General features: G+C 46.2%; 1 protein-coding gene across 1 annotated transcript; it reads left to right on the forward strand.

Annotated features, from left to right (window-relative positions):
- The first annotated feature begins 40,130 nt into the window (after positions 1 to 40,130).
- Positions 40,131 to 105,188, forward strand: LOC136582882 (uncharacterized protein C11orf24 homolog). The gene is made up of 4 exons (XM_066584167.1): positions 40,131 to 40,273; positions 77,214 to 77,434; positions 92,881 to 92,991; positions 100,617 to 105,188. The coding sequence occupies exons 2-4, from the start codon at positions 77,278 to 77,280 to the stop codon at positions 101,945 to 101,947; spliced, it is 1,599 nt and encodes a 532-aa protein (XP_066440264.1). The 5' UTR covers positions 40,131 to 40,273; positions 77,214 to 77,277; the 3' UTR covers positions 101,948 to 105,188.
- Positions 105,189 to 144,179: the final 38,991 nt, after the last annotated feature.

Genomic DNA, 144,179 nt, shown 5'->3' on the forward strand with positions numbered 1-144,179 from the left:
GCAGTGTGAGCAGGTCCTGTCGTGGATGGCAGAAAGTGCTTCCAGCAACCTATCGTCCACCCAGAGTTCTGCGCCGTCCACTGCTGCAACTCAGAATCCTCTGGCTGCTGCTCCTCCTTCCTCCCAGCCTCCTCACTCCATGAAAATGAGACATTCTGAGGAGTGGGCAGACTCCCAGGAACTGTTCTCGGGCCCCTGCTCAGATTGGGCAGCAGTGGTTCCTCTCCCACCAGAGGAGTTTATCGTGACTGATGCCCAACCATTGCAAAGTTGCCGAGGTCCGGGGGATGAGGCTGGGGACTTCCGGCAACTGTCTCAAGACCTTTCAGTGGGTGAGGAGGCCGATGACGATGAGACACAGTTGTCTATCAGTGAGGTAGTAGTAAGGGCATTAAGTCCGAGGGAGGAGCGCACCGAGGATTCTGAGGAAGAGCAGCAGGACGATGAGGTGACTGACCCCACCTGGTTTGCTACGCCTACTGAGGACAGGTCTTCAGAGGGGGAGGCAAGGGCAGCAGCAGGGCAGGTTGCAAGAGGCAGTGCGGTGGCCAGGGGTAGAGGCAGGGCCAGACCGAATAATCCACCAACTGTTTCCCAAAGCGCCCCCTCGCGCCATGCCACCCTGCAGAGGCCGAGGTGCTCAAAGGTCTGGCAGTTTTTCACTGAGAGTGCAGATGACCGACGAACAGTGGTGTGCAACCTTTGTTGCGCCAAGATCAGCCGGGGAGCCACCACCAGCAGCCTCACCACCACCAGCATGCGCAGACATATGATGGCCAAGCACCCCACAAGGTGGGACGAAGGCCGTTCACCGCCTCCGGTTTTCACCGCTGCCTCTCCCCCTGTGCCCCAACCTGCCACTGAGATCCAACCCCACTCTGAGGACACAGGCACTACCGTCTCCTGGCCTGCACCCACACCCTCACCTCCGCTGTCCTCGGCCCCATCCAGCAATGTCTGTCAGCGCAGCGTCCAGCCGTCGCTAGCGCAAGTGTTTGAGCGCAAGCGCAAGTACGCCGCCACGCACCCGCACGCTCAAGCGTTAAACATGCACATAGCCAAATTTATCAGCCTGGAGATGCTGCCGTATAGGGTTGTGGAAACGGAGTCCTTCAAAAGTATGATGGCGGCGGCGGCCACGCGCTACTCAGTTCCCAGTCGCCACTACTTTTCCCGATGTGCCGTCCCAGCCCTGCACGACCACGTCTCCCGCAACATTGTACGCGCCCTCACCAACGCGGTTACTGCCAAGGTCCACTTAACAACGGACACGTGGACAAGCACAGGCGGGCAGGGCCACTATATCTCCCTGGGTGAATTTAGTGGAGGCTGGGACAGAGTCAGAGCCTGGGACCGCTCACGTGCTACCCACCCCCAGAATTGCGGGCCACAGCTCGGTGGTGGTATCTGCGGCGGTGTATGCTTCCTCCACTAAACCACCCTCCTCCTCCTTCAACGCAACCTCTGTCTCACAATCAAGATGTGTCAGCAGCAGCAGCACGTCGGCAGCAGCCGGTGTCGCGCGTCGTGGCAGCACAGCGGTGGGCAAGCGTCAGCAGGCCGTGCTGAAACTACTCAGCTTAGGAGATAGGAGGCACACGGCCCACGAACTGCTGCAGGGTCTGACAGAGCAGACCGACCGCTGGCTTGCGCCACTGAGCCTCCAACCGGGCATGGTCGTGTGTGACAACGGCCGTAACCTGGTGGCGGCTCTGCAGCTCGGCAGCCTCACGCACGTGCCATGCCTGGCCCACGTCTTTAATTTGGTGGTTCAGTGCTTTTTGAAAAGCTACCCACGCTTGTCAGACCTGCTCGGAAAGGTGCGGCTCTGCGCACATTTCCGCAAGTCCCACACGGACGCTGCCACCCTGCGCACCCTGCAACATCGGTTTCATCTGCCAGTGCACCGACTGCTGTGCGACGTGCCCACACGGTGGAACTCTACGCTCCACATGTTGGCCAGGCTCTATGAGCAGCGTAGAGCTATAGTGGAATACCGACTCCAACATGGGCGGCGCAGTGGGAGCCAGCCTCCTCAATTCTTTACAGAAGAGTGCGCCTGGTTGGCAGACATCTGCCAGGTCCTTGGAAACTTTGAGAAGTCTACCCAGATGGTGAGCGGCGATGCTGCAATCATTAGCGTCACCATTCCTCTGCTATGCCTCTTGAGAAGTTCCCTGCAAAGCATAAAGGCAGACGCTTTGCGCTCGGAAACAGAGGCGGGGGAAGACAGTATGTCGCTGGATAGTCAGAGCACCCTCCTGTCTATATCTCAGCGCGTGGAGGAGGAGGAGGGGGAGGAGGAGGATGAGGAGGAGGGGGAAGAGACAGTTTGGCCCACTGCTGAGGGTACCCATGCTGCTTGCCTGTCATCCTTTCAGCGTGTATGGCCTGAGGAGGAGGAGGATCCTGAAAGTGATCTTCCTAGTGAGGACAGCGATGTGTTGCATACAGGTACCCTGACACACATGGCTGACTTCATGTTAGGATGCCTTTCTCGTGACCCTCGCGTTACACGCATTCTGGCCACTACGGATTACTGGGTGTACACACTGCTCGACCCACGGTATAAGGAGAACCTTTCCACTCTCATACCCGAAGAGGAAAGGGGTTCGAGAGTGATGCTATACCACAGGACCCTGGCGGACAAGCTGATCGTAAAATTCCCATCCGACAGCGCTAGTGGCAGAAGGCGCAGTTCCGAGGGCTAGGTAGCAGGGGAGGCGCGGAGATCAGGCAGCATGTACAGCACAGGCAGGGGAACACTCTCTAAGGCCTTTGAAAGCTTTCTGGCTCCCCAGCAAGACTGTGTCACTGCTCCCCAGTCAAGGCTGAGTCGGCGGGAGCACTGTAAAAGGATGGTGAGGGAGTACGTAGCCGATCGCACGACCGTCCTCCGTGACGCCTCTGCCCCCTACAACTACTGGGTGTCGAAGTTGGACACGTGGCCTGAACTAGCGCTGTATGCCCTGGAGATGCTTGCTTGTCCTGCGGCTAGCGTCTTGTCAGAGAGGGTGTTTAGTGCGGCTGGGGGAATCATCACAGATAAGCGTACCCGCCTGTCAACCGACAGTGCCGACAGGCTTACACTCATCAAGATGAACAAAGCCTGGATTTCCTCAGACTTCTCTTCTCCACCAGCGGACAGCAGCGATACCTAAACAATACGTAGGCTGCACCCGCGGATGGAAGCATTGCTCTCTATCACCATCAAAAACGTGGACCTTTTAGCTTCATCAATCTGTGTATAATATTCATCATCCTCCTCCTGCTCCTCCTCCTGAAACCTCACATAATCACGCCGAACGGGCAATTTTTCTTAGGCCCACAAGGCTCAGTCATATAATTTTTGTAAACAATTTTTATACGTTTCAATGCTCATTAAAGCATTGAAACTTTAACCTGAACCAATTTTTATTTTAACTGGGCTGCCTCCAGGCCTAGTTACAAATTAAGCCACATTAACCAAAGCGATTAATGGGTTTCACCTGCCCTCTTGGTTGGGCATGGGCAATTTTTCTGACGTACATTAGTACTGTTGGTACACCAATTTTTTGGGGCCCTCGCCTACAGTGTAATCCAATTAATTTTTTGCCCACCTGCATTAAAGCTGACGTTACATCAGCTGTGCTGGGCACTGCAATGGGATATATTTATGTACCGCCGGTGGGTTCCAGGGAGCCACCCATGCTGTGGGTCCACAGGGAGTTGTAACTGCAGGTGTCTACTACTAAAGAACTCCAGTCTGACTGGGGCATGCAGTGTGGGCCGAAGCCCACCTGCATTAAACATGACATTACCTCAGCTGTGATGGGCAATGCAATGGGATATATTTATGTACCGCCGGTGGCTTCCTGGCACCCACCCATGCTGTGGGTCCACAGGGAGTTGTAACTGCATGTGTCCACTTCTAAAGAACCCCAGTCTGTCTGGGGCATGCAGTGTGGGCCGAAGTCCACCTGCATTTAATCGGACGTTACCTCAGCTGTGATGGGCACTGCAATGGGATACATTTATGTACAGCAGGTGGGTTCCAGGGAGCCACCCATGCTGTGGGTGCACACGGAATTCCTATTGCGGAGTTGTACCTGCCTGTGACTATTTATTAAAAACCGCGGTCTGACTGGGGCATGCAGACACCTTGACAGAATGAATAGTGTATGGCACATAGGTTCCCCATTGCTATGCCCACATGTGCAGCTCCTGATGGCGGTGGCACAGGATTATATTTCTCATTGCTTCTGTACAGCATTGTGGGCTATCGCCCCGCCCCTTTTAAAGAGGGTCGCTGCCTAGCCGTGCCAACCCTCTGCAGTGTGTGCCTGCGGTTCCTCCTCATGGCAGACGCACTTATAAATAGACATGAGGGTGGTGTGGCATGAGTGCAGCTGAAGGCTGCGCAGGGACACTTTGGTGTGCGCCTTGGACACTGTGTCGTGTGGGGGGGGGGGGTTGGGCAGCATGTAACCCAGGAGAAGTGGCAGCGGAGTGTCATGCAGGCAGTGATTGTGCTTTGTTGGAGGTAGTGTGGTGCTTAGCTAAGGTATGCATTGCTAATGAGGGCTTTTCAGAAGTAAAAGTTGTTGGGAGGGGGGGGGGCCACTCTTGCCGCTATTGTGGCTTAATAGTGGGACCTGGGAACTTGAGATGCAGCCCAACATGTAGCCCCTCGCCTGCCCTATCCGTTGCTTTGTCGTTCCCATCACTTTCTTGAATTGCCCAGATTTTCACAAATGGAAACCTTAGCGAGCATCGGCGATATACAAAAATGCTCGGGTCGCCCATTGACTTCAATGGGGTTCGTTACTCGAAACGAACCCTCGAGCATCGCGAAAATTTCGTCCCGAGTAACGAGCACCCGAGCATTTTGGTGCTCGCTCATCTCTATTCATTACATTAAACAGTGGAATAATAATGAGGAAATATTAGATCATCAGTTCAAATATGCATGGGTTATGTGAGGGTTAATTAACAGGTGAAAATATAATAAGATTACTATTTAAGGAAGGAAGTAACATATTGTGAATGAGGTGATCAAGACCTGAGAAGGTTGAAATGCGTCCTCAGGACGGTTGTCTTTTTCTTGTTGGTTTGGGCACATACTGAATAAATAGAAAGCTTTTATCTCTATGCATCCAAGCGCCTATCATTTAAATGCACATGTTATCAAGATGGATCCAGGGAAGGTTATGGCAATAACAGACTGGGTGCAACCTACTAACCTGAAGGCTTTGCAGCATTTTCTGGGATTTGCCAACTTCTACTGCAAATTTATTAAGGGTTTCTCAGTCATCGCCAAACCATTAACTGATTTAACCAAGAAAGGGGTTGAGGTTGGCAGCTGGACAACGGAGGCGGTCACCACCTTTTTGAATCTTAAAAAAGCCTTCTCCTCCGCGCCTGTCCTTGTTCAACCTGACTTGAACAGACCTTTCATTGTGGAGGTAGATGCTTCTGAATTTGGAATGGGCGCCATCCTGTCTCAGGGACGCGCAACCCTCTCTAACCTCCGACCCTGTGCGTTCTTCTCAAGAACATTCTCGTCCTCTGAACATAATTATGATATAGGCAATAGGGAATTGTTGGCCATCAAGTGGGCGTTTGAGGAATGGCGGCATTTCCTTGAGGAAGCCAGATACCAGATTACCGTCCTCACTGACTACAAAAACTTGGTGTATCTTGAGTCAGCTAAATGACTAAATGCCCGGCAGGCGCGCTGGGTCTTATTTTTTTCCTGTTTCAATTTTGTCCCCTTCTGGCTTGGGTCGAAGAACATTAGAGCCAATGCATTGTCGCGTAGTTTCGATGTGCCTGAACTCGTGGATTCTCAACCAGAGGGGATCCTCTCTCCTGGAGTGGTTCTAGCGGCCTTAACCTCCGAGATCTCATCTCTGCTATATGCCGCCCAGCAAGCTGCCCCGGAGGCCCTTCCGGAGGGCAAACTGTTTGTTCCCCTCTCCCTGAGACTACGGGTTTTGAAGAGATACACTCTTCAGTTCTGACCCGTCATCCTGGCATTAGAGGGACATCGGCTTTATGTTCCCAGTTATACTGGTGGCCCCAGATGTCCAGAGATGTCCAGGGTTTTGTCAAGGCCTGCGCTGTTTGTGCTCGGGGAAGAATGTTAGGAGACGCCGTGAAGGTCCTATTCTTCCCCTACCAGCTCCATGTAAACCTTGGTCGCACATATCCATGGATTTCATTACGGATTTACCCCCGTCACAGGGTCATACCGTCATCTGGGTAGTGGTCGATAGGTTTTCTAAGATGTCCCATTAAGTAAATTACCCTCAGCTAGGGACCTAGCTGACCTGTTTATTAAGGAGATAGTCCGTTTACACGGTGTTCCTGAAGATATTGTTTCTGATCAGGGGGTACAGTTCATGGCACGGTTCTGACAGGCATTCTGTAAGCGTATCGATGTTAACCTGTCATTCTCTTCCGCCTTTCACCCTGAGTCCAACGGACAGAGGGAGCGTACGAATCAGGAACTCATTCAGTACCTTCGTCTGTTTGTCTCGGACAACCAGGAACAATGGGGGAAGTTTTTGCCTATGGTGTAATTCGCTATAAATAACCACACCAGCTCATCTCAGTTTTCCCCTATTTTCTGCAACTACGGGTTGCATCCCCGCTTTACTGTATGTCTCCTTGCCGTCGGATAACCCGTGGGCTGATTCCTTTACTGGGGAGCTGGACGCAGTCTGGGTCCAGGTTCGCAAGAACTTACTGGAATCGCAGGAGAAGTTGCGGAAACAAGGTGCTGGTAAACACACTCTGTCTGACCCCTTTGTAATTGGTGACCTAGTCTATCTGTCCACAAGAAATTTAAAGTTGAAGGTACCATCTCTCAAGTTAGCTCCTCGTTTTGTCGGGCCATTCCCTATTTCCAAGGTTATTAACCCGGTGGCCTAGGAATTAACCTTACCTGACTCCTGGAAGGTGCATAACGTCTTCCACAAGTCGCTCTTGAAGAGGTTCGTTCCCCCGATATTGCCCACCCGCAAACTTCCTCCTCCCACCCTTGTCCAAGGAGAGATGGAGTTCCAGATAGAACGAATTCTGGACTCCAGGCGGGTACGGGGTGCTTACCAGTATTTAGTGCACTGAAAGGGGTTTTGACCCGAAGAGCGGTCATGGGTTCTGGCCAAGGATGTCCATGCTCCTCGAGTAGTCCGTCACTTTCATAGGACCTACCCCCTCAAGCCAGTGCCGGGTCATGGGGGTCTGGTGTATCCCTTCCCCCCCCTCCCCGTAAGAGGGGGGGGGGTAATATCAGGATGAGCTGCTATCAGGGTCGCCCCTGCTGCGAGTGTGCGACGCAGGGGGACTCCTACGGTGGTCATCACCTTCTGTACTGCGTTTCTCTGGACTGACTTTAAGTGCTTGACCTTTGGCTTGCTCCTGGACTAGTTTGCAGTTTTCCTTTGTGCATCGCTCTGTTTGTCTGTCCATTTGTTTTCCGTTTCCAGGGATTGTGGATTTCCCCAGCATTCCCCTAGCCAGTGTAGGGACCATCACCCAGTTGCCCGCCTGGGGTTAGCCAGGAGTGGAGGCAAGTAGGCAGGGACAGGGGTTGTGGGCTACGTTGCAGGGACCCCCGACTCCTGCTTTCCCTGGTTTCCTGACACCTATGTCCTGGGTGCAGTGAAAGTCCGCTAACTGCCTACGATTGCTGAAGCTGTTGGCCGAGGCCTATGTCCCGGGGGAACTGCAACTGTGCCAGGTTGGGGCTGTGCAACTTTTTCCAGGCTAATCCAGTCATTGTAGCGGAGAAAGAAAACGTAACTGATTCACTTAGCCAGCTTGGCCTTTCTGCAGGCAAGCGTATAATTTTTTCGGCCTACAGTGTGCGTTACAGTACCGCTTTCAACCTCCAAGTGCAGGCCAATAATCGCCTAATTTTTTACACCGCTCTGTGCGTCCCGTCAACTTCCCGCACAGCGTACACCCACCGCCGCTGATAAAGGGAAAGACATATACACGCTATTTAGGCTGCTGTTTTTTTCAAAAACATCTGGAAAAAAATCCTCCTTAGGGCTACCTGTGCGCGTGTGCAGTTTACTGCGTGGCACGTAGGAGTTGTAGTGGCTCACTATTAGCCAGCTTGGCCTTTCTGCAGGCAAGCATATAATTTTTTCGGCCTACAGTGTGCGTTACAGTACCGCTGTCAGCCTGCAAGTGCAGGCCAATAATCGCCTAATTTTTTACAATGTATTGTATTCGAAACACACCATGCTGAGGGATAGGGGTAGGCCTAGAGGATGTGGCCGTGGATGCGGATGAGGACGTAGAGGTCCAAGTGAGGGTGTGGGCACAGGCCGAGTTCCTGGTCCAGGTCAATCACAGCCGGCTGCTGCGGGATTAAGAGAGGCAAGTTTCTGGGGTCCCCAGCTTCATATCACAATTTTTGGGTCCACATCGTAGACCTTTATTACAAAATGAGCAGTGTGAGCAGGTTTTGTCGTGGATAGCAGAAAATGCATCCAGCGATGTATCAACCACCCAGTCTTCTACGCTGTCCACTGCTGCAACTCTGAATCCTCTCGCTGCTGCTCCTCACTCCATGAAAATGACACATTCTGATGAGCAGGCAGACTCCGCTGTCCTCAGCCCCATCCAGCAATGTCTCTCAGCGCAGCGTCCAGCTGTCGCTAGCGCAAGCGTTGGAGCGCAAGCGCAAATACACCTCCACACACCCGCACGCTCAACCATTAAACGTGCACATTGCCAAATTGATCAGACTGGAGATGCTGACAAGTACTGGCGGGCAGGGCCATTATATCTCCCTGACGGCAAATTGCGTGAATTTGGTGGAGGCTGGGACTGAGTCAGAGCCTGGGACCACACACATCCTACCCACACCCAGAATTGCGGGTCCTTCCTCGGTTCTGGTATCTGCGGCGGTCTATGCCACCTCCTCTAAACCCTCCTCCTCCTCCAACAATGAAAACATTCTTGGCAAATGCTTTTGCTTTGGTACGTCTTGCGCCGGTCCAAGAATTTCACCTAAACTGGCACAATAGGAATGCCCCGAGCCGTCCCTCTTAATCATGGCCACAGTTCCGAAAACCAACTAAATACAACCGGGGTCGTATTCGATTATTCCTAGCTGAAGCATTCAGCCAACCGGTAGAGCAATAGTGGCTTCCATCTTGTTAGTACTGATAATAATTACATATTGTAGTGTACAGCTGAGGTAGGAATAGAGCCGACTATAGAACACAGCATCCCTGCAGGGCTGGGGACAGAGTAGCAGCAGGCACAAATCCTTGGTGGAAGCTGGCCAGCTGAGATCCACATACTCCCAGACTGATTTTGGACTGATTCATGAAGGCCCGAGGGAACTGCAACTGTGTCAGGTTGGGGCTGTGCAACTTTTCCCTGGATAATCCAGTCATTGGAGTGGGGAAAGAAAACGTAACTGATTTACTGAGCCCATCGCAGATGAACTAGCATCGAAGTCCGCTTCATGCCTATGATTACTGAAGCTGTGGGCCGAGGCCTATGTCGTCGGCGCGGTGCAAGTCTGCCATGTTTGGCCACTTTGATTTATTTATTGTTCATGTCTTGGGTTGCCTAGGACAGGGGTCCCCAACTCCAGTCCTCAAGGACCACCAACAGGTCATGTTTTCAGGATATCCTATGGTAAGAAAACTTGTGGCAATGTCTGAGGACTGACAATTACATCACCTGTGCAACACTGAGGAAATCCTGAAAACATGACCTGTTGGCGGTCCCTGAGGACTGGAGTTGGGGAACACTGGCCTAGGACCCACCTATGCTGTTGGTGCACACTTAGTTCCCATTGCGGTGTTTGACCTGTCTGGCACAAAGACACTGTCTGACTTGGGTAGGGGGCAGAGTGCAGATGGCATTCCCCTTGTGGTGTCAATTGAGCTATGCGACACCTAGACAGAATGACTACTGTGTGTGCACATGGATTCCCCATAGCTATGTAACTCATGCCCACGTGTGCAGCTCCTGACGGAGGTGGCACAGGATTGGAATGAAGATCAAACGTCAATTTCTCATTGATTCTTTACAGTATTGTGGTCTATGGTCTAAATTTTATGTTTCTACGATATCAGGAAGTGAGAGAATTAGATCTTGTACATAAAATTTGGACGCTAATTCTTTTGCGTTTAGAATTGAATAATCGAGTTCGGATCCATTAGCTTTTCCTATATACGACATATTCAATGATTTTGCCAAATTTCATGTTTCTACATCGGGAAGTTAGAGAATTAGATTCTGTACATAAAATTTGGACGCTAATTCTTTTGCGCTAAGAATTGAATAATCGAGTTGGGACCCATAAAATTTTCCTTTTTTCAAAATAATCAATGCTCGTGCCAAATTTCAAATTTCTATGACATCGGGATGTGAGAGAATTAGATTCTGTGCATAAAATTTGGACGCTAATTCTTTTGCGCTTAGAATTGAATAATCGAGTTGGGACCCATTAACTTTTCTTTTTTGTGACATAATCAATGTCTGTGCCAAATTTCACGTTTCTGTGACATCGGGAAGTGAGTGAATTAGATTATGTACATAAAATTTGGATGCTAATTCTTTTGCACTTAGAATTGAATAATGAAATTGTGACCCATTAACTTTTCCTATTTATGACATAATCAACGCTCGTGAAAATTTTTTTAAATTTCTATGACATCGGGAAGTGAGAGAATTAGATTACGTACGTAAAATTTGGATGCTAATTCTTTTGCACTTAGAAGTGAATAATCGAGTTGGGAACCATTAGCTTTTCCTATTTATGACATATTCAATGCTTGTGCCAAATTTCAAATTTCTACGACATCGGGAATTTAGAGTATTGGATTCTGTACGTAAAATTTGGATGCTAATTCTTTAGCACTAAGAATTGAATAATCGAGTTGGGACCCATTAACTTTTCTTTTTGTGACATAATCAATGCAAATGCCAAATTTCAAGTTTCTATGACATCGGAAAGTCAGAGAATTAGATTCCGTACAGAAAATTTGGACGCTATTTCTTTTGTGCTTAGAATTGAATAATCGAGTTGGGACCCATAAACTTTTCCTACATATGACATAATCAATGCTCGAGCCAAATTTGATGTTTCTATGACATCGGGAAGTGAGAGAAATAAATTCCGTACTTAAAATTTGGATGCTAATTCTTTTTGCGCTTAGAATTAAATAATCGAGTTGGGACCCATCAACTTTTCCTATTTATGACAATCAATGCCCTTGCCAAAATTCAAGTTTCTATGATATCGGGAAGTGAGAGCATTAGATTCCGTACGTAAAATTTGGATGCTAATTTTTTGCGCTAGAATTCAATAATCAATTTGGGACCCCTTAGCTTTTCCTATTTATGACATAATCAATGAGCGTGCCAAATCTCATGTTTCTACGACATCGGGAAGTGAGAGAATTAGATTATGTACTTAAAATTTGGACGCTAATTCTTTTGCGCTAGAATTGAATAATCGAGTTGGGACCCATTAGCTTTTCCTATTTATAACATAATCAATGCTCATAAAAAAAATTCAAATTTCTATGACATCGCGAAGTAAGAGAATTAGATTACGTGCATAAAATTTGACCGCTAATTCTTTTGCGCTAGAATTCAATAATCAAGTTGGGACCCATTAGCTTTCCTATTTATGACATAATGCTCGTGCCAAATTTCGAGTGAGAAAATTAGATTCTGTACATAACATTTGGACGCTATTCTTTTGTGCTAGAATTCAATAATCGAGTTGGGAATAGAGATGAGCGAGCGTACTCGTCCAAGCTTGATGCTCGTTCGAGTATTAGGGTACTCGAGATGTTCGTTACTCGAGGTGAGCACCACGCGATGTTCGAGTCAATTCCATTTCCTTCCCTGAAAGTTTTGCGCCATTTTCTGGCCAATAGAAACACAGGGAATGCATTACAACTTCCTCCTGTGACGTTCCAGCCCTATCCCACCCCCCTGCAGTGAGTGGCTGGTGAGATCAAGTGACCCCCGAGTATATAAAGTGGGGCCGTCCATGGCTCGCCACAGTCACACACTGGGAGAGATCAGGGACAGTGCTAGTGCTGCTATAGGAAAAGTGTTAGTGTAGGATCCTGTGTACAAGAACCCCAATGGTCCTTCTTAGGGCCACATCTGACCGTGTGCATTACTGTTGTGGCTGCTGGTAGCAGTTTTGCAAAATTTTTTTTCTTTTTTGTATATCAGGCGTGCAACCCCATTACAGCTATAGCATTCTCAGGCTGCAGTCTGTACTACATAGTATAGGGACAGCGTTGCTGAGAAAGGGAAAGTGGTAGTGTAGGATCCTGTGTACAAGAACCCCAACAGTCCTTCTTAGGGCTACCTGTGACCATGTGCATTTTACAGGTTGTCTGATGGGAGTTGTAGTCCATCACTATTGCACAGCTAGGCCTGTTTGCAGCCTTCCGTATAATTTTTTTCTGGCTGCAGTTAGCGTTACATAACTGTTGTCAGCCTCCAACTGTACGCCAATAATTCCAAAAATTTTTACAGCGCTCTGTGTCTGCCGTCAACTTCACGCACAGTGGACGGCGACAGCCCCTGATAGAGGGAAAGTCATACACGCTATATAGCCGGTATTCTTTTTAAAAAAAATTTTTAAATAAAAGCTCCTTCTTACGGCTACCTGTGATCGTGTGCATTTTACAGGTTGTCTGATGGGAGTTGTAGTCCATCACTATTGCACTTAGGCCTGTTTGCGGCCTTCCTGACTATTTTTTCTGCCTGGAGTTTGCCTTACTATAACGCTCTCAGCGACAAAGTCTACGCACATATTTCCAAGATTATTTACACCGGCCTGTGTCTGCAGTGAATTTGACGCTCAGCATACGGCCAACACAGGAACTTATAGAGGAAAAGTGATATACACAGTATACAACCTGTCTTCTTTTTCAAAAAACCCCCAGAAAGCTCCTTCGTTGGGCTACCTTTGACCGTCTGCATTTTACTGGGTGCCTGGTGGCTGTTTTGGTGCATCACTATCGCATAGCTAGGCCTGTTTGCGGCCTTCCTTCCATTTTTTTCTGCCTGGAGTTAGCATTACACTTCTGCTCTCTGTGTGAAAGTGTACGCATATAATTCCATAATTATTTACAGCAGTCTGTGTCTGGTCTATTCGTAATCCACCATGCTGAGCAGTAGGAGTAGGGGTCGAGGATGTGGACACGGGCGAGGATGCAGAGTTCCAAGTGAGGGTGTGGGCACAGGCCGAGTTCCTGGTCCAGGTATATCCCAGCCGGCTGCTGCGTGATTAGGAGAGAGGCAAGTTTTTGGGGTCCCCAGCTTCATATCACAATTTATGGGTCCACATGGTAGACCTTTATTGCAAACAGAGCAGTGTGAGCAGGTCCTGTCGTGGATGGCAGAAAATGCATCCAGCAATGTATCGGGCACCCAGTCTTCTACGCAGTCCACTGCTGAAACTCTATAGCCTATAGCGCTGCTACAAAAAATGGTACTGGGGTCTGCATATGCTTCTGCTACATAAATGATACAGGGGTCTGCTGATATTGCTGCTAGAGAAATGTTACTGCGGTCTGCCTATACTTCCACTACAGAAAGGGTACTGGGGTCTGCCTATACTTCCACTACAGAAATGGTACTGGGGTCTGTTGATACCTTTGCTACAGGAATGTTACAGCAGTCTGTCTATACTATGGGTGCACTAAGTCTTCCCATCGCGGTGTTTTACCTATGTGGCACAAATAATACAGTGACTGACTAGGCCAGAATTGCTGGCAGAGGCCAAGTTGCTTGGCAGGGCGAAACTCTCCCATGGTTGGGTACTCCGATTTCTTCCCGTGTAATATCATCTTTGTGCACTTACAGTATAGGCTAGGCCAAGGAACTCAAAGACTGCCACTTCCAGTGTTGAGCTATCTATGTTGCGACACATGGATTTCCCATTGCTATGTAACTCAGGGCACCTTTGGTCACAAAGGTGAAAGCTTGGAACCGAGCCTGACCCTGGGCCCGCTAACGTGTTTCCCACACAGACTATTGCGGGTCCTGGTGATGGTGTTTGGGCTTGTAATGCCACCTCCTCCTCCTGCTTGGGGTCAGGGGATCAGCACTGGGCATCATGTATTTTCTCCCGTGTTTCCACAGTTATCTGAGACACTGTTTTGGGCCAAAGAAGAGGAGCGTTACTGCATTGAGACCTTCCCAGCTGTTCTAGCATCGAAGTCTGCTCTATGCCCACGATTGCGGAAGGTGTGTGCAGAGGCCTATGTCCTTGGCACAGTGAAAGTCTGGCATGTTTGGGCACCATTATTTCTTCATGTTTATTACTGTCTTTGGGTTCCTTCGGCTTGCCTACACTGTGGGTGCAAAAAGACTTCCCATAGCGGTGATTTACCTGTCCGGCACAAAGTCACTGACTGACTTGGGTAGGGTGCATAGTGCAGATGGCTTTCCCCTTGCGGTGTCGATAGAGCTATCCGACACCTAGACAGAATAAATACTGTGTGGGCACATGGACTTCCCATTACTTTGTCAGTCGCGGCACCTTGGGTCTCACAAGGTGTTTGCTGGGACTGAGCCTGGCCAAGGGCCCGCTCACATCCTTCCTACACAGGCTACAGCGGGCTCTGGTCATGGTTTCTTGGCCTTGTAAGGCCACCTCCTCCTCCTGCTTGGGGTCATGGGATCAGCAATGCGCATCATGAATTTTCTCCCGTGTTACCACAGTTATCTGAGAAACTTGTTTGTGCCAAAGGAGAGGAGCGTAACTGCATTAATGAGATGTTCACTGCTGTACTAGCATCGGAGTCCACTCTATGCCGCGATTGCTAAGGGTGTGGGCAGAGGCCTATGGCCTCGGCGCACTTTAAGTCTTCATATTTCATGCTGTCTTTGGGTTCCTTCGACTAGCCTATGCTGTGGGTGCACAAAGACTTCCTATAGCGGTGATTTCCCAGTCCTGCACAAAGTGACTGACTGATTGACTGACTTGGATAGGGTGCATAGTTCAGATGCCTGTCCCCTTGCGGTGTCGCTAGAGCTATCCGACACCTAGACAAAATGAATACTGTGTGGGCACATGGACTACCCATTGCTATGTCAGTGTCAGCACCTTGGGTCTCACAAGGTATTGGCTGGGACCGAGCCTGGCCAAGGGCCCGCTCACATCCTTTCAACACAGGCTACAGCAGGTCCAGGTCATGGTTTCTTGGCCTTGTAAGGCCACCTCCTCCTGCTTGGGATCAAGTGATCAGCAATGCGCATCATGTATTTTCTCTCGTGTTACCACAGTTATCTGAGAAACTTGTTTGGGCCAAAGGAGAGGAGCGTAACTGCATTAATGTTACAGGGGTCTGCCTATACTTCAGCTGCAGAAATGTTACAGGGGTCTGCCTATACTTCAGCTGCAGAAATGTTACAGGGGTCTGCCTATACTTCAGCTGCAGAAATGTTACAGGGGTCTGCCTATACTTCAGCTGCAGAAATGTTACAGGGGTCTGCCTATACTTCAGCTGCAATAATGTTACAGGGGTCTGCCTATACTGCTGCTACACAAATGTTACTGGGGTCTGTCTATACTGTTACTACTGAAATGTTACTGGGGTCTCCCTAGACTTCTGCAACATAACTGTTACTGGGGTCAGCTTATACCTTTGCTACAGGAATATTACAGGGGTCTGTGCATATTATGGGTGCACTAAGTTTTCCCATCGCGGTGTTCTACCTATCTGGCTCCCAAAAAAAACTGACTGACTAGGGCATGGAGTGTGGGCCGAAGCCAACATGTATTTTCTCTCATGTTACCACAGATATCCGGGGCACTGCAATGAAATTTCCTTATGTACCTTCTCTGGGTTCCTGGGACCCACCCATGCTGTGGGTGCACACAGACTTCCCATAGCAGAGTTGTACCTGCCTGGCACTTTAAAAAAAAAACAGACTGACTATGGCATGGAGTGTGGGCCGAAGCCAACATGCATTTTCTCTCACGTTACCACAACTATCCGGGGCACTGCATTGGGACAAACAAGAGGAGTGATACAGCGCTAATGAGACGTTCACAGCTACGCTAGCATCGGAGTCCGCTCTATGCCTGCGATTGCTGAGGGTTTGTGCAGAGGCCTATGTCCTGGGCGCAGTGAAAGTCTGCCATGTTTGGTTACTCTGATTTCTTTATGTGTACTGTATTTAAGTTCCTTGGGCCCACCCATGCTGTGGGTGCACACAAACTTCCCATAGAGGTGTTTTACCTGTCTGTCCTCAAAAGACTGACAGACTCGAGTAGGGTGCAGAGTGCAGATGGTTTACCCCTTGCGTTGTTTATGAGGTATACGACACCCAAACAGAATAAGTAGTGTGTGGACACATAGATTCCCCATTGCTATGTCACTCGCAGCACCTTGGGCCACACAAGGTGTTTGCTGGGACTGAGCCTGGCCAAGGGCCCGCTCACATCCTTTCAGCACAGGCTACAGCGGGTCCTGGTCATGGTTTCTTGGCATTGTGAGGCCACCTCCTCCTCCTGCTTTGGGTCAGGGGGTCAGCATTGCGCATCTTGTATTTTCTCTTGTGTTACCACAGTTATCTGAGAAACTTGTTTAGACCACAGGAGAGGAGCATAACTGCATTAATGAGACCTTTACAGGTGTACTAGCATCGAAGTCTGCTTCTTGCCTACGATTGCTGAAGCTGTTGGCCGAGGCCTATGTCCCGGGGGAACTGCAACGGCGCCAGGTTGGGCCTGTGGAACTTTTTCCTGGCTCAGTGTAAGTCTGCCATGTTTGGCCACTCTGATTTCTTAATTGTTCATGTCTTGGGTTGCATTGGACTCACCTATGCTGTTGGTGCACACAGACTTCCCATCGCAGTGTTTGACCTGTCTGGCACAAAGACACTGACTGGCTTGGGTAGGGGGCAGAGTGCAGATGGCTTTCCCCTTGCAGTGTCGATTGAGCTATCTGACACCTAGACAGAATGAATACTGTGTGGGCACATGGATTCCCCATAGCTATGTAACTCATGCCCCCACATTTGCAGCTCCTGACGGAGGCTGGCACTTTATTGGAATTAAGAACAAACGTCAATTTCTCATTGATTCTACACTGCATTATGGGCTATAGCCCTGCCCCTTTTAAACCTGGCCCTGCCAACCCTCTGCAGTGTTCCTCCAGTTCCTCCTCATCGCAGACGCACTTATAAATAGACATGAGGGTGGTGTGGCTATGCAGCCAGCGTGTGGCATGAGGGCAGCTGAATGCTGCGCAGGGACACTTTTGTGAGTGCTACGGATGCAGGGTCATGCGGGGGGGATGGGCACCATGTAACCCAGGAGAAGAGACAGCGGTGTGTCCCGCAGGCAGTGATTATGCTTAGTTGGAGGTAGTGTACTGCTTAGCTATGGTGTGCCTTGCTAATGAGGCTTTGTCCGAAGTAAAAATTGTTAGGGGGAGGGGCCCACTCTTGCCGCTATTGTGGCTTAATAGTGGGACCTGGGAACCGAGATGCAGCCCAGCATGTTGGCCCTCGCCTGCTTTATCCGTATCTGTGTAGTTTCCATCACTTTCTTGGGTTTTCCAGATTTTCACAAATGAAAACCTTAGCGGAGCATGGGTCATATACAAAAATGCTCGCGTCACCCATTGACTTCAATGGGGTTCGTTACTCGAAACGAACTCTCGAGCATCGCGAAAATTTCGACTCGAGCAACGAGCACCCGAACATTTTGGTGCTCGCTCATCTCTAGTTGGGACCCATTCACATTTCCCATTTATGATATAATAAATGCTCGTGCCAAATATCAAGTTTCTATGACATCAGGAAGTGAATTAGATTCTGTACATAAAATATGGACACTAATTCTTTTGCACTTGGAAATGAATAATGGAGTTGTGACCCATTAGCTTTTCTTATTTATGACATAATCAATGCTCGTGCCAAATATCACGTTTTTATGACAACGGGAAGTGATAGAATTAGATTCTGTACGTAAAATTTGGATGCTAATTCTTTTGCGCTTGGAATTGAATAATCGAGTTAGGACCCATTAGCTTTTCCTATTTATGACATGATCAATGCTTGTTGCAAATTTCAAATTTCTGCGACATCGGGAAGTGAAAGAATTAGATTCTGTACGTAAAATTTGGATGCTAATTCTTTTGCGCTTAGAATTGAATAATCGAGTTGGGACCATTAGCTTTTCCTATTTATGACATTATCAATGCTTGTACCAAATTTGATGTTTCTACGACATCAGACAGTGAGAGAATTAGATTCCGTACATAAAATTTAGACGCTAATTCTTTTGCGCTAGAATTCAATAATCGAGTTGGGACCCATTAACTTTTCCTATTCATGACATAATGATTGTGCCAAATTTCATATTTCTACATCGGGAAGTGAGAGAATTAGATTATGTATGTAAAATTTGGACACTAATTCTTTTGCGCTAGAATTGAATAATCGAGTTGGGACCCATTAACGTTTCCTATTTATGACATAGTCAATGCTTGTGCCAAATTTGATGTTTCTATGACGTCAGGAAGTGAGAGAATTAGATTTCGTACATAAAATTTGGACGCTTATTCTTTTGCGCTATAATTCAATAATCGAGTTCGGACCCCTTAGCTATTCCTATTTATAACATAATCAATGCTCGTGCCAAATTTCAAGTGAGAGAATTAGATTCTGTACATAAAATTTGGACGCTAATTCTTTTGCACTTAGAATTTAATAATCAAGTTGGGACTCATCAGCTTTTCCTACGTATGACATAATCAATGCTTGTGCCAAATTTCAAATTTCTATGATATCCGGAAATGAGAGAATTAGATTCTGTACGTAAAATTTGGACGCTAATTCTTTTGCACTTACAATTGAATAATCGAGTTGGGACCCATTAGCTTTTCCTATTTATGACATAATCAATGCTCGTGCCAAATTTCAATTTTCAATGACATCTGGAAGTGAGAGAATTAGATTCTGTACGTAAAATTTGGACACTAATTCTTTTCCGATTGAATTGAATAATCGAGTTGGGACCCATTAGCTTTTTCTGCTTATGACATAATCAATGCTCGTGACAAATTTTATGTTTCTACGACATCAGGAAGTGAGAGAATTAGATTCTGTACATAAAATTTGTACGCTAATTCTCTTGCACTTAGAATTGAATAATCGAGTTGGGACTAGGGATGAGCGAACGTGTCCGTTACGGACACATCCGCACCCGGACACCGGCTTTGCCGAACACTGCAGTGTTCGCGCGTAAGTGTCCGGGTGCCGCCGGGGGGCGGGGAGATGCGCGGCGGCGCGGGCGGCAGTAGCGGGGAACAGGGGGGAGCCCTCTCTCTCTCCCTCTCCCCCCCACTCCCCGCCGCACCCCCCCGCGCTGCCACGGCGGCCCCCGAACTTTTTCGCCCGAACACTGAAGTGTTCGCAAAGTTCGGTGTTCGGGCGAAAAAGGGGCGGAGCCGAACGTGTTCGCTCATCTCTAGTTGGGACCCATTAGCTTTTCCTATTTATGACATAATCAATGCTTGTGCCAAATTTCAAATTTCTATGACATCGGGAAGTGAGTGAATTAGATTACGTACGTAAAATTTGGACGCTAATTCTTTTACGCTAGAATTGAATAATCGAGTTGGGACCTATTAGCTTTTCCTGTTTATGACATAATCAATACTCATGCCAAATTTTATGTTTCTACAACATCGGGAAGAGAGAGAATTAGATTCTGTACATAAAATTTGGATGCTTATTCTTTTGCGCTTAGAATTGAATAATCAAGTTGGGACTAGAGATGAGCGAGCATACTTGTCCGAGCTTGATGCTCGTTCAAGTATTAGGGTATTCGAGATACTTCTTACCCGAAACGAACACCACACGTTACTCGCGTCAATAACTTTTCCTTCCCTAAAAGTTTTGCGCCATTTTATGGCCAATACACATGCAGGGAAGGCATTACAACTTCCTCCAGTGAGGTTCCAGCCATATCCCACCCCTCTGCAGTGAGTGGCTGGCGAGATCAGGTGACCGCAGAGTATTTAAATCTTTTCCGCCCGCTGCTCGCCTCAGACACACGCTGGCAGAGATTAGGGAGGGTGCTGCCGCTATAGTTAGAGTGCTGGAGTCTTCAAGAGCCCCAACAGTCCTTCTTAGGGCCACATCTTACCGTGTGCATTACAGTTTTGGCTGCTGTGAGCAGTTTTGCACATTTTTTTTTATTTTTATATCGGACGTGCAGGTTATAGCGTTTTCAGGCTGCAGTCTGTACTACGTAGTGCAGGGACAGTGGGTAGTGTGCAAGAACCCCAACGGTCCTTCTTAAGGCCACATCTTACCGTGTGAATTACTGTTGTGGGTGCTAGGAGCAGTTTTGCACCAATTTTTTTTTTTTTTTTTTATTTTGGGCTCTGCAGTCTATTGCCTTCTCAGTCTGCAGCCAATTATATACAGTATAGGGGCAGAATTGGTGAGGCAGGGACAGTGCTACTGTAGAATCCTGTCAACAACTACCCCAAAAAAGCACCTGTTTAGGGCTATCTGTGACCGTGTGCATTTAACTCCGTGGCTGCTGGCAGTTGTAGTACCTCACTATTGCACAGCTAGGCCTGCTTGCAGGCTTCTGTATTTTTTTCCTGGCTGCAGTTTGCGTTGCATAAGCGCTGTCTCCCTCCAACTGCAAGCCAACAATTCAACAATTTTTTACACCGCTGTGTCTGCTATCAACTGCACGCACGGCGACAGACCGCGATAGAGGAAAACTCAGACGCAATATAGCCTGCATTGCATTGCCCAAAAATTATCCAAAAAAAAAAGTACTTCTTACGGCTAGCTGTGACTCTCTGCATTTCACTGCGTGGCTGCTGTGAGGTCAGGTGTATCAGTATTGCATATTGCACAGCTAGGCATGCTTGCAGGCTTCTGAATTATTTTTTTCCTAGCTGCAGTTTGCGTTACATAAGCGCTGTCTCCCTCCAACTGCACTCCAATAATTCAACAATTTTTTTACACCACTTTGTCTGCTCTATTTGTAATCCACCATGCTGAGAGGTAGGGGTAGGGCTAGAGGACATGGACGCGGATTTCCAAGTGAGGGTGTGGGCATAGGCCAGGTTCCTGGTCCAGGTGAATCGCAGCCGGCTGTATTAAGAGAGGAAAGTTTCTGGGGTTCCCAGCTTCATATCACAATTTTTGGGTCCACGTGGTAGACCTTTATTACAAAATGAGCAGTGTGAGCAGGTTCTGTCGTGGATGGCAGAAAGTGCATCCAGCAATGTATCGACCACCCAGTTCTCTACGCCGTCCACTGCTGCAACTCTGAATCCTGTCACTGCTGCTCCTCCTTCCTCCCAGCCTCCTCACTCCATTAAAATGACACAAAAATGGTTCCTCTCCCACCTGAGGAGTTTGTCGTGACCGATGCCCAACCTTTGGAAAGTTCCCGGGGTCCGAGTGAGGAGGCTGGGACTTCCAGCACCTGTCTCAAGAGCTTTCAGTGGGGGATGAGGATGAGACACAGTTGTCTATCAGTGAGGTAGTATTAAGGCCAGTAAGTCCAAGGGAGGAGCGCACAGAGGATTCGGAGGAAGAGCCGCTGAACGATGAGGTGACTGACCCCACCTGGTTTGCTAAGCCAACTGAGGACAGGTCTTCAGAGGGGGAGGCAAGTGCAGCCACAGGACAGGTTGGAAGAGGCAGTGGGATGGCAGGGGTAGAGGCAGGGCCAGAGCGAATAATCCCCCAACGGATTCCCAAAGCACCCCCTCGCGCCAAGCCACCGTACAGAGGCCGAGGTGCTCAAAGGTGTGGCAGTTTTTTTCAATGAGAGCGCAGATGACCGACGAACAGTGGTGTGCAGCCTTTGTCGCACCAAGATCAGCCGGGGAGCCACCACTACCAGCCTCACCACCACCAGCATGCGCAGGCATATGATGGCCAAGCACCCCACGGACGAAGGCCGTTCGCCGTTCACCGCCTCCGGGTTGCACCACTGCCTCACCCCCTGTGCCCCAACCTGTCACTCAGATCCAACCCCCCTCTCAGGACACAGGCACGAGCGTCTCCCAGCCTGCACCCACACCCTCACCTCCGCTTTCCTCGGCCCCATCCAGCAATGTTTCTCAGCGCAGCGTCCAGCTGTCACTAGCACAAGCATTGGAGCACAAGCGCAAATACGCCACCATGCACCCGCACGCTCAAGCTTTAAACGTGCACATCACCAAATTCATCAGCCTAGAGATGCTGCCGTACAGGCTTGAGGAAGCGGAGGCTTTCAAAAATATGATAGCGGTGGCGGCCCCGCATTACTCGGTCCCCAGTCGCCACTACTTTTCACGGTGTGCCGTCCCAGCCCTGCACGACCACGTCTCCCGCAACATTGTACGCGCCCTCACCAACGCGGTTTCTGGCAAGGTCCACTTAACCACGGACACGTGGACAAGCACAGGCGGGCAGGGCCACTATATCTCCTTGACGGCACATTGGGTGAATTTAGTGGAGGCTGGGACAGAGTCAGAACCTGGGACCGCTCACGTCCTACCCACCCCCAGAATTGCGGGCCCCAGCTCTGTGCTGGTATCTGCGGTGGTGTATGCCACCTCCACTAAACCTTCTCCCCCCCTCCTCCTACGCAACCTCTACCTCGCAATTAAGATGTGTCAGGAGCACGTCGCCAGCAGTCAGTGTGGCGTGGCGCGGCAGCACCGCGGTGAGCAAGTGTCAGCAGGCCGTGCTGAAACTAATCAGCTTAGAAGAGAAGAAGCACACGGCCCACGAACTGTTGCATAGTGTGACAGAGCAGACCGACCGCTGGCTTTCGCCGCTGAGCCTCCAACCAAGCATGGTCGTGTGTGACAACGGACGTAACCTGGTGGCGGCTCTGCAGCTCGGCAGCCTCACGCACGTGTCATGCCTGGCCCACATCTTTAATTTGGTGGTTCAGAGGTTTCTGAAAAACTACCCACACTTGTCAGACCTCCTCGGCAAGGTGCGCCGGGTCAGTGCACATTTCCGCAAGTCCAACACGGACGCTGCCACCCTGCGGACCCTGCAACATTGGTTTAATCTGCCAGTGCACCGACTGCTGTGCGACGTGCCCACACAGTGGAACTTTACACTGCACATGTTGGCCAGGCTGTATGAGCAGCGTAGAGCTATAGTGGAATACCAACTCCAACATGGGCGGCGTAGTGGGAGTCCGTCTCCTCAATTCTTTACAAAGGAGTGGGCCTGGATGGCAGATATGTGCCAGGTCCTTGGAAACTATGAGGAGTCTACTGAGATGGTGAGCGGTGATGCTGCAATCATTAGCATCACCATTCCTCTGCTATGCCTGTTGAGAAGTGCCCTGCAAAGCATAAAGGCTGACGCTTGCGGTCGGAACAGGAGACGGGGAAGACAGTATGTCACTGGATAGTCAGAGCACCCTCCTGTCTATATCTCAGTGCATTTTGGAGGAGGAGGAGAGGGTGTTTAGTGCAGCTGGGGGAATCATCACAGATAAGCGTACTCGCCTGTCAACTGACAGTGCCGACAGGCTTACACTCATAAAGATGAACAAAGCCTGGATTTTCCCAGACTTCTCTTCTCCACCAGCGGAGAGCAGCCTTACCTAAACAATCTTCTCGCTGCAACCGCGGCTGCAAGCATTGTTCTCTATCACCGTAAAAAAAAAGGGACATTTACCTTTGTCAATCTGTGTATGATATTTAGTCCTCTTCCTCCTGAAACATCCTGTCATCACGCTGAACTGGCAATTTTTCTGCGGCCCAAAAGGCTCATAACTTTTGTCAAACAATATTTCTACATTTCTAACTGAAGCATTGAAACTTCAACCTGAACCAATTTTTTTTTAACAGGGCTGCCTCCAGGCTCTGTTACAAATTAAGACACAGTAAGCTAAAATAGTAATGGGTTTCACCTGCCCTCTCGGTTGAGCAATTTTTCTGGGGTACATTTCTACTGTTGGTACAGCAATTTTTTGGGCCCTCGCCTACACTGTAATCCAGGTAATTTTTCTGGCCTTCACCTACACTCATGGTACACCAATGTGTCAGGGTTTCGCCTACACTCTTACTACAGAAATGTCACTCGGGTCTGCCTGCCTATACTTCTGCCACAGTAATGCTACAGGGGTCTGCCTCTACTTCTGCGACAGAAATGTTACTGGGCTCTGCCTACACTGCTGCTACTGAAATGTTACTGGGGTCTGTCTATACTGTTACTACTGCAATGTTACTGGGGTCTGTCTATACTGCTGTAAATGAAATGTTACTGGGGTCTGTCTATACTGTTGCTACTGAAATATTACTGGGGTCTATGTATACTGCTGCTACTGAAATGTTACTGGGCGCTGCCTACACTGCTGCTACTGAAATGTTTCTGGGGTCTGTCTATACTGTTACTACTGAAATGTTACTGGGTTCTGTCTATACTGCTGTAAATGAAATGTTTCTGGAGTCTGTCTATACTGTTACTACTACTGAAATGTTACTGGGTCCTGTCTATACTGCTGTAAATGAAATGTTACTGCGGTCTGTCTATACTGTATCTACAGAAATGTTACTGGGGTCAGTCTATACTGCTGCAACTGAAATGTTACTGGGGTCTGTCTATACTGTTACTACTGAAATGTTACTGGGCTCTGTGTATACTGCAGCTAATGAAATGTTACTGGGGTCTATGTATACATCTGCAAATGAAATGTTACTGGGGTCTGTCTATACTGTTGCTACTGAAATGTTTCTGGGGTCTGTCTATACTGTTACTACTGAAATGTTACTGGGTTCTGTCTATACTGCTGTAAATGAAATGTTACTGGAGTCTGTCTATACTGTTACTACTACTGAAATGTTACTGGGTTCTGTCTATACTGCTGCAAATGAAATGTTACTAGGTTCTGTCTATACTGTTACTACTACTGAAATGTTACTGGGTCCTGTCTATACTGCTGTAAATGAAATGTTACTGGAGTCTGTCTATACTGTTACTACTATTGAAATGTTACTGGGTTCTGTCTATACTGCTGCAAATGAAATGTTACTAGGGTCTGTCTATACTGTTACTACTACTGAAATGTTACTGGGTCCTGTCTATACTGCTGTAAATGAAATGTTACTGCGGTCTGTCTATACTGTATCTACAGAAATGTTACTGGGGTCAGTCTATACTGCTGCAACAGAAATGTTACTGGGGTCAGTCTATACTGCTGCAACTGAAATGTTACTGGGGTCTGTCTATACTGTTACTACTGAAATGTTACTGGGTCCTGTCTATACTGCTGTAAATGAAATGTTACTGGAGTCTGTCTATACTGTTACTACTATTGAAATGTTACTGGGTTCTGTCTATACTGCTGCAAATGAAATGTTACTAGGGTCTGTCTATACTGTTACTACTACTGAAATGTTACTGGGTCCTGTCTATACTGCTGTAAATGAAATGTTACTGCGGTCTGTCTATACTGTATCTACAGAAATGTTACTGGGGTCAGTCTATACTGCTGCAACAGAAATGTTACTGGGGTCAGTCTATACTGCTGCAACTGAAATGTTACTGGGGTCTGTCTATACTGTTACTACTGAAATGTTACTGGAGTTTGTTTATACTGCTGCAAATGAAATGTTACTGGGGTCTGTGTATACTGTTACTACTGAAATGTTACTGGGCTCTGTGTATACTGCAGCTAATGAAATGTTACTGGGGTCTGTGTATACATCTGCAAATGAAATGTTACTGGGATCTGTGTATACATCTGCAAATGAAATGTTACTGTGGTCTGTGTATACACCTGCAAATGAAATGTTACTGGGGTCTGTCAATACTGCTGCAACTGAAATGTTACTAGGGTCTGTCTATACTGCTGCAACTGAAATGTTACCGGGTTCTGTCTATACTGTACTACCGAAATGTTACTGGGCTCTGCCTACGCTGCTGCTACTGAAATGTTACTGGGGTCTGTGAATACTGCTGCAAATGAAATGTTACTAATGGGCTATGCCTATACTGCTGCTACGGAAATGTTACAAGAGTCTGTCTATACTGTTACTACTGAAGTGTTACGGGGGTCTCTCGGCTTCTTCTGCAACATAACTGTTAGTGGGGTCAGCTTATACCTTTGCAACAGTAATATTACAGGAGTCTGTGTATAGTATGGGTGCACTACGTTTTCCCATTGCAGTGTTCTAAGTATCTGGGCATAACCAAAAAAAAACCCGACTGGCTTCGGCCCACACTCCATGCCCTAGTCAACCTGTATTTTATCTCACGTTACCGCAGCCATCCGGGTCACTGCATTGGGACAAACAAGAGGAGCGATACAGCCCTAATGAGACTTCACAGATACGCTAGCATTGGAGTCCGCTGTAGGCCCGCGATTGCTGAGGGTTTGTGCAGAGGTCTATGTCCTGGGTGCACTGAAAGTCCGCTTCCTGCCTATGACTGCTGAAGCTGTATGCCGAGGCCTATGACCCGTGGGAACTGCAACTACGCCAGGTTGGGGCTGTGCAACTTTTTCCAGGCTAATCCAGTCATTGTAGCAGGGAAAGAAAACGTTACTGATTTACTTTGCCAGCTTGGCCTTTCTGCAGGCAAGCGTATTATTTTTTCGGCCTACTGTGTGCGTTACAGTACCACTGTCAGCCTCCAAGTGAAGGCCAATAATCGCCTAATTTTTACCAACGCTCAGTGTCTGCTGTATTCGTAATCCACCATGCTGAGGGTTAGAGGTAGGCCTAGAGGACGTGGCCGTGGGCGAGGACGCGGAGGTCCAAGTGAGGGTGTGGGCACAGACGGAGTTCCTGGTCCAGGTGAATCGCAGCCGGCTGCTGAGGGATTAGGAGAGAGGAAAGTTTCTGGGGTCCCCAGCTTCATATCACACTTTTGTTCTGTGGCTTCACTGTTGTCCATTGGCTCTTATTCATATCTGAAGCTTTGATTTTGCCCATCGAGGCAAAATCCACAGTGGTATCCTGGAACGCAGCCTGAACCTGGGCCCGCTAACGTGGTTCCCACACAGACTATAGCGGGTCCTGGTCATGCTGTCTTGGCCTTGTAATGCCACCTCCTTTTAAACCCCCCCCCCCCTCCTCCTCCAACAATGCAAACATTCTTGGCAAATGGTAAAGCTTTGGTCCCTCTTGTGGCAGTCCAAGAATTTCACCTTAACCGGCTCAATAGGAATGCGGCCTCTTAATCCTGGCCACAGTTCCGAAAACCAAAGAAATACAACCGGGGTGCTATTCGATTATCCGTAGCTGAAGCATTCAGCCGAGTGGTAGAGCAATTGCGGCTTCCATCTTGTTGGTGCAGATAATAATTACATAGTGTTGTGTCATGCTGAGCTAGGAATAGAGCCGACTCTCGAACACAGCATCCTTGCAGGGCTGGGGACAGAGTAGCAGCAGGCACATATCCTTGGTGGAAGCAGGCCAGCTAAGATCCACATACTCCAGGTCTGATTTTGGACTGATTGAAGAAGCCTTTACTTGTGATCATCTTTGGTAATTCCTGACAAAGATGAGTGGTATAGCCAGAAACTTGCATTGCTAACACTTTGCAATGGTCAAAAGAAAACATATGAATGAAGCCTTTCCATATTTCTGATTGAGATGAGGAGTGCTGACTTTTAGTTCCTAGAATATCCTTTTCATTGCTATCAAATGCCCCTCTTGTCTCAGAAAATACTTGCTTTTCCACATAGCTATTGTCGCATCCACTTTTATTCTGTGGCTTTACTTTTGTCCAGTGGCTCTTAGGTGGATCTGAAGGTTTCATTTTGCCCATGGAGGCAAAATCCACGGAGGCCTGGAACCCAGCCTGAACCTGGGCCCACTAACGTGGTTCCCACACAGACTATAGCGGGTCCTGGTCATGATGTCTTGGCCTTGCAATGCCACCTCCTCCTCCCGCTTGGGGTCAGGGGGTCAGCAATGCGCATCATGTATTTTCTCTCGTGTTACCACAGTTATCGGAGAAACTTGTTTGGGCCAAAGGTGAGTAGCGTAACTGCATTAACGTTACAGGGGTCTGCCTATACTTCAGCTGCAGAAATGTTACTGGGGTCAGTCTATACTGCTGCAACTAAAATGTTACTGGGGTCTGTCTATACTGTAACTACAGAAAATGTTACTGGTGTCTACCTAGACTTCTGCAACATAACTGTTATTGGGGTCAGCTTATACGTTTGCTACAGGAATACTACAGGGGTCTGTGCATAGTATGGCTGCACTAAATTTTCACATCGCGATGTTCTACCTATGTGGCCCAAAAAAAAAAAAGAAAGTATGACTGGGGCATGCAGTGTGGGCTGAAGCCCACTTGTATTTTATCTGACGTTAGCTCTGCTATCCGGGGCACTGCAATGGGTGGGTTCCAGGGAGCCACCCATGCTGTGGATCCACACGGAATTCCCATTGCGGAGTTGTACCTGCCTGTGACTATTTATAAAAATCCCCAGTCGGACTGGGGCATGCAGTGTGGGCCGAAGCCCACCTGCATTATATCTGACGTTAGCTCAGCTGTGCAGGGCAGGGCAATGGGATTTATTTATGTACCGCCGGTGGGTTCCAGGGAGCCACCCATGCTGTGGGTGCACACAGAATTCCCATAGGGGAGTTGTACCTGCCTGTGTCTAGTTATAAAAAACCCCAGTCTGACTGGGGCATGCAGTGTGGGCCAAAGCCCACCTGTATTTTATCTGACGTTAGCTCTGCTATTCGGGGCACTGCATTGGGACAAACTAGAGGGGCAATACAGCGCTAATGAGACGTTCACAGCTACGCTAGTATTGGAGTCCGCTGTAGGCCCACGATTGCTGAGGTTTGTGCAGAGGCCTATGTCCTGGGTGCAGTGAAAGTCCGCTTCCTGCCTAGGATTGCTGAAGCTGTGGGCCGAGGCCTATGTCGTCGGTGCGGTGCAAGTCTGCCATGTTTGGCCGCTCAGATTTATTAATTGTTCATGTCTTGGGTTGCCTAGGACCCACCTATGCTGTTGGTGCACACTTAGTTCCCATCGCGGTGTTTGACCTGTCTGGCACAAAGACACTGACTGACTTGGGTAGGGGGCAGAGTGCAGATGGCATTCCCCTTGCGGTGTCGATTGAGCTATGCGACACCTTGACAGAATGACTACTGTGTGGGCACATGGATTCCCCATAGCTATGCCCACGTTTGCAGCTCCTGACGGAGGTGGCACAGGATTGGAATGAAGATTGAACGTCAATTTCTCATAGTTTCTCTACAGCATTGTGGGCTATCGCCCCCCCTTTTAAAGAGGGTTGCTGCCTGGCCCTGCCAACCCTCTGCCGTGTGTGCCTCCTGTTCCTCCTCATGGCAGATGCACTTATAAATAGACAGGAGGGTAGTGTGGCTATGCAGCCAGCGTGTCGCATGAGGGCAGATGAAGGCTGCGCAGGGACACTTTTGTGTGCGCTGCGGACCCAGGGTCGTGCAAGGGGGGGGGGCAGCATGTAACCCAGGAGAAGAGGCAGCGGTGTGTCCCGCAGGCAGTGCTTGTGCTTGGTTGGAGGTAGTGTGGTGCTTAGCTAAGGTGTGTCTTGCTAATGAGGGTTTGTCCGAAGTAAAAATTGTTGGTGGGGGGGACTCACTCTTGCCGCTATTGTGGCTTAATGGTTGGACCTGGGAACCTGAGATGCAGCCCTGCATGTTGCCCCTCGCCTGCCCTATCCGTATCTGTGTCGTCTCCATCACTTTCATAGGTTTTGCAGATTTGCACAAATGAAAACCTTAGCGGCGATATACAAAAATGCTCGAGTCGCCCATTGACTTCAATGGGGTTCGTTACTCGAAACAAACCCTCGAGCATCGTGGAACGTTCGACTCGAGCAACGAGCACCCCGAGCATTTGGGTGCTCGCTCATCTCTAGTTGGGACCCATTAGCTTTTCCAATTTATGACCTTATCAATGCTTCTGCCAAATTCTATGTTTCTACGACATCAGGAAGTGAGAGAATTAGATTCCGTACGTAAAATTTAGACACTAATTCTTTTGCACTAGAATTCAATAATCGAGTTGAGACCCATTAGCTTTTCCTATTTATGACATAATCAATGCTTTTGTCAAATTGCAAATTTCTATGACATTGGGAAGTGAGAGAATTAGATTTTGTATGTAAAATTTGGACGCTAATTCTTTAGCGCTACAATTCAATAACCGAGTTGGGATCTATTAACTTTTCCTATTTATGACATAATCAATGCTCATGCCAAATTCTATGTTTCTATGACATCAGGAAGTGAGAGAATTAGATTCTGTACGTAAAATTTGGACGCTTATTCTTTTGCGTTTAAAATTGAACAATCGTGGTGGGACCCATTAACTTTTCCTGTTTATGACATAATCAATGTTTGTGCCAAATTTCATATTTCTACGACATCGGGAAGGGAGAGCATTAGATTCTTTATTTAAAATTTGGACGCTAATTCTTATGCGCTTACAATTGAATAATGGAATTGCGACCAATTAACTTTTCCTATTTATGACATAATCAATGCTTGTGCCAAATTTCAATTTCTATGACATCAGGAAGTGAGAGAATTAGATTCCGTACGTAAAATTTAGACGCTAATTCTTTTGCGCTAGAATTAGAGATGAGCGAGCGTACTCGTTCGAGCATTAGGGTACTCGAGATGCTCGTTACTTGAGACGAGCACCACGCGGTGTTCGAGTCACTTCCATTTTCTTCCCAGAAAAGTTTGCGCCGTTTTCTGGCCAATAGAAACACAGGGAAGGCATTACAACTTCCTCCTGTGAAGTTCCAGCCCTATCCCACCCCCCTGCAGTGAGTGGCTGGGGAGATCAGGTGACACCCGAGTATATAAACTGGGGCCGGCCGCGGCTCGCCACAGATGCACGCTGAGAGACATTAGGGAAAGTGCTGTCCTGCTGTAGCTGCTATAGGGAGAGTGTTAGGCTGTTATCTTCGTCTTCAAGAACCCCAATAGTCGTCCTTAGGGCCACATCTGACCATGTGCAGTACTGTTGAGGCTGCTTTTAGCAGATGTGCACTTTTTTTTTTGTATATCGGGCGTGCAGACCATAGCGTCCTCAGTCTGCAGTCATTTTACTGAGTATAGGGGCAGTACTGGTGAGGCAGGGACAGTGGTACAGGGAAAGAGATATACTGGCTATATAGGCAGTGGGCTTTTTCAAAAAAATTGGAAAAAAAAATCTTTGGGCTGCCTGTGAATGTGTTCAGCTTACTGCGTGTCTGCTGGGGGTAGTAGTCGCTCACTATTACCCAGCTAGGTGTTACTGCAGCCTTGCGCATAATTTTTTCTGGCTGCACTGTGCTTTCAATAACCACAGTCATCCTCCACCAGGGAAATCCTTATACAGGCTATATAGGCAGTGGGCTTTTTCCCAAAACTTGGAAAAAAATACTATATTTGGGCTGCCTGTGACCGTCTTCAGTTTACTGCGTGTCTACTGGGGGTAGTAGTCACTCATTATTACCCAGCCAAGCCTGTGACCATGTACAGTTTACTGCATGTCTGCTGGGGGTAGTAGTCGCTCATTATTACCCAGCTAAGCGTTACAGCAGGCTTGCGCATAATTGTTTCCTGGCTCTGCTGTGTCCGTTACATGATCGCCGTCATCCCACCAGAGGGAAAAAGTATACATATATACGCTGCATACGGTGTCTGTCTGGTTCTTCACCTCACCATTTTTAAAAAATTGAAGCAAAATACTTAAGGCCTACCACTGGCCTTTTGCCACTTGACTGGTTCTGCCCTGTGAATTCCAGTAGCTCAGTCATACGGACCTAGGTCTGACTACAGGCGTGCGCATAATTGTTTCCTGCCTCTGCTGTGCGTTCCGTAAGCGAAGTCAGCCTCCAACCACAGGCCAATAAGCGGCACATTTAATTACAGCGTTCTGTTTCTGCTCTACTCGTAATACACCATGCTGAGGGGTAGGGGTACGCCTAGAGGACATGGACGCGGAGGCCCAAGTCAGGATGTGGGCACAGGCCGAGCTCCTGGTCCAGGTGTATCGCAGCCGACTGCTGTGGGATTAGGAGAGAGGCAAGTTTCTGGGGTCCCCAGATTCATCTCACAATTAATGGGTCCACGCGGTAGACCTTTATTAGAAACTGAGCAGTGTGACCAGGTCCTGTCGTGGATGGCAGAAAGTGCATCCAGCAAACTATCCACCGTCACCACCCAGTCTTCTACGCCGTCCACTGCTGCATCCCTGAATCCTGTCGCTGCTGCTCCTCCCTTCTCCCAGCCTCCTCCCTCCCAGCAAATGACACATTCAGAAGAGCAGGCAGGCTCCCAGGAACTGTTCTCCAGTCCCGGCCTTGAGTGGGAAAAAATGGTTCCTCTCCCACTGGAGGAGTTTGTCGTGACCGATGCCCAACCTTTGGAAAGTTCCCGGGGTCCGGGGGATGAGGCTGGGGACTTCCGGCAACTGTCTCAAGAGCTTTCAGTGGGTGAGGAGGACGATGACGATGAGACACAGTTGTCTTTCAGTGAGGTAGTAGTAAGGGCAGTAAGTCCGAGGGAGGAGCGCACAGAGGATTCGGAGGAAGAGCAGCTGGACAATGAGGTGACTGACCCCACCTGGTTTGCTAAGCCTACTGAGGACAGGTCTTCAGAGGGGGAGGCAAGTGCAGCAGCAGGGCAGGTTGGAAGAAGCAGTGCGGTGGCCAGGGGTAGAGGCAGGGCCAGACCGAATATTCCACCAACTGTTTCCCAAAGCGCCCCCTCGCGCCATGCCACCTTGCAGAGGCCGAGGTGCTCAAAGGTGTGGCAGTTTTTCACTGAGTGCAGACGACTGACGAACTGTGGTGTGCAAGGTTTGTCGCGCCAAGATCAGCCGGGGAGCCACCACCACCAGCCTCACCACCACCAGCATGCGCAGGCATATGATGGCCAAGCACCCCACAAGGTGGGACGAAGGCCGTTCACCATCTCCGGTTTGCACCACTGCCTCTCCCCCTGTGCCCCAACCTGCTACTGAGATCCAACCCCCCCTCAGGACACAGGCACAACCGTCTCCCGGCCTGCACCCACACCCTCATCTCCGCTGTCCTCGGCCCCATCCAGCAATGTCTCTCAGCGCAGCATCCAGCCGTCGCTAGCGCAACTGTTTGAGCGCAAGTCCGCCGCCACGCACCCGCACGCTCCAGCGTTAAACGTGCACATAGCCAAATTGATCAGCCTGGAGATGCTGCCGTACAGGCTTGTGGAAACGGAGGCTTTCAAAAACATGATGGCGGCAGCGGCGGCCCCGCGCTACTCAGTTCCCAGTCGCCACTACTTTTCCTGATGTGCCGTCCCAGCCCTGCACAACCATGTCTCCCGCAACATTGTATGCGCCCTCACCAACGCGGTTACTGGCAAGGTCCACTTAACAACGGACACGTGGACAAGAACAGGCAGGCAGGGCCACTATATCTCCCTGACGGCACATTGGGTGAATTTAGTGGAGGCTGGGACTGAGTCAGAGCCTGGGACCGCTCACGTCCTACCCACCCCCAGAATTGCGGGCCCCAGCTCTGTGCTAGTATCTGCGGCGGTGTATGCCTCCTCCACTAAACCTTCCCCCCCTCCTCCTCCTACACAACCTCTGTCTCGCAATCAATATGTGTCAGCAGCACGTCGCCAGCAGTCGGTGTCGCGCGGCGTGGCAGCACAGCGGTAGGCAAGCGTCAGCAGGCCATGCTGAAACTACTCAGCTTAGGAGAGAAGAGGCACACGGCCCACGAACTGCTGCAGGGTCTGACAGAGCAGACCGACTGCTGGCTTGCGCCGCTGAGCCTCCAACCGGGCATGGTCGTGTGTGACAACGGCCGTAACCTGGTGGCGGCTCTGCAGCTCGGCAGCCTCACGCACGTGCCATGCCTGGCCCACATCTTTAATTTGGTGGTTCAGCGGTTTCTGAAAAGCTACCCACACTTGTCAGACCTGCTCGGAAAGGTGCGCCGGGTCAGTGCACATTTCCGCAAGTCCAACATGGACGCTGCCACCCTGCGGACCCTGCAACATCGGTTTAATCTGCCATTGCACCGACTGCTGTGCGACGTGCCCACACGGTGGAACTCTACGCTCCACATATTGGCCAGGCTCTATGAGCAGCGTAGAGCTATAGTGGAATACCAACTCCAACATGGGCGGCGTAGTGGGAGTCCGCCTCCTCAATTCTTTACAAAGGAGTGGGCCTGGATGGCAGAAATCTGCCAGGTCCTTGGAAACTTTGAGGAGTCTACCCAGATGGTGAGTGGCGATGCTGCAATCATTAGCATCACCATTCCTCTGCTATGCCTCTTGAGAAGTTCCCTGCAAAGCATAAAGGCTGACGCTTTGCGCTCGGAAACGGAGGCGGGGGAAGACTGTATGTCACTGGATAGTCAGAGCACCCTCATGTCCATATCTCAGCGCGTTGAGGAGGAAGAGGAGGTGGAGGGGGAGGAGCCTGAGGAGGAGCAGGGGGATAGAGACAGCCAGGCCCACTGCTGAGGGTACCCATGCTGCTTGCCATCCTTTCAGCATGTATGGCCTGAGGAGGAGGATCCTGAAAGTGATCTTCCTAGTGAGGACAGCCATGTGTTGCGTACAGGTACCCTGGCACACATGGCTGACTTCATGTTAGGATGCCTTTCTCGTGACCCTCGCGTTAGACGCATTCCGGCCACTACGGATCACTGGGTGTACACACTGCTCAACCCACGGTATAAGGAGAACCTTTCCACTCTCATACCCAAAGAGGAAAGTGGTTCGAGAGTGATGCTATACCACAGGACCCTGGAGGACAAACTGATGGTAAAATTTCCATCCGACAGCGCTAGTGGCAGAAGGCGCAGTTCCGAGGGCCAGGTAGCAGGGGAGGCGCGGAGATTAGGCAGCATGTACAGCACAGGCAGGGGAACACTCTCCAAGGCCTTTACCAGCTTTATGGCTCCACAGCAAGACTGTGTCACCGCTCCCCAGTCAAGACTGAGTCAGCGAGAGCACTGTAAAAGGATGGTGAGGGAGTAGGTAGCCGATGGCACGACCGTCCTCAGTGACGCCTCTGCTCCGTACAACTACTGGGTGTCGAAGCTGGACACGTGGCCTGAACTCGCGCTCTATGCCCTGGAGGTGCTTGCTTGCCCTGCGGCTAGCGTCTTGTCAGAGAGGGTGTTTAGTGCGGCTGGGGGAATCATCACGGATAAGTGTACCCACCTGTCAACTGACAGTGCCAACAGGCTTACACTTATAAAGATGAACAAAGCCTGGATTTCCCCAGACTTCTCCTCTTCACCAGCGGACAGCAGCGGTCCCTAAACAATACGTAGGCTGCACCCTCAAATGGAAGGATCGTTCTCTATCACCATAAAAAACGGGGACCTTTTAGCTTCATCAATCTGTGTATTATATTCATCCTCCTCCTCTTTCTCCTCCTCCTGAAACCTCACGTAATCACGCCGAACGGGCAGTTTTTCTTAGGCCCACAAGGCTCAGTCATATTACTTTTGTAAACAATGTTTATACGTTCAATTCTCATTAAAGCATTGAAACTTGCACCTGAACCAATTTTTATTTTAACTGGGCTGCCTCCAGGCCTAGTTACAAATTAAGCCACAGTAACCAAAGCGATTAATGGATTTCACCTGCCCTCTTGGTTGGGCATGGGCAATTTTTCTGATGTACATTAGTACTGTTGGTACACCAATTTATTTGGGCCCTCGCCTACAGTGTAATCCTAGTAATTTTTATGGGCTTCGCCTGCACTCATGGTACAGCAAGGTGTGTGGGGTTGGCCTACACTTTTGCTACATAAATGTAACTGGGGCCTTGTCTATACTGCAACTACTGAAATGTGAAAGAGACTGTTATCTCCCTAAACTGCTGCAATGGGAATGTTACTGTGGCCTGTCTTGACTGCTACTACTACTGAAATGGAACTAAGACTGTGCTCCCCCTATTCTGCTGCTTCGGAATTGTTACCGGGGCCTGTCTTGACTGCTACTATTACTGAAATGGAACTAAGACTGTGCTCCCCCTATACTGCTGCTAGTGATATGTTACTGGGGCCTGTCTAGACTGCTACTACTACTGAAATGGAACTCATACTGTGCTCCCCCTATACTGCTGCTTCGGAATTGTTACTGGGGCCTGTCTTGACTGCTACTACTACTGAAATGTTACTACTACAGGCCTTTGGCCATACTGCTGCCACAGAATTGTTACAGGGCCCTGTCTATTCTGTTACTACTGAAATGGAACTAATACTGTGCTTCCCCTATACTGCTGCTAGTGATATGTTACTGGGGCCTCTCTATACTGCTACTACTGAAATGTTACGAATACTAGGCTCTCCCTATACTGCTGCTACGGAATTGTTACTGGGGCCTGTCTATTTTGCTACTACTGAAATACTGCTAATACTAGCCTCTGCGCAGCCTGACTAGGACTTGCATTGTGGGTCGAAGCCAACCTGCATTTCTTCTCGCATTCCATCAGCTCTAAGGGAGGCACTGCAATGGGATATATATATATGTACCGTCGGTGGGTTCCAGGCAGCCACCCATCCTTTTGGGTGCACGCAGACATACCATAGGGGAGTTCGTCCTATCTGTGACCAATCTTAATTACCCAGACTGACTGGGGCATGCAGTGTGGGCCAAAGCCAACCTGCATTTCTTCTGACGTGCCATCAGCTATAAGGGGTACTGCTATGGGATTTATTTATGTACCGCCTGTGGCTTCCTGGGACCCACCCCTGCTGTGGGTGCACACAGACTTCCCATAGCGGAGTTCTACCTACCTGTGACTATGAAAATAACCCAGCCTGTGTGACTAGGGCTTGCAGTGTGGCCAAAAGCCAACCTTCCTTTCTTCTCGCGTTACCTCAGCTTTAAGGGCGGCACTGCAATGGTATTTTTTTTGGTACCGTCAGTGGCTTCCTCGGAGCCACCCCTGCTGTGGGTGCACATTTATTTCCAATCGCGGTGCTTTACCTGTCTGCCACTAAGACACTGAGTGACTTGGAAAGGGGGCATAGTGCAGATGGCTTTCCCCTTGCAGTGTCGATTGAGCCACCTGACACCTAGACAGAATGAACACTGTGTGGGCACATGGATTCCCCATCGCTATGTAACTTTTGGCGACATTTGCAGCTCCTGATGGAGGTGGCACAGGATTGGAATGAAGATCGAACGTCGCTTTGTCAGTGATTCTCAACTGCATTGTGGGCTATCGCCCCGCCCCTTTTAAAGAGGGTCGCTACCTGGCCCTGCCAACCCTCTGCAGTGTGTGCCCCATTTCCTCCTCATCACAGAGGCAATTATAAATTGACATGAGGGTGGTGTGGCTATGAAGTGAGCGTGTGGCATGGGGGCAGCTGAAGGGAGCGCAGTGACACTTTTGTGTGTGCAGCAGACGCTGGGTCGTGCAGGGCGGTTGGGCAGCATGTTACCCAGGAGAAGTGGCAGCGGAGTGTCATGCAGGCAGTGATTGTGCTTTGTTGGAAGTAGTGTGGTGCTTAGCTAAGGTATGCCTTGCTAATGAGGGTTTTTCAGAAGTAAAAATTGTTGGGAGGGGGGGGGGGCACTCTTGCCGCTATTGTGGCTTAATAGTGGGACCTGGGAACTTGAGATGCAGCCCACCATGTAGCCCCTCGCCTGCCCTATCCGTTTCTGTGTCGTTCCCATCACTTTCTTGAATTTCCCAGATTTTCACAAATGAAAACCTTAGCGAGCATCGGCGATATACAAAAATGCTCGAGTCGCCCATTGACTTCAATGGGGTTCGTTACTCGAAACGAACCCTCGAGCATCGCGGGAAGTTCGACTCGAGTAACGAGCACCCGAGCATTTTGGTGCTCGCTCATCTCTATTCAATTGACTTAAAGCTAAGGCCTCATGTCCACTGGTAAATTGTTTAAAATCTGCGTTTTTCCCGCAGCATGATCCGCGCCCCATAGGGATGCATTGGACACCCGCAGGTAGTTAAATACCTGCGGATGTCATTTTCCCTTCAGGCGCGGATTGCGTCTGTGGGAAAACACCCGCGGCATGCTCCATTTTTAGTGCGGGTCTCCCGCGGGGACGGCTCCCACAGGCTTCTATTGAAGCCTATGAAAGCCGTCCGGATCCGCGGCACACCCGTACCTGAATTCCTGCTCTCCGGCGCAGTAGCGCGGGAGAGCAGGTGTTAAAAAATTAAAGTGCCTGGCGCATGCGCGCGGCACGCTGCCGGCGTGCCAAGCACATCTGCCGGACCGAAGAGAATATCCGGCCGCGACGGAGGGAAGATCTGCAGCGTCCGGACAGCTAAGTTTTATCTTCTTTTTAGCCTCATGTCCGCGGGAAAGGAGGGACCCGCTGCGGGATTCTGCATGGAGAATCCGCGGCGGGCCTGATTTTCCCCGTGGACATGAGGCCTAAGGAGATGTATTGGATCTTTAGACTGAACAGACTAGTACCCTGCGGATTGAATGAAGTTTTAGAAAAATTTTAGATGAGTTTAGATATATTAGTACATTTTACATCTATTTATGTATTTATTGGAGTTTCATGGTTCTATTGAATCTTTAGTGTACATATATATAATGATTAGAGATGAGCGAGTATACTCGGTAAAGGCAATTGCTCGAGCGAGCATTATCGAGTACCTGCCCGCTCGAGATGAAAGGTTCAGGTTGCCAACCATCCAAAAATTACTGAACAGTCTGTGAAAAATATTAGGTGCATCCTTGAATTTTTGAGGCTGGTGGTTATTATAATTATCATCTTTTTACAGTTCACGTGAAATGCTGATAATGAGTTCATATCAGTACCTGACCTGGATCTAGACATGCATTATAGCCCTCTTAGGACGCCTACATGCGGGTGGATTTGCATTGCAGGCATCTGCCTCCGGATTTTGCAGCACATACCGCCCTCAGCATGCTATGGCAAAACGCAACATCCTCTACACCAGCGGAAACACAACATCCTCTACACCAGTGGAAATCATAGCATGCTTTATCTCTGTGCGGATTCCATTGAAGACAGTGGAAGCCGTGCTATGAGCGGCCCTTTCGCAATGACACAGCCGCGGCAGGAGATCACCATGTTCTCCTATCAATGGAAGGAGATCACTGAAGGAATCCCCTGCCACTGCTGTCAAAGCAGCAGCTGAGGATCACGATGTCGCTGGGGATTCCCCTCATCAATGACCACAGTGTTTGGTGATGATGGGACTCCACACAGAGATGAAGGAATCCCCTCCTGCTGTTGTCACAGCCACAGCAGGAGATTGTGATGTCACTGGGGAGTCCCCTCATCAATGACCACAGTGTGCAGTGATGATGGGACTCCCCATGGAGTTAAAGGAATCCCCTGCTGCTGTCACAGCAGTGGCAAAGGATCGCAAAGCTCTCCCATTGCTTTCCCATAGGACCAGTGCTGCTCCCGACGGCCCCATTGAAGTCAATGGGCGATATTACTAAAACAATGGACATGCTGCAGTTTGTTTTCCATATTGCAACGCAAGGCAATGCCATGCAGGGAAACATCGCCAGTGTGAACAAACTCATTCAAAAGAATGGGTTTCATCTTGGTGTGAGATTTGTTTGTCTCGCAACGCACTAAACTTGCATGATCTTTTCGCCAGTGTGAAGGCGCTCTTATACTTTTTATCATGCATTTGCTTTTCTGATGTCAGTCAAAAATGTTGGCTGTCTGTGATTTTTGCATATAGTACCCAGGAAAAGTAAAAAAAAATAGAGGTTGGCAACGCTGGCGCCAGGCACTACAAAGGAGTCGCAGCAGCAGCTTCGACCCCATTGCAGGGTTTAGCGGCACTGGCGGACCCCAACTATTGATGAACGATCCCGAGGATAGCTAATTAGTTGTAAGGCCCCATTTACTGCAGGTCTACTCCCAGACCGATGATACACACTGGCTGGTGGATGAGCACAAAGTGCCTTCCACTGCATTGAAGGGCAGGAGGCCGCTCCTCGACGTCCCTCCCCACTCCTGTCACCCTTTGGTACAAGCTGGAGTGCAGTCACGTGACACACAGCTGTACGCTCAGTAAGCAGAAGCCTCTCCAGTGGCCACAACACGCCTGACGGTAAAAGCAAGGTTATGCTGCCCGTGACGTCACGGCCCCGCCCAACTGTCTCATGCATAGGAATGTGGGCGTGTCTAGTGGGCGCGGTCTGGGTCTTCGCAGCAGTGCGGGTGTGTGGTGACGTTGCATGTGTAGCTCACTGGCGTGGACTCAGACTCTGGACTCTGCCGTGTGATGCTCGGTCGCCCGCTGCCATCAGTACGAGCAGGTACCGGGTGAGTAGCTGACATTCTGTTCCTTACAGCGGGGGCATCATGCGGAGCACTTCCTGCATGCAAGGGGTTGACCCTTGCCAGGTTCACAGTGATGTCCTTTCTGCATAGGTGTGATTGGCAGGGAACCTGTGTGGAAGGTGTGACTGGGGTCTGGCTGCAGCCTACTGACAGCCTGTGGTGGAAGCAGCATTCCCACAGTGTGGCACCTCACACTCAGGAGGCGCCACTTGGCCACAACTCTGGAAGTTCACAACTTTTTGCTGCTGCTGAATATCCTTGGATTCCGCCTGATTTTATTGCTCCGGGCATCCTATTATATACAAGTTGGCTTGTGTGTGACATCTGTACATTCTTAAAGGGGTTTGCATAAGTTATGTATAGGGCATCTTAAAGGTTCCCCACCCTGTAGTGTACAAATAACACATCAGCTGATGGTCTCCGCTCCTCCCCCGCCTGCTGACGTCATCTTTACAGGCTGAGCCATCTCCAAACAAGCTGCTGCAGCCAATGTCACCGAGCGCTATCCTTGGCTGCAGCAGCAGGTTTACAGGATGTGTGGGGGCGGTTGCTGCTTTTGTGGGGGAACCACATTATATGTAACAGCCTGGTGATGTCTTTTACATAACTCATACAACCCTCTCTTAATACCTCCACTACTGACTGATCTTGATTACAGACTTTATGACTTGGAGGTCGTTTACACGGGACGATTGTCAATCAAAATTCATTCAAATGAAATTGAATTTTAATGCACAGATATCACTTATTATTCGTTATCAGTGCCGTTCAGGGATGATGCTAGATTGTGGGCTTGTCGTTACGTGTAAACACTAGAAGGTGAAGCGCTAAGCGAGAAGCCCGCGATCCAGCGGTGTTCTCTGCATGTCTAAATGCTCTGCACAAGCACTAATGACCTTAGCGTGACGCCAGCGCTCATGTCGTTTAGACGACTGTCGTCCTGTATAAAAGGGACATGAGAGGGGCTTTACATGGGACAGCTGCCCTCTGAATAATCAGTCCATAGGGCGAATACAAGCGACAGTTTTTTTTCCTTGTAAACATGGCCACCAACAAGTTGATGACCAAGAATTATCTCACTAGTCGCTTCATTTCAGCTCACTTAAAAATAGTCACTGGTTGATTAACAGTCATTTGGTGTGGACAGATAATCGACATCTTTCATTAATTAGCCAACAAATGTGCAGAATTGTGTGCGCTTGGGTACTGTTGTATCTTGTCTCCACCATAGTAATGGGTGGAGACATAGGCTTTGCTGCTGGAGCTAGAGGGGATGCCTACAGCTCCGGATTGGCTGGCGGAGACACACACCTGCATCGGAGGCCGCTGCTGTAAGTGTCCTGCTGGCCTCTCCCAGCTCCCGACCCCGCTGCTATCACTGTTAGGAGCCAGCTGTCCAGTGGCCTCTCCCAGCTCCCGACCCCGCTGCTATCACTGTTAGGAGCCAGCTGTCCAGTGGCCTCTCCCAGCTCCCGACCCCGCTGCTATCACTGTTAGGAGCCAGCTGTCCAGTGGCCTCTCCCAGCTCCCGACCCCGCTGCTATCAGTGTTAGGAGCCAGCTGTCCAGTGGCCTCTCCCAGCTCCCGACCCCGCTGCTATCAGTGTTAGGAGCCAGCTGTCCAGTGGCCTCTCCCAGCTCCCGACCCCGCTGCTATCAGTGTTAGGAGCCAGCTGTCCAGTGGCCTCTCCCAGCTCCCGACCCCGCTGCTATCAGTGTTTGGAGCCAGCTGTCCGGTGGCCTCTCCTAGCTCCTGACTCCGCTGCTGTCAGCTGGCCTGCCAGCTCTATCACAGTAGTGTGCGGTGGTCTCGTATCTCTGCTAGCGGCCCCGCTGTCACAGTTTCCAGGGTTTGCCATGTGTCCGCGCACGGGCCAGCCCACAGTCTCCCCGCTGGCCTCCCCTCTGCGCTCCGGGCTGCAATTCGTACGATGCATCCATCAATGCACTTCACCGCTGTCTCACACCTCCATCCGCCCCAAGGTCACAGCCGCTGCTCTGTTCTGTCTGCCGCTGTCTTCTTTTGCTGCTGGATGCACCCCACCTCCGTCACCAGCCCAGGTGTCAGCTGGCGACAGGTGGACAGGGAGCACAGTGTGAGGGTGGTCGGCACTGAGAGCAGCGGAGATGGCAGGCAGAGTCTGGAGGGGAAAAGATGGAAGCGGAGAACCCGGAGATGATGGCTGGCAGGGCAGCAGGGACAGTCAGCCAGCCAATCAGCAGCTGTGGGCATCACCTGCATCTTAACACAGCTCACCCATCTCTCCACCCTTTGCTTCTAGTGGAGACAAGATACAACAGTACCGTACGCTTGTATGGCGTGCGTCTTCTACCAAATGCTGATTAGCTCCTGTTTTGTCTTCGTTTTTTTTTTAACATTTTGTCCCCCCTCTTAATGTTCATTCCTTCCCAAAAACACAAACCTGTGCAAGTGATCCTTGATTGAACAGTCCCTTCTGGTCTTCGAGAGAACACTCTCTGTTGCGGTCTCTGGCTGGTTTTCGTCTTCGAAGATGCACTTGTTGCTGAAGTCTTTGGCTTTTTTTGGCCTCCGGTGCGGTGGGTTCTTGCAGCTACGAGGGTTCTGTCGAAGCCTGCTTGCGTGTATCTTTGTGTGTTAAGTGGACTCAACAACCAGTGAGCAGGTTGCGTGTGAAAACCTCAAATCATGCCCACCAAAGAACCTCACGCCCTCTAACTAGTCGGCAAGGGATATTTCGGCCCATGTAACTGCTATCAACAATCCCTTCAGCAATCACGAAATTGAAGAACAAGTGAACAGTCGCTCTGTGAAGGCGCACAGTGGTTGGGATGCTTTAGCGACTAGTCAGTTGATAGTTGTTCCATGTAAAGCCACCCTTACTTCAAGTGATGGGCAACAGAAAACCCAAAGCCGTGGTTCGGCACCTTTCTACCTCAATGGCCGTATTCGACAGAGATGGTCACAAGCCGCATGCAGCAGCTTCAAAGTGAAAAATCCAATTTGAGTTTTATTTGGCAACTCGATCAGATCCGTACCGCAAGAAAAGGCTGCTTATGTTTCAGGCATCTGGTGTGCGCTTAGTCGTAGCATGCAGAGTCAGCAGGTAAATGGGCAAGAATGGCACAACTTTCCCAAGTAATACAAGATGGAGTGGTTTTAGCTTCTCTTTATTATCCCAACCAGCACAAAAACGCGTTTCGGAGTACACACACCCCTTCCTCAGCTAGGGTGCGACAAATACTGAACCAGATAATAGCATAAATGTAAGAGAAATATGAGGAAGAGAGGAAATTTAAAGGGGTTGTAAGGGTTGCTCCCACTGTGTCCCGTGACAGTGACTGGTCCCCCACTCCAGTCTCTGTTTACCACTGCAGTCCGCCCAATTTATGGGACCTCACAGGCTGCAGCCAATAACAGGACTGCATTCCAAGATATCAGGACAAACGGTGCATCAAAAAAGCATTCCCCACACAGTTGCTCCACCCATCTGAACTGCTGACGTCTGACAGGAAGGGTTCATTGATTCACCCTGCTAGCGCCGACTTGTAACCAAAACGTATTCGCCTGAATTTATGCTGCCCTTTGGGGTCACGGTCTAATGTTTTAGTGCTTGTGCTGTCAGTGTAAGGCTGGATCCACACGGGAGATCTCAATTTTTAATTTTTTTTTTTTTTGCCAGTGTGAAACCACACTTAGGCTCGAGGTCATTGAGTCTACATTACATGTAACATCAAATGTCCAAAGTGTAAAGATAGATGTCCCCATTCAATGTTATTACCTGTCAGGAGATAAAGGCCATACACACCCAGCCTGTAGCGTCCTCAACATAATCGTATCACCTCTGGAAGCTCTCCTCGTGACCTGACTAGAATTGCGTCCGTAAACTGGCCATTATATAGATTTGCTGCGGAATCTGCGGCCACCACGGATCCACAGCAAACAGCGCCCATAGCATGCTATGGGAAATCAATTCTTCCTGCACACTTGTGGAAACCAATTGCGGTTTCTGCAAGCGGGGGGAAAAAAACGCAACGTGCTCCATTTTTCCACAGATTCTGTGCGGACGGTTTCCATTAAAGTCAATGGAAACCATCTAATCCGTGGTCCTACCGGGATGACACTGAAAGCAGTAATTAAAGAAAACTAAAAAAATCATCTGTACTGCGCATGTCCAACAGCTCGCCGTGCGAACCATCCTCAGTACAGAAGAAGAAAAAAAGTTACAGGTACGCACGGGCGCCGCTGCTGCCAGAGCCGGATTCCACATGCAGAATCCAGCTATGCAGCGTGCAGGCAGCCTTACTATGAGCATGTTATGTCCTGTGTGAGGATAAAGGCACATGGCTGTGCTTTCAGGCAGTGTGCTGTCCATCTAATTACACAGAACACAACCCCATTGTAGTCTATGAAGCGATACATGAGCCATTTTTTTATATTTTCACATGGACCAATGTTCTGCATGAAAAACTTATGGCATTTTTTATTTTTTTGTCCATTCTCCTGGACAAGAGGAAGGTATTGAATGTGCAGGGTCTTTGTAGATCAGACAGCACATGCTTGGGTAAACTGCAGCACAGAGAAGAAAAGACAGGTACACGGGATCACTGGCCGGGACACACGGTAAGATTTCGGTGTGGGCCCCCGCATCCAAAATCTGACCCGTTTGTTTGCAGCCGGCCTTACACAGTGAAATCCAACTGAGCCTGCACAGCAGTGCATGGAAGCTGTACAGCTCTGTAGCAAAGGAGTCCTGCACAGGCGTACAAGCAGTTGTTACAGGAGCCCTAGGGCCACTCTCACACATGCCTTCAGAATATGCAGCTCAAAATCGGGGGATATTTACTGTGATTTCAAGCTGCGTTTTTGAACACGTGGTACAGCGTTTGACAGCGCTTTTTAACACATTCCATCATTGTGATGGGTGATGAGGTGCGTTTAAAAACCTCGAAAATGCACAAAAATAGAACTGACAGTGCAGTTCTGTGAAGCACCATTAAAATCAATGGGAGCGTTGTACCACGGTGCTTGGGACGCCACAGGAAAAAGCGGTGCGAGAACGTGAGAAAATGCCTGTTTGTGAAACCCATGCTTTTCAATAGTTTTCTTCACATTAGCGATCTTTTCACTGATGCTATGTTGTGAGAGGGAAAAAAAATCGCAGCATGCTCTCTTTCTGGAATGTGCTATTTTTTATCTCCCATGTTTCCCTATGGAGCCCCCTTGTTTATTGCGTCACATAGCACGAACTCGCGACTTTCATGCAATACATTTTTAATATTAGAAACTCTTACTAACTTTCTCGTGATAAAATTGCGGGTAGCAGCAACGTGATGTGCGATTATTCACAAGAAAAAGCATTGCTGGCGCTCAAGTCGCAGGAACAAAGCTGCGATATCTCCGCGGTAATATGGCCCTCGCTCGTGTGAAAGAGGTTAAAAATCAGATGAAATTCCAAATTGGGTCTCTTTGCTGCACAGTATAGTATTAACTAGAACAGCCTTGTCAGGTCCTCTTTGAAGGGGTTTTCCAAATGTTGGAAGTTATCCTCTGTCCACAGTATAGGGGCTAACTGATCAGTGGGAGTCTGACCACTGGGCCCCCACCAACCATAAATGTCCCATGTACCCCCTTATTGGAGTGACAGTCAAGCATGCATGCTGCCATTACATGCCTTTCACGGAGACTGTCGAGGACAGCCAAGCGCTTGAGCGCCATTCATTACATGAACTCCTGTTTTCTTGAATGGCGAGGCAACTAGCGGGCGGACCCCCACCAGTTGCTTAACTTTCAATAGTGTGAATTGTGATGCACTGTGGCCCTCTTCTGTGATGGCCAGTTAACTTTTTCTTATACTGGTTAACTTTCGTTCCCATGTGCATCAGTGTTTACTGATAACGCCCCACAAGACCTACCATTTTGGAGATGCTCTGATCAGTGGTCTAGCTATTACAATTTGGCCCTTTTCTAAGTTGCTGATTTAATTTTTTGTGCTTCCAGCATATCAACTTCAAGAACTTTGTTCACTTGCTACCCAATAACTTCCACCATTTGACTGGTGCCATCATAATGAGATGATGTACACCAGAGTGGTGCCACTAAAAGTACAACTTGTCCCCAAAAAAATACAACACAAAACACCTCTGTCAAATACACAGAGGTCGAAGCGGAAACCTCTGCGCCGACCTCCCATGTAGTGGCCACCACTTGTAACTGCGGGTGCAGCTCTCATTCATTTCAATGAAAGCCATGCCTGCGCTTACAGGCATCGGCCACTGCACTGAGGTCAGCGTGGAGACTTCTGCTCCGACCTCTGTATGTGCGGCACTGACAGCATGCTCCCGCTCAGCTGATCGGTCGGGTTTTCGAGCGATGGACCCCAGCCGGTCAACTATTGATGACCTATCCTGATAATAGGCCATCAATAGTATTTATGCCTGGAAAACCCCTTTAAGGCACAGAACAGGCTTGTCACTAAAGAGGTTAAACCACTGACACGTGAAGTAAAATTGGCACTTGCCAGTGGTGTAACCCATTTTGCGACAAGTCTGTTCTGTGCGTTAAGAGCGAAGTGGCTTTCATCACCGCAGCTCAGCCAATTCATGAGTCCTGCCTCTATGACGAGATGGCTGCGATTGGCTCTTTGAGCGCTGCTCAGCCAATAAATGCAGCGCGCGATGAACCAATGTGATTGCTGTGATTGGTTCTTCGAGCGCTGCATTTATTGTCTGAGAAGCACTCGAAGAACCAATCACAGCCATCGCTTTGTGGAGGCGGGATTTATGAATCCTGTAACCAGGAAGTAATCTTGTGCGGCCGGCCGAGCACTGCGGGCACACCACGCTGGGGCTCTGGAGAGCAGCAGGAGGGACCTGGACCAAGCCTGCTAGGTAATATATTCCTTTTTTCTTTAACGTAATGTAACGTAACTAGAGATGAGCGAGCGTACTCGCTAAGTCAAACTACTCGCTCGAGTAGTTTGCCTTAGCGAGTACGCTCGCTCATCTCTAAACGTAACGTAAATAGGGCTTATTTTGGGTTGGGCTTGTATTTCAAACCTCCCTAAAAATCCTGAAAAATCAGGCAAGGGCTTATTTTTAGGGTAGGTCTTATTTTTGTGCAAACACTGTATGTAGGGGATCACAACAAAGGTTTGAATGTGTCAATTGTTTTGAAATAGAATGGGATTAGTGACCATCAAGGTGTCTCAGATGTAATTAACTATAGGGAATTGGTGCTTGGTGTCTATACGCTTTTTGATACCTAACAGATTCCTATATAACATTCTGGTAATTGCTGGGGCAGGTCTCATTGATTTTAATGCTACGTCAGCTTCCGCTCTGTACTCTGTGTATTGTGACGGTGGCTGCTGGAAGAGCTGATCAGTTAGGGTCCCGAGCAGATGAACCCCAGCCAATCAACTGATTATCTATTCTGAGTATTTGCTGAGAAAACCCCTTTAATAATGAAGTCAGCTCTTCATGCATTACGCCTCAGCCCCCTCTTTTCCCTCATATCTTTTGAGCTATGTTGCTTCTGACAAGCCCTTCGGGCCGTTTAGTAGATGCACTTCCTTCCGCAGTTTAGCTGTAATAGGACATGTAATATGAACTTTCTGAACATTCTAGTAACAGGTTGCCTTCAAATGAGTACAGAGAAAACATAGCCGGCAGACTGCATTCTAGAGATCTGATGACTAATTCCATGTTATTAGTGAATCACCAAGTTTGGGCACAGCCCAAAAGTTTTAGTTTCTTGGAACATTATTCAAGAGCGTGATTTACATGTTAGGATGATCGTTGGATGAAAATATTCAGCATGAGGCCACTCTCACACACGCGGCGGTTTTTACAGCGGTTTAGTGTGCATTTGAAACTGAATGCCCATTTAGACCGGACGGTTGTCGGGCAAATTATGCCAGACATCCATTCGCCCCCGCACATAATGGCTCCCGTGCACCTGCATGGAAGTTAGTATTGCTGGATCACAGCGGGGCGGCAGGAGGAGATTTCTCATGCTCCCCCCCCCCCCCACCCCCCACCCCTCTCCATTGACATAACATAGTGGCTGTTCAGTACTGAACGGCTGCTATTTACACTGAGCAATCAGTGATCTGATTATCGTCCATGCAGCATAAACGATGGTGTGAGCAAGCGATACTAGCTCCCGTGCAGCAGCACAGGAGCTAGTATGTGTGGGGACGACTGTCGGACATCGTTTGCCCAACACCCGTCTCGTCTAAATGGGCCATAAGGCTGTACTGAGTCCGCATTGATTTTAGTGGGGCTTCTCAGATGAGTGTCTTGGCACGGCATTTATAACGCTGTGCTAATCGAGCACTGTTTGTTTTATTTTAAGGCATTGCAGCGCTTTTTAACACACCACATCACCCATTTCAAATGCACTGTCTAAAAACAGTTCGAAAACACTGGAAAACTCCGCATTTGAAAATGCGTTTTTACAAACGCCTGCGTGAAAGTGGCCCTTTAGCGACCTTTCATTTAAGACTACATTCATGTTGAATTTTTCGAACACAGATTTTACTTAAAAATGTTTTTATTAATTTTTTTCATAAGATACATGTATAGATACATGTTATACAGTGATAGAGGTACAATGGGATACCAGATCATTTTGAAGTCTTACGGTACGTGTGTCTGGTTCTGAGGATTCCATTTTAGTTTATAACAAATGTTTAACAGATCTTGTTGAATCTTAATAAAGGAAAAGTTTTGGGGAACAGTTGAAGGAGGGGGCGGGGGAAGAGAAAAAGGAAAAGGGAGGAAGTGGATTGAAAGGATGGATGGGGAGGATTAGGCAGGGAAGCATGAGGTCTTGTAACTACACCTCTATAAGAAATGTAAACTGAACAGGCAACTTTGTTGGCTTCATGAGTGGTTTAAGGGTTTTTTGTTTTTGTTTTTTGTGTCTCTCCTCCTGTATGGCCCCCAACAGGGCTCAGATGACGCCCAGGAGGTTTGTGTAGTGGCTGTACACGCAGGGTTCCCCCCACACCCCCACGATCATGTCAGTCACATGACTATCGGGGGTCCCTGCCCCATTATTCCCTCTATATACCAAGATATTCGTTTAAAGGATTCATTAATGGCCTCCCTCACTTGTCGGGGCCATATCAGAAATCTTCCTTTTTGCTGCGGACTCCTGATGTGAATTTTCATTTATTTGAGCCACGGGTCCTTTTTTTCTTCCTGTACAGCAGGGCTACACAACTTTTTCTGGTCTGAGGCCCACATTGACTGACTCCACTGTAGATGATGGATGTTGAGGTAACAGCCTGGCATTTTATAAGCCCTGTAAACTACAGCGAAGAGAGCTGCATGCATATACGATGTCTCTACCTTAAATACTCATTTCTAGGGTGCCAAACAAGTTGAGACGTGATTCTCCTAATATATAGGGGAACCAGACATAACTACACAGTGCACTCTTAGTACTTGTCCTAATATATATGGGACCCAGACATGACTACCTAATGCACCCTTAGTACTTGTCCTAATATATAGGGGGCCCAGACATGATTACATATTGCACCCTTAGTAATTCACCTAATATATAGGAGACCCAGACATGACTACCTAATGCACCCTTAGTACTTGTTCTAATATATATAGGGGGCTCAGACATGGCTACACCGTGCATCCTTAATACTTGTCCTAATATATAGGGGACCCAGGCATGGCTACCACAGTGCACCCTTAGGCCTCATGTCCACGGGGAAAATCAGGCCCGCTACGGATTCTCCATGGAGAGTCCGTAGCGGGTCCCTCCTGCCTCGCGGACATGAGTGCTTAAACTAGGAATTTAAAAGAATTAACTCACCCGCAGCGGGCCGGGAAGGTCTTCTCTTCCTCACGGCCGGATCTTTTTTTCGGCCGGCGGATGAACTAGTCACATCCGCCGAGCCGAAGCAAGAAAGATCCGCTGCGGGTGAGTTAATTCTTTTAAATTCCTATTTTAGGTCTCCCGCGGATCCGGACGGCTTCCATAGGCTTCAATAGAAGCCCGCGGGAGACCCGCACGAAAATGGAGCATGGTCCAGATTTTTTCATACTCCATTTTTTTTAAATCCCTTTTATTGACCATCTGCGGGTGTTTATCTACCCACTGGTGGTCAATGCATCCCTATGGGGTGCGGATCCGCGTGCGGGAGAAGAGTTAAAATCCGCTGCGGATTTTAATTTTTCTCTTGCCCGTGGACATGAGGCCTTAGTACTTGTCCTAATATATGTGACCCACACATGGCTACACAATGCACGCTTAGTACTTGTCCTAATATATGTGACCCACACATGGCTACACAATGCACACTTAGTACTTGTCCTAATATATAGGAGACCCAGACATGACTACCCAATGCACCCTTAGTACTTGTCCTAATATATAGGGGACCCAGACATGACTACATATTGCACCCTTAGTAATTATCCTAATATATAGGGGACCCAGACATGACTACATATTGCACCCTTAGTAATTGTCCTAATATATGTGACCCACACATGGCTACACAATGCACGCTTAGTACTTGTCCTAATATATAGGAGACCCAGACATGACTACATATTGCACCCTTAGTAATTGTCCTAATATATAGGGGGCTCAGACATGGCTACACCGTGCATCCTTAGTGCTTGTCCTAATATATAGGGGACTAAGGCATGGCTACACAGTGCACCCTTAGTACTTGTCCTAATACATAAGGGACCCAGACATGGCTACACCTTGCACCCTTAGTACTTGTCCTAATATATAGGGGGCCCGGACATGACTGCACAGTGCACCCTTAGTACTTGTCCTAATATATAGGGGCCCAAGCATGGCTACACAGTGCACCCTTAGTACTTGCCTTAATATATAGGGGCCCAAGCATGGCTAGACAGTGCACCCTTAGTACCTATCCTAATATATAGTGGACCAGACATGGCTACACAGTGCACCCTTAGTACTTGTCCTAATATATAGGGGACCCAGACATGGCCACACAGGGCACCCTTAGTACTTGTCCTAATATATAGGGGACCCAGAAATAGCTACACAGTGCACCCTTAGTGTCTGTTCCTGTTGCCCTGGAGTTTTATTTTTCAATGCTGCTATTTTGGAGCAGTTGTGACCTGTTGACTAACATTTACTACCTTTTTATTTTGGGGATAGGATAAAAGATAGCAGGTTTGCCATTGTATTTTTTTTTCTATTAAATTTTGCACGGCTTACCAGTGATAAATTATACTTATTGGTTTTTTTTGTGTCTTTTTTGGGGGGAAGGGGGGTTGGTGGGTTGTGGTTCCAGTTTTGCATAATGAAAGGATTTTCCCTTTATCATCTCCAGGACACCACCACCTGGGATTGCCTTGCCTCCCTTTGGTAGGACAATAAAAACACAGGTGTAAAGCCTCCCCCCCCCCCCCGTTCCCTGGGATGTTGCAGTTTTCCCTGGTTAAAAGTACTCCTTACTGTGGCCAAGGGCAGTCCTAAGTGTTGAACTGCAATGAATATTGCTAACGCACTTCTTGTTCCCCTCCTAAACGCATGCCTGCTATAGGTGTGGCATTCTGATGCCGAGTGTCCAGAATTTGGAGATTTTATGAATGATATTAATATATTGATTAGAGAAGAAGTTCGCTTTGCCAAAAACTACTTGTTTTCTCAACAGTAGTAGATGGACTTTAGTAGTAGGATTTAGAAATGTCATAGAATCATAGAATGGTGGAGTTAGAAGGGACCTCCAGGGTCATCTGGTCCAACCCCTTGCTAAATTTAGTGAATCCTGCATTGAGCCATCTACTTCTATTAAGAAAACAAGTAGTTTTTGGCAATTTACTCTTAATTTGAAAACTGCATAGTTTCTCTGAAGTTGAGGATGGTAAAAATGTAATGGTCGTTCAGATGATCTTGATGAATCAACTAAGTCAATTACAGCCACTCCTAATATGGGTGAGTCAAAAAAAACCTAGGACCATTCGGTATTATTGTATCCTGAAGCCACCAGGAATTCCTGGTGGAGTCGAGATTGACAGGGGGGTGACTTCCCCTCAACGTGCAGTGCTTCTTTGGCGGCAGGTCCTGTAAGCCCACTAAACTTCTTTACACAAGGCATAGAGTGGGTGCCACCGCTGAATCGGCACAGCCCCAGGTGCAAGTGCGTTCCCCAGCGGCGCCACAGAAGGGATACCAATTTCCTTGTCACCTGTCAGAGGAGTGGCGGTCAGGGATGACACCCGCCGTCACCGATCAGAGAGGTGACCGCGGGTGTGACTGAGCACAGAGCAGCGGCGGCACGGAACATGCAGCTGCAGGGCCCGACGGAGGTGTGAGGCGTCGGCCAGGACGGAGTCGTGTGGTGGGGGCAGGCACAGAGCCAGGAGGTGGCGGGTGGGTGGTAAGTATGCATGAAATGCTGGGCAGACAGAGCACAGACGTTGTAGCGGCTGCATTGATTAGTGCCTGCCCTACAGGGTTAGGCAGAGGGTTACTTCGCATGTTACCCTTACTTCATTGCATGTAAATGCTGCAATGTTACTGCGGTACAATGGCAGCATTTACAGGTATTCATGTAAGGCTAACAAGCGAATGAACCTTCAGCCTAAGCCTGCATTGCTGGCACGAATCAATCCACAGTGTGCAGCTAGGACCTTCCAGCCTTGACCCTATCAGGAGCTAGGGGTGTGACAGGGGCGTTCCTCCTGTCAAACCCGTAGCTTCCGGTGGCGTCAAGATACAATAATACCGGACCATTCAAGGTGATATTTTTGGTGGTCTGGGAAAAAAATATAAACATTCTTTCCCAGTCCACAGAAAATGTTAATAAGCTTATTTAAAAAGAATGGAACAAGCCAGAAATGGGTTATTTCATTCCGAGAGGTATTACAAGATGTTGTTCATTACCAGAGGAAAACTGTGCTTCCTATGGCTTTACAAAAATAATGGCAGAACTAGCCATCACGTTAGAAAAAAAAATCAATTAGAATAATTACATATTTTGATGACATCCTGAGTAACCAAAACAGAAAAGCTCTGAAAGTCCCAAATGCTAATTATTATCCAGCTTCTTCAATCTCTGGCCTGGATAATCAGTTTGGAAAATCTGAAATGACTCTTGATCAGGAAAATACCTTTCTCTGAATAATTCTGGACTCTGAGAAACAATGCTCTTTTCTCCCTGCAGACAAAATACAAAACCTTCAGCTTCAGATTAAAACCTTTCTAAAAACTGATGCCTTGTTCTATGTGATCTGGGTCCATACCACTGCTAGGGAAACTAACCTCTGGCATTCCAGCAATGGTATGGACCCTGCTTCATACAAGAATTCTCCAGAATTCAATTCTTTTGGTCAGAGACAAGAAACAGGCTTCTCTAGACAAAAAGATGATAGTTGGGATTATTGTAAAATCTTCTCTACGCTGGTGGCTATTGAACATTTTGATAAGGGGGTCGGTTGGTTTTAAGATCTTGTGATTCAGATCATGACAGATGCCAGTTTTTTCAGTTGTGGGCTCAGATAATGATGTTTTATTATTTAAAAACTTGGTGTTCGAACACCAAGCATCAGTCCTCAAATGTCAGAACTTGATGTGATATGGAAAGCCCTTTGGAAGTTATCAGACATTACCAGAAATCGGCATCTAAAAATATTCTTGGGCAATATCACAAAAGAAGCCTTTATTCATCACCAGTGGGGAACAAGCCATACTTCTCTATCGTGGTTTGCGCAAGAGAGATTCGGTTGGGTAGAACAGCACGTTCTTTACATCTCTGCAACTCGCTTGAAAGGAACCCTGTCATGTAGGCGAGGGAAGGGTTAGATTGTTGAGCGATTGGTACCCAACTTTCTGGAACTCTGCACATCAACCGGACAAGCAATCAACACCTTCTGCCACAATTCTACAGCAATCCACCTAGCCCTGTGCCCAATGTCGCTTCCACAACCAACGTTCAAGGGCGTTGGACTTGAATGTTAATAACCCACAATTATGTCTTTAGAGGTATGGTTTTGTGTTAACTCGGACGAGATTCACTAATTTGAAAGTTTAATTCTAAAAAGGTAGCAGGGCTTATTTACAGAAAAATACAAAAAATATTACAAGATGCAAGAGGCATAAAAAAGATATTCCCAGACAGTATTAAAGTAAAGAGTGTTGCCAATCTTTCTGTGGAGTTGCACGGAATTACAAGGCAGTCCACATATCTGCTGCACTCCAAGGGGCTGCACAGTATGAGTCCATGTGCATTTTTTTTCTTTTTCTTTTAAGTGCTCAGTGAGGTAACTCCCATTCAGCTCCTTCCAGCCCCCATGGCTTACACCGGAGTGCATGGGCGCGGAAATCCATATTTCCTTCATAACTTTGTGTGGGTGGGACCCACAGTGAAAATATGATGGCTAAGTTTCCTCACATGATTTTACATATGGTTTTAGCCTACACACGAATATTTTCAGATTCATATTTTCATAGATATGCGTTTCTGGGTCTCTGAGCGCCGCACAATAATGGAACTACCTTTGTCTGGTTCATGGTGATGTGACATTTCGCAACATATCCTTGTTGATGGCCTGCGACATACAGATCAGTCATAATTTCCAAATTATGTTTTCCCCTTTCAGAGGAGTTCCTTTTGTTAAAATTGGCTCCAAAAGATAGGTTTGGCTGTGGCCAGTTTCAACGTGGGGAGAAGTCACTGGGTTGTGAAGGGTTGTTCCTGTCTCTCGTATTGTAAATATTTCCTACTCTGGTTTAGCAAGGCTGTTGTACATACAGGCCCCCTTCAGCACTCGGCTTTTCTAGATTCTGAAAAGCATTTAACCCGTCCACTTACAAAGTATACAGCAGTGTTGCAAAACCACATGGGAAACACAGAGTGATTCAGTTGGGTAGAACAGCATTTTCTTAACATCTCAGCAACTTGCCTGAAAGGAACCTGAAATATTAAGGCATATTTCCTCAGTTGCCAAGCACTGGATCCAGGAAAATGGTCTCTTTCCCAGGAATTCTTTCAAAGCCTGATAAACAGGCGTCCCTAAAGTGAAATCACTAGGTGAACAAATTTCTCTTGCTCAATCTATGAGATCATCCTACTGCAGTGGATGCATTAACACAGAATTGGGGCCATAAACTAGTACAGTGATAACTTTGGTTAAGAGTGCCTCAGCTTACAAGCTTTTTGATTTGAGAGCAGGCTACCTCCCGAATTTTTGCTCTAATTTAAGAACAAAAACTTGGGTTACAAACCTTGCTAGACGCGTCTGAGCTCCGGCATACAGGCGAGTATATATTATTTTTTTATTTTTTACTACAGCTAGGGATGATTTTCAGGGAAGAGCTTATATGTAAAGCCCTTCCCCGAAAATCACTTCCGGGGTTGCCGGCGTCTTATTGCTTTCAATGGGGCAACGCTATCCCCATTGTAATTAGTGGGAGAGCTTTGCAATCCAGAACGGATTAATGGCTTTTCCATTCATTTCAATGGGGAAAATTGATTTGACTTACGAGTGTCTTGGGTTAAGAGCTCTGTCACGGAACAAATTAAAGGGGTTGTCTCGCTCCGAAACGGGGTTTTTTTTTTTTCAATAGGCCCCCCGTTCGGCGCGAGACAAACCCAAAGGATGGGTTAAAAAAAAAAAAGCTATATTACTTACCCGAATCCCCGCTCTGCGACGACTTCTTTCTTCCTTCTCCAAGATGGCCGCCGGGATCTTCACCCACGATGCACCGCGGGTCTTCTCCCATGGTGCACCGTGGGCTCTGTGCGGTCCATTGCCGATTCCAGCCTCCTGATTGGCTGGAATCGGCACACGTGACGGGGCGAAGCTATGATGACGACGCGGGACCAGCTCTCCGGCGCGAGCGGCCCCATTCACAAGGCAGAAGACCGGACTGCGCAAGCGCGTCTAAAAACGCCAGAAGACAGCGAATTTAGACGGATCCATGGCGACGGGGACGCTAGCAACGGAGCAGGTAAGTGAATAACTTCTGTATGGCTCATAATTAATGCACGATGTATATTACAAAGTGCATTAATATGGCCATACAGAAGTGTATGACCCCACTTGCTGCCGCGAGACAACCCCTTTAAACTCTTAACCCAAGGCACCACTGTATATGTGTTACCTGCAACTCCCTGAGTAATCCAGAAAGTTCTTCACGAAAATTGTCCTTGATTGTTGTAGTCCAGTTTTGACCCAAGAGAAACTTGTTTTCTCTTCTGAAGAACTTGACCATCCAGGAACCAATACCTCTTCTAATTCTTCCAGATTTATTGACTTAAGATCCATTAACCTGTTAAAATGTATCTTTCAGCATAGATACTGAGGGATCCATACTTATAAGGAGGGCCTGTCGGAACAGGTGACCCAAACCTTGCTGTCTAGAAGGGAAGATTATACGAACAAGATTTTTCTTTAAAGTAGGGGGAAAAAATTGCACCATGGGGTGGCAAAACAAGGTTCCAGTCTTCAACAACAAATATTTCTTGACTTTCTTCAAGACGAACTGGACATGGTCCTCTTCTCTGGCACATTAAGGGTCTGGAAAGCAGCACTCTGTGCTTTCTACAGTACTAAACTCTTGGAGGTCACATGGATTTCTAGGTTTCTGGAGGTGGCAGTGAGATTAAGACAGACTTAATCATCTATACCAATCTTGGAATTTAAACGGAGTCCTTAACGCTTCAGCTTTGTCTCCCATTTGCGCCTTAGCACTGAAAAATGTTTTTTTAATTGCCTTAACTATAGCATGAAGAGTAAGTATGATTCAGGCATTATCCGTTTAGGAGACTAAAGTTGTATTAAGATGAAACCTCATGTTCTTGCCCTGGGTAGTATCTTTTCATAGACTTCAGGAAATTATAATTCTCTCCTCATGTGGTAAAAAATGACCAAGAACATAGTTTTCCACTGTCTCAATGTTAGAACAGTTCTCCAACACATTGAATCCACAAGACGGTTGGGGCATGATTTTGTTTGGTTAGTAGTCTTTAGGTGGTGCTGTCATGGACACGACTGGAGAAAAGAGGAATTGAACTCTCTGGTAATCCAGTTTCCTGGAAGTCTCCACAACAGCAGCCATATATTCCCTCTCTTATCTGCAAACACATGTATGCTGTAGATATGATTCCTACCCTTATCTGTTCGTTAAAAATCACTGAGCGTGGGAAGGGGAGGAGCTTTAAGCCTCTGTTTTCCTATCCTATAAGGGGGAGGCAATCTCAGGTGCTGCGGTTGTGGAAACTTCCAGGAAACTGGCATAATCGTGAGTCTAATTCTTCTTTAGTTGGGTGGCCAGAAGGCATTTTCAGCACGCTTACGCGAGGTTGCCATTGTTCTGTAGTCATGCTGCTTGTAAAGAACAATGCACAAAGTATCCTTTTGTGACCCTCTGAAATGGAACGATACCATTTGTCTTCTGGCCTGCTGCCATATATATTATCTATACAGCGCTTTTATTCATAGCAATTTTTTAGTCGGAGACAGTCTGGTGCAATTTTGAAGAAACTAAAATCAAAAAATTAAATTTAATTTAAAACTAGTTTGTTTTTTTTTAAAAAAGTAACCCTTACCTGCCCTTTTTTTTTTAAACTATTGTTTGTTTTCTGAAATGAATGTAAACAGTAATACATTTTATTGTTAGAGCTCCTGTGTACGGACAGATATTTGCGGCGGGCATCCGCACCACGGATCAGCAGCAAATGGTGCCCATAGCATGCTGTGGGAAATCGATTCTTCTTGCACACATGCAGAAAATGATTGCGGTTTCCGAAAGTGGAGGAAAAAATATCGCAGCATGCTCCATTTTTGTGCGGATTCCACACTGAAGGTTTCCATTGAAGTCAATAGAAGCCATCCGATCCGCGGCCCTTACGCAGTCACATTGTGGAAAGGTCGTGGATTCCGTGTCATCGCTAGATGATGACACAGGAAAAGCAGTTTAAAAAATCTGTACTGCGCATGTCCGAGGGCTCGCTGTGCAGACCACAGTACAGATGAAGGCTGAAAGTAGAAGGTACACCCGGACGCCGCTTCTCCCAGCGGAATCCGTCCCTGCCGTGTGCAGGCGGCCTAATGGTAGAATTCATATTTTATTTTCTCTTGTGCACTGCGGGCTGCAATGTTTAAGCACCTGTGTGGCGTGTAATAGCATCTGTGCATGACACATGCACATGGAAGATATACAGTCGTTTGCCATTCCTACTCCGGAGCTGTACTGACTGTAAACTGCATATGTTCTAAGGCAGGGCCATAGCCCCAGAATTGATTACTTCCAGCAGTGGCTTCATGGAGGAGCGCAGGACAGGAGGTGGAGGGTAGTGATGGTGACCAGTACTTGTCAGCAGTATAAGGATATCCCAGTGACCGTTTCCGGAGCCTACCGGTGGCCATGATATAGAGAAGCCTGACTGCAGTGGTGACTGGAGATTTTCAGTAGTATTGCATTTGAAGTATATCACTACGGTCACTGCTGTAGTGAAGCTCATCTCTATCAAAGCCACTGAGAAGCTGTTGTGTAGTCACCAATAAAATGGGACTGCACTACTACACTACCGCATTACTATGTTCAACGCAAGAACTCCCACTTCCTTTATGAATACGTGATGTCACTGTTGGGGAGAGGGGACAGCCCAAACTTACAGGTTGCGTCTTTGTAGATTTTAAACTCTGCTCCCTCTTGTAGCCAGCGGTGGGAAACATGAAAAATGTAGAAAATATGAAGTTACAATATAAAGGGTGGAAAAAATATATTTTCTTGGGAATTGCCCAAATATTAACTAAGTTATCAGAGGCGGTCCCTTATTTAATCCAATCATAAGCCTGAAGTCTGCTGGGAACTTACCTTCTATTATCCCACAAATCCATTAAGAATTTGTCTCATGATGACAGTCACTTTTTAAAAAGAAGCTGACCATTAGCTGTTACCATGGAAATCTGTGGCCCGGCACACACTTTAACCAGTGTAGCATTACATGTAATCACAGTGGTACAAGCACACTTGAGCTTTGAATACATCCTCATGTATTTGTGAATGCAGTGCTCCACTGTCGGACCCCGGTAACTTTAAGGGAATCTGTCACCTGCTTTTAGCCCTATAAACTAAGCTTATGGGCTGAAAGTAGGTGATCCGCCCTGACTCCGGGCAAATGACGGAGGAGGTAAGTATAACACTTGCACCCCCGGACTCAGCAGGTCACCTACTTTCAGCTCATGAATTATACTCGGAGCAGGGGGAGGAATTGGGTTATGCTGTGTATAGCGTTGTGCTGCCCACCTAGTGTGTAAGTGAAGATGTCATTGCTGGACAAGAATAGAGTTACAGGGGTTATCCGGGGACATAGTTTTGTTCAAAAACCTTCTTCAGCCTGCAGTAGTAAAATAACAGTATTCATACTCGCCCTTCCACGCTTCCCATCTCACTGGCTTGCTTTCCGGTTTACACTGAGCTGCACTTCGTGGAGGTGAATGATAACCCAACACCAGCCAATTGAGTGTTGCAGCTCTTCACCAGCTGACTGGCTGCATTAGTCATGTGACCTTTTTGTTTGGGACGTCCTTGCCGCCTCTTGGCACTCGAAGTGAAGACCAGCGGGGACCAGAGAGACGGCAGGGGCGGAGAGCATGGAAGGGGAAGTATGAATTCTCCTATTTTGCTACTGTAGTCTGAAGACATTTTTGAACAAAATAGATAACCCACTTTTCTGTAAACAACAAAAAAAACAGCACTGAAGTGTGGCAAAAAGTGAAACAGATTGTGTCTGTTTTTTGTAGCTTGTAATTAGGGCTAATGCCCACAGCTGGATTTATGCTGCGTTCCTGGAGGTGGAATAACGCAGCTATAAGGTTTTATTGAACCTAATGGCTGAGTCCTCACCTGCAGGATTCTGCCACGGACTTACACTGCATGGCATGTTCTATTTTGCCGCATTTTTCCACGGCGGGATATCTCTTTTAATATAGTATTAACGGAGACCACTGAAAAATGTGGTAAGAAGCACGTTTTTCTGCGATCGCCAGCTGGGACTTTCTTGTTTATCCCCGCAGGATTTCTGTTTGTGGGCAGGAGGTCTAAATCCCCAAATCTACTCCTTCTTTTTGAAAAACCCTGTAGATGTATATCAGTGTCAAGAGTTATTACAGCCACCGAGCTACCCATATAGATCCCCAGACATACTGTAGTGCCCCATTTGTTTCCTTCATAGCCTTGCCTACAGTAAAATATATTATGTGAGAGCAAAATTGGCAGCCATGTTGTGTCTCCAGCATGTAAAGCAGACAAATGCTCAGTATAGGCCAAGTTATTGACATTTGTGCAATTTCTATTTCATGTCAACATTCTGCAGTTCTTTACAGTCAATTCTCACTTATATCTGTGCATGTCACCAATGGAGCTCACAATCTAACTTCCCTATTTCAGGCATACATACTAGAGCCAATTTTATAAAAAGTAATGACACTGTGGGAGGAAACTGGAGAACGCTAGAGGAAACTGCGGGGGAACCCAAACTCCTTGTAAATCATTCTCCAGATTCAAACCCAGGACAACTCTGTGCTGCTCCAGGATTACCGGGGTTAATCCTGGAATGTTTGGTGGACCTACTCTTTAGATTACATTTTATGCTTTGTGAAAGTGCGTGTTTACCTTGTAGGTAGAATAATCATGTGAATGGGTGTGAGCATGTACAAAGTACACAAGACGAGACATTGTAACGTGGGGAGAAGTAGAGAACTGGCACCAGCCGCCTATGTTTGTAGTAGTTTGCACCAGGCGGCTCTAAGAATGCCCATGTTCTTACTGCGAAATGGGCACACAGTTTCTTTAATGACACTGGCTGTACACTAAACAGAACCTAGCTCAGCTATTCCAGGACCGCAGAACTGTAAAATAGTGTAGAACCAGACGAAGGCAGAGGATGGTGATGAATATAATAACACTAGCAGTAGAGACTGGAGCAGATGATCAAATCGTAATAGCAACCACAAACAAACTGTCTGCATGCTAGCTCCCCCTAATTCCTTTCCGTATTCTCTCTAATGCTATTCTTTACAACACCACTGTTACGTAGTCCTCAGCTATCCCTCCTGAGATGATCCTGACTGAGGTGACCAGATTCTCCCAGGGTTAAAGCGGGACAGCGAGGTGTGGTCCGGGGGTGGGCTTATCACTAAATGATTTTACTTCAGTTGTTACTGAAAGAGCGCAAGCAAATTCCGCATCCAAAAAACATTCGAATTCCGTACCATTGGTGTGGACTTTGACTGAAAGTTGGCTGCATATTCACAGTTGATTTCATACTATGTGGCGCTCTTCCTCACCTCCTCTCAAGGCTTCCCACTGTTTAGCGCTTCCCAGTTTCCGGTTCACAGCGGCCTATAGTGGCCTCGCCTGACTAAGCCGCCGGAAAGCGCTGACAGCGGAAACCTTCAGGCTGGTTTCACACGGGCTACAAAATCTCAGGATTTTTTAGGCTGCTACATTGCGAGAATACAAAAACGCGGCATGCTCTATAGGCTGTATCTCCATGGGCGACAGCGATATCACTGCTATGTACGCGCAATTTTGTAGAGTCAGTGATCCTTTTTTCTTGCGAAAAAAGGCAGCATCGCGTCGCTGCTGCCCGTGATTTTCTCATGTGATAAAATTGTGTGATTTGTAGCAAGAAAGTTAATTTAACTTTGTGTTAAAATCGCATAGCATGAAAATCACAAGTTGGTGCTACTTGATGCAAGAAAGTAGCAGCCTCCATAGGGAACATGGTCTACAAAAAATAGTAAATCGCGGCTGTATGGAGCATGATGGAGTCTCGTGATGTAGTAGACTACAAAACATCGCTCGTGTGGACGAACCCACAGGAAAGAATGGGCTCTACATACATGCGATTTGTAGCACTGTCGCATCGCTACAAAATCGCCCATGTGCATACACCCATGTAGAGGCAATTTGCTATGTTTTGTAGCCCATGTTTCCCTATGGAGCCTCCTTGTTTTTCTCATCGCACGAACATGCGTTTTTAACATTAGAAAGTCCTAGTAATTTTCTCGCTATAAAATTTTACCAAGAAAAAAAATCGCTGACGCTACAAAATTGCAGCGATTTTTGTAGTCGCAATATCACTGTCGCCCGTGTGAAAGAGGCCTCAAAGACGCTGAGGAGGAGCGCTACATAGTATGAGATCAGTGCGGATATGCAGCTGATTTCCAGTCGAAATCCACACCAATGCTGCAGATTTTGACTTTTTGAATGTGGAATTTGCCGCTGAAATTTCCACTAAAGACATTCCGCAGCATTTTCGTCACATGTAAGCATACTCTAAGGGCTCATGTCCACGAGCAAAATAAGAATTAAAATCCGCAGCGGATCACCCGCATGCGGATCCGCACCCCATAGGGATGCATTGACCACCCGCGGGTAGATAAATACCCGCAGATGGTCAATAAAAGTGATTTTTTTTTTTTTTAAATGGAGCATGAAAAAATCTGGACCATGCTCCATTTTCGTGCGGGTCTCCCGCGGGGACGACTCCCGCGGGCTTCTATTGAAGCCTATGGAAGCCGTCCGGAGACCTAAAATAGGAATTTAAAAGAATTTACTCACCCGCAGCGTGCCGGGAATGTCTTCTCTCCTCACGGCCGGATCTTTCTTGCTTCGGCTCGGCGGATGTGCCCGGCGCATGCGCGCAGCACTTTGGCGACGTGCCGCCGGCGTGACGAGTTCATCCGCCGGCCGAAAAAGAAGATCCGGCCGTGAGGAAGAGAAGACCTTCCCGGCACGCTGCGGGTGAGTTAATGCTTTAAAATTCCTATTTTAAGCGCTCATGTCCGCGGGGCAGGAGGGACCCGCTGCAGATTCTCCATGGAGAATCCGGAGCGGGCCTGATTTTCCCCGTGGACGGCCTTAGTCAGCTTGAGGTATGCTGCCACATGCATAGTGGCCTCAGTAGTAATATTGCCCCTAAATTGGTCCCCGTAGTAATGGTGGCCCCAGTAGTAATACAGTCCACACCCTCCTCCTACCTGATATAGGGAACACTATTACTAATAGTGTCTCCTATATCGCCCCTCTGAGACCAATATACTTACCTCTTCTCCTTGTCTTCAAAGCGACATTGTTCCTCTGCTCGGCGCTGCTGTGGGCCTACTCCTCCTACCTTCTCCTCTCCTCCTGCAAAACCAAGGAGGAAAGGTCTGGGAAGCAGGATCCCAGGTGCACGCACTGCTGTCAGTTTGTGCACCTCTAGCAGTACCACTGAGTGATTACTAGTCCGGGAGCCACGCCCCCCTCTTCACCGGCTGGTAATCACTTTTATTGTGAGCGGACATCCTGAAAGCGTGACAAAAGGCTGTCCTACTTGGGGATCCTGGGGACAGCGGGACACAGGGTCCCAAAGTGGGTCTTCCCCACCTAAATCAGAACGTCTGGTCACCTTGCCCTGACTGCAATTTGGTTACTAATTTCTTGAGTGCATAACGATCCAGACAAAGGACTAAACAGACATTACTGGAAATTAAGCAAGGCAGATGGATAACGGGCTTCACTTATCATGAACACTTGAGAATAATTTTCTCTGTGACGTTGGCCCTCTGCGATTACATCGATGCGTTGCCATGGCAAAAGGACGCCAGATGCTGGCATCCTCGCTTGCCATTACCTATGATCGCTTTTGTAAGTGATAAGGCATTGCAGTACAGAAGTTCGACTATGAATTATCATAGCTATTATGGTTTAAGTCCCCTATAGGGACATAAAAAAATATTTAAAATAAAATAAAAAGTGCTAAAAAAACACCCTTTTTTTAAGCATTTTCCCTTTGTGTATTTTTTTTTTTTTTTTAATCTCACTTATTTAGTATTATCATATCTGTAATGACCTGTACAACAAATTGAACACACTATTTATCCGACGCAGCAAAAACTAATAATAAAAAAACAAAGCGGAGGCAAAATGCTTATATTCACTTTGCCTCCCAAAAAGTCACAGTGAGGGCGCATTCAGACGACCGTATATCGGCTGCGTTTTCACGCCCAGCCGATATACAGCGTCTCTCTCTGCAGGGGGAGGAGGCTGGAAGAGCCGGGAGCAGGAGCTGAGCTCCCGACCCCTCTCTGCCTCCTCTCCGCGCCTCTGCACTATTTGCAATGAGAGGAGGCAGAACGGGGACAGGGCTAAGTTGTGGGAATTAGCTCCGCCCCATCCCGCATCTCCCCATTGAAAATGGTGCAGGGGGGTGGAGAGGGGGCGCGAGCTCAGAGCACTGCTCCCGGCTCTTCTAGCCTCCTTCCCCTGCAGAGAGAGACGCCTATATTGGCTGGGCGTGAAAACCCAGTCGATATACGGTCGTCTGAATGCGCCCTGAAAGGGCTCAAAAAAGCTATATGTACCCCAAAATGATACTACTAAAAACTACATCTCATCACGCAAAAATCAAGCGCTCACAAAGCTCTGTATATGGAATAATTAAAAAGTTACGGAACTTTGAGTGCATCGATGTAGAAGAGAAAATTTTAAGGCCTCATGTCCGTAGCGGATTTTAACTCTTCTCCCGCACGCGGATCCGCACCCCATAGGGATGCATTGACCACCCGCAGGTAGATAAATACCCACGGATAGTCAATAAAAGTGAATTTAAAAAAAAAACATGGAGCATGAAAAAAAATGGACATGCTCCATTTAGGTGCGGGTCTCCCGCGGGGACGGCTCCCGCAGGCTTCTATTGAAGCCTGTGGAAGCCGTCCGGATCCACGGGAGACCTAAAATAAGACTAAACTTACCCGCAGCGGACTGTGCAGATCTTCCCTTCTTCGCGGCTGGATCTTCTTTTTTCGGCGCGGCACGCCGACGACGTGCCGAGCACATCCGCCGGCCGAAGAAAAAAGATCCAGCCGCGAAGAAGAGAAGATCTGCACGGACCCCTGCGGGTAAGTTTATTCTTATTTTTAGCGCTCATGTCCGCGGGGCAGGAGGGACCCGCTGCGGGATTCTCCATGGAGAATCTGTAGCGGGCCTGATTTTCCCTGTGGACATGAGACCTAAAAGGGGTTTTATTGTGCGATCGACAAGCGTTTAAAAAATCATTTCCACATGGAAATCCGCGTGTGCCATGGGCATGAGGCCTTAGGCACAGTTAGGAACAGTAGCAACAACCAGGTGTTCTACATGAGAGCCAATTTGCATAATTTTGTTGCGATGAATGAAATTGCTATGATCGACAAGAGAACATAAGACAGTCTTCTAACTATGTAGTTATATGTCCACGAAGGTACTGTGAAATTCACAATATGTCCTCAGATATGCATCAGAAAATTCTGCTACATGTGAATTGGGTTTTAAATTTTTTAATTTTTTTTTTGCGGGGGAGGGGGGGTTTGATGCAGAAAAACCAACAAATCTATCACATTTGAACTTGACCTTATTGGCTGCAGATACACAGCTGGCTTATCTTTTGTTTTTTTTCTCTTAACTTGCCTTCTCCAATTTAATGTTTCCTAATTTTTAAGTCTAGTAGAACCCTAGAAATGATTACTCCTTCACTATACATGAACCACAGTTTTTGTTTTTTTTTCAGTGGCTAAAGACAAATTAAAGATAACCCATTGTATATACTCAAGAAATATCTTAACTCGACCCAAACTTCTCCAAATATACCACTAGAGGGCGCACAAGGATAAGTCTACTACTACATTCCTACCACACCACAACATGTCTAATGAAGAACACAAGGTCTTTCGAAAAAACATCTTTGGTCCTATATGGCTAATATGGTACAATTGTTACTATCATTGTATTTGTGAATCATACTGGTTCAATATTAACCTTTATATATTTTGTGTTCTATGACCTCATCAGTCTTTAGAAAGTATTGTGAAACAAGATGTGAGGACTCTAGTGCAGCCAATAAATGTAATACATATTCACACGATCGCGTTTTCACAGCGTATTATGCAAGCAATGCACGTGGACAATGGAGTCATTGGAAGTACAGTGGTGCCTTGACATGTGCGTTTAATCCGTTCCGAGACGGAGCTCGTAAGGCAAAAAAACTCGTATGTCAAAGCACTTTTCCCCATTAAAATGCATTGAAACGCTATTAACGCGTTCCAATGCATTTCAATGGGGAAACTAACTACAAGTAAAAAGAAATCAATACTCTCCTACTGCCGGCATTCTGCGATGATCTGCGGCGCTGCTGCAGGTTGTCGCTCCCTCCTCCACGCCGACAAAGCATTGCTTCCTGGATGTGGGGCTTAATTCCTTTGGTTAACCCAGTATCTGCTTTTATTGGCTGATGCGGCACGGAGTTAACCAATCAGAAAATCAGCTTGCTGGAGGCGGGGCATTCAAGCCCCGCATCCAGAAAGCAATGCTCTGTCCGCGTGGAGGAGGGAGCGACAGCCTGCAGCAGCGCCGCAGACCATCCCAAGGATGAAACACCAGTGATAGGAGAGTATAGACCCCTTGAGTCTCAGCTTGCGAGGTTTTTTTACTTTTTACTTACAAGCAGTCTCGTATCCTGAACAAAAAATTTGGGATAGAGCCTGCTTGCAAGTCAAAAACTCACAAGCTGGGGCGCTTGCATCCCGAGGTACCACTGTACATAAAATTTTCATTGATCCTTTCTTATTGGCGTGTAAGCATTGTATGTAGATACGTGTGTAAAAAGATAACAGCCTGCTCTATTTTACCGTGTATCACACAATAATAGCCCTATTCTTTTCTATGGGTAGCGTATACAACGCTGTTTATACGAACTACAATACCTATGCAACGCCACTATGGGAGAGAAGAGGGAATTAAAAAGAAACAAGTCACACTGTGCATGACAGTGTGCGTAAGATATGCTGTCATGAGCAGTGCACTCGCTGCCAGACGCAGCAATAGTCAGCTCACATTGGTATTTTGCATATTACATACTGATCACCTTTTATTCCTTTGTGATGGAGTCAGGATTAACCAAAAAACACAACCATCTGTTCTGGTATTGGGTTTTTTGCAGTGTTACCATGCGAGATAAGTAAATTGACCCTAATTGATCTAGTTGGAGTCATTATAAAACAGTAATTACTTAATTTTTAATTTCTTTCTTTTTTTTTTATTTTCTAGAAAATGATTTTTTTTATATGGCACGGTCATTGATTTTATTTTTTATATGCATCTTTTAGTCCCACAAAGTGTATTGTACTGCTTACATAATATACTGAACTACTTACATAATACACTGCATTACATAAGTCCGTTTTACACACTGACAGGCAGCCTGATATGTTTTAGTACATGTCAGACCTGAAGACTGTTAAACTTCAGGCTGTCATGGCAGCCCACCAGCAATCACTTTGTTAGGGCCCAATAAGTAACAGAGGGAGCTGCCTTCTTTTGAAATCATTTGGATACAATTAGATGCAACCGTTGCTGTTGACTGCAGGGAGTTAATGACTGATCCTAGACCAGTGTTTCCTAACCTTTTCAGCCTTGAGGCACCCCTGGGAAAGTTTTTTAATGGCACGGCACCCCTACCAAAAGGGTGTGTGGCTATGGTGTGGTTGATTCCGACATATTATTTGACCTCCGGGCATCATTATATACAGGGGATGTCTAGCTTATACCAGCTGTACATATATAATTATATACAGGAGATACCCAGGTTACCCCAGCATGGTACATATCACTATATACAGGAGATATACATCCCCTGTATACAGTGATGCTGATGTAACCTGGATATGTTCTGTACATAATTATATGCACACAGGGTATCACATGACATCACCACAGGTCCTGGAAGCTGCTGGCTCTGCAGGTCTGTGTGTCCTCACATGACAGGACTGCCGGGGGAGGGTTAACCAGCGCTAGGGGGCAGTGCAGGCTCTGTTAGGGGCTTATGGCAGACTCCAATAGTAAGGTTGGGACATCAACCCAAAAATATCGGTAGTCGATAGTTTGTTCAACGATAGTCGATACTATCGATTATTGTAAAATATCAGAGGAAAGCTATCGATATTTCGATATATCGACTTTTTAAAATGCTGTATGCAAATAAAATAGGTCGAGGGTTAATAAAGCAACACAATCAACAAAAAAATTATAGTTTTCTTTTAAAACTTTAAACTGATGAATTCATTAACTTATAACTATTAATAACATGAAAATATACTAAAGTTACAAATGAAAATAAGAAATTACAGATGAAACATATAATTCAAATTCGGTATATGAAAAGAAGTTTTTTTATCATTGGCCCTAATAATTATCTAATGAGCCAAGAAATATTAATTTGCTCTCATGCTCTCTCTTCAGAATGCTCCTTTGAGCAGACAGGATTTCACCAGCTTTTGAAACCATTCTTTCTGCAGGAACAGAAGTAGCAACTACAGAAAAATATTTTCTACCAAGCTGGTACAAATTGGAGTAGGGTTGGCATATTTCCCTCCATATTTTAAAAGGATTGTCTCCTAAACGACCTCGGGGTTGCATTTTTAAGTACAAAGAAAGTTCTGGTGTTTCATCTAAGGTTCTTAGTTGTTTTTTTTTTGAGGTTCCAGGTCTCCTCTACAACCTTCTTGTGAGAGCCCCATAAAGAAAACTCAGCAAGTTGCCACGGAGGGACCAACAGTCTCCATGGCAACTTGTAAACAATGCAGGGCCTGGTAACGCGAACGTAGTGCCCTGAACACAATTGTAATTGCGTTAGATGAGTCTCCTATCTTTTCTATGGGCACGGTGTTCGCGTTAGACGCTGAAAGGACGACATGTCGCATCTCCTTTTCTGGATACGACCTTCATGCGTTCAGCACAGCCCTCCATCTGCATGTGGAAATGCTTTAATTTAGAAAGCATTGCCCACAGCCATCGCATTAGACGCAAGCGTTCAGAGCCTGTGTCAAACGCGATGAACAAACGCATGTGGAGAAGGGGCCGAAGACCCCACTTTTTCGGAGAGTCGTTTTGCCTGCAGCAAACCTTATTGGTGACAAAGAGTCACCTCACAATTTCCAAAAGTTTCTAGAACTTGTTTATAAGTTCATTAGTGCCTCGAGCAAAACTACATCCTGAACCAACACAGAGGAAAGGGCGGAATGTAAAGAAAGAAAATCTGGTCACTAGACCACAAGACACGCTGCTTCTTTACAAAAATCGATGATATATCGCCTTAAACTATCGATGTTACCGATATATCGGACATAACAATATGGATGAAAAGTATCACCAAGGCCTTAGCGATATTTCGAAATATCTGTTTTTGATATCCCAACCCTATCCAATAGTAGCTCCTCCACCCGCTGCTGCGTGCCGGAACCACAGCAGACTGGCTGAGCTGTCCCCCCTCACTGATAGCACCCAGGGCCAGCCACCCCTCCCGCATCCACCTTCTACTCCACTTCGTCAAGGTACAACAATACCAACCAATAATTTCCAGCCAGAGACTCGCGGCACCCCGGTTGGGAACCACTTTCCTAGACTTTAGAGTAGGAACCCAGTTGTCATTAAGCAGCTGAGCGTCCACTTCACTCAACATGGGACAACCATGTAATACTTGGTCTAGGCCACAGCTTTTTTTTTTTTTTTTTTATATACAGCGTCCTAGTCTATGGCTCCTTAGTGACCGCTCTTTAAATTTAGACAGTTTTAAACTAAATCAGAATTTATCACAGTGGCTAAGGCTGTGTTAAAGCTTGCTGCATTACTAAACACATTTGTCTAACATTATGCCGCTTTTGTCTAACTTTATGCCACCTCTCAGATGCCTGGCTTTTGGACTATTTTAGTTGCACAAAAAATTTAGTATGTTCTAAGCCATGCCCCTTTCTCTCTAAGGGTGCCTTCACACTTGGGAAAAAAATCTCAAGTTTTTTGAGCGATGCGAGAGTGAGTGAAAACCCAGAACTATGAAACCAATGATTTAATGATTGCTGTACAACAAGCCGAAATATGAGGGCTTTTAGCCTACTAAATCTTCCCTTACTGTGTCTCTTGTCACTCCAGTCAAGTGTAAGAGCTGTCACTAGTCGGTGTGTAGTCAGTGGCTTCCAAAGCAGGGCAATATTTGCATGTAGAGTGCCACAGCAACTTATTTTTAACTTTAAAAAAATACCTCTAATCCCATCCACTTCCCTTTGTGCCCCCACATAGTAACTGTTCCTGCCGCAACATAAATATAGCATTAAAAACAGGTTTATAATAATCTTTATATAGCACCAACATATTCTGCAGCACTTACAAGACAAGGGAAATAAAAACAAGACCACAGTTACATGAAGTAATCAATTGATGGAAACAGTAGGGGTGAGGGTCCTGCTTCAACGAGCTTACATACTACAAATAGTGGGGTGATACAGAAGGTAAAGGGGCTGGAGATGTGCACGGTATGGCGCGGTGGGGAGTATGGGATGCTATACACAGACAATGGTCAGGCCGTATAATGGCTGAATCAGTATAACTGCAGCTGCCGGTTGATTACGGCTAGCAGGAACTGCAGTCAGTAGGACAGGGAGCTTTTTATCAGGCGGAGTACCAAGGGGTTTGGTTTAGGGGATATGGTATGCTTTCCTGAAGAGGTGCGTTTTTAGAGCACGCCTGAAGTTGTGCATGTCAGTGATTGCCCAGATAGCTTTCGGTAGCGCGTTCCAGAGGACAGGTGCTGCTCTGGAGAAGTCTTGGAGGCGGGAATGAGCGTTTCGAATTGAAGGGACACTTAATCTGTTTTTCGTTAGCACAGCAGAGGGCGCGGGCTGGGAGGTGAATTGAGATGAGGGAAGCAATGTAGGGCGGCGCAGTGCTGTGGAGAGCTTTGTGGATGAGGGTAGTGAGTTAAAATTATATTCCGTATGTGACGGGCAGCCAGTGCAGTGACTGGCACAGGGCAGAGGCGTCCAAGTAGCGGCTGGACAGGAAGATGAGCCTGGCTGCCACATTCAGGATGGATTGGAGAGGGTAGAGTCTGGTGCAGGGGAGGATGATCAACAGCTAGTTGTAATAATCGAGCCAAGAGTGGGTGAGGGCAATGGTGAGCTTTTTTAGGGTGCCCATGGTGAGAAAAGGGTGGATTCTTGCGATGTTCTTGAGATGCAGCTGTGACCTGTTCGGACCAGAGATTGGATATAGTGGGTAAAGGAGAGATTGGAGTCTATTATAACCCCCAAGACAGCGGGCGTGCTGTCTGGGAGTTATGGTGGTGCCACATACTGGGATGGAGATGTCAGGATAATGTCGGTTAGTAGAAGGTGGAAACATCCGTAGGTCAGTTTTTGAGAGGTTCAGTTTTAGGTAAAGAGAGGACATGGTGTTAGAGACAGCAGACAGTCGGTGGTGTTATAGAGGAATGTTGCTGTGATGTCACGGGAAGAGGTGTATAACTGTGTTGTCAGCATAGAGATGGTACTAAAAGCCAAATTTCCAGATGGTTTGCCCAATGGGGGCTGTGTAGATGGAGAAGAGGAGGGGGCCAAGAACCGAGCCCTGGAGGACCCCAACAGCAGAGGGAAGAGGGTAGGTAGCAAAGCAGACGCTGAAGGAATGGTCGGATAGGTAGGAGGAGGTGTGAGGGGAGAGGGTCACAGGTGGTGGGGCGAGCAGAGGAAAGCAATTTGGAGACTTATTCCTCTGTCGTTGGACTGAGTACAGAGTGAGCAGGAGCTAGATGCAGTACAGATGTGACTAGGTTCAGGGCTAGTCTGGGATTGGGGGATTATTTCCTGCTGGATGTCGTCAATTTTCTTTTGAAGTAAGCAGCCAACTCTTCAGCACTGAGATCAATCACTGGTGCTGCAATTCTGGGCTGAGAAGAGTGGCAAAGTGGTCCAGAAACAGGCGAGGAGCACCTGGGGGGCTGTAGATAACGGCTACTTGCATGGACAGCGGACGGAAAAGTCATAGGGCATGTGTACCTCAAACGATGGGAAAGTAAGTCAGGGTACCGAGGGATAACTTGGAAGGTGCATTGCACAAAGAGAAGAGCACCTACTCCTCCACCTTGCCTGTTTTCCGGTCTTGGGGTATGGGAGAACTGCAGGCCATTGTAAGACAGTGCAGCAGGGGAGGCCGTGTCAGACTGCTGTATCCACGTTTCTGTTAGAGCTAGGCAGCTTTAGGGATTTAGCAGTGAAAGTCCTAGATGGTGGGGAGTTTGTTGCAAGCTGACTGGCAATTCCAGAGCTCACATTGAAAGGAAACCAGGGAGGTTATGCACGGACTAGTGACTGGGCTAGAAGGCTGACTCAGTGGGGCAGGTGGGGGGTAATAGGGGCACTGGAGGATGGGCCAGGATTGGGAGAAATGTCCCCTACTGCTAGTAACAGCAGGATAGTGAGGGTGAGCAGGTGGGTAGGGAATTTATGAAGGTGATGGTTATGCTTCACTATGGCTTCAGGGAGATTGAGGCGTTTTAGGAAAGTGAAGAGTGCGTGCGAACTGTGCACGGGCAAAAAAGAGGGGCTGATATGGATAGAATGCACCAGAGATGGATGTTGAATGTAGGTTTGATAGAAAACAGTAAAGATAAGAATAGAGACTACAGTAGTAGTCATGGTCAGGGGGGAGTGCAGGGTTTTATGACAATTTATACTGCATACCTGTCTCTTGCCCTGTTGAACTGCCATGTTAAACTGCATAAAGGTTACACTTGATCACGATCACATTTCATCACAGGAAACGGACACATGCGTTTCACATGTATAACATAAGTACATCCCCATGACCAAGCTCATATGTCACCAAAGCCAAGCTCATAGCGTAGATACAGCACCAGAACCAAGATCATTAGATAAAGAGCACCCGAACGAAGATCAATGTAGGGATAAATGGCAGAGTGAGGTTATACCTTGCTATATTTGTATCATGTGAAATAATGCATCCAGGTGTGACTTGAACAATAAACATACTGAGTTTTTGTTTCAGAAACAAGAATGCTACCACCCAGGTTATCATCGCTCTGCAGAACATACACTTACGACTACAGTATTGATCAAAACAGTCAGTGGCAGAATAAACAATGTAATTTAGTTAATAGAGTTGAGCGAACGTACTCTTCCGAGCTTGATGCTCGTTCGAGTATTGGCATACGCTATGGTGCTCGCTACTCGAGCGAGCATCACGCCGTGTTCGACCCCGCCCCAGTTTTGGCCCCTCCTCGCCACTGACGTGTCAGATTTGACCCCTCCCCGCTGCAACGCTGCGTGCGTCAACAGTTTCTGGCTGGCTTGGCAGAGGAGAGAGAGACAGAACGAACAAAGGGGGAAAAAAAAAAAGCTTGGCAACCGGCGGGTTCCATACGAAAATGCTCGACTCTTCCATTTAAGTCAATGGGGTTCGTTATCGAATAGAGTTCTCGAATTTTACAAAAAACTCAAATAACGAGGACCCGAGCATTTTGGTGCTCGCTCATCTCTATTCGTTAATAATTAGTGTGACAACTATCTGTGCAGATTGCCATATAGTGTCTTTGACTCATCATATACTTTAGGCCCAATGCCCACGGGTGGGTTTTATTTGCAGAATCCACACGGGAGATCCGGAAATCAAGCTGCCCATAGAGATGCATGGGCACCCTCAAATGGATTAAAAGATGCAGATTTATTTGCTGACCTTTTGGGCTGAAAAACAAATCGCAGCATGCTTCATTTTGCTGCATATCCCGCAAGGATGCCTTCCATTGAAGTCACTGCAAGCCATCCGATCCATGGCACACCCGCACTGCGGAGTAGCAAAGAAGATCCGGACGGGGAAGCAGAAGACCCAGACAGTTAAGTAATTGTCCTCGGCCATGGGCAGGGTGCGATTCCTCTGCGGGCTCCCGCTGGCGGAATCTGACTCGCCCATGGACATGAGGCTTAATGCCTGCTTTAAGACACTCTTAATAGTGCTGCGCACAGTGCCCCTGAATATATAATTAACGGTTCCCTGACCCACAAAATATTTAGCCAGACTGTCCACTCTGAGTATATAATAAACATGCTCTCCTCCTAATAGTTAAGTGCCCCTGTGCCCCTGAATAAAATGCTGCCACCCTGTCCTTTAGACTAAAAAAAGAAAATATCCCTTCAAAAATACAAAGTCACTTACCACTGTATGTTGTCACACCATCTCCCAGCTGCAGCCTCTTCTGCCAACATCCAGGAGAACAGAGCAGGGAGCAATGACCTCATGTCGCCTGCAGTACTAGGAAGGCGCTGCATCGTGCATCAGTGAGTCGCAAACGCTGCTCCTTTATTCAGTTCTTTCCACTACTATGTGAACACAATTGATATTGGTGACCAGGAGAGGGGTTTCTGGACAACTAGTGCACTATCCTGTCATCTAGCCAGTCAGTCCACAGTCTACGAAAGTATAAATGTTTCTCCTTCCCCCAACTTTACTGTCTGTTGCCCTGTTCTAGGGGAGAACATGCACCACACACAGTGCAGCAGGTCCATGGTAGATGCGCCCTTAGGCTGGATTCACACAGGGCGGATTTGCCGCGGTTCTGCCGCAGCAGAGCCGCCCGCAGCAAAACCGCCCGCTAATCTCGGGATTAGCCAGCCATGTGGACCTCGTCCACATGGCTGGCTAATCCGCTGCGGTAAATCCGGTTGAAACCGCGGTTTCAAAAGAAGCAGCATGTCTGTTTACAGTCGGTTTTTTGTTTATTTATGTTACGGCCGCGCTCTCCTCTATGGGAGGTTCTCCCGGCGGAAATCTTGCGTTTTTTGCTGCGGCCAAACAGCGAGATTTCCGACGAAAATACGCCCCGTGTGAACGCAGCCTTAATCCTTGCTTCCTACTGGTAAGAAATATGCTATTCTAGACTCAATCTACCGTAGGCCGGAATCGCATGGGTGGATTATGATTGTGGCTTCTGTGATTGCCCATACGCGTGGGTGATTTGCAGTAAATTGACATGCGTGGGCATTGAAAGGCATCCATTTTTGATTTTCTGTTCAAACGCAATTACGTATTCCTCTAGCGGAAAAAAAAATCGCAACATGCTCTATTTTGCAGCGGGATCCGATCGGGCGGCCTCCATTGATGTTAATGGAGGCCGTCTGACCCGCAGCCTGTATGCAATGAACATTTCGTATGGGGTGGGGGTACCTGCATCATCGCTCAGCAATTGACATTGCAGATTCCGCGGGAAAGCAGGAGATTTAAGAAAAATAAAAATGTACTGCGCATGTTCATTGGCGCGCCAAACAATGCTTTGCTCACATCCGCAGTACAGACTCTAAGGTACGCAGTGTGGCCGGCCGCCGGCAGGGTCAGAGTCCGCTGCAGGTTCCCACATGCAGAATCTGTCCCACCCATGGACATGAGGCCTTATTCATACTAGTGCTCTCTGTTAACAGGTGTTGGTGCTCTGGGAGTTGTCAGTAATTATAGAGAAGCTGCTTCTTGTATTATGTGTGCCAAATGCTTGTCTGTTACTGTTCTAGATTGCCAAGTGTTTGCAGTGTTTGTCTAGATGCTTCGCCGGTCAGTCCTTTGAAATGCCAACCATTCCCTCTTAACACATTTCTACATCCCAAGGCCATTGGTACTTTTAGACCATATACACATATGGCATATTTGAAATATTGGTGTGCAGCACAAATCCAGTACAATGCATTTCTTACCTGCCGGAAAAAAATGCACAAATTTTCACATCCACATCTCGTTCTATGTGTCACTGAGATCTTTCCAGCTGTTTTGCACAGATTTCATGATTTTAGAATGTGTGGATGTTTAATGGCTGTCAGCCGACCGTTCATTTAGCAGACAGCTATTTTTCCCAACTTTTTCATACATGTGAGCATTCATGTGGATTACATGGAGAGTTGGAAATAAGCTGCAGCTCCGGTGGCAGTTTATCTCCAAGGTTAAAAAAAAAAAAGTGTCACACATTCAAATTCATCATACATGATTCTTCTGTCCCCCAAAATCCAATTTGGCTGCATGTTGAAAGACCTTCATACACGTTAGCATGTCTTCTGGCCCTGGTGAAATTGGCGGGTTCGATAACTATAGTCTGTGTATGAGGACCCCATGGGGAGCACCCAGAAGGGGTTCTATTCCCAATCATTGTTTTACAGACTTGGTAAAAACTCATATATTGACTTGAATGAATGCTGCAATCCAATAGGTGGTGCTGCAGAGGTATTGTTCCATATTTCTTGTTTGAAGGAGAGATTTCACATTCCTTGTCACTGGACTAATTATTTACTGTTATAGTCATCCCTCCCTGGTATTCATCTAAATGCTCTTAATCCCAACATGTCTGTGCCCTCTTACCCTCTGTCTCTGGTATTTATCTAGTGTAAATTAAGTTTAAAGTGTTCGTGCCCTCATGTTATCATGTGTTATGATAAGCCTGAAGTATTATGTTAAGTGAATGGATATTCAAGACCTATTTTAAAGAGACTGCAATTATCAAGATGAACAATTCACCAATATCAGCTGTGTTCCTAATCTGCATTTCTGGTGTGATCTAATACTGATGCATATTGTTCAATGATCTCCAAACACAGGACTGTACAGCAAGACCCTAGACCAGAGTTATCCATGCCAGCAGTGCCACCCACTTTTAGGGGCTCACAGTGACCAGTATAGAAAGGGATAACAAGCTTATGGGTCAACACAATTTATAACACCACGCATCTCGCATAGGCTATCTCCAGTTCTGAGAACCTCCTAGAAATCTTTAGTTACATGTGTGGTTATTGGCAGCTTTTTATATTATATATGCGCTGCATATTAAGTGTGAAATAGAATGGACAACAGCAGTTGGCACTCGTTCTGGTTGTCTGCCATGGAGTGAGAGAGATAGATATTTTGGTTTAGTCTTAATAGGTACAGATTTAACCTTTTTCGGCGAGAGCCTATTGTAAACTTAACATGACTGATGAAAGCCCAGTCTAATCTTCATATCCTATTCCGCGTGCTGTAAGTAGTTTGGTATGATTTTAATGCTTTTCACAATATATGTAAATTCTTCATTTTGTTCTAGGTCAACTATGCTGCTCTGAAACAGATGCTTGCCTTGAATGACTACCTTTTAGAATCCCACCACAATGTGGAAGACTCTCGTATTGTTGTGGTCATTGAATCTTTGCCTATCTGACAGCAAATTTAGGACCTCGGCAGAGTATGCTGTCCACTTGCAGAAGGATGTGGAAATTAGTTATGAAAATGAATGCAGACAAACCTGCAGAGAGAGCCTGTCCACAAGTAAGTGTTAACACTATCAGATCTCTTAAATTGACCCTCCAGATTTGGAACAAAATTCTGTCCTGGGACTACAGAGCGGCTATGTGACCTGCAGTTGTTCTCTGCCATGACTCTGATCCATTGCTTCCAGGTCTCTTTTTAATTTGTCCAAGGTGGCTGACACAATCTTCAGAATACCTAATCCCCACAGCGGATTGGTATTGTAAGGGCCCATTTACACGGAAAGATGATCGCTCAAACGGCAGTTTTGAGCGATCACATTGCATAAGCTCTTAGGTAGCTAGCTACTTAAGAGTTTATTAGCGTGTAAATGAAGGTGGTCGCTGTATACAGAGGACAGCGGGAGTGCTGTCATCTGCATACAGCTGCTTTGTTCTCGGAGCTGTCAGCTGGTATCCCACTGAGCTGATAGCGTTTAGACACAACAATTATCGCTCAAAAGATGACTTTCTTAACATCGTATTTCTTAACATTTTATAAAGGTTAAGTGTTATATATGTTCAGAGCATAAGTCACTAATTTAATATTATGAGTTAAATGACCACTCCAGGCAAATTAATTTCAAATGTGTGAACATTTCCCTTACACCCATGATAGTATCTATGAGAGAGCCCACATCCCTCCAGACAGGAAATAGAAACCTCCCAGATCTCTTTAGAAGTGGGAACACCCTTCACCTCCTCAGTCCCTGTTTCCTATCTATAAGACAGGTTGGAAAATGCTGACGTAGCCATTGCTTGGCTATCTCGGCCCTTTTAAGGATTCCGCCAGATCTCTAAAGATGGCGGATTGCAGGGCCTTGCTCCCAAACTCCATGGCATGAAAGGTTACCTATGTGATGTAAGTCTCCACAGAGAGTCACTGGGTAAGCCTGGAATCATCCTCTTGCCCCCAAGCAGCTGCTGTGCCTCCCTGTCTTATGGCTTCTGAGGCTTGGCCGCTGACCTATGACCTGTGGGTTTAGCCTGTGCTTTTCAGTGGAAAAGTCTGTAGATGAAGCCTCTTCCACACCATACACTTTCAGTAACGTCCCGGGTAAAGTATACCTTTGCATGACTAAGTTAGACTGTTCTGATGATTGCTTATGAACATGAGGTACAGTTTTTGTTATGTGAATGCCGCATTGGGTAAGACCATGTATATATTACCTCCCAGAAAACTGGCTCCTTTGGAGGGGCTGTAATATATTTATGTAGGATTAGAATATCCATCTGGTTGTATGGCACAGTTTCTGCATCAGGAGTTAGAGTATCAACATTTTCATCTATGAAATCTGTAGGGCAGCTGCTTGGAGTTTCACTAGTGCTCTATTGGTGGATTCTCCAATCCAGTGGGCTATTAGCCATCAGTAGAATAGTGATTTGACCCTTTCCAATCAATTTCTCCCCCCCCCCCCCCCCCCCCCATCCTCCATTCTCCCCAGCTCCAATTTATTTGAGTGCCCGTACGGCATTTTCCTTTCACCCTCCTGTTCTTTGACAGCCGCGATCAGGAGGGTGCTGGCAGTCACATGATCGCCGAGAGAATACGGAAGTAATACTTCCGCATTCTCTCTTTACCCTCCTGATCTCAGCTGTGACTGATAGCCTAGATCAGGAGGGTGCCCGGGGTCACTGCCGGGTGGAATGCAGAATTAACACTTCCGCATTCTCTCTTTATCCTCCTGACCTAGGCTGTGAGTGACAGCTGAGGTCAGGAGGCTCGTGGCGGTCACATGGTCACTGGGCGGAATGCGGAAGTGTTACTTCCACGTTCTCTCTGTATTACATAACGCTAATTGAGCACTATGTAATGTGTAAAGGAAAAGGCAGAAGTGGTTAAAAACCCTTTCTGTCTTCTACTCGGGGGACCAGTGCAGGAGTGCATCTGCACCCGATCCAGTGCAGGAGTGCATCTGCACCCGATGTGTCTGACGAGCGGGTGAAGATGCACCCCTCCACTTCAGTTGCAGAACTGTTCCGACATCAGAGCTATAGAGGAAGCTCATGATGTCTGAACAGGTCAAGCATTAGAGTGGTAAGGGTTAATGCTAGTAACCCCCTCTAGTAATGTATCTAGTTTAATCTCTCATAGGTGCTGTCATGGGAAACAACAAGATCACTAACCAGTAATCAGAATTCCATGAGTCCATGACAGCCCCACTAATTCTCCCACAATACTGCTGTTTTACATGTTACAAAAAGATGTGTAGAACCTAGAAAGAATGGAAAAGGGCCTCAAATAGTGCAAGGATCTCGCCATAGAACTAAGGAGGTGCAGGGTGCTCCTGTCTTAAGAGATCTGGGAGGTTCCTGTTCCTTGTTGGGAGGGAGGTGGGCTCTTTCATGCTTGTTGCCATGGGCTCATGGAAAACTTGTTACCGGTAAGTAATCTTGTTGGGTTTTTTTCTAATTGATGTCAATCATAACTGAATTCCTGCAAACTGTGTATAGTTTATTGAAGGCCCAGTGACATTACACAATAAAAAGCAAAGATTCAGGGCATGTGGCTCCATCACTTTTTTTTCTATGGAGCATATGAAAATGACGATTTGCGCCCCAAAACTGTTACATCCGTTTCTCCTGTGCTCAGAACCTACCCAATGTGGCCCTAATCTTATATCTGTGTGCATAGCGGGGCCCAAACCAAAAGGAGCATTTCAGAATATAAAATGTGCTTGAAGGTGTTTTAGGCCCCATTGCCCACTTGTAGAGGCCTTGAGCAGCCAAAAGGATGGAAAACCCCCACAAATGACCCTATTTTAAAAACTAGACCCCTTAACGAATTCATATAGGGGTGTACTACATATTTTGACCCCACAGTTTTTGAATGAAGCAAAGCAGAAGAAAAAAAATTATGATTTTAATTTTTTGGGCAATTGTGTCATTTTAAAAATGGTGTGTGTTTTTTGTACAGCGCACACATGAATGAAGACTTTTACCCTAAAATGGATACCCCTGTTTGTCCTGTGTTCAGAAACATATTCATTGTGTAGCCCCAATCTGCTTACTAGACATGTGGCTAGGCCTGTAATAGAGGGAACACCCTTTGGCTTTTAGGGCACAACTGAATGAATTCCAGGCACATGGGACAATAAAACCGGGCAGCGCCCCTCCTCCAATGCTTGTTGCAAACCCAACACTTTTTGGGGGGTATTTCTAGATCTCAGTGGCAGGGATGGGGTGTAAAAAGTGGCGCTCTGTGAGACTGTAATCTTGCTGAGGTGTGATTGTTTCACACAGAAGGCGCTCAGCAGGCTGCTCCTGGAACTGCAGGAAGCCGAGTGTTCGTGGGGGCGACTTGTAAATTACATAGGCATTACAGGTAGCAATCCTAATAATGCTGGGCTCACACGGCCGTATGTGGAATCCGCTTGCGGAGGCCTGCAGCGAATCCCAGCTGTGAGCCCGGCTGTGACCCTTCATACGGTCGTGTAATGTACTGCGCATAACTGTGTAGTCACACAGGCGGTCGTGTGTAGTACTTCTTTTTTTTTTTTTCTATTTTCCGCACCATCGCTTAGCAATAATGTGGGTGTACCCGCAGCCTGTACACAATGTAGTTTCATATGTGGTGCCGGTAGATCCGTGAACAATAGAGCACAATGGGCTCTATTTTGCGGATATCTGCGGTAAAACAAAGCATGCTACATTCTGTTTTTTGCAGGTGGATTACGTAATTCCGACCTGCTAATGTGATCTCTCTTCTGTAATCCAATGCACTTGATTCATCCACGTGTTATTACAGAGCAGATGCATGCGGAATCAACAATTTCTATCTGGTCGTGTGAGGCCAGTTTCAGATAGATCGCTACCTTTTTAGCACGTGACCGGGGACCGCTCAACGAGGCATCCGGTCACTGCTCCAGGTTCTCTGAGCAAGGAGATTTTAACTTTCCTGTGCCCTCCCCAACGTTTTGCTGGTGGGCGCATGCGCAGAAGCCGGGGCAGATCCAAGGAGGAGGGTCGCATCCGGGTTCAAATGCGGAGGCCTCCGGTAAGAAGTTCCATCTCCTCTTGCCAATTGCATCGGTGAGGGGAGATTAAACTTTAACATTTTTTTTTACTTTTACGTGATTGCCATTATCCATTGGATCACGTGACTATGGACCGTTCACCGAGGCCCTCTGTCACTGCTACAGGATACCTTTAGTATCCAGGAGCAAGGAGATTTTACATTTCCTGGGCCCTCCCCAGCTTCTACACTTGCATCTGGCATTTTGCCGACGTGCGCAGAAGCTAGGGAAAGGTCCACGGATAAAGATCCTGTTGGGGGCCATCGCTGGAGGCCTTGCGTCAATAATTTCACCTCCCCTCATGGATTGGGTCCGTGACAGGAAAGGAAACTTTAACTTATTTTACTTTAACATGATCGACGTTATCCATTGGATAATGGTGATCTCGTGACCAGGGACCGCATACCATGGCCCCCCGATGATGTCTCCAGGCTCTTGACTATGTTTGGTAGCCAGGAGCAGGGAGATTGTAAATTACCCCAGCAATCCACGGCTTTTGCCCATGCGTCTGTGATTCTGGCGACAGGCGTGTGTCCCGATGCCGGGGTACAGTCCGTGGATAAATCCAGGGGCTTTAGGTATGTAACTTCACCTCCCCTCTCAGATATGATTCATGAGGGGAGATGAAACCTAAACTTTTTTTTTTTTCTTTTTCACCATGTTGCCAATGGATCTCCGTGCAAGCTGCTCATTTAGATCCATAATCTGGGCTTCCAAATGCACACGCTCACATCTCGTACAGCAGTATTAACCCTCGGACAGCATTGTCAATCATGGAGCACATTCTAAATGGGGATCATACAGCTAAATTAAATTAAAAAAAAAATATATATATATATATATTTTTTTTTTTTTTTACTCTCAAATGAGCCGTAATTAAGTGACTCTTCCAAAGTCGCTGATCCCAAGTCACGTACCGTATTTTTCGCTTTATAAGATGCACATTTCTCCCCCCCCACCCCACCCCCCACCCCAAGTGGGGGCCAAAAATAGCTACGTCTTAAAAGACGAATGTGCAGAAATTTGTCGCATCGGCATTTGTTTGCATGATCGCTCTAACAAAATCGCTGTCGCGTGAACAAACTCACGATCGCCAGGCGATCAGTTTCCAGTTCCATCTCCTCACCAGTGCCGCCCATACATGCCGTTGATTGGTGAGTGCCGCCGAGAACTGCTGCTTCCCTTCCTCCTGCCGTACACAAGCGCCCCTGTGATACAGAGCTTCAGTGATTCAGACCTCTGTTGCACCTTTTGCTCCGTCATTTTGCCCCTCTAAAACAAGGGTGCGTCCTATAAAACAAACAATATGGTACTTATGACACAACACACTTAGAACACAGTACAGTTAGAGTAAAGCCACGCATGCTTACTTAGGTTTTGATTTATATATAGCTCTTATTTGTAGAACTTCTGTTCCTCCTCTGTTTGGAATCTGTAGGAGTAAAACTTGCACAATAGGTCTCTAGTAAAGATGAGTGAACGTACTCGGTAAGGCCGATTTCGCAATCGAGCACCGCGATTTTCGAGTACTTCACTACTCGGGTGAAAAGATTCGGGGGGGGGGCGCCGTGGGTGAGCGGGGGGTTGCAGAGGAGTGGGGGGGAGAGGAAGAGAGAGAGCTCCCCCCTGTTCCGCGCTGCTACCCCCCGCTCCACCATGCCACGCCCCGCCCCCCGAATCTTTTCACCCGAGTAGTGAAGTACTCGAAAATCGCGGTGCTCGATTGCGAAATCGGCCTTACCGAGTACGTTCGCTCATCTCTAGTCCCTAGTCATGTTTGAGTTTTCTGATCTATATGTCACTACGTGCATGGGCCGGTAATATTGGCAGTTTGTCATACTTGCTTCATTACTAGTTGTAGATGGTCATACACACTAACCCTTTATGTATTTTTTCCCACCTTACTTTATATGCAAAACATGTATTTTTCCACCAAATTTCCCATCAGTCTCTCCTCTGGTTTTATTTTTGCTAATTATGTTTTTGAATGTATTAACCCCTTAAGGACCAGGCTGCTTTATATGTCAAGGACCAGACCCTTTTTAGGGATTTTACCCATGTGGTAGTTTTACTGCCCTATTTTTTTACTTTTAGCCACCAAAATTATTTTTCCCCAGTCGTCTCCACGACAGCACCAATTGAGATTGCCTCCTCCTGATAGGACAGGAACACACGGAGAGGTTAAAAGCTCCCCCCCTTCCCCACTTTCCTCAGTGTCTTCCTGTCCTGCCAGGAGGCAGGATCTCTGAGAGGAGCTGGTGGAGAAGCCAGCCAGGATTACTTACAGGCGGATCGGAGGGCAGTGGCTCAGCCTGTCCTCCCTTCCAAGCCAGACGACTCCCGGGACGTCACATGGGGTGGTAACCCCCGGGCCAGGTTCCTCCCACGCCGGCCCATGGGGGGTACAAAGCGAGAGCCTCAGTCCCCCTCGTCCTCCCTGCAGAAGTTAGAGCGCGGTGCTCCAGGAAGCCCTTCGGCGGGGGACGGGGCGCCGCGTCACGTGTCCAGTGCGATGACGTCATCGCGTCTGCATCAGGAGCCGAGGGGGCGGGACTTAGCGCAGGAGCGCGAAAATTTTAAAAAAATAGGAACCTGAGAGAAGCCAGAACAAACCAGCACTACAGGTCGCAGGGTGTCTGCAGCACCGGTATAGTAATGAGTGCTCCAGCCCCAGAGACAGCTGAAACCTCAGCGGCCGTAAGTAGCCAGTGCGGCAAAAAATACAATGCAAATATCCAGTGTATTGTGTATGGAAAATTGCATATTTACCCGCAAAAAATGCTTGCTTTGTCAGGGGGATAAAAAAGACATCACCCCCAGAACAAAACTCAGAAAATGCGTGGAATGCGGGATAAAACTGCCAGCTACGTACCAGAGGCCTCTATGCAAGGCATGCGTAGCTAGGCTAGTTAAAGAGGAATCGGGAGGACGTTAGGAAGCTGGTGAAAGAGGTTAGATCAGCCCTAACGTCACAGCTGGCGCCGCCAGCGAAACGCCAGAAAAGGGCGTATGTTCCTGACGAGCCTTCCGACTCAGAGAGTTCTATCGGGTCGGGGCAAGAGGAACAGGCGGCTGAGGAGTCCTCAGATTAGGAGGACTACAAAAAATACTTATTCCATCAGGACGACTTAATGGAATTGATTAAGTCAGTCAGGGCTACACTAAAAATGGAAGAGCCCAGAGAACCACGTACCCTACAAGATGAGATATTTGGGGGACTAGGGGAGAGGCGCAAGCATACCTTCCCTGTCCACAAGAATATCACCAAAATAATCCAAAAAGAGTGGAGGACGCCGCACAATTAAAAGATCCCATGGATCGCAAAGCTGAGGGCCTTCTAAAGAAATCATGGGAGGCAGCGGCAAACATACTTAGGCCAGGGATCGCAGCCACTTGTGTGGCGCGAACTCTGGGGGTATGGCTAGAACAGCTACACCTAACCAATAAGACGCCGAGGGAACAGATCCTAAATTCCCTTCCGATCCTGCGTATGGCAACAAATTTCCTAGCGGACGCCGCGGCCAGAACTGTCAAACTCTCACGATAGCTACAGCCCGGTCTAACTCAGCCAGAAGAGTGTTATGGCTGAAATCGTGGTCAGGCGACCTAGCCTCAAAAAATAAGCTATGCGCCCTCCCGTTCTATGGCCAATTTTTGTTCGGACCGGACCTTGACAAGATTCTAGAGAAGGCGGCCGACAAAAAGAAGGGATTCCCGGAAGAAAAGCCACAGAGAGGGAAGACCTTCTTCCGGGCCCCAAGGCAACAGCCAGAGGCCTACTGAGGCAAGGGCAAGACAGGCCGCTGGAGTTGCCCCAAGGGAGGCAGAGGAAGGAACATCCTCTTTAACCCCCACCAGGGGGAGCCAAAGCAGAGACCCTGACGCCATCCCCGTAGGTGCAAGGCTGGGGGGCTTTGTGGATCAAGGGGTCGCGATTTCCGAAGGCCCATGGATCCCAAAGATCTTACAGCAGGGATACCGGATAGAGCTGGTGTCCCTCCCCAGAAGAAAATTCATTATCACGGGAGGCTCCAAACAACAGTTACACCTACTAAGGCAAAGCGTTGGGGACCTGCAACAACTAAATGCAATATCCCCCGTACCGCAAAACGAGGAAACCCAGGGCCATTATTCCAGGCTCTTCCTAGTAAGGAAACCCTGTGGGAAACAGCGGATGATAGTGAACCTGAAACCTCTGAACACCTGCATCAGATACAGAAAATTCAAGATGGAGTCCATCTCCTCAACGATAAAGTTGATTCCGAAAGGAGCCTACATGGCATCCATCGATTTAAAGGATGCTTATTTCCACGTACCGATCCACGAGGGGTCCCGGAAATACCTAAGGTTCGCAGTGGATATGGGCAAAGGAATAGAGCACCATCAATACGGGACCAGCATATAAAGATACTGTCAGACAATATCACCGCGGTCGCCCATATACGACACCAAGGGGGCACAAGATCTCCCGCTCTGCAAAACATCGCACAGAAAATTTTCCACTGGGCAGAGGGCCGGATCCTCTCGATCACGGCAACCCATTTAAAGGGGACGCTAAACCAAAAAGCGGGCTTTCTCAGCAGGAGGCAAATAGACCCAGGAGAATGGTCTCTCTCCCTGAAAGCATTCAGAATCCTGATCAACCAGTGGGGGACCCCACAATTGGACCTGTTCGCAAACAGGGAAAATGCCAAAGTAAGCAATTTTTTTCTCCCTCCGGCCAGGAGATCGTCCGACAGCAGTAGACGCCCTAGGCCAAGACTGGGGAGAGGGGCTGGTGTACGCCTTTCCTCCTATACCGTTGATCCCCAGAGTCTTACAACATTTCAGAACCCAGGTATGCACACTAATCCTGGTGACCCCCTTCTGGCCCAAAAGAAGCTGGTTCGGTCTTGTAGCAACATTGAGCATCCAGGACCCAGTCATCTTCCCTACCTGGACAGATCTTCTATCGCAGGGGCCACTGAGCCATCCGAGCCTAGACAAGCTCCACTTAACAGCATGGCTCTTGAGGAATCCTCACTAAAAGAGAAGGGATTCTCAGAGAGTAGTAGAAACGTTAATGTCCAGCAGAAAAAAGACTACCCACCTTATCTACCAGAAAGTTTGGAGAAGGTTTTCCTCATGGAGACAGGGAAGGGATCGCGGGGATTCTATCCCGGACATCCCTCTAATCTTAGAGTTCTTGCAGGAGGGCCTAGAGATGGGCCTCTCTCCAAGCACCCTGAAGGTCCAGGTTGCAGCCCTTAGCGCCATATGTGACACAAAGTTCGCAGACAACAGATGTGTCAACAGGTTCCTAGCAGCAGCAACTAGATTACGGCCTAGGCCCATAAATCTTTTTCCAGACTGGAACCTTAATTGGGCCCTAAGGGCCATGACAACGGTACCATTCGAGCCGATCGAAGCACTACCCATAAAAATGCTTACTATCAAGACCATTTTCTTAGTAGCCATCACCTCCGCAAGACGGGTTAGCGAGCTGCTGGCCTTGTCCATTCGCCACCCGTTCCTGAAAATCTCGGACACCAAATTAGTATTTAAAACGGACCCGGCGTTTATGCCAAAAGCAGTATCACATTTTCATAGGTCCCAAGACCTAATAATCCCCTCATTTTTTAGTAAACCTAAAAACGAGGAAGAAAAAACCCTAAGCTGCCTGGACATTAGGAGAGCAGTCCTAGGCTACATAGAGGCGACAAGCCACTGGAGGCGGGACGACAACGTGTTCGTCCAGTTCAGTGGCCCAAATAAAGGGAGCAAAGCAGCGAAAAGCTCCATAGCCAGGTGCATCCGCCTGGCCATCATAGAGTCCTATAAAGCCCTCGGGAAGGAAATCCCTTTAGCCCTTAAAGCCCATTCTACAAGGGCAGTAGCATCCTCATAGGCCGAACATAGCTTAGCTTCGGTCGAGCAGATACGCAAAGCCGCAGTCTGGAAGAAACCCCACATGTTTGTTAAACATTATAGGGTAAAAGTGCAGCAGGACGTGGACATAGCCTTCGGCCGCAAAGTCCTCTCGGCAGCAATCCCACCCTAGGGAAACTTTAGTTGGTAAGTCTCAATTGGTGCTGTCGTGGAGACGACTGGGGAAAAAATGGATTATACCTACCTGATAATCAGGTTTCCAGTAGTCTCCACGACAGCACCCGTACCTTCCCCCCCTAAATTGATAGAAAAGAAACTATATAATATAATATAAAAAAACATATATATATAATTTTATTAAAAAAAAAAAAAAAAACCCCGGTTAAAAGAAAAAAATGTAAGTTGAGCTCCTACCCCGGCAATTCGTTAGAATCCACTGAGAAAAGTGGGGAAGGGGGGAGCTTTTAACCTCTGTGTGTTCCTGTCCTATCAGGAGGAGGCAATCTCAATTGGTGCTGTCGTGGAGACTACTGGAAACCTGATTATCTGGTAGGTATAATCCATTTTTTTTCTGCGGGTTTTGTTTTTCTGTGATATAATATATAGCTATTTTTTCAATATCTTTTTCAATTACTTTTTTTTTCTTCCATTTTTTAAATTTGTATATTTACACTAAAATAAAGTATAGGAACGGGTTCCTCATTTTGTTTCGGACGTTTTGATATATAATGGTTTTGGATTACAGGGCGCATATAGCGACTGTTTTGGGTTATTTTCTTATGTATATATTTTATTCTGTAAATTCTTTTTACTCATTTATGTATTTTTATTTTTTTTACTATGTATTGTCCCCCGTGACGTCATAAGACCTCTGGGGGACATTCACATGTTTGTGAGTTTTTTTGTTGTTTTTTTTGACATTTTTCCACTGTAGCTGGGGCATCCAGTCACTGGCACAGCCGATTAGGGTCACCTGGCGGTCACTGACTGCCGGCTCGCGTAGTGAAAGAAAGATTTCCACCTTAACTTTTTAGTACATCTCGCTCATTGAGGGATGTGTACTTAAATAAAGGAGGAAACATGGTTAAAACCCACTTCTCCCTCCTCCTCCTCCGAGTTATCAGCTGTGACTAACAGCTGACAACCCATTCTTCTTCTGATTGATTGCAGAAGCAGGGGCTTTAACCCCCGCCGTAATCTTACATACAGCTGGGCTTACAGTGCTTGGCCCTTAATGGGATGATAAACTTTTTAAAATATATTTTCATATTTGAATTTCTGCTCGCAACTTTTTTTTTTTTTTAAAGATGCTTTTTATTGTATGTTCTACATGCATGATTAGCTTTACCTTTTTAGAAAGATTAATTTGTGCCATGAATCCATTAAGAATTTTAATATTTCGGTATGTTTTCCTTTTGTTTTCTTTTAGACCCTGGTAAATAACGATTATTAGCCTGGGTTCACACAGGACGGATTTGCTGCTGTTCTGCCGCGGTTTGCTGTTGCATATCTGCACTGCGGCAAAACCACTGCATTAGCAGTGCAATGCAGTGCAAATGTGTTTGGGCAAAAAGCTGTTCTCACAGGACAGATTTTTTCCGCACTGCCGCAGTGCGGAAATGCAGCTACTGTGCGGTTTTTCAAGACACAGCATGTCAATTCTTTTGACTTTTCCGCAGCGCTTTTTTTGTCCATAGACCTCTATGGGCGCAGCAAAATCCGCACCATATTCCACTGCAAAAGTAAAAAAAGCGCTGCGGAAAAACACCTGCGTATTGTCTGCACGGAAAATACACAAGAAAATACGCAAAACAAATATAACCTTTGAAGCGGTTTTGCCACAATAGCAGTTCTTCTGCGGTAAAACTGCAACAAATCCGCCCTGTGTGAGTGAACCCAGCCTTAGGGTCTGTGGATATTATATTTTTTCAAAACTCCCTCTTGATGGCAGCAAAGATCTTCAGTAAGGGGGATTGACTGGCAGACTCAACATGACCATGTATTTATGTGGTTGCTCATTAATTTGAATGCTTGCCAATAGTACATGTCCTAAGCAGCCAGGGCAACATCAGTCTAAGAAGGGTTTGTCATTTGGAACAACCCTTCTAACATGCAGTATTTGCTATTATTTTTGGCTTATGTTTCTGGTATGGCTTACTGCAGCACCATAATCACTACATTCTAATAACCATTTTCTTCTACACTCTCTTCCCCTGTTGTCCTTATATGTGTGTTTATTAAGCCTCGTTCACACGGGCGACGCGGCATCGCTGCGAGAAAATCGCAGCAATATTGTATCGTTGGTCTGTGCGATAACACTGCTATTTCTCGCGGTGATACCGCGACTTTGTAGCACCACATACTAGGATTTTCGGGGGAGGCTTGAAATATAAGGCCTTCCCTGAAAATACGCTGTAGCTGAAGAAGAACAGAAAAAGAAAACACACATACATCACCTGTCAGCCTGGCCGCATCTTCTCCCCGGGTCCCCCGGCACAGATCATCATCTTCTCTTCTGGCCGGGGATTCAAAAACCCCGCCTCCTGGAAGTTCTGGCTGTGATTGGCTGACGCTTAGCCTATCACAGCCAGCATTCGATGAATTGCTGTGATTGGTTCAATCACTGCCATTCATCGAGCGCTGGCTGTGATTGGCTAAGCATCAGCCAATCACAGCCAGCGCTTCCAGAAGGCGGGGATTTTTGAATCCTCGCCCATAAGAGAAGATCACTGCCGCGGACCCGGGGAGAAGATGCGGCCGGGCTGACAGCACAGGACAGGTGGTGTGTGTGTTTGTGTGTGTGTTTGTGTGTGTGTTTGTTTTCTCTTTTTCTGCAGCCAGGGCTTACATTTTAGCTTTAACAGTAGAATTTCCTACTGTCAAAGTTACATCGCACCACATGCATATAGCGGGACCCGTGAGGTTTTTGTGTCTGATTGTCGCATGCTACACAAAATCACGTGTGAAGTAACCCATAGGAAAGCATGGGCTTCTCATAGATGCGATTTGTAGCATTATAGCAACGCTACAAAATCGCACCACTTTGTCGCCCGTGTGAACAAGGCGTTACTAGCAGGTTGTCATCAAAAATTCTATCTGTCAAGGTTGTCTGTGATAAAAATTTTCTGTACCTATAAGAACTTTAACACGTTATGGTAAGGCATCTCTGAAATGGTTCTAATGTATAACTGTCCTTTTAAAAATGCCTTTCCCGCTATATCAGTCTCGACCTGCTTTGTATGGCATTCCCGTATTGTACACAACTGGCTGTCCACAGGCGAGTTGTCATTGCGAGATCCGCGGCGAAAAATCGCCTGCAAACCTCGCATGACACACTTTCCATAGGCTAACTATTGAAAGCGCAGCTAGACCTCTGCGAGCGGGGAATCATAGCAATTCTCCACCTGCGGGATTCAAATCACGGCATGCTGCGATTTTCCACGGTGAGCCTATTAGCTTTAGGCTCACCCCGGAGACCTGTCAGTCCCCCCCCCCCCCCCCCCCCCTCTTCTGTGGCAGAATATCACTAGCGATATTCCGTCTTAGCCGTGGGCGGGCAGCCTATAGCAACTCATATATATTTGTGTAGATATTGCATTTGCAGCCACACAACAATATATTGCCTGTGCTATATATGGATATTTCAAATCCGCATCTGTCATCTGTTTATATTTACCAAATACCCAATTCCCAGACTCCCTCTCGTTCTACACAAAGGACATTTTTCTGCTTAGTGCTGTGAATGTGTTTCTAATAATGATGGATTATATGTAACATATTGCTTTATTTTAAGACTGCTGCTTTCAGAAACTGATTGTTATGGAAACCTGTCATCATTTTATAGTATATGAGGCCCAATACTAGAATTATTAGCTACACCCTTGCACGAAGCATATTTCCTTTGGCTCTTTATATATGCATACCTGCGGAACTGTTTAAAATAGTTCTTCACACAAGGTTTGACCGCCTGGAAACCGCATTACCAGACCCTCTCCTGCCTGCCATGTGACAGGCAACCTCCAAATCTGAGAAACGATCAGAAGTTCATAGCCCTCTGACACACAAAAAGGAACTTATCTCTGCAATGTAAGGAGCTGCAAGACCTGCTCACATTTACTGAACACAGACAGGATACATAACCCCAACACACAGCCAGTGCTCGATGAATGACTGTGATTGAACCAATAACAGCCACTCATCGAGCGCTGGCTGTGATTGGCTAAGCATCAGCCAATCACAGCCAGTGCTTCCAGGAGGCAGGGTTTTTTGATTTTTATTTTTTAATTTTTTTTTATCCCCCTGCAGGTAGGGCTTAGCTTATAGCTTTGACAGTAGCATTTGCTACTGTCAAAGTTGCATCGTATTGCACTAAAACCGCGTTTTCATGCGATGCAACAGAGGAAGGCTCCATAGGAAAACATGGGCTACAAAACCTCGTGAGTCGCGGGCATGTCGCCGGGCCCGTAAGGTTTTTATGTCGTTTTGTAGCATGCTACAAAACATTGCATGTGTGAAGGAACCCATAGGAAAACAAGGGCTGCTTACACATGCGATTTTGTAGCAACGCTACAAAATCACGCGACTTTGTCGCCCGTGTGAAGGAGGCCTTAGGCCTCATGTCCACTTGCACGCATGGATTCCACTGCTGAATCCTGCAGTAAAATCAGTGCGTGCCCGCGGCCATGGAGCGGAAAAATACATTATACTCACCTCTCCGGACGCTGCGGGTCTCTCTTCTGTGCAGGCCAGACCTTCTTTCTTCCAACCGGCAGATATACTCGACATGCCGGCAGCGTGTCTCACGCATGCACCGTGAACACCATATTTTTCTTTTTTTTTCTTTTAAATCTCCTGCTCTGCTGCGTATCAGCACAAAAACAACTGCGCCGCGGATCCGGACGGCTTCCATAGGCTTCAATGCATTCCTATGGGCAGCAAGACGGATGGATCTACCATGTGGGGGCCACGCACGGATTTTAGAAATAAAATCCGCATGTGGACATCGGGCCTTAGAGTTAAAACAAAGCGAGGTACATGGAGTTACGAAATTAATAGCCCCTTGTTTCTCACTTCATAATAGTAAGTAAACCTATGATCTGTACCTCACCTTAGTAACCCCTGTGTGCCTAATGTGAGGCCGATTCAGAGATGAGGCACAACACAGCTGCACCCTTCCCATTCAGGTGCCACCTATCCCTACCATAGACGCTGTAGCCAACAGAGAAGTCAGCCCAGTTCTCCACAAATTCAAACCTCTCCTTCCTACATGAATTCTTGACCTACTTGTTCACCTCCCTAATCTCGTGCTGACTCTGGTATAGGTAGTATCAGATACTATATTTAAGATTCTTGCACGAAAAATCGACTGTCTTAGTTCTTGAAATCCTGTTTAATGGCTTTCCACCTGCTTTTATTGAAGTGTATGTCATGCTATCATCCTATCTATGGCCCTTCACAGGGATCACTGTCCACTGCATAGATAAAATACAGGATCAGTGTTTCTTTAAATGAAAAGGCATCATTTTATTTTTTCTTGTAATATTAAATTTGTATATATTTACTTTTTCTCTGTAATTTTTCTTAGATAATATTTACTGCGGCCGATCTTTGGTGCTGTACAAGTGGTGTACCATAATGTTTTGTAACAAATTATGCCGCACCTCGATCGCCCAAGTGGTCACAGATCCACCTTTAGGTAAGTTTCCAGTACTACCCACCTTCTACAACATTTGCTAACCTTTTAAAATGTATATTATTCCAGCAGATGCTAAATATAAAGGCTGCAGACGGCTTCTTTCACTTTTTACTCAACGCATTATTACAGAAAAATATTTTTGCACTTGGAATAAATAAATGTTTTAGAAGTTTTCCTCCTGCTCTGGCAGTGTATGGCTATATAGTACATAGTAACATTGTCTTCATTCAGCCTTACGAACTATGTCCATCTAGTCCAGCCTGTTTAGCCTCCTGTTTTGTTGATCCAGAGGAAGGCAAAAAACCCCAAGAGCAGAAGCCAATTAGCCCTTTTGGGGAAAAAATTCCTTCCCGACTCCCTAATGGCAATCAGACTGTTCCCTGGATCAACCCCTAATGGTTCCTACCTGCCTGTATACCCTGATTAACAAATAACCTTAGATGTATAGCCTATAATATCCTTCCTCTCCAGAAAGACATCCAGTCCCCTTTTAAACTCCTCTATGGATTTCGCCATCACTACGTCCTCAGACAGAGTTCCACAGTCTAACAGTAAAGAACCCTTTTCTATGTTGGTGATGAAACCTGCATTTTTCTAATCGTAGCGGATACCCTCTTGTTACCGTCGTAGTCCTGGGTATAAACAGATCCTGGGAGAGATCCTTGTATTGTTCACTCATGTACTTATACATGGTTATTTGGTCGCCTCTTAACCTTCTTTTTTCTAGAGTAAATAGTCCCAATTTGGATAGCCTCTCTGGGTATTCCAGTCCAGTCATTCCATGTATTAGTTTAGTTGCCCTTCTTTGAACCCCCTCCAATACCGTAGCATCTTTCCTGAGCACCGGTGACCAGAACTGTACGCAGTATTCCATGTGAGGCCTGACAAGTGCATTATATAGTGGAAGGATAATGTTCTTATCCCTCACCCCTATACCTCTTTTAATGCATCCCAAAACTTTATTTGCCTTTGCAGCAGCTGACTGGCATTGGTTACTCCAGTTTAGTCTACAATCCACTAGTACCTCCAGGTCTTTTTCCATATCACTTTTCCCTAGCAGTGCCCCATTAAGTGTATATTGGTAACATCCATTTTTGCTGCCCATGTGCATAACCTTACATTTATCAACATTGAACTTCATTTGCCATTTTTCTGCCCAAGCCCCCAGCTTATCTAGGTCCGTTTGTAGCCGCACATTGTTCTCCATTGCATTAATTATATTGTATAATTTTGTGTCGTCTGCAAATATTGATATTTTACTGTGCAGCCCCTCTATCAGGTCGTTAATAACTATATTGAACATAATGGGGCCTAATACTGAACCCTGTGGCACCCCGCTAGCGACGGTGGCCCAATCAGAGTATGAGCCATTTATTACCACCCTCTGCTTTCTATCATTGAGCCAATTTTTTACCCAATTACACACGTTTTCACCCAATCCGAGCTGTCTCATTTTGTATATTAGCCTATTATGTGGCACGGTGTCAAATGCTTTAGAGAAGTCCAGATATACGAGATCAATAGATTCTCCCAGGTCCAGCCTAGAGCTTACTTCATCGTAGAAACTGATCAGATTTGTCTGACATGAGCGACCCTTCATGAATCCATGCTGGTGAGGAGTTATTCCCTCGTTCTCCTTGAGGTGCTCATCGATGGCATCTCTCAGAATCCCCTTGAAAATTTTTCCTATTACTGAAGTGAGACTTCCCGGCCTGTAGTTACCAGGCTCACTTTTGGTCCCCTTTTTGTAAATTGGAACCATGTTGGCAATGCGCCAATCCAATGGTACAACACTGGTCTTGATAGTGTCTAGAAATATTAGGTATAGCAACCTAGCTATCTCCTCACTTAGTTCCCTTAGTACCCTTGGTTGTATTCCATCTGGGCCTGGCGATTTATCGATTTTAATCTACAAGCTGGAGGACTCATTTGCTTGAAAAATCTGACAGTTACACTGATTGACGGGTTCTACAACTACTCATGAGGGGGGAAGATGGGAGGACAGGTGTTAAAGTTTACAGCCAAGAAGGAGAGCCTCGAGATGTCGAAGCTGCAATTTGTATAATATAAGGGTACACACTTGCCTTTTTTTAACACAATTGTCAGTGGGATTTTCTAATGTTAAAAACGCATCGCAAGTTTGTGCTTTGATATTTTTGTGTGATGGGTTTTTAACATTAGAAAATCCCATTGACAAAGCACAAACTTGCGATGCGTTTTTAACATTAGAAAGTCCCATTGACATTTGCGTTAAAAATGCAGCTAAGGCTGCTTTCAAACGGGTGACAAAATCACGAGAGTTTTTTGCGATGTGACAGTGCTACAAAATCGCATGTGTGATAAGCCCATGCTTTCCAATGAGCTCCTTCACACTCGCGATGTTTTCCCTGATGCTATCTTATGTGGGGAAAAAAACGCTCAAATATTGAGCATGCCACGATTTTTTTTTGTTTGCTTTTTTTCTGTGACCTTATTTTTTGTAGCCCATGTTTCCTCATGAAGGCTTCTTCTTTAGCGCAACTCACTAGCGATTTTCATGCAATACATTTCCCTACCCCTAAAATAAGCCCTAGCTGCATTCCCTGACAAAAAAAAAAGGAATCTTTACCTAGCAGGCTCGGTCCGGGTCCTGCAGTCCTAGTGTGCCCACAGAAGATCACTTCCTGGTTGAGGGACTTAAAAATCATGCCTCCAGGAAGCAATGGCTCTGATTGGCTGAGCAGAGTTTGAAGAACTAATCACGTTGTAGAGGTGGGGTTTGTGAATTGACCAATCAATGCCGTCGCTCAGCCAATTCATCGTGCCCCCACAACGTGATTGGTCAATGCGAACTAACACATGTTAGAGACAATAACTGATCTCCTGGAAGATTGCATTACATGATTTCCTATTCAGATACTAAAAGCTATACCTACTGCAGTGGAAATAAGATCACACAGTTTTACTCAGTGGTAACAGTTGATTGTTAGGGGATGGAGTAGCTGCACAAGGATTGCTCATTCTTAGAAGGCTTTAATCTCTTCACAAAATACCTTTTAAAAGGTTTATCCTATGAGTAACATTTATCGCCTATTCACCCCGTAGGTGATAATTTTATATATGATCATTGAGACAACCACCATGCTCTAGAATTCTCAAGCCACATAGCTGAAGAATTTAAATGGAGTGGGGGTCACATTTCCGCCCTATATACAGTACCGAGAGAACATTGCATGGAGCAGCAGTGTGCATGAATGACTACTGCTCTATTCGCACTATTCAAACGCGTGCTATGGGCTATATTCTATTTGGTGGGATAACCCCTTTAACTACAGTCTGCTGTGCCCAAATGTCTACAATGTTTCCAGATACTGTTCCAGGTTTTCTTTTGAACCTAAATCTGGGGTTCCCCAAAAGACCTCAAGAGATCTCATTTATAGCAGGGATGGGGGCAATGTACAGGTTATATATAAGATGGGGAATGACCTACCAGAAGGAGAGAACCACAGATCTTGGAGGTCCTCACTGTGTTCTCCTTTTAGTCTCCAGATTTTATTGTATATATTACTGTGTGCGCATATATGTATATAATATTGAAATGGCTTTATATTGTGTGTATGTATATACATAGTGTGATTGTTCTCGGTGAGAGAAACCTAATTATCTTGTAGATATGATACATTTTACTGGCTAACATGGTACCAAACTTTTTTTTTTTTTTTTTTGTATATACATATGTATGTACATATATTTGTTTTAAAAAAATGGATGCCAAAATAGTAAGCTGTGTACCACATTTTGTGTTTTGTTTTTTTTTAATTCGTTTTGTTTATTGAAAGATTTGCAGAGTACAGAGTCAAAAAACAACTTTGTTAGGTACATGTCAATAGATACATGGTTATTAAACTGTGCTTGATTGAATACAGTAGTTGCTACCGTACCCCTTGAATAGGTTGTTTGAGCATTTATTACTGTAAGCTTTCAACTTTTTAACTTTTTTTACAAAAACAAAAAACAAATAAAACCGTTCTGTTCTGTCTAGTACTGAGAAAGAAAGAGAAATATTACAAGTCATGGAGCGCTTGTTGGTAAAAGAAGGGGGAGGGAAGTGAGGGGGGAATGGAATTGGGGCTCAGGGTTTATTCCGTAGACAAGGTGGAGTGAGAGTCCAACCAGGCACCCCATACTTTTTGAAATTTGCTCAGGCAGCCTCTGTTCTGAAAAATAATTTTTTCATAGGAGACTACGGTATTTACTATTTGAATCCAGTGTAGAGTTGAGGGGGGTTCTGTAGCCATCCATTTCATGGCTATCACCTTGCGTGCTAAAAATAGTACCTTCTCGAGAAATGTACGAGTGTAGTATGGCCACTCCTCCTCCTCCAGTAAGCCAAACACCACCATCTTGGGGTCCAGGTTAACAGTGAATGGGGGAGGTAGTAATGAATTTATGAGGTCAATAGTTTTGGTCCAGTATTCACTGACAGGGGGGCATTCCCACATCAGGTGCCAGAAGTTGGCCTCTGGCTGGCGGCATCTATGGCAGGAGTTTGAGGGTATGTTGCCCATTTTGTGAAGACGGCTGGGGGTGAGATATGCTTGATGTATTATGTATAGCTGAATCAGTTTGTTATTTATGGCAGGGGAGACCAATAGGTGGGATTTGGAGATATCTTGCCAGTCTTCAGGTGTGAGATGGAATGGTTTGTTTCCACCTGTCATATCCCGAAAGTGGGTTGTGATCTATTTTGGCCGAGAGAAGATGTGTGTAGAGAACCGAGATTAGCCCTTTGGGTCCTTGTGATTTAAGGATGCCAATTGTAGGAAATCTGGATATTCGGGTTGAAGTGGGTGGAAATTGGGAATTCAGCACATGTCTCAGCTGGAAAAATCTGAATAATTGGAGATGTGGGGATTGTAGCCTGTCGCGTAGTTGAGTGAATGTAGGGAGTATCCCGTCCGTATATATATCGTCCAGTGTATTTATCCCCAGAGACATCCAATACTGTGGGTCTGGGACCGATTGTAGTGCAGCGAAAGCAGGATTGTTCCATAGGGGAAGATCGGGTATTACGTTTTGGTATCTTTGAAGGGTTTTAACTTCCCTCCACACACCAAGGGCCAGTTTGTGAAGCGGGATTACGTCGGAGGAGTTTGTGCAACTCTAGGTAATTTAGTAAGTTATTTCCTTTTACTTGTTTCGCAAGCTGTTTGTCTGCTCACATTTTATGGTTTACTTGCACGTAATGTCTTGACACTTCATAGATGGAGCTGAACTATAGCACGGGGGAGCAGAGTAAAAGTACTTCTGTTTCTTACTTTCATATTGTGACTATCAACAGGATAAACACAGATATGCTGAATAACATTAGGACAAATGAATGGCTGATCCATGAAAAACCTGTCCACCTGCACTCTGCATGTCGTCCTAAATACAGCATAATGGCTCACTCACCTGGGCATATGTGTCCCACGTATTTTTCATGCTCGTAAAATACACAGTATATATATGCTGTGCAAGGGGGTTCCTTGCCTGCGGATCACCGACCTTTCCCGCTCCGGAAATGGGCACCATAAGTATATAAAAAGGCTTCAGGAGACTTACTTTCTTTAAAACTCGCACGTGCCAGTACTTATTCACAGCAAACGTATGTGCACAGCAGACACAGCATACAAAACAAAGTCTGTAATTGAGGGATCACAAACCCATAGGGCCACCATCACTAACTCGGCCTGGGGCGTCTAGAGGGCGTCATCCTCTTTCAGACTGACTGTTCCAAAACTGGACCTCCTGTCTAGCAGCCCTTTAGCTCCACTGAGTTATTCCTTCCCCTGAGTGTGATAGGAGCCAAGACTTTTATATTGCATCGTGCCACACATTTAGGTGTTGACCCTTTCCTATCTAGACTCAGAATGCCTGTCTAGGCCCTCTGCAGGCCACTCTTGCTACTGCACATCTACAATGCGTACTTGTTGCATATATTAAATCTCCATAGCTTATATTAGTGTGTATTGTGCACAAAAATAGGGGATGCTGCGTTTTTTTGTTTTGTTTTTTTTTTACACGTGTAAAATAAAAAAATACAACCAAAAAAAAACCACGCAGGTGTGAGCGGCCCAATAGAAATCAATGAGCTTTTGGCACCATGTAATACACAGGCGACATACACACGTGAGAGTGAGCTCTCGCAGCTCTGTTGTCACTTGCTAGTGGCTCTCTAAAACCAGCTGCTCTACTCCAATTTGTATTGCTGATTTTCTATGTGCTTTTTCTAACTGAAATTTCATGGCCTCCATTCTATGATATTCATGAGGCCTGCCCATTTTTATTTATCTGCTCCGTTTCCAAGGAGGGACCAGTACAATAATTTAGAAATGATCACTGAAAACAGCCATACACTTACAGATACAGGAGGGCAAACGTGAACCACTTCAGCATGCAGGCTGCCAAAATGTTACTACTGTGTAGGAGTATACACTAGGCAGCCGCCCCCCCCCCCCTATTAAGAGGTTGTGTGAGTGGCTGGTTCATTGGTGTCCTCCACAGGTGTAATATGCTCCCTCCTTCGGCAGCCTGCATGCTGAGGTGGTGCACATGTCTGCACTCCTGTATTTGTAAGTATATGGCCATTTTCAGTGATCGTTTGTTCTTATATTTTTCTTTCAGTGATAATTCAGTACAATAATTTAGAAACCTTTTATTAGTTGAAAACTAACTATTCGTACATCTGAAATTATCCCCCAACACTGCTTAAGAGCTGTTTCAGACGACTGTATATCGGCTGGGTTTTCACACCCAGCCGATGTACGGCGTCTCTCTCTGCAGGGGGAGGAGGCTGGAAGAGCCGGGACCAGTGCTCTGAGCTTCTGCCCCCTTTCTGCCTCCTCTCCACGCCCTCTCCGCCCCTCTGCACTATTTGAAATGCGGAGGCGGAATGGGGCGGGGCTAAGTTTGCCGAATTAGCTCCGCCCCTGTCCCCCCTCTCTCCTCATTGAAAATAGTGCAGGGGGGTAGAGAGGAGGCAGAGAGGGGCAGGAGCTCAGAGCACTGCTCCTGACTCTTCCAGCCTCCTCCCCCTGCAGAGAGAGACGCCGTATATTGGCTGGGCGTGAAAACCCAGCCGATATACGGTCGTTTGAATGCACCCTAAATCTCAAGACACAAGTTGTGTTCAGTTGTATCATTGCTGGCCCCTAATGTTTTTAAGCTGGTTCTAAGGGTTCACTCACATGGCCACATATAGTGTCAATACGTGAAACTGCATAATTTTTGCACGCGTTTTCACTATTTTTCACACACTCAAAAAAACAAGAATGTCCCATTGATTTCTCCTGCTTTCATGCATAAATATTCATGTATCGTGCGTATTTACTGTGTTCTTACACAATCCCACAGTCATATATCGCCAATTTTGGTCCATAATACAGACCAAAATAAGACTGGCTGTGATTTTTCATGTGCGTGAAGACCTCAAGGCAAATCAGTGAGATTTATGTTGTAAAATACATAATAGTACTGCAGATACGGCTGTGTGTGAATGAGCCCTTAGACCGGAAAATTGTTCAGCTTATAACATTGTAGCTAATGTTTAAAATTCTCCTTTTCTAAAAGCAGTTTGGTAATTTATTTCTTTAAATCTTGAACAGGTAAAAATTATTTAAAGAAAAGAAGAAAACGAGATACAGGAAAAGGTTATAAAAGCAAGAAGCATTTTATAAAAAGGACAATATCTGATAAAGCTACCCCAACTGGTACAACACCCTCCAAAATGCCTACAAGAGGAACTACAAAAACCCTTGACCTAGAGACAACAATCGATCCAATAAAAGCGACTGTTAAAACTACGCCTACTAGTGTGGAACATCTAGTCAACCCAAGTATCACAACCATAGAGGAAATAACTATTCCAGCAGCCTCTATTACATCAGGAATTGTGTCAACAACCACTGCTATATCCACAAACAGTACAGAACACCCAGCAAAACAAGCTACCACAAGCACAGAAAAAGCAATAAAAACCACTCCAGCAACTTCTAGTACAGCAGGAATCCCATCCACGACAACTACCTTTACTACAACTAGTACAGAGGCAATAATTCTAACAAAAAGTTCTTCAATGACCTTAAAGACCATAGAACTAGTAACAACTGCAATGTCCACCACAACAGGAGCTGCTTTAAAAACTATTCCCATTGTGAATCCTTCAGCTATAAATATAACAACAAAGGCAACAACAGAGCAAATCGATATAACTTTAGTAACTGAGAAAGATAATGCTAGAGAGAAAACCACTCCGGATGCAAGCCCAACCATGGTACGAACGACCATCATAAGCAGTGAGCCAACAGTTGTGTTGACTACAGTACCACCAGTGCCAATTCAACCCTCAGCTAACACCAAAGAGCCATTAGCAGCCACCACTACAGAGGCTAATATTACGAAGAGCAGTATGCCAGCCCTGAATACTGCACTCAACTTTCCAACCACTACTACAGCAGTAACTACAACAGAATTCATCACCTCAGAGCCAACCAAGCAATTAACTACCACAAGTCCAATGAAGCCAACAGTTCTAAATACTACTTTCTCTGTTCCACTTGTTACAAGGTTGTTGGAGACATCTTCACCCCATGAAGCTACCTCTACAGCAAAGCCAAGTATTTCTTCATCATCATCAACCAGCAGTAACCCAAGCACAAGTAAAACGTCCAAATCCGACTCTTCTGTGTTGACCTCAACAAAGATCTCTACAGAGTCTTACTTTAAGGATGGTGACTTACAGAAAGGTGATAACAGGGGGGATGCAAAACATGTCCAGAATACCAGCTTTTTGCTGGCAGTGCTGCTATTGGGGAACTTATTCTTTATAGCAGTTATAGTGCTGTTTATACTTCAGGCTTACGAGAGCTACAAGAAAAAAGACTATACTCAAGTAGATTATTTAATTAATGGGATGTACGCTGATTCAGAGATGTAAACGCACAATGTCAAGTTAGACTTATTTTTTTAATATAGAAAGGATGTTAACTTTTTGCTATTTTTTTATTCTCATCACCATTGGTGCATTTGTGATTACTTCTTATGTAGTAAGCGACTGAAGTGTTTTTGCAACCAATTTCACACTCCAGATGGAAAAATAAGTGCAATCTAAGCAGAATGGTAGTCGATGGCTAATAATTTATATATGTGATAAAGGCGGGGACCTAAAGAACATTACCTTTATGCAGACTTTCAGGTTAACAATAATCTTGTTCTTTTGCACATTTTATAAATGTATTTGATAGAGAATCAATTTGTGACCACCATCAAGGATAATATGCTGTGCATGATTCATTGGCACAAGATAGCTGCACTTCAGCTAATTAGTATCACCGATTCAAGATGATGTAATTGATCTAGACCACGGTTCTCCATAGAATACACAATCAGGCATACTTAATATTCAAAATATGACAGATTTATTACATGTTTTTAGAGATCTTCGAAAGGTTTTCTTATTTGTCCGGAGGGGTGTGTTTTTCTTGGAAAAGGGGGTGTAATCTAATTGTAGCACATCGCTCAAAAAGTTTGGTGCAATTTTTGGCATAAAGTAAGCCAACAAATAAGTGGTATGAACTTTATTGAGGCTGTCTTAAAATTCGGCACATTTACTATCCAGCAGGAGTTTCTGTGCTAAATCTGACTCTTTGGGTTCTTTTACATGGGACGATTGTCGACCGATAATCGCTCCTGGACTTTTTATACATGAGAGGTGATCACTCAGTGAATGGCGGTGGAGCGGGCCGGAGATAGCTCCAGCCGCCCGCCTTCATACACAGGAAACAGGCAGTCATTCATAGATGAGACTGCCTGTTTACACTACCAGTCATCATTTGATTTTTATGCCTTCTGAAACTGAAGGATAAGCAAACGACTTATCTTTGTTGTTCAGTCACTGGCAGCATTTACACTGAATGAGAATCGTTCTGTGTAAACAGGCCCCTAGTTTGCACTGTAACTTGTGGACAGTGTTAGTAAATGTGCCCCACTATGTCTGTGTGCAATTGCTACTCTGTTATCTGTACTGTGTAGCGATTTCTCTTGTTATGACTGTTGAATTATTACAATGTTTACTATTTTTCCGCACTGCGATGGAATACATATAGCCTGCTGGGTTGGTTGGCCTCTTTTAGGTCGGGCTCACACAACTATATGCTTAAAACGTTGCGTGAAACATGCAGCATTTTACCGCTGAGGAGCCGGTGGTGAGCCGGCCTATCACCACGAATGTCAGCATACGTCATGCACAGTCTGACATGTTTATTTTTTTGTTTAAATTTCTCGCTCTGCTACTTCGCAACGGCACGTATAAATGCCACCCATACGCAATGTAGTTGCATATGGACAACTTTGATTACACTCCAAAAGAGAACAATAGGCGCTCTCGCGCATAATACGCGGCAAAATAGAACATGATGTGTTCTTTTTTGCACGCTTATGACATGAAAGGAATATTCGTGAATGGATCAATGAAAATCAATGTACTTTCATCGACTCAACTAACTGCGTATCACACGGTAAACGTACGCTCATGTGAGCCCGACCTTAGATTTGTCATATTTTGAGTTGGGCTTCATGCTGGTGACCATATTACTGCTCTGTAGAACCTCTCAGCCATAGTATGGCACCTATTGATATGTTAGGCTTATATTCTGTCTTCATTTGGAGGCATAAGAAGGAATCCTTCAGAATGTGATGCTGCCATGATGGAGGTAATAATGCTCATCAAAAATCTCACCAAAGTAGTGTAGGCTTCATTCACATATGCAATTTTTGGTGCGATGTTTGATGCAGTTTTTTTACCCTATTTGAGTAGATTCAAGTGAAAGTAAAATTCAGAAGGAAAAAAATCGTATTTGTGTATATATTTTATATGCACTTAGGTCTCATTCACACGAACAAAAATACGCAGTGCATTATGCGTGTGATACGCAGTGAAAGACGCAAATGAAAGTACAGTGATCTTCATTGATCCATTCACATTGCGTTCGTCAGGCTGCTTTAGAATTCTCCCCGCTGACATCTCTCTCTGCTTTCAAATCCCCCGCCATCAGCGCTGTGTAAGGAAGCGCTGTGATTGGATTGAACGCCGGACAATCACAGCACTTACGGTGGGGGATCACCGAGCCGAGTAGAGAGGGGGTGACAGCAGGGAGAATTCAAGCAGCTTGCCGCACCACCCCCGGGAACACAGAAATTGAAGCAGCTTTCCGCACCACCACCAGGGACACAGACGCCGGCTGGAGGGGAGTATGAAGGTTTTCTTTTTACCCAGTATATACTTGAGTATAGCTCGGCTTATACTTGAGTCAATAAGTTTTACCAGTTTTTTTGTGGTAACTCTTATTGACGCGGCTTATACTCGGGTCGGCTAATACTCGAGTATATACGGTAACTAGTCACACTGCACATGACTGTGCCCTGAGATACGCTGCCATGCGCAGTGCACAATGTCTGCCATACGCAGCGATAGCTGGCTCACCTGGCGGTAAAACACTGCATAATACACTCGAGCCTTACAATGGTTTAAAATATGTTGGGATGTCTGAAGCAGTTTGAGAAAACTCAACGAAAACATTCAGAGAGGGAATCTCACAATTTGCAGACTGTATGCCCTCTGGGGTACTGCCCGCACAGGCTTTTGCTTGACTTACCCAATTTCTCATCAACTAAGCTATCAAAAAGGTGGCTTTGGTTATTTTTCAGCGTGCACCAAAGTAGATCATGGGGCCTATTTTTTTTCACACAATCGCAGATCTTATGATAAAATACGCTGTGAACAAACGCATTGAGATCGATGCGTACTATTCGCTGTGCGTTTCACACAAAACTTTGTGCGCATATTACGTTGCGCGAGTACGCTCATGTGAATAAGCCCTATTGCAATGTAAGGACATCCATTACACCAGGATATTCTTCAATAAGGTTGGGTTCATGCTTGTATTTTTTAGAGTAGCTGTTTTGTTTTTTTTTGTTTTTTTTTCTCTGCAGCTGATCTAAACTGATTGTAAAGCCAATGCCAAATTTATGACCAAATGCATCAGTTTTTCTCTGCCACCCATTGACTTCAAACATCAAAGTCCTGATAGACCCTGTAACTGAAAAAAAAAATAGCTGAACTAATGAATAATGATGCATTTTGAGTCTAATTTAATAAAAATCTGGCTAATGTGCCATAATGTTTGGTTATTTGTTTTTTTTTGGGGGGGGGGGGGGGTGACTAGGGGGTTTAAACGTATTGCACTTTTTTTGTGATGCGTGTTCAGGAAGGATCTTTTTTTTTGTAATTAAATGTGTGTTGTTTTAAATAAAGGGATTGAGAAAATATTGTTTAAAAAAAAAAAGCCTGCATCACAAAAAATAATCTCATGGACTCCTCTCCCTGCTCCTCGAGCGTTCCCCACTGACCGCTTTGGTTCTCCACTCTGACGTATTGTCTGGAGGTCCCAAGAGCCTATATGTGAGATGTCAGTCTGCAGCAGCCAATGAGAGATCAGGTAGAGGCGAGTAGGAGCTCATTTGCTTTTGTTTTTAGAAAAATATATTATCTCAGACATCCCCTTTAATAAAGCCATGGAAAATAAAAAGCGAATTAAGATTATAGTAGGCTAAAAGTATGTAAAACAAAGGCTGCTTTCACACCTGTTAGGCTCAGTTCATGGTTTCTGTCTCTCTGCTCCGTTTTTGGATCAGAGAAACTGAAGTTGAAAGAAAATAATCTGTTTTTTTAACTTCATTGGGGCTTAGAAAAAACAGGCTTTCCTTTGCGGATTGCGCTATTTTTTCCTTCCAAAAATTCTTAAATGTAAAGGAATGGAAGTAAATGGAAAAGCAAACTTTCTTTTTTTTTTTTTTTTTTTTTTTAAAGTCAATGGGGGAAAAAAACTGAAGTGTGTTTTTTTTTTTTTTTTTTTTTTTTTGTTTTATTTCCCTTCAATTCCTCTTCCCTGAAAAGGAGCAGAAAGCCCTAATACATGTGTAAAAGCAACCAAACTTCTAGTATTCCAGCTTTCTGCCAAGTACTTGTTAGTAACTGATTCTTATGTCTAATTTGTGCCATTAAAAGCCATATGTATTATTTTTATATGTCCTAAAGAAATAAACACAAATAATCTAAAATATTATGACTGCAGTCTCACAGTCCAAAGCTCATTTTCCAGAGCCCGACATGGTTATTGAGGTGGGTCCAGATATGTTCTGGATTCTGCACCCCAAATCTGCAGCAATTCACAGTATAATGCAAGTGTGTGGAGTTTTCAAAAGCCCATCCTCAATGTGGCAAAAAACACCACAACATTCAAAACCTCCAGAGCTCAGCATCACATCTGCAGCATACCCATTCTTGTGAGGAAACCCTCGCACTTTCTACACACTTATGTCACTCTTTGCAGTGCAGTCAGTTCCACAATGAGATTTGTATGGAACACATGCTGGCTTTGCCAGTTAGATTTGTGGATTTGGTGCAGGTTTGTGACCATGTCAGCAGTGTCAGTTCCTCTGCCTGCTGTGGAGTTACCCTTGAAGTGACCGAGCACAAGCTACTACAGTAAGGCTTTGTTCACACTGATGGTTCATTTTCATCTAGGGTTCCAATAGTTTTGTCAGAGCGAATTTTGTAGTCTGCTTTGATATTCTTGCCAATAAAAAATACCAGAAACTTGAAGGACTCCTTCATAGGTTTTTCCTTTTAATTTTGCTTGAATAATTTAAAACTAATGCTTAAAAGAATGCAGAACAGCAATTAGACAATTCTAGAATATTACTTTATTTCTCCACCCCCTTCCCCCTTATGCAGCATGCTCTATATTGCAGACAAGCAATGGATTTTCAGTGAATTTCTTGCCTTGTAATGCAACGAGTGAAATCTATTAAAATCCACACACAGATTAGAGCATGATAATGCTGAAGAGAACAAATCTGCCTTAATCCATTGATCTATAATATATAGAAATGTAACCATGTGTTTCTTGAATGGATAAATCCTCATGAAAGAAAATCTAAGAAACTCTACTCTCCCTAATTAAGATAAAGGTAGAGTATGGGGACATCCACGACTGAAGTACTTTGTTAAAAAAAAAATCAAGCCCCTAGAGTTGTCATTTTGCTGCAAAATTTGACATGCAGATACATCTCAGGCAGATATGCAAGTGATTAGAGTTCTGGTGTGATTAGATGCTTGGCCTTGCCACCTGAGGCCCTAAAAGTGGTTCCCTCTTGGCCTGTAAAAAGGCTATTAGAGGGTGTGTAATGACCTTCTTCTGCTTGCGTGGAGCTTGTTGACCACTAGACAACTCTACAACGCAACTGAAGAGATTTTGCCCAGTTAAGAGTTTGAGGGGAGGGGAGGGGAGGGGGGTGGGCGCATAATTGGCATGCAATAAGCTGGATGGTTCTATCCGCAAACTGCCCGTCACCTGGGCCGTTCTAACCAGGTTGGTAGGAAGTTTTGGGACCAGTGGATGCATGAGGGCACGCACACGGGGTGACAGGGCTCAGGACACCCTCAACAGACCACTGATGAAGAGGAATGTCTGATCGTCTGACAAGCATGAGCAGCTCCAACTGTTTAGTTGTCCACCATCCAGAGGCAGGTGGCACCATTGTTGCAGGTCCCTGGGCCTGTCCGAACCATTTCCAGGCAAAAAGGCACTTGCTCTCATGGCGCCCATCACATGTACTGCTTTTGGCACCCACCTACCATCACCTCTGTTTGCAGTGGTGTCATGAAAAATGAACCTGGACTGCTATGAAGTGAAACCGGGTTGTCTTCAATGATGAATCCAGGTTCAGTTTGTGCACTGAGGGTGGTCTCTCAAGCCTGCCTTTGCGGTGGAGCAGCACACTACCCCCACTGCTCTATGCCATGGTCCCCCAGACCATCACACCAACAGTCTGTCACCCCTAGTAGTGTGCGGAACAGTGATAACTCAGTGATATGTTCAGGACATCCTGCAGCCACATGGGTTCCTCTCATGGCGGCTTCCAAGAGGCATGTTCCAGCAGGATAATGCTTGGCCGCAGACAACAAAGGTGGCATGGGATTGCCTCTACAACATTGTCATACTTCTGTGGACGCCAGATTTATAGTTACTAGTTCATGTATGGAACTATCTAGGAATGCCAGCTTCGACAGCCTAAGGAATTATTCAGACGACTGTATATCGGCTGGGTATTCACGCCGGCCGATATATGGCGTCCCTCTCTGCAGAGGGAGAAGGCTGGAAGTGCCGGGGGCAGTACACTGAGCTCCTGCCCCCTCTCTGCCTTCTCTCTGCCCCTCTGCACTACTTGCAATGACAGGAGGCACGATGGGGGGGGCCCAAGTTCCGGGAATTGGCTCTGCCCCCGTCCCACCTCCCCTCATTGCAAATAGTGCAGAGGGGCAGAGAGGGAGCGGGAGCTCAGTGCACTGCTCCAGACTCTTCCAGCCTCCTCCCCCTGCAGAGAGGGATGCTGTATATCGGCCGGCATTAATACGTGGCCGATTTACGGTCGTCTGAATAAGCCCTAAGAGTTTGCATGATCTAGAGGCTCAGTTACAGCAAATATAGAACATGCCTCAGACTGTCAGATCTAACCTGTGCTTTTGCTGCAGGCTGCGACTGACTGAAATAACTATGCCATGCCGTTGTTGGACTTCCCCTGTCATCGGTAATGGTGCTGCTGCAGCTGATTTCTGCTCGTCCGACGCCATTTGCAAAGCTGTGATCCATTGTTAATGTATACCTGTGGTCATGGGGAATGCTGTGCTTAAGTTATTTAACAATAAAGTTTAAGAAACAAAGTTCATTTCGTCCCACCTTAATCGCTTGAACGCTCCCTGATTCCTGTCAGCAGGTATACTCACAAGCCTTTAAATAGCCATCCCCGTTACTTTGGCTTACTCAAACAAATAAATTCCATAGACAGGAGTCCGGCTTATGTGAGAATTCTTCCTGCTTTATTTATTTAAACGTGCAATTCACAGAAAATAGAGCACGTGTTTCGGTTCTATTAGAACCTTGCTCACCTCTAAGCTACAAATGCTTCAACATCCTTAAAAACCTTATTCTTAATTAAAAAATTAAAAACTGTGATTTAACCCCTAATTGATTACTAGCGCTGGGTGCTCTTGGTCAGTATCCTCCCACAACCACTGACACACCAGAGCAGACCTCATTAGCTATTCAAAACATATTAATTCATTCATATAACAATCAAATAAATATTTAGCAAGTGCGATATTAGTCCAACTTTCAGTTCCATAAATGTCCTCGAAACATGGACCACCTCATCAGAGGAGATATAGGTAGTCGGAACAACTTGTATAGCCTAATACTGTTACCGGTATTTTGCTTTCATCTCCGTATTTCAAATACCATAACTTTTTTTTACTTTTCTAGTTCAAATGGATTTTATTGTAACAGAGTAATGACAGTATACATTCTTGGATGCTTTTCATTCTTTAGAACATACAAAGCATATGACAGTCTTATGATGCATCCATTATTCTGGCTCCAGCACTTTTCCTTTTATGAAGCCTACTGAAGGTTTCTCTCTGTCCACCATTTTCCATAGAAGGGGGAACTCCATCCTAGCCCACCTCAGGGTAGGTGTCCAGGAGGAGGTATAGAACAAACCCCAAAAAATTGAGAGGGGGAAAACAAGAGAGATATTAAACTGGTAGTTAGGAGGGGATTGGGTGTGGGGGAGGGGGGGGGATGAGGTGCGGGTGCCTTGAGTTCGAGGTTATGACATCTCAGAGCTATTCTGTTTGTTTGTGCCCATCAACGTGTGGTGTGTTTCCCAGTGGAGGTTCGGGTTTCATTTTAGCCGTGCCTCCTCCCCTCTGTGTCGGAGGGGGTGGGAGGGTGCATCACTCCTCAGTTATCTCACGGAGCGTTGCCGGACAACTGTCAGCCTATGACGCTCTTGTGGTCTGAGAGATGCACTCCCCCATTCTGGGGGATGATCTAAAGTCTAGCCATGGCCGCCACGTTGCATAGAACCCCACCACTGCAGCCTCCTCCTCTGCCCTCATCTCCTCAAATCTTGCAAGCATGTTAATTGCTTCCACCCAATGAATCTTAGTGGGTCCCAAGGAAGCTGGCCAGAATTTTGGAATAATGTATCTCACTGCTAGTATGAAGAATCGAAGAACACCTTTTCTCACTTGGGCAACAGGCCCCTGGAACATAGACAGCAGTGCCATCTCGGGCGTAAGCACTACTCCTGTCCCACACAGAGTGTTATACAGCGACTCCACGTCCCTCCATAGTGTCGCCACCAGAGGGCATTCCCACCAAATGTGTAGCATGTTGCCCCTTCCACCAGAACATCTCCAACACAGAGTGGAAGCTTGAGGGAACATTTTGTGCATCTTTTCTGGGGTTGTATACCAGTGTGACAGGACCTTATAGCTCAGCTCTTGCAGCCTGGAGTGGACTGTACCCTTGTGGGTTAGGATGAAAGACCTCTGCCACAGGTCCGCCGAGAAACCTTTACCTAGCTCGCTCTCCCAGGTTCGTGCAAACCCCGGGGGTTCGTCCCCCATCTCACGGTCCAGCATTATCCTGTATAGTAGGGAGATTAGATGTCCAGGGGATTCTGGTGACGTGCACATTTCCTCAAAAGGAGTAAGGGCTTTAGTCCAGCTCGACCCGGGTGTCGGGGAGATCAGCGAGCCCCTCAGCTGTAAGTATATCATCCAAGCTCCCGGCGGTACCCGTGTCCCCGCAAAAAACTCCGCCAGGGGTTTGATTTCTGACTGATTTAGTACATCTCTCACCCGTGGTGATCTTATCGCAGGCGTTAGTATCAAGGTTTTGTTTTGCTCCAGGGTCTTAAATTGGGGGTTGGCCTGGATTAGGGTGAGGGGCCCCGGGGTTGAGACCAACTCGTTTCGTCCAGCGAAACTCGACCAGGCCTCCGCCAGCTGTCTCAATAGGGGAGACACTCGGGGGCAATCTTGAAGCAGGCCTCCCGGTATCCAGAAGATCCCCTGCACCACCCCCGTCTCCAAGTCCGTTTCCATCTCAACCCACAATTTGGACTTGCTGTGTTTAAGGAGGTTGAGGACGCATTTGGCTATATCAGCCTTGTAGTATAGGGAGAAGTCCGGTAGACTGAGACCTCCTCGATCTTTAGCGCTGACTAGCGTACTATATTTTAATCTGGGTCTACGCCCTCGCCAGACAAATTTGGTAATTAGGGATCTTATACGCATCAGATAGTGTCTGTTTAGTCTGATGGGGAAGGCCTGGCAGAGGTAGAGGAACCTTGGGAGCGATACCATCTTGACCATATTGATCTGGCCGCTCCATGATAGAAATAGGGGGTTCCACTTGTCTAGGTCTTTTTCTAAGTTCGATAGGAATGGTTTATAGTTTAGGTCAAATGTGTGGGAGGGGTCGGCCGGGAGCTGAATGCCCAGGTATTTTATGGCCCTGCTCTGCCATTTAAATGGGAACTGCCCTCTCATCCTCAGCTCCTCAGCTTGAGGTATGGTTACATTTAGTATTTCAGTTCTGCAAGTTTATTTTGAAGTTGCTTATTTTACTAAACCTGTTGAACTCCTGCAGGAGAACCGGGATTCCGACATTTGGGCATGATAGGTAGACCAGAAGGTCATCTGCGAACAAGGATAGTTTATGGTTCGTGCATCCCATCTTAACCCATCTGATGGACCCATTTTCCCTAATAGCGTTGGCAAGTGGTTCCATCGTTAAAATGTAGAGGAAGGGCAACAACGGGCACCCCTGCCTTGTTCCATTATGTATGTGGATGGTGTCCGATAGCATCTCGTTGACCCTCACTCTAGCTGTTGGGTCCTTGTATAAGGTTGATATCCACTCCCTCATACGCGGTCCCAGTCCCACGCTTCGCAGGGTGGCCTCCATAAAGCTCCACCTCACCCTGTCAAAGGCCTTTTCCGCATCGACGGCCATTAAGCAGAGATGGAACCCCATGCTCCTCGCCCTCAAAATTAGAGACGTGAATTTAATCACATTATCCCTGCCCTCCCTTCCTGGGACAAACCCCTCCTGGTCCCTGTGGACCAGTCTCGAGATGAAGGGCTGGAGACGGGTCGCGATTAATTTGGCAAAAAGCTTGATGTCAGTGTTTATGAGTGATATGGGCCTGTAGTTGCTGCATACCGTGGGGTCCCTCCCCGTTTTAGGTCTAACCACTATATGAGCCTGTAGCGCCTGGGATGGGAAGGGCCGACCCTCATTCACTTCATTAAGGGCCCTCAGCATCAGCGGGGAGATTTCCTCTCTGAAGATTTTGTAAAATTTAGAGGCGAACCCATCCAGGCCCGGGCTCTTACCCGTTTTGAGTTCTTTTATTAGGGCAGACAACTCTGGGAGTGAGAAATCCCCTTCCAGGTCTCCGAACTCGGATGGATCCACCTGTTTTGGGGCAAAGCTATTGAGGTATTCTTGCGTTCCGTCGTCCCCTGCGTTGTTGGTTGGCTCGGGTTCCTGCTTTAGGTTGTAGAGTTTATTATAGTAGGAGCGGAACATCTCCAGGATCTCGGAGGTCGAGTGGACCACTCCTTCTGGTGTCTGAATTTTCGGGATGTGGTTTATGGGAGCTCTTGGGTGCAGTGTTCTAGACAGCCACTTCCCGCACTTGTCTCCGTACTCGAAGACACTTCTGCGCAGTCTATCCCTTGCCCCTAGCGATCTTTGATCTAATATTTGCAAGATTTGGTGTCTGATCGTGGAAATCTTCGCCTTGGTTGTGTCTAGTGGGTGGCCCTTGTTTAGGGTTTCTTTTATGGCCAGCTCTCCCATAAGTTTCTGAAGTTTAGCAGATCTGTCTTTCTTAAACCTGGTACCATGGGAGATAAAAAAAAAAAAAAAAAAAACCCTCAAAACACATTTGAGGGCCTCCCATTTGATAGGGGGACCTGTAGTGTCGTCTCTGTGTCTCCTCAAAGTCCGCAATTGTTTTTTTAATTTCGTCAATGCACAGTGCGTCATTGAGGAGGTTCTCATTTAGTCTCCACTGGTTCATGTGGATCCGTCTACCCAACCCCGCGAGTTCCCCATAAATTGGGGCGTGGTCCGACCACAGGGGGGGTCCCACCGAGCACGCCGGTCTATGGTTGAGGAGGCTATGCGATATTAAGATGTGGTCTATGTGACTATAGCGGTTGTGGGCTGCTGAATAGAAGCTGTAGTCCCTGACACCCGGGTGCAAAATCCTCCATAAATCTATCAAATGCATCCTTTCCAGTTCCCTTTTTAGTGCCCTCCGTGCTGTGTGAGATGGGGGACTTACCCGTTGACGTATCTATCTCCGGATCCATCACCATATTGAGGTCCCCTCCCAGGATCACTCTGGAGCCGGCGGCAAAGGCGTCCAATTTTCTCAGTGTAGACGTCCTAAAAGCGACTTGGCCCTGGTTGGGGAAGTAAACGTTAGCGAAAGTTAATACTGTTCCCGTGACCTCTAGTTTTAAGAAAACGTATCGGCCCATTTGGTCTATCTCCTGATCTAGGATGACGTGTTGTAAAGATTTATGTAGCGCCACTGATACCCCACCTGCCTTCTTCGCAGGGAGGGGGTTTTGGAATCATTTGGTGTAATATCTAGAGCAAATACGAGGGACACCGTCCGCCTTAAAGTGGGTCTCCTGCAACATGGCGACCATGATCCTCCTCCGGTGTAAGTGATAGAGAATCTGATTTATCTTCTTTGGAGTATTGAGCCCTTTTGCGTTGTAAGTGCACATGGAGACTCTAGCCATTTTTGCGGTATTTGGACGAAGGCCTATTACCTCCCAAGGTCCGCACCCCATTAGGATAGAAATGGAGGGGGATCGGGAGAGAGAAAGGGGGGAAGAAAATCAAATAAACATGAGGCTTAGTGCCTCTCAACTTAACTAAGAATAGTGTGAAAACACATTTCTATGTAGCACGTAGCTATTACCCCTGAGGGGGGGGTCGGGGTAAACCAATAGAGAAGCCGCACTCCTTGGCGGCCTCGGCCCAATGACGTAGGCATAACATGAAAAGTGAAGCGTTACCGGCATGTAACTTTAGACCTTAAACTTTAGTCGGCGAGTTCTTGTCGTAATGGAACCTGAAAAATAAAGCGAACAAAAACCCAGGCATATACGCAAGAAAACATTGCATAATGTGACAAAATGGCACTTTAGCACTTTGAGTCAGCGTTTCATTTTTTCTCCGGCTTTCTGCCACTCGGTGCGCAGGGCCGGTGCCAGCTCCCCCTCCTGACGGGGCCAATCTGGGAGTGCAGTCATTGGGAGGCCGAGGGAGCCCAGGAAGCCCGGCAGGTCCCCCAGTGCTTTAAAGGAGACCCTTTTGTTTCCTTTTCGCGGCGTTAGTTGAAAGGGGTACCCCCATTGGTACTGAATGTCGTTCTCTCTTAATACTAATAATAGCGGTTTCAAAGCTCTTCTGAGCTGCAGTGTGCGTCGTGAAAGGTCTTGGAGAAGGAGGATAGTGGAGCCTTGAAAGGTTAGCTCCCCCGCCTCCCTCGACTTGGCATTATCAGTTCTTTTTCCTGGAAAAAGTGAATTCTACAGAGTACATCACGCGGTCTTGCCGGATCAGGCGATCTCGGGCCCAGGGTGTGGTGGATCCTGTCAATCTCAATGGTTTTGTCTGCCGGTCGCTGTAGGATCCCGTTAAAGAATTTTGTGGCCCATGCTTCTAGCGGTGCATTCTCAACTTTTTCAGATAAGCCTCTAATACGTACATTATTCCGTCTATGATGGTTCTCAAGATCGTCTAAGTGAGCAGATAGATCCGCTATCTGTGCAGACTGAATTTGGATAACCTTTCTGTGGGAGTCGACAGTCTCTAGGATCTTGTCTTGAATATCTTCTACCTCTGTCAGGCTGCTGTTGCTGTGAGCCCCGCTCCTCACTTGCTCCTGCTTTCTCCTGACAGCCGCTCTCTGGTGCAGAGTTCTCCTCTCTGACCGCTGCCTGCAGGGCTCGCTCACCCCCCCCCCCCCCCCCCCCCCGCTCGCTGCTCTGCTCGTCATCCTTTCCCGCCGGCGCCATCTTGGGTGAGCCGTGCCGCTTGGGCTCGTCGCTCTGCGGCCACAGGTACTGTACCAAGCCGCCTCTTTCTCTACCCAGCGAGTGTCCAGGGGTGCTCTGAGCTCTTCTCCGCCCCATGCTGGTTATTCTCGCCGTGAATTTGTTCCAGTAGCCGCTTTGTGGAAGCCGATGCCGCGGGAGCTCACTCAGTGAGCGACTTGCCTCACCATTAGCTAGCTCCGCCCCCCTTTTTTTTACTTTTCTATTGACCCAGTATTATGAGGGTATTATTTACAGGACAAGTTGAACTTTTTAATAGTTCTATTTTAGGGCACAGATAATAGATTTTGTAATGTTTATTAATTTTCGTTGGCAGGACATGGTGAAAAGCTGCAAATCTGCCATTGTTTGGGGGTTTTGTTTTTACAGCATTCACCATTTAAATTACTTTAAAATTCTTCTGTGAGTCATTAGGATTATGAAGATGGCAAAATTATACACTGGTGTTTAGGCTTTTTTTCTTTTACAAAATGAAAACTTTTTTTTTCTTAAATATATTTTTGTGTCTCTGCATTCACAGACCTATAATACTGCTACTTCCATGAATAGAAAAGCATGTCGCTGTTTGACACACTGAGATAGACTGTGCATTGGCTCTGGCAGGGAACGGGCACGGTCGACGAGGAAAGTCGTCTGCAGCACAGAACGGCTTCTCCTTCATAGCACCGAGGACAGAGCTGCCGACACAAATAACAAAGCGGGGTGACAAAGTAGAGTTAAAAAAGAAAATCTTAAACAAACACTTAGGAATAAAGTGTTTTACAGGTGTGTCTGCAGCGGCACTATAGAGAACAATGGAGGCACAGCTGAAGAACCCTCTTCTGCTATACTGTTAGGTGAATCCGGGTTTCGGCAGCAACTTCCTAGCAATGTCTTCACCTAGTTGCACACCAGGAAAGGGGTTTTGAAGGAAGAATGTATTGCAAAAATGCTTAGAATCACCTATTCTGTACATTTTAAGAAAAATTTAAAATGTACAGTTATACAGCATTTTCGAACACGTTTACCAGCATTTTTAAAGCACCTGATCACTGCAATGGATGATGAGGTTAAAGTACTGAAACGCATTGATATTGAGCACACAGCATTGAAAATTGTGGTGTTTTAGAAATGCCACGTTCAAATGCTCGTCTGAGAAGTCCCATTGAAATCAGTGGAGGTGTTTTACAGTGTTTAGCGTGGTGTTTTGAAACACCACACTAAATATTGCAAAAACCGGCCTGTGTGAGAGTGGCTTTAGGAAGACCCTAATTGACCATTAGCCAGCTCTACTGATAAAGCGCCACTGCCCTGATTATCATCTGCTCTGTCATCTCTGTTCTACTTTGACATATTGTATATTGTGAAATTATCATTTCAGGTGATTTTCAGATTAAGTTATTATTAGAGATGAGCGAGCACCAAAATGCTCGGGTGCTCATTACTCGGGACGAAATTATCACGATGCTCGAGGGTTCGTTTCAAGTAACGAAACCCATTGAAGTCAATGGGCGACCCGAGCATTTTTGTATATCGCCGATGCTCGCTAAGGTTTTCATTTGTGAAAATCTGGGCAATTCAAGAAAGTGATGGGAACGACATAGCAACGGATAGGGCAGGCGAGGGGCTACATGTTGGGCTGCATCTCAAGTTCACAGGTCCCACTATTAAGCCACAATAGCGGTAAGAGTGGGCCCCCCCCCTCCCAACAACTTTTACTTCTGAAAAGCCCTCATTAGCAATGCATACCTTAGCTAAGCACCACACTACCTCCAACAAAGCACAATCACTGCCTGCATGACACTCCGCTGCCACTTCTCCTGGGTTACATGCTGCCCAACCCCCCCCCCCCCCCCCGCATGACCCAGTGTCCACAGCGCACACCAAAGTGTCCCTGCGCAGCCTTCAGCTGCCCTCATGCCACACCACCCTCATGTCTATTTATAAGTGCGTCTGCCATGAGGAGGAACCGCAGGCACACACTGCAGAGGGTTGGCACGGCTAGGCAGCGACCCTCTTTAAAAGGGGCGGGGCGATAGCCCACAATGCTGTACAGAAGCAATGAGAAATCCAATCCTGTGCCACCTCCATCAGGAGCTGCACACGTGGGCATAGCAATGGGGAACCTATGTGCCACACACTATTCATTCTGTCAAGGTGTCTGCATGCCCCAGTCAGACCGTGTTTTTTTATAAATAGTCACAGGCAGGTACAACTCCGCAATGGGAATTCCGTGTGCACCCACAGCATGGGTGGCTCCCTGGAACCCACCGGCTGTACATAAATGTAGCCCATTGCAGTGCCCATCACAGCTGAGGTAACGTCCGATTAAATGCAGGTGGGCTTCGGCCCACACTGCATGCCCCAGTCAGACTGGGGTTCTTTAGAAGTGGACACATGCAGTTACAACTCCCTGTGGACCCACAGCATGGGTGGCTCCCTGGAACCCACCGGCGGTACATAAATATATCCCATTGCAGTGCCCAACACAGCTAATGTAACATCAGCTTTAATGCAGGTGGGCAAAAAATTAATTGGATTACACTGTAGGCGAGGGCCCCAAAAAATTGGTGTACCAACAGTACTAATGTAAGTCAGAAAAATTGCCCATGCCCAACCAAGAGGGCAGGTGAAACCCATTAATCGCTTTGGTTAATGTGGCTTAATTTGTAACTAGGCCTGGAGGCAGCCCAGTTAAAATAAAAATTGGTTCAGGTGAAAGTTTCAACGCTTTAATGAGCATTGAAACGTATAAAAATTGTTTACAAAAATTATATGACTGAGCCTTGTGGGCCTAAGAAAAATTGCCCGTTCGGCGTGATTACGTCAGGTTTCAGGAGGAGGAGCAGGAGGAGGAGGATGAATATTATACACAGATTGATGAAGCTAAAAGGTCCACGTTTTTGATGGTGATAGAGAACAATGCTTCCATCCGCGGGTGCAGCCTACGTATTGTTTAGGTATCGCTGCTGTCCGCTGGTGGAGAAGAGAAGTCTGGGGAAATGCAGGCTTTGTTCATCTTGATGAGTGTAAGCCTGTCGGCACTGTCGGTTGACAGGCGCGTACGTTTATCCGTGATGATTCCCCCAGCCGCACTAAACACTCTCTCTGACAAGACGCTAGCCGCAGGACAAGCAAGCACCTCCAGGGCATACAGCGCTAGTTCAGGCCACGTGTCCAGCTTCGACACCCAGTAGTTGTAGGGGGCAGAGGCGTCACGGAGGACGGTCGTGCGATCGGCTACGTACTCCCTCACCATCCTTTTACAGTGCTCCCGCCGACTCAGCCTTGACTGGGGAGCCATAAAGCTGGCAAAGGCCTTAGAGAGTGTTCCCCTGCCTGTGCTGTACATGCTGCCTGACCTCTGTGCCTCCCCTGCTACCTGGCCCTCGGAACTGCGCCTTCGGCCACTAGCGCTGTCGGATGGGAATTTTACCATCAGTTTGTCCGCCAGGGTCCTGTGGTATAGCATCACTCTCGAACCCCTTTCCTCTTCAGGTATGAGAGTGGAAAGGTTCTCCTTATACCGTGGGTCGAGCAGTGTGTGCACCCAGTAATCCGTAGTGGCCAGAATGCGTGTAACGCGAGGGTCACGAGAAAGGCATCCTAACATGAAGTCAGCCATGTGTACCAGGGTACCTGTACGCAACACATGGCTGTCCTCACTAGGAAGATCACTTTCAGGATCCTCCTCCACCTCCTCAGGCCATACACGCTAAAAGGATGACAGGCAAGCAGCATGACTACCCTCAGCAGTGGGCCAAGCTGTCTCTTCCCCCTCCTCCTCCTCCTCTACGCGCTGAGATATAGACAGGAGGGTGCTCTGACTATCCAGCGACATACTGTCTTCCCCCGCCTCTGTTTCCGAGCGCAAAGCGTCTGCCTTTATGCTTTGCAGGGAACTTCTCAAGAGGCATAGCAGAGGAATGGTGACGCTAATGATTGCAGCATCACCGCTCACCATCTGGGTAGATTCCTCAAAGTTTCCAAGGACCTGGCAGATGTCTGCCAACCAGGCCCACTCTTCTGTAAAGAATTGAGGAGGGTGACTCCCACTGCACCGCCCATGTTGGAGTTGGTATTCCACTATAGCTCTACGCTGCTCATAGAGCCTGGCCAACATGTGGAGCGTAGAGTTCCACCGTGTGGGCACGTCGCACAGCAGTCGGTGCACTGGCAGATGAAACCGATGTTGCAGGGTGCCAGCGTCCGTGTGGGACTTGCGGAAATGTGCGCAGAGCCGGCGCACCTTTCCGAGCAGGTCTGAGAAGTGTGGGTAGCTTTTCAGAAAGCGCTGAACGACCAAATTAAAGACGTGGGCCAGGCATGGCACATGCGTGAGGCTGCCGAGCTGCAGAGCCGCCACCAGGTTACGGCTATTGTCACACACGACCATGCCCGGTTGGAGGCTCAGTGGCGCAAGCCAGCGGTCGGTCTGCTCTGTCAGACCCTGCAGCAGTTCGTGGGCCGTGTGCCTCTTATCTCCTAAGCTGAGTAGTTTCAGCACGGCCTGCTGACGCTTGCCCACCGCTGTGCTGCCACGCCGTGCGACACCGACTGCTGCCGACGTGCTGCTGCTGACACATCTTGATTGCGAGACAGAGGTTGCGGAGGAGGAGGAGGAAGAGGAGGAGGAGGAGGGTGGTTTAGTGGAGGAAGCATACACCGCCGCAGATACCAGCACCGAGCTGTGGCCCGCAATTCTGGGGGTGGGTAGGACGTGAGCGGTCCCAGGCTCTGACTCTCTCCCAGCCTCCACTAAATTCACCCAATGTGCCGTCAGGGAAATATAGTGGCCCTGCCCGCCTGTGCTTGTCCACCTGTCTGTTGTTAAGTGGACCTTGGCAGTAACCGCGTTGGTGAGGGCGCGTACAATGTTGCGGGAGACGTGGTCGTGCAGGGCTGGGACGGCACATCGGGAAAAGTAGTGGCGACTGGGAACTGAGTAGCGCGGGGCCGCCGCCGCCATCATACTTTTGAAAGCCTCCGTTTCCACAACCCTATACGGCAGCATCTCCAGGCTGATAAATTTGGCTATGTGCATGTTTAACGCTTGAGCATGCGGGTGCGTGGCAGCGTACTTGCGCTTGTGCTCCAACACTTGCGCTAGCGACGGCTGGACGGTGCGCTGACAGACATTGGTGGATGGGGCCGAGGACAGCGGAGGTGAGGGTGTGGGTGCAGGCCAGGAGACGGTAGTGCCTGTGTCCTGAGAGGGGAGTTGGATCTCAGTGGCAGGTTGGGGCACAGGGGGAGAGGCAGCAGTGCAAACCGGAGGCGGTGAACGGCCTTCGTCCCACCTTGTGGGGTGCTTGGCCATCATATGTCTGCGCATGCTGGTGGTGGTGAGGCTGGTGGTGGTGGCTCCCCGGCTGATCTGGGCGCGACACAGGTTGCACACCACTGTTCATCGGTCGTCTGCACTCTCAGTGAAAAACTGCCAGACCTTTGAGCACCTCGGCCTCTGCAGGGTGGCATGGCGCGAGGGGGCGCTTTGGGAAACAGTTGGTGGATTATTCGGTCTGGCCCTGCCTCTACTCCTGGACACCGCACTGCCTCTTGCAACCTGCCCTGCTGCTGCCCTTGCCTCCCCCTCTGAAGACCTGTCCTCAGTAGGTGTAGCAAACCAGGTGGGGTCAGTCACCTCATCGTCCTGCTGCTCTTCCTCCGAATCCTCTGTGCGCTCCTCCCTCGGACTTACTGCCCTTACTACTACCTCACTGACAGACAACTGTGTCTCATCGTCATCGTCCTCCTCACCCACTGAAAGGTCTTGAGACAGTTGCCGGAAGTCCCCAGCCTCATCCCCCGGACCCCGGGAACTTTCAAAAGGTTGGGCATCGGTCACGACAAACTCCTCCAGTGGGAGAGGATTCGGAACCCTTGCTGCCCATTCTGGCCAGGGGCCCGGGAACAGTTCCTGGGAGTCTGCCTGCTCCTCAGAATGTGTCATTGTAATGGAGTGAGGAGGCTGGGAGGAAGGAGGAGCAGCAGCCAGAGGATTCAGAGTTGCAGCCGTGGACGGCGCAGAACTCTGGGTGTTCGATAGATTGCTGGATGCACTTTCTGCCATCCACGACAGGACCTGCTCACACTGCTCATTTTCTAATAAAGGTCTACCGCGTGGACCCATTAATTGTGAGATGAATGTGGGGACGCCAGAAACGTGCCTCTCTCCTAATCCCGCAGCAGTCGGCTGCGATACACCTGGATCAGGAGCTCGGCCTCTGCCCACACCCTGACTAGGGCCTCCGCGTCCTCGCCCGCGTCCACGTCCTCTAGGCCTACCCCTACCCCTCAGCATGGTGTATTACCAGTAGTGCAGAAACAGAACGCTGTAATTAAATGTGCCGCTTATTGGCCTGCGGTTGGAGGCTGACTTCGCTTACGGAACGCACAGCAGAGCCAGGAAATAATTTTGCGCAAGCCTGCTGTAACACTTAGCTGGCTGCGTATGAATTAGGACAACTACCCCCAGCACAGACCCAGTACACTGAGGACAGTCACAGGCAGCCCAAATAGATTTTTTTTCCCAAATGTTTTTGGAAAGGCCCACTGCCTATATTCAATAAATATGTCTTCTGTCCCTGCCTCACCACCACTACTGGCCCTTGACTATGTATAATTACTGCAGGGCGCAATGCTCTGCACGGCCGATATACAAAAAAAAAAATGTGCAACACTGCAAAAAGCAGCCTCCACACTACTGCACACGGTTAGATGTGGCCCTAAGAAGGACCGTTGGGGTTCTTGAAGCCTAAAATACTCCTAACACTCTCCCTATAGCAACTCCAGCAAGACAGCACTTTCCCTGATCTCTGTCAGAATGCATCTGTGGCGAGCCGCGGGAGGGGCCGATTTATATACTCGGGTGACACCTGATCTCGCCAGCCACTCACTGCAGGGGGGTGGTATAGGGCTTGAACGTCGCAGGGGGAAGTTGTAATGCCTTCCCTGTCTTTCTATTGGCCAGAAAAGCGCGCTAACGTCTCAGAGATGAAAGTGAAAGTAACTCGAACATCGCGTGGTACTCGTCACGAGTAACGAGCATCTCGAACACGCTAATACTCGAACGAGTATCAAGCTCGGACGAGTACGTTCGCTCATCTCTAGTCATTATGCATATAATAAGTAATTACACATTGCACTGTTTCTGACCACAATAGCACATGTAGTAGGCATATTACTGTAGATTTCCCAGTTTACAGACTATCTTTAACCCCTTAACGACCACTGATGCACATTTTGACTGCCTGTATCAGCGGCCTATGTATAAAGAGAGATCGCAGGGCAACCTCTTTTCATACAGCACAGGCATCAGCTGTTTATTACAGTTGACACCTGCAGGCAATAGCTGCAATCGGCCACATGGCCGATCGCAGCTATTAACCCTTTAAATGCCACTGTCATTTAAATCCCTCAAACGATGTTCGGGGGGGACATATATTTATATTCCACAACACTTCTGATTGGTTGTTTGGGTTGGCTGATTTACAGTGATTGGTTGTTTTGGGTTGGGTCGAGCAGAAATGTTGTGGAATATAAAAATATGCATTCGGGGGTCCTGTACGGCCTCCTTGTGTGAGATCGCAGAGAGCTGTACAGGTATCATGGCAGCGGGGTCCTTCTGAAAGGCCCCAGGGCTGCCTTAGCAGACTGCCTATCAAGCCGTCCCTGTGGGGTGGCTTGATAGACTGCCTGTCAGATTGCAGTATAATGTAATGCTCTGGCACTACATCATATTGCAGGAGCGATCAAAGCATCGCTAGTTGTGATCAACCAGGAGGTGCTAAAAAAATAAAATAAAAATAAGATCAATAAAGTTTTAGTAATTGTTAAAAAAAAAAAGTAATAAAAGTTTAAATCATCCCCCTTTTGCCATATCTATAATAAAAAAAAAATCTAAATCCTAACACAAAAATGCATATTTGGTATCACCGCGTCAGTAAAAGTCTGATTTATCAAAGTAGTGCATTATTTAGTCCGAACAATGAACGTCGTCCAGAAAAAAAAATAAAGAATGTCAGAAATGCACTTTTTCAATCACCCTGTCTCCCAGAAAAAATGGAATAAAAAGCGATCAAAAAATCGTGTGTGTTCCAAAATGGTATTAACGTAAACTACAGGACGTCCCACAAAAAATTTGAGCCCCTGAACAACTGTCGACAGAAAAATAAAAAAATTATTGCGCACAACTTTTAAATAAATTATATATATATATATATATATATATATATATATATATATATATATACACACACATACATATACACGAAGAGGGGAAAGTGTGCAAAAACATTTTGTTTTATTTTTTATGTCCCTGTAGGGAACTTGAACCATTAAAACTATGATCTCTACGATAATGCATTACAGTACTTTTGTACTACAATGTCTTGTCACTTACAACAACGACCACAGGTCATGGCTGGCCCAGACGGCAGTGTATGGCATTCGGTTGCCATGGCAATTAATCAGCCATCCGCAAACCTTTTACATGCCACGATGTACATTATTCATTGATGTACATCTGAACAGTGCGGATCACTTTTCTTAACTATCCCCAATGCTGCAACAAGTGGCCAGCGAATCAGTCATGACCAGCTCCCGCTGTGGGATGGCGTGGGCACTCTTCTGAGCCTGTGCTGTACACAGAACGTAAGTTTATATTCTGTTGTATTAAGTACCCCCAAGCCATGATGTAAGCTAATATTCTGTAGCATTAAGGGGTTAAAGGCCTTTTGTGTAATTAATACATTTTTTTTTAGAATGATTATCGTAAACAAAATCATTAAAACGAGCGAAAAACTAACCATAATCGTTTAGAGTAAATACAGCCAACGATTGAATGACGAACAATAAATTGTTTCCTTTTCGTTCATTATATGCAGGCATAATAATGATAGTTGGCTAGTTCACCGATTATTCGGTTTAAATACTGATCATTTAGTTCCTCTCATTCTCTTATATGGTATATGTGAATGACTGAACTATTTCTTGTTTAAAAGAACTAACAATGTATCTGCCAGTATAAACAAGCTGCCTGTGCAATTGATAGTGTTCGCTCATTCAAAAGAGAAATTGTCAGGTCATGAAGTCATGTAGTCCTCAAAGCAGCAAGCCCCTAAGGGTGTCTTCACATAGTGGGTATCTGCTGTCGTATCAATGGAAAACCCACAGCGAATATGCATTAAATCCACAGTGCCCAAATCTATACCTTAGAGGAAATGCTTCAGATTTTAATCCTTTTAATTAGAATCATAGAATGGTACAGTTGGCAGGGACCTTGAGGGTCACCTAGTCCAACCCCCTGCTCAGTGCAGGATTCACTAAATCATCCCGGACAGATGTCTGTCCAGCCTCTGTTTGAAGACTTCCATTGAAGGAGAACTCATCACCTCCCATGGCAACATGTTTTACTCATTGATCACCCTCCTTGTCAAAGTTTTTTTTTTTTCTAATATTTAATCTGTGTCCCCTCCCTTTCAGTTTCATCCCATTGCTTCTAGTCTTGTGCAAATGAGAATAGGGCTGATCCCTCTGCACTGTGACAGCCCTTCAGATATTGGTAGACCGCTATTAAGTGTCCTCTCGGACGTCTTTTTTTTAAAGCTAAACATTCCCAGATCCTTTCACCATTCCTCATAGGACATGATTTGCAGATAGCTCAGCATCCTGGTAGCTTTTCTCTGAAGTTGCTCCAGTTTGTCTGTCTTTTTTAAATTGGGGTGCCCATAACTGGGCGCAGTATTCCAGATGAGGTCTGACCAAGGAAGAATAGGGGGAGATGATTACCTCATGTGATATAGACTCCATCCTTCATTTAATACATCCCAGAATTGTTTTATTTTTTTGCTGCTGCATCGTACTGTTAACTCGTGTTCAGTCTGTAACCTATTAGTCTTTTTCACATGTGCTGCTTAGCTCAATTCCTCCTATTCTGTATGTGCTTTTTTTTATTTTTCTTGCATAGATATAGGACTTAGCATTTCTCCTGGTTAAATACCATTTTGTTAGGCGTATGAGATACTTTGTCAAATGCTTTACTAAAGTCAAAATACAGTATATCTGCTGCATTTGCCCAATCAACCTAGCTTGTGATTCTGTTATGGAAGGAAATTAGATTAATGATTTTTCCAAGTATAGAAGTCAGGCTCACAGGCCAGTAGTTTCCTGAATCCACCTTGTTCCCTTTTTTGAAAATGGGGATATTTGCTCTTCTCAATTCTTTTGGGACTTCTGTTCTTCAGGAATTTTCAAAAATTACAGTGAGTAGTTCAGCAATGACCTCTACTGTTTCCTTTAGTATATTAGGATGTAATTGATTTGATACTTGATTTGATGAAAGTTAGCTAAATGTTCCCCCACCAGTACTCTGTTTTTATAGGTAGCCTACATTCTTTTATTCCTTCAATAGCACAGGGAAGATCAGTTGAAGTTGCATTTATTTTCTGAGAGAAAACATATACAAAATAGGATTTTTAAATTTCAGACTTTTATCATTTCTGACCAATTCACCATTTCCATCCTTTAAACATCCTATAGCATCTTTGACCTATTTCTTACCCCCCTAAATCCTTTTTTTTATTTTGGCATCTCTTGCAAGCCTCAATTCATTATCAGCTTTACCTATTCTGACTTCAGTTTTTGCTGTCTACATTATATTCTTCTTTAACACACACGCGCACACACACACTCCCCCACCCTCACTCCTACCATTAGATAAATATTTTTATCTTCCGTTTTGAAATCAGATTTCAAGGTTGGATTTCAGAAAGGCAGAGTCTCCTTAGGTCTTCCACCACTTGTTATCCAAGAATCACATAATCACTGCCCCCTAAGGTTCCAGCCACCCCTGCTTCCTCAACCATTTTCTCCCTGTTGGTAAGATTTAGGTCCAAGAGAGCAGATCCCCTTGTGTTCTCTATTATCACTATGTTGTACTTTTTTGAGAACTTGGCCATCTGATGTAAAAAGGATTCATCCATATCCTCGGCTTGTCCAGGTGGCCTATAGTAAATGTCTACAATGGTGGTCTTTCTGTTCTTTCCTTGTATTCTTACCCAAACAATTTCTACAGAACTACCTTTCTCTGAAGCTTGAATCTTTCTAGAGATTATGCTTTCCTAACATACAATGCAACACCTATGCCTCCCTTTTTATTAAGCCTGTTACTTATTGATGAGTTGCACCTTTCAAGCCTTGTATTTCAATCATGTGTGTCATCCAACTCAAGTTTCGGTGATGCCCATGACCTCATATTTCTCTTCCAGTGTTAGGCGCTCCAATTCCCCTTCTTAGTTTCACATGCTCTGTGCATTTGTGTAGAAATATTTTAGTCTGGTCTTTCACTTCCCTTCCCATACTCTAGTTTTAAAGCTCTTCTAAGAAGTGTAGCTTCTGTACCCAGATTTTTTTTAAAAAAGGGAAAAAAAATTATATTATGACTAGAGATGAGCGAACGCGTTCGTCCGAGCTTGCTATTCGTGCGAATATTAGGGTGTTCGGGATGTTCGTTATTCGTAACGAACACCATGCGGTGTTCTGGTAAATTAAACTTTCTTCCCTGAGACGTTAGCGCTTTTTTTTGGCCAATATAAAGACAGGGAAGGCATTACAACTTCCCCCTGCAACGTTTAAGCCCTATACCACCCCCCTGCTGTGAGTGGCTGGGGAGATAAGGTGTCACCCGAGTATTGAAATCTGCCCCTCCCGCTGCTCGCTATGGATGCATTCTATATGCGCTCAATGGGGCCAGCGGCAGCAGCGCTGACCCCATTGAGAACATATAGAAGACAAATCCTTCTTCTCTGGCACAGCTGTAACAGCTGTAGCAGAGAAGAACGATGTTTGCCCATTGAATTCAATGGAACCGGCAATACAGCCGACTCCACTGAATGCAATGGGCTGCCGGCGATCGCAGGATGAATGGTCGGAAAGGGGTTAAATATATAACCCCTTTCCTGCAATTCATCCAGAAATGTGTTACACTAAAAATATATACCGGCGTATAAGGCGACCGGGCGTATAAGACGACCCCCCAACTGTCACCTTATACGCCGGTAATACAGTGGAGCAAAGAATAAAAAGCATTACTTACGTTTTTAGATGATCTGCGGCGCTCCTGCAGGCTGTCACTCCCTCCTGGTCCACGGCAGACAAGCTTTCTCCACGAAAGACTTTAAATCCCTGCCTCCAGAAGCACATGTGCCTTCAGCCAATCACAGCCAATGACAATGATGTCATTGAATGGCTGTGATTGGCTGTGTTTCTGGAGGCGGGGATTTCAAGGCTTGAAATCCCCGCCTCCAGAAACACAGCCAATCACAGCCATTCAATGACATCATTGTCATTGGCTGTGATTGGCTGAAGGCACATGTGCTTCTGGAGGCAGGGATTTAAAGTCTTTCGTGGAGAAAGCTTGTCTGCCGTGGACCAGGAGGGAGTGACAGCCTGCAGGAGCGCCGCAGATCATCTAAAAACGTAAGTAATGCTTTTTATTCTTTGCTCCACTGTATTACCGGCGTATAAGGTGACAGTTGGGGGGTCGTCTTATACGCCCGGTCGCCTTATACGCCGGTATATATTTTTAGTGTAACACATTTCTGGATGAATTGCAGGAAAGGGGTTATATATTTAACCCCTTTCCGACCATTCATCCTGCGATCGCCGGCAGCCCATTGCATTCAGTGGAACATGCTGTATTGCCGCTCCATTGAATTCAATGGGCAAACATCGTTCTTCTCTGCTACAGCTGTTACAGCTGTGCCAGAGGAGGACGATCTTTATGCTGACAGTGGGGGGGGGGGGGCACTCTTGCCGCTATTGTGGCTTAATAGTGGGACCTGTGAACTTGAGATGCAGCCCACCATGTAGCCCCTCGCCTGCCCTATCCGTCACTGTGTCATTCCCATCACTTTCCTGAATTGCCCAGATTTTCACACATGAAAACCTTAGCGAGCATCGGCGAAATACAAAAATGTTCTGGTCGCCCATTGACTTCAATGGGGTTCGTTGTTCGAAACGAACCCTCGAGCATCACGGGAAGTTCGTTACGAATAACGAACACCCGAACATTTTGGTGTTCGCTCATCTCTAATTATGACAAACTAGTGCAAGTTTAGAGAATAGCTACCAGGATGGTGAGTGGCCTGCAAATGTCCTATGAGGAATGGTTAAAGGATCTGGGAATGCGTAGCTTGCAAAAAAGAATAGCTGTCTACAAATATCTGAAGGGTTGTCACAGTGCAGAGGGATCAGCCCTATTCTCATTTTTACAAGGAAAGACTGGAAACAATGGGTTGAAACAAAGTTTTTGCTAATATTTGATTTGTGTCTTCTCCCTTTCAGACAGTCACAGTGATCAATGAGTGGAACAGGTTACCAGAGGAGGTGGTGAGTTCTCCTTTAGTGGAAGTGTTCCAACAAAGGCTGGACCAAATAACCCTGGAGGTCCTTTCCAACTCTACTATTCTATGAGATGCAGCAGATTTAGAATCTTTAGCGTTTTTTAAAAATGCTGAGGAATTATTGTGGAAATTCTCTGCAGTATGCAAGGGAGATTTTAGAAATCCCCTCCACATGACTTGTACTGTAAATGCTGCAGAATTACTGTTGCAATTCTAGTAGTGGAAATTCTGAAACATTTCTGCCATGTGCAAAAACAACCTAAGGTTTAATTCAAACACAAGTCTTGTTAAAAACACACATGAAATTCTTTTTTTTTCTTCCATTTTTGTATTCCTATAGAGGGAAATATCGAAAAATGCCAAACCTATGGGCTGCTGTTTGCAAAACAAAATGGAGCGGAGTCAAAAGAATGCACCGTTTGTTGCACATTTATTATCTGACCCTAAGTTATGGTGCTGTTAGGGTACATGACTGGGAGCTGGATGGTTTATTTTATATATTCTCCCACTTCCGCAATCCACCACTGTCACCAGGTGAAGGCCGCACGAAAATCTGACTCTTTTCAGAGTATAAAAAACAGATTACCTGGCTCCTAAACAGTACTATAACTTAGTTTATAGTGCTTTGGGGACTTGACAAATTCTTTTTAATGAAGTTGCTGGGAAATGGGATGCTACAGGTAAAACCAAAAGTATATAGGCAAACTGTGATGTCTCTTATACATGGAACTGGGGAAAGCTCATGTTAATACCATATAAGGAAAAACGTTTGTCTGAAAAAAGAATCCACATTTTTAAATTAGGATTAATGCTGTTATAAGCATCTCTGTTGTATGAATGGGTTTGCAGCACCTAGCAGCTCTATGGAACTTTCTCAGCAGTTCCTTCTAGCCCCTGGCTACTTCCATTGGTAATAAAGACTTTTGGGCAGCCAGTACTCATTTACTTGTATGAGGCCATGCATCCTTTCCAGACTCCCTCTGGCGGATCATGTTCTCTAAATTCATTTTCCTTCATGAAAAGAGGCCCTGTTTGAAAACTTCCAGCTGTGCTGCCCCTAGCTTTTCACAGCAATGCATGAATGTAACCACTAACCCATCTATGATGAATCCTTGAGTTTCCTATGCATATACAGAGACTTGGACACATTTCTGTATTCACTAATATTTCATATATTCATCAATGATACTTACTGAAATGATAGAAAATAAAAAGCTGAGTTACTTATTGTGAGTAATACAATATCTCTTGAAGTGGGCCTCAGACATTGCCCATTCAAAGTAATGTAAGGGTTCATGCCCATGGCAGCCACACCATCGGCAGCCATTCGCTCTGCCAGTAAAGAATCTGTATGCACGGTCTACACACCGGTGTGCATGGATCATTGAAAGTCCATTGACTTTCATTGACTCCATTCACCGCATAAGATGCGTTCGTGCCACACGTGTGATACATGATGAAACCACGGTCGTGGGCATGAGCTCTCAAAAATATTTGAGGGGTTTCCGAGAGACTCCATCCTAGAAGCCCTCGAGGAAAACAATGCAATAACTCCTCAGCAGCATGAGTTCAGGAGGGGTTGATCATGTCAGACTAATTTGATCAGCTTCTACGATGAAGTAAGTTCTAGGCTGGACCTGGGAGAGTCTATTGATCTCTTATATCTGGATTTCTCTAAAGCATTTGACACCATGCCCCATAATAGGCTGATATATAAAATGAGGCAGCTCGATCTGGGTGAAAATGTGTGTATCTGGGTAAAGAACTGGCTCAGAGATAGAAAACAGAGGGTAGTAATAAATGGTTCGTACTGTGATTGAGCCATGGTCACTAGTGGGGTGCCACAGGGTTCAGTATTAGGTCCCATTCTGTTCAATATATTTATCAATGATCTGAGAGGGACTGCACAGAAAAATATTGATATTTGCAGATGATACAAAATTATACAAGATACTACAACAGAGGACAATGTACAACTACAAAAGGATCTAGCTAAGCTGGAGGCTTGGGCAGGAAAATGGCAAATGAAGTTCAATGTTGATAAATGTAAGGTTCTGCACATGGGCAGGAGAAACAGATGTCACCAATATACACTAAATGGGGTACTGCTAGGGGAAAGTGAGATGGAAAAAGACCTGGGGGTACTAGTGAATTGTAGATTAAACTGGAGTAATTAATGCCAGTCAGCTGCTGCAAAAGCAAATAAAGTCTTGGGGTGCATTAAAGGAGTTGTCCCGCGCCGAAACGGTTTTTTTTTTTCCAACCACCCCCCCCCCCCCCGCCCCCCCCCCCCCATTCGGCGCGAGACAACCCCGATGCAGGGGTTAAAAAAGAACACCGCACAGCGCTTACCTGAATCCCCGCGCTCCGGTGACTTCTTACTTACCTGCTGAAGATGGCCGCCGGGATCTTCTCCCTCGGTGGACCGCAGGGCTTCTGTGCGGTCCATTGCCGATTCCAGCCTCCTGATTGGCTGGAATCGGCACGTGACGGGGCGGAGCTACACGGAGCTACACGGAGCCCCATTGAGAAAAGAAGAAGACCCGGACTGCGCAAGCGCGTCTAATTTGGCGATTAGACGCTGAAAATTAGACGGCTCCATGGAAACGAGGACGCTAGCAACGGAGCAGGTAAGTGAAAAACTTCTGATAACTTCTGTATGGCTCATAATTAATGCACAATGTACATTACAAAGTGCATTAATATGGCCATACAGAAGTGTATAGACCCACTTGCTTTCGCGGGACAACCACTTTAAAAGAGGTATAGGGGCGAGGGACGAGAACATTATTCTATTCTATACTATACAAGGCACTTATCAGGCCCCACATGGAATACTACGCACAGTTCTGGTCACCGGTACTCAGGAAAGATGTTGCAGTGCTTGAGAGGGTTCAAAGAAGGGCAACTAAATTAATAAACAGAATAATCAAAATTGGGATTATTTACCGTGGAAAAAAGACGGCTAAGGGGTGGTCAAATAACTATGTATAAATACTTGAGGGGACAATACAAGGATCTTTCCCACGATCTGTTTATACCCAGGACTGCGACGGTAACAAGGACTGCGAGGGCATCCTTTGCATCTAGAAGAAAGCAGGTTTCATCACCAACATAGAAGGGGGTTCTTTACTGTAAGAGCAGTGAGACTGTGGAACTCTCTGCCTGGGGATGTGGTGATGGCAAAATCCATAGAGGATTTTAAGAGGGAACTAGATGTCTTTCTGGAGAGGAAGGATATTATAGGATAAAGACATTAGGTGACCAGCGGGTTGTTGTTCTGGGTCTTTCAATCAGGTAGGAACTATCAAAGGTTGATCCAGGGATTATTCTGACTGCCATTATGGAGTCGGGAAAGAATTTTCCCCCCAAATGGACTATTTGGCTTTTGCCTCATTGGGGTTTTTTGCCTTCCTCTGGATCAACAAGGTGGGGGTTTGAAACAGGCTTAACTAGATGGACATTGTCTTCATTCACCCTAACATACTATGTTACACAGCGGCAAAATGGCGGACGCAAGCGCAGAAGCTGGGGAGGGTTTGTAAAAAGTAAAATCTCCTTGCTCCTGGCTATTAAAGGTAGCCAAGAGCCCGGAGCAGGAACTAAGGGCCGCGGTGAGCGGCCCGCTAGTCACCTGATCGCTATTATCAAACGGATAATGGCGATTACGTAAAAGTTAAAAAACAGTTGAACTTCAATGCTCCTTTCAGTTTGGACCACCGTTTGCAGCCAGACAGAATATTAAGGCTACAATGGGTATATTTCTGAACACAGGACAAACAGGTATCCATTTGGGGGTTAAAGTCTTCATTCATGTGTGTGCTGTACAAAAAAAAACTTTTTTTTTTAAATGACACAATTGCCAAAAAAAATTAAAATCGTAGTTTTTTCCTTCTGCTTTGCTTTTCATTCAAAAACTGTGCGGTAAAAATACACAGCACACCCCTAGATGAATTCGTTAAGGGGTCCAATCTTCAAAATTGAGTCATTTGTGGGGGTTCTCTGTCGTTTTGGCTGCACAAGGACTGTGGGCAATGGGGCCTAAATCGCCTTCAAGCAAAATTTCTGTTCTGAAAGCCACCAGCTGCTCCTTTTGGTTTGGGCCCCGTTGTGCATACGGGCATAAGACTAGGGCCACAATGGGTATGTTTCTGAATACAGGGGAAACAGTGGTATCCATTTTTGGCTGTAAATCCTCATTTTCATGTGCAATATAGAAATAAATATGTCTTTAAAATGACATATTTGCAAAAGAAGTAAAATTTTATTTTTTTCTCCTATAAATTGCATTAATTCCTGAAAAAAAACTGTGGGGTCAAAATACTCCTCACACCCCTCAGTGAATATATTGAGGGATGTAGTTTTTTAAAATGGGGTCATTTGTAGGGGTATCTATCATTCTGACGCCTATGACCCTTTGCAATCTTGGCTTGGTGTAGGAAAACAAAGTATTCCTCAAAATGTTAAGTAATGTTAAATTTGCACGTCTCCTAAATGGTTAAAAAAAACAATGTTTTTCAAATGTGTGCCAGACTAAAGTAAACAGATGGGAATATATATCTTAGCAAAAATTTGTACAGTATGTTTGCACATATTTTAGATATTACATTTGAAAATGTGAAAAAATAACATTTTTCCCCAAATTTTCCCAATTTTGGAGCTTTTAATAACTATTGAAATTCTAGAAGTCTATTTTTACCACCTAAATAAAGTACAATATGTGTCGAAAAAAACGATGTCAGAATCACTTGGATATGCAAAACCTTTACGGAGTTATTCTGTGTTAAAGTGACACATGTCAGATTTCTAAAATTTGTCACCAACGTGCGAACAGGCTTCGTCACTAAGGGGTTAAAAAGACCCTAAATCACATGTTAACAGAGATTAGTATAAAAAGACGGTAGTGACTGGGATTGTCTATTACCATACCTAATATTTTCCATTAAACAATAACCGCAGACCTCTACAAAATTTTCATCCTTTGAGTTGGTATATGGCCGTCACACAAGGGGTCTACTTGAGAAAGCCAAAAACACATGGCAAACAGAATCTACTTCATACAAAAATGTTACTGAGCATGTGGCACAGCTGCAAGAGCGGATTTCCACGGTAATGCCCATTGTTAGAAAACTCTTGCAGAATTTGCAAGAGGCTCAGAGTTGAATATATAACCAGTATACCAAAGTTAGAAACTTTAACCATGGGGACAGAGTCCTGATCTTGGTGACGAAGAGTTAAAGCAAATTTCTTGCTAAGTGGCAAGGTCGATATGAAATTGCTGAGAAGGTTGGTGTAGTAAATTCTAAGGTGCACAAACAGATAAAATAAAGCCCTACCAGGTTTACCATGTCAATTTCATTAAGCCCTTGAAGGATACAGAATCTTTGGGCACCTCGGGCATTAGGAAGGAAAATAAGTAATGCCCTCTCTGTACACTAACAACAAGAAGCCCAAAAAATCCTACAGAGAAATAAAAGTACGTTCTCTGACCTGCCAGGGCCTACGCACATAAAAAAACATGATAAAATAAAAATTAATCTGGAGTGAAGGTGAACCTCAAGCCTTATAGGATACCTGAGACACGTGGAGAAGGCTTTCCTGCCTAGGTGAAGCACATGCTTGAGCTAGGACTAATTAAGGAGTAAAAAACTGAGTGGTCAAGCCTAATTGTCTTTATTCCCAAACCAAATGGCCATTGGAGATTTTGTAATGACTTTTTAGAAAACCTAATGAAATCTCCAAGTCTTGTACTTAACCCATACCAAGGGTGGATGCACTGACTGGGAGAGTGGGACATACTAGATACATTACCACTCTTGATTTTACAAAGAGTTACTGGCAAATACCTTTAACTAATCAGGCAAAAGAGAAAAGCCTCAAACACCTTTAACCCTTTCCAATCCACTGTCTGACGTCTAAAGACATTCTGATAGAAGGCTGTACAGCTCCGATGTCGGAAGACGTCCAGCAGGGTATTCTTACTGTATATTACTGGTCGCTCTGTTATCAGGGACCTCTCCAGCATGTCCCACACTGCAGTACTGGCTCTAGCCAGCAGATGGCGCCATTGTATAATGACAAAAGGAGAAAGCCCCCTAGGAAATCCTGAATCCAAAATTGGATTGCAAAGAGTTAAGCTGCCGTCAGACCATGCCCTACTTACATGAGTGGAAAAAGAAAGAGAGAAATGCAAGGATGACAAGATGGTTCCTGTCATTACAAAATTTTAATTTAACCAATGAATCTAGACCAGGTATGTCATAGGGTATTGCCAATGTCTTGTCTAGTTGCACTGTATGATGATCAAAAATGCCCAGCCCCCCCTGCTCCTGGAAAAGAGGAGGAATATGTAAGCATGTGACAGGAAAAGTTCTGGAAAGAATTCACATTTACCCAGATGCCAAAAAATGGTTTGTTCATCAATCAGAGTTGCTGAGTCATTTCTTAAGTATATTGCAGGCTGGATTTTTATTTGAGTGATGGGCAGCTTGGTGGTGGAACCCATCACTGCCTCTCCCAATCCAGCGCGGGACATCTTACTGGTTCCCAGTCAACTCTGTTGGTTTTACTGAGCTGGTTAATGAGACATAAAAGAATGCAAACCCAGGCAGTCTGGGTCAGAGCCTGGGAGAGACACCACTGTGGGGAATTCTGACTATTTGGTTTCTGCTGCAGGTTACTGCAAGGTGAGCAAAGCTATGTTTAGTTAGTGCCCAGATGGGCAGGTGTTTATTTTGTTTGTTGCACAAGTCTGAGTGCTATACATGGCTGTGTTTCCACAAATTCTTCTGTTAACTGCATAAAGCCTAATGGTCTTTTACCTGGACTTTTTTATGCAACTCTGTCCTTGCCAAACTCCACCCCCAACGCATATATATGCTAACCACCCTTAGAAAATGGAAGTGTGTGTATTTCATACCTTTTTTACTTTGGTCTAGCAAGCAGATTAAAGGTGAAAACTTCACTTAAAAAACAGCTTAGGTCTCTTCCTCTGGAAATAACACGGCTGACAACCTTGTGTGAGTTTGTTCATTCACGTGCGCGTTTTTCACTCAAACTAGTGGTCCAAGTTTGAAAAATTGCTGCATATCCCATTTTCATGCGAGTCTTGCATGAGAATGGAACATCGCACATCTCACAGTATAGGGACGGAGTGCCTGTGAGCTTCGCAATGCAAGTTGCGCCGGCGAATCGTAACCGTGAATTCACAGGTGTTAGACTTGTAGCATACATTTTAGTGACTTAAAGTTAACCTGTCAGGTTATATGACCACCATAAACTATTTATGGGCTCATAAGATGGGGGCGGCTAAGGCAAGGGATGTGCTTTTCATACTTACTGGCTTCCCTATTCCCTCACTGTCCAGCCTAGAGCTCAGTCTGTGCATTGGACTCACCTCTGCAGGGTGTGTGCACTGAATGCAAACATGAATCTGATGCAAAGACCGAGCAGTGGCTTCCAGAGCAGACCGCAAGGGAACACGAAGGCTGGGAAGTGTGAAAAAACTACCCCTGACTTCAGCAGCCCTTGTCCTATGAGCCCAGGAACTTAGTTTACGGTGCTCAAATAACTTCAAATTGTTTTTATTCATGTCAGTGAGGTTGTTTGTACCAGCATGTGCATTGATTTTTGCACGTCTCAGTCAGATGCATGGAGCAGTCACATAAATGCCACGTGTGAATTCACCCTTAATCTATTAACGTAGACCAATGAAAAAAGTATCACAACTATTTTCTGTAAGAGCAAGTTTAATCATTTCCTCTAGGTGGTGCTCTAAATCATGTGTTTATTAGCACATCCTCTGCTAGTACATATAGTTAGTCATGCCTGACCAAAAGTAAAGGTGTATGTTCACCGGGCATTTATTTTCAACAAAACCGTTAATGATTGCTGACCCGCTAAACTCATCATGGACAACAGAAGAATGCTTAGAGCATTGCAAGTACTGTATACATTAGGAAGAATTCTCTATGTCTAGTTGATCGTAGTACCAATACACTACCATATGGAATGTGGGAGGACGTAAAAATCACATAAACGATACATTTTAGGTAAAATTTCTGTTTACTGTACATAATAGTATTGTCATGTATATATTTCCTTTCTTTACTGGTGGATTATTGGTTAAAATCATATGAACAGCAATGACAATCTGCACATTTAAGGCCGGTCTGACACGACCAGGTTTGTATTGCGGAATCCACAATCCTCACCCACACGGACAATCTACGATATTCCGCACACATTCAAGCAATAGAACAGCGATTGTGATTTCCATTTGCAGAAATAAAATCGCAGCATGTTCTATTTTAGAGCAGATTCAACACGGACGGCTTCCGTTAAAGTCGATGGAAGCCGTCTGACCCGTGGCCCATCCGCCATTGACATAGCGAGTAGGTCACAGGTACCCATGTCATCGCATAGCAACAACACAGGACAAAGAAAGATTTTTTAAAAGAATCTGTACTGTACATGTCCGATGGCGGCTTTCCACGGCCATCCACAATACAGGATATACCAGGTACACGCAGGTGTTGCTGTCTGGAGACAGACTGATTTCACTGCTGGATCTCACATATGGAATCCGACCTGTCCGTGTGAGACCAGCTTAAGAGGGTATTAAGTTTTTCATGAGCCTGAAAACATTTTGATCTAAAACCCAATAATAGAAATCTTCAGCTGTCACTTATAAACATGGCAAAGCAGCCATATAGAATATCCATAAGAAGGAAAATGATGGTGCTGCCCACTTGTGAACACAGAGGGCATTTAGTTCAGCGCTTGTTGCAGGTATATAATTGGATTTTAAAACATGTGTTTGAACATATGGCCATTTTGGTTCCTCGAGAAAGCAACAGGGGCGCAAAAAGACTGTAGATTGATCCTCCTATTTTAGTTTCCTACTGCATACTCACAGCAAGCACTGAAATATCAGCTGTAGTCATGAGGGGTGAGTACTGTCAGTTTTCTTGTTATGGGTTTTGATCAAAAGGCTTATCGTGTGTTAAAGAATTTTCCAGTGGTTAGCGGTAAAAAAAAACAAAAAAACTCATTGACTGCAGAGAAAATGATAAAGCAGTCTATCCTTCTCTGCTGTGTTCTCTTGATGCACCACGCCACACCAAACGCCACCTGCTTCCAGACAGTGTGGTCAGATACCAAATGGTGTATGACCGCTGTAGACAATTACTGGCTTCAGTGTGACCAAGGCTGAGGCAACTGATTGGCTGCAGCGGTCTCATGTTTAAATGACATGTGACCATGCTTCTCCAAAGCAGATGGAATTCAAAGAGACCTGCAGTGGCAGGAGGACACAACAGGTAAGTAGAGACTGGCTTATTATTTTCTCAACTGTCAATGCGTGAAAAAAAATTATAATAAAAAATGAGTTCCCAGACAATAACTTTAGGCCACTCTAACACTGGCGTCTGTAAAAATGCCACTTTTTTAAGGCAGCGTTTTACAACATTTTTGAACAGAGTTTTAAACATGTTCTACAGCATTTTTTAATGCAACCCATTCATGGGTGATGAGATGCATTAAAAAAAGGACTGAAACGCACCAAAATAGAGCAGATAGTGTTCAAAAATTGCAACATTTAAAGTGTTGCATTCAAACACTTGTCCTGTGATCCAGAGAATAAACATTGCTACGTGTGAATGGGTTTTTGAAAATCCCATTCGTGTGTATTATACTTACAGTACCGTATATACCGGCGTATAAGACGACTTTTGAACCCCCAAAAATCTGCTCTGAAGTTGGGGGTTGTCTTATACGCCGGTAATACAAAAAAAAGAAAGTGTAAAAAAAAAAGATCATTACTCACCTCTCCAGGCGTTCTGCGGCGCTGCTGCAGGCTGTCGCTCCCTCCTGGTCCCCGGAAGAGCATTGCTTTCTGGACGTAGGGCTTGAAATCCCCGCCTCCAGAAAGCTAATACTGTGATTGGCTAAAACACACCGTCAGGCAATCACAGCCATTCAATGACATCATTGAATGACTGTGATTGGCTGAAGGCACGTGTGTTTTAGCCAATCACAGCCATTCAATGATGTCATTGAATGGCTGTGATTGGCTGACGGCCCTGCGTCCAGAAAGCAATGCTCTGCCAGGGACCAGGAGGGAGCGACAGCCTGCAGCAGTGCCGCAGAACGCCTGGGGAGGTGAGTAATGATTTTTTTTTTGCTCCACTGTATTCCTGGCATATAAGGTGACAGTTGGGGGGGTCGTCTTATACGCCCCGTTGCCTTATACACCGGAATATACGGTAATTTGTACGACCAATAGTCATGTGACATTGCCTATGTCTGAAATTTTTTTTCAAAATGAAAGTTTTAATGATTTTTTTTTTCCACAAAAGACCATGTTAACGGGATATTCATCGAGAACATTAATGGAATTTGGAGGTGGATCCACAATGAGTAAATCATAGTCTTAACATCAAGTAAATTTGTGCTTTAAAGGGTTTTGTTCCTGCAAAATCATATTAATGATTTATCCTTAGGATAGGCCATCATTAAATGATCGGCTGAGGTTTGCCGTTCAGGAGCCTGGATGATCAGATGATTATTGGGCACCCCTCTGTCAGCACCTCAATATATAAGGGTTGGAGCAGAAGCCCCTCCTATGTTGTGGTTGGTGCTTGTAAATCTCATCCACAAGCTGCTGCAATAATTGGCACAAAACCCGTATGGAAATTGGCTTGTGGTGCTGTATTCATTTCCGTCAATTTTATCGCTGTCTTTGCTGCGGAATTCACCTCCCCTCAATAATGTGAAAATGGTGCGAGTTTGGAGGCAGGCTTTACGCAGCTGATCTGATGTGGACATTCCACTGAAAATCAGCCGCATGTGGACCCAGCCTTAGGCTGCTATTACTCTGTCTCTAGCACTCATGTATTCCCAGCAATTAGCGCTATTACGCAGTTGTTAACAGTGTGTATTAGCGCTAATTGCCAGGCTGCACTTGTACTGCAGGTACAGTCCGACTATTATCAGGAAACTGCTAGCTAGTAGTGCTCATGCAGCTTTACTAGGACTTTGATGCCAGTTATTGACTCTTCAGTATGCCATGGTGGTGCTGTAGTGGGTTGTATTCTTGGAACTGGCTATCCCTCTGACTCTTTGGATTACCCTCTCCAGTTTGCTCGGTACCTGACCTTGGACTGCCTGATTTTGTTACTGCCTTCTGCTTTGTGACCTATAGTTCTTCTCCTGTGTTTTGACCTGCATTTCAGTCTTCTGACTTATACACTTATTCTGTTACCTCGATATTGACCCCTGGCTTTCTATGGTTTGTGCTTTTCCCGTCTGCCCAATCAGCCAGTGATCACTTTGTGGATGTAATACGAGGCTGCTTGAAGCCAAGTCTTGGAGGGAGGGCAAGGGTGAAGATTAGGAGTTCACAAACACCCTCCTATATAGAGTAACGAGCACCAAATTCAAGCACTGAAACCTGTTAGGACCAACTATGACAATAACAAAGTAGAATGCTGTATAAGATGACCTAGACCCCACAGTTCCGTGACTTCTTCCTACAGAAATGAATTGGGATGAGTTGGTTAATGAAAAGCAGTGACCAGCACATATGGGAATTACTGCAAGACTATTGGAAAAGCATCCCATGTGGCATCCTTATGAAGAAGAGGAGTCATTGCTCTTATTAAGACAGAGTGGCTATTAAAATGTATTATCTTAGTTATGGTAGTTATAATGAGATGCCCTCTAAAAAAAAGTCTCTGCTTCTATGAAAAGGCTGCACATCACATTCAGCCAGTGCCAGGATAAGATGCATGCACAAACGTATGAAATAATGGCATTTGCGCCATTAATGTAAGAATATGCCAATGCATCCTCTCGAGTTGCCATGACAAAGCATGAAAATGATAATATTTCTGGAAGTATAAGAAAAGTAATTAAACAAGTTTGGCTATCGCTCATTTTCTCATATATGTCTGTTGTTTAGTCTTGGCTGAAAATCCTCTTTGATATTACACAATGCCTTTGTAATGTAATATCTGTTTTTTTTCAGTACAGTTCCCATTTATTTTACATTTTGCAGTGATAGCTACATACAATCAACTATTTCATATGCATAAACTTAATTTACTTTGATGGAAAGCAACCAGATTGCTTGCGTTAAATCATCCATGGGAATGTTAAACAATATTCATTAATTTTATGTTCATTAAGAGTTTCCAACTGTCTTACTGTTCTGTTCTTCCCAGGAGCATTATTGGACTGTGTTGAAGCAGCTGCCGGCTCTAGCTGTGATCTCTTGTTCATGTTTGCAAAGGGAGTTCAGACTATTCTTGATTTGAGAAGGAAGATACACAAAGGATGATGCAAACAGCTCATAGACACCTGACAATTACTTAAGCAAATTAACTATTTTGCTGCCAGATTTCTCTAATAAAAACATTAATTTTTTTACATGAAGATTGTTGGCAAATAGAATTAAAAAAACGTTGACAGTAAACCCAAGAATAGCTTTTCTTATAAATTCAGAAGTCGTTTTCTTAGCAATACCTGAAAATTCAGCTTTCTGCCAGTTAGCAGCTCTACTGCCACTACTGTTTCACTTAGGCTTCATGCTCTTTCAGGTGTCGTGTGGCAGAAATGTTGTATTACTTCTAGGGAAGAATACCCCCATAATATGTCATTTGATGGAGTATTCCATGATTTTCATTTCCATGACATTACGGCATACATAAGGACCCTATGCAACTCTATGGATGCCCTATACCTCAGTACAATACATAGCCATAATACAGTCAATATAATAACCTGAACAGCACTGTTCTGGGGATCTCCACTGTCCTTTAGCAATCCGAAATTTAAGATGGTCTTGGCCATGACAAGGAAGCAGTGCTATAATGAGCCACTTGGGAGTTTACTTAGAAATACTTCAACTGTGATCTATCAGTGGCCCAGGTTGTAGGAGCAGATTTATCAAGTGTGTTACCAGAATGACACTGTAGAAGGGAAGAACACATATTAGGGATTTTTTACACTGAATGATAATCTTTCCGATTCTCACTGGATTGGGGGAATCTGAACGAATTGTTCAATGCAAATGCCAGCAGCGACCGAACAAAGAACAATAATTCATTCATTTTTCAGTTTCTGCAGGCATAAAAATCAATCTATGAGCAACCTGTGTAAGCAGGCAGTCGTTCATCTATGAACAATAGCCTGTTTACTGTGAATGCAGGCGGGCGTCCGGGACTATCTCCAGCCTGCTCTGCTTCCATTTATTAAGCGATCATCGCTCTTGTGTGAAAGAACAGAGCAACTAGGAAGACTATTCGGCACTGCATCGCCCAACAGTGGTCCTGTGTAAACTGATCCTGAAGGTCCTTTTACACGGAACAGTTATTGTTCAAAAAGCAATGGGATAGCATCACTGTCCTCTGCCACAGCTGTCACAGGGGATTAACGGAACATCACACGATGTCTTTATGCGCAGCACGGACGTTACCGATGCACATTGAAGGCACGCGTGCCCTATCTTTTGCAGGTGCAAGTACTTGCACCTCTAAAAAAACAGACATGTGAACACTGAATAGGGAACTAATGGTTCTAATAGATGCAATTTTTTTGGGGGGGGGGGGCAAAAAAAATGCTCGTCTGACCACGGTCTAAAGGAGCACTATTCACTGCTTTATTAAGGCAGTAATTAGAGATGAGCGAGCACCAAAATGCTCGGGTGCTCGTTACTCGAGTCAAACTTCCCGCGATGCTCGAGGGTTCGTTTCGAGTAACGAACCCCATTGAAGTCAATGGGCGACCCGAGCATTTTTGTATGGGACCTATGCTCCGCTAAGGTTTTCATTTGTGAAAATCTGGGAAATTCAAGAAAGTGATGGGAACGACACAGAAACGGATAGGGCAGGCGAGGGGCTACATGTTGGGCTGCATCTCAAGTTCCCAGGTCCCACTATTAAGCCACAAGAGCGGCAAGAGTGCCCCCCCCCCCCCAACAATTTTTACTTCTGAAAAACCCTCATTAGCAAGGCATACCTTAGCTAAGCACCACACTACCTCCAACAAAGCACAATCACTGCCTGCATGACACTCCGCTGCCACTTCTCCTGGGTAACATGCTGCCCAACCGCCCCACACGACCCAGCATCTGCTGCACACACAAAAGTGTCACTGCGCTCCCTTCAGCTGCCTCCATGCCACACGCTCACTTCATAGCCACACCACCCTCATGTCAATTTATAATTGCCTCTGTGATGAGGAGGAACCGGAGGCACACACTGCAGAGGGTTGGCAGGGCCAGGTAGCGACCCTCTTTAAAAGGGGCGGGGCGATAGCCCACAATGCAGTTGAGAATCACTGACAAATCGACGTTCGATCTTCATTCCAATCCTGTGCCACCTCCGTCAGGAGCTGCAAATGTCGCCAAGAGTTACGTAGCGATGGGGAATCCATGTGCCCACACAGTGTTCATTCTGTCTAGGTGTCAGGTGGCTCAATCCACACTGCAAGGGGAAAGCCATCTGCACTATGCCCCCTTTCCAAGTCACTCAGTGTCTTACTGGCAGACAGGTAAAGCACCGCGATGGGAACTAAACTAAAACTAAAGCAGCAGTATAGGGGGAGCACAGTCTTAGTTCCATTTCAGTAATAGTAGCAGTCAAGACAGGCCCCAGTAACAATTCTGAAGCAGCAGTATAGGGGGAGCACAGTCTTAGTTCCATTTCAGTAATAGTAGCACTCAAGACAGGCCCCAGTAACAATTCCGAAGCAGCAGTATAGGGGGAGCACAGTCTTAGTTCCATTTCAGTAATAGTAGCAGTCAAGACAGGCCCCAGTAACAATTCCAAAGCAGCAGTATAGAGGGAGCATAGTATTAGTTCCATTTCAGTAGTAGTAGCAGTCAAGACAGGCCACAGTAACATTCCCATTGCAGCAGTTTAGGGAGATAACAGTCTCTTTCACATTTCAGTAGTTGCAGTATAGACAAGGCCCCAGTTACATTTATGTAGCAAAAGTGTAGGCCAACCCCACACACCTTGCTGTAGCATGAGTGCAGGCGAAGCCCATAAAAATTACTAGGATTACACTGTAGGCGAGGGCCCAAAAAAATGGTGTACCAACAGTACTAACCTACCTCAGAAAAATTGCTCATGCCCAACCAAGAGGGCAGGTGAAACCCATTAATCGCTTTGGTTAATGTGGCTTAATTTGTAACTAGGCCTGGAGGCAGCCCAGTTACAATAAAAATTGGTTCAGGTGCAAGTTTCAACGCTTTAATGAGAATTGAAATGTATAAACATTGTTTACAAAAGTAATATGACTGAGCCTTGTGGGCCTAAGAAAAATTACCCATTCGGCGTGATTATGTGAGGTTTCAGGAGGAGGAGCAGGGGGAGGAGGATGAATATAATACACAGATTGATGAAGCTAAAAGGTCCCCGTTTTTTATGGTGATAGAGAACAATGCTTCCATCCGCAGGTGCAGCCTACGTATTCTTTAGGTACCGCTGCTGTCCGCTGGTGGAGAAGAGAAGTCTGGAGAAATCCAGGCTTTGTTCATCTTTATGAGTGTAAGCCTGTCGGCACTGTCGGTTGACAGGCGGGTACGCTTATCCGTGATGATTCCCCCAGCCGCACTAAACACCCTCTCTGACAAGACGCTAGCCGCAGGGCAAGCAAGCACCTCCAGGGCATACAGCGCGAGTTCAGGCCACGTGTCCAGCTTCGACACCCAGTAGTTG

Source organism: Eleutherodactylus coqui, chromosome 11 (genome assembly GCF_035609145.1).
Source record: "Eleutherodactylus coqui strain aEleCoq1 chromosome 11, aEleCoq1.hap1, whole genome shotgun sequence".
In the NCBI taxonomy this organism is placed as follows: Eukaryota; Metazoa; Chordata; class Amphibia; order Anura; family Eleutherodactylidae; genus Eleutherodactylus; species Eleutherodactylus coqui.

Coding starts and splice junctions, on each gene's coding strand:
- LOC136582882 (XM_066584167.1), top strand. CDS start 77,278: ATGTGGAAGACTCTCGTATTGTTGTGGTCATTGAATCTTTGCCTATCT. Junction 77,435..92,880: donor CAGAGAGAGCCTGTCCACAA/GTAAGTGTTAAC, acceptor AATTTTTCTTAG/ATAATATTTACTGCGGCCGA. Junction 92,992..100,616: donor GGTCACAGATCCACCTTTAG/GTAAGTTTCCAG, acceptor AATCTTGAACAG/GTAAAAATTATTTAAAGAAA.